This window comes from Ylistrum balloti, unplaced genomic scaffold (assembly GCF_031769215.1).
Source record: "Ylistrum balloti isolate Yb309-2 unplaced genomic scaffold, AGI_CSIRO_Ybal_v1 Utg369972, whole genome shotgun sequence".
Classification (NCBI taxonomy): domain Eukaryota; kingdom Metazoa; phylum Mollusca; class Bivalvia; order Pectinida; family Pectinidae; genus Ylistrum; species Ylistrum balloti.
The window spans coordinates 2314131-2443338 of record NW_026782064.1 but is presented as its reverse complement, the minus strand read 5'-3'; the positions used below and the strand labels follow the sequence as shown (position 1 = coordinate 2443338).

The following is a 129208-nucleotide window of genomic DNA, read 5'->3' as shown; positions in this document are numbered from 1 at the left end:
TATGACTGACGACACCCTGCCTTGCTGAGACTTAACATATGACTACCGAAACCCTGCCTTGCTGAGATTGAACATATGACTGACGACACCCTGCCTTGCTGAGATTTAACATATGACTTACGACACCCTGCCTTGCTGAGATTTAACATATGACTGACGACACCCTGCCTTGCTGAGACATAACCTATGACTAACGACACCCTGCCTTGCTGAGACATAACCTATGATATACGACACCCTGCCTTGCTGAGACTTAACATATGACTTACGACACCCTGCCTTGCTGAGACTTAACATATGACTAACGACAACCTGCCTTGCTGAGATTTAACATATGACTTACGACACCCTGCCTTGCTGAGACTTAACATATGACTGACGACACCCTGCCTTGCTGAGACTTAACCTATGACTGACGACACCCTGCCTTGCTGAGACATAAACTATGACTGACGACACCCTGCCTTGCTGAGACTTAACATATGACTAACGACACCCTGCCTTGCTGAGATTTAACATATGACTGACGACACCCTGCCTTGCTGAGACTTAACATATGACTGACGACACCCTGCCTTGCTGAGACTTAACATATGACTTACGACACCCTGCCTTGCTGAGACTTAACATATGACTGACGACACCCTGCCTTGCTGAGACTTAACATATGACTGACGACACCCTGCCTTGCTGAGACTTAACATATGACTTACGACACCCTGCCTTGCTGAGACATAACATATGACTTACGACACCCTGCCTTGCTGAGACTAACATATGACTTACGACACCCTGCCTTGCTGAGACTTAACATATGACTGACGACACCCTGCCTTGCTGAGATTTAACATATGACTGACGACACCCTGCCTTGCTGAGACTTAACATATGTCTTACGACACCCTGCCTTGCTGAGACATAACCTATGATATACGACACCCTGCCTTGCAGAGACTAAACATATGACTGACGACACCCTGCCTAACATATGACTAACGATACCCTGCCTTGCTGAGATTTAACATATGACTAACGACACCCTGCCTTGCTGAGACGTAAAATGACTTATGACACCCTGCCTTGCTGAGATTTAACATATGACTTACGACACCCTGCCTTGCTGAGACATAACCTATGACTTACGACACCCTGCCTTGCTGAGACTTAACATATGACTAACGACACCCTGCCTTGCTGAGATTTAACATATGACTTACGACACCCTGCCTTGCTGAGACATAACCTATGACTTACGACACCCTGCCTTGCTGAGGCTTAACATATTACTTACGACACCCTGCCTTGCTGAGACTTAACATATGACTAACGACACCCTGCCTTGCTGAGACATAACCTATGATATACGACACCCTGCCTTGCTGAGACTTAACATATGACTAACGACACCCTGCCTTGCTGAGACATAACCTATGATATACGACACCCTGCCTTGCTGAGATTTAACATATGACTTACGATACCCTGCCTTGCTGAGATTAAACATATGACTGACGACAACCTGCCTTGCTGAGACTTAATATATGACTAACGACACCCTGCCTTGCTGAGACATAACCTGACTTACGACACCCTGCCTTGCTGAGACATAACCTATGACTGACGACACCCTGCCTTGCTGAGACATAACCTATGATATACGACACCCTGCCTTTGCTGAGATTTAACATATGACTAACGACACCCTGCCTTGCTGAGATTTAACATATGACTGACGACACCCTGCCTTGCTGAGACTTAACATATGACTTACGACACCCTGCCTTGCTGAGATTTAACATATGACTGACGACACCCTGCCTTGCTGAGACTTAACATATGACTAACGACACCCTGCCTTGCTGAGACTTAACATATGACTGACGACACCCTGCCTTGCTGAGACTGAACATACAATCTAGAAACCAAATTGTTTATCCGAGACTGTAATCTATGATCTCATAACATTGGATCCTCAATTTTAACTCACCTTACTTAGAAGTGCAAGTCATTATGATCACCAAACAATCGGCATTTCTAACATCAAGAATGAACCTGCCTGGATACTCGCACTACATAAGTTGTATACAAACTAGTTACTTCAGATTGATCAATAATAGAACACAAACTCTAGGATTTATTTCATGAGTAACAGAAAAATGTTGTTAAAATTCTGATGTTTTTAAGTAATACAAGTGATGTCAATCTATGATATTTTTTTTACCAGAATGCATTTGCATTTCCTTTTTTTTTTGTTTTTTTTTTATTTTTTTATATTGCCCTGGATTGCATTTGACAGGACACAATGAGTTAGTCCTCAAAATTGCCAAATGGCTCTTGGTCTTCACAACGTGATAAACCTAACCAAAAAAAACATTTATTTGACAAAAGTGATTATTTTCCAAATGTCTATAACAGAATGTAAATTGTGGGGATTACTTGTGTGTTATTCCACATTTAACATCATGTTTTTATGCCCCACGATAAAATGGCTGGAGCATATTATAGACTTTACCATTGTTACTTCATTTCCTCTTTTATTGGTTTAAGCTCATTTAAAAATGGATATATTGATATGTAATTTGGTATATGGTTATATAATCAACAGTTGTAGAAACTTTGACAGAAGATGACATGACCACAATCGGAGAACCATGTCCAACTTCAGTTATAATTTTTAGCAGCTTTCACTTAAAAAAATTATAAACATGTGTGTAGAACCATGTCTTACTGTAGTGGTACTTTATGATGTAACCAGCGAAATCCAAAAAATTCTTTTTCCTGTTTCTGTGTGACTCCTGTTTACATCTCCATCTTTGTTGGTGTCTTGTGCTGTTGTTATCTTTGTATATTATCATTTTTGTGTCGCCTGCAGAGCTGGCGGACACTTAGGGATCACTTTGTCCGTCGTCACGCGGCGTCCGTACGAAACTTTTCCGGACTTTTTTCGACTATGCTTTGAGTTATCAAAATGAAATTTAGTATATGGCGTCTTGTTGGAAGGGTACATATTAAGTTCGATTTCTGGCTGTCTGTAACCCTTCTTGGCAGAGTTATGCCCCTTTGTTTTCTGGTCTTTCTTTGGTTATGCTTTGGTTTATAAAAATAAAATCTGGTATATGGCTTCTTGTTGGAAGGGCACAGATTAGTTTTGATTCTGGGCTGTCTGTTAGCATTCTTTGCAGAGTTATTATGCCTCTTCGATAATTCTTTGAGAATATGGTTTTTTGTACTTTTCTTGATTATGTTTAGAGTTTTTGAAATGAAATATAAGAAATGGCTTCATGGTCGAACATTACAGATAAGGTTCGATTTACGACTTTCTTGACAGAGTTATCCCCCGTTGAACTTGGTAATGCTTCAAGTTATCAAAATGCAATTTTGTATATGAGTTACAACTGTCTGATTTGTAACCATATATCATGCAGGCAGGATTATATTTCAGAGTCTTTATCATAGATTCAGCAGGCAGATCAGGGATTATATTTCAGAGTCTTTATCATAGATTCAGCAGGCAGATCGCGGATTATATTTCAGAGTCTTTATCATAGATTCAGCAGGCAGATCAGGGATTATATTTCAGAGTCTTTATCATAGATTCAGCAGGCAGATCAGGGATTATATTTCAGAGTCCTTATCATAGATTCAGCAGGCAGATCGCGGATTATATTTCAGAGTCTTTATCATAGATTCAGCAGGCAGATCGCGGATTATATTTCAGATTCTTTATCATAGATTCAGCAGGCAGATCGCGGATTATATTTCAGAGTCTTTATCATAGATTCAGCAGGCAGATCGCGGATTATATTTCAGATTCTTTATCATAGATTCAGCAGGCAGATCAGGGATTATATTTCAGAGTCTTTATCATAGATTCAGCAGGCAGATCAGGGATTATATTTCAGAGTCTTTATCATAGATTCAGCAGGCAGATCGCGGATTATATTTCAGATTCTTTATCATAGATTCAGCAGGCAGATCAGGGATTATATTTCAGATTCTTTATCATAGATTCAGCAGGCAGATCAGGGATTATATTTCAGATTCTTTATCATAGATTCAGCAGGCAGATCAGGGATTATATTTCAGATTCTTTATCATAGATTCAGCAGGCAGATCGCGGATTATATTTCAGATTCTTTATCATACGCGGATTATATTTCAGAGCAGGCAGATCGCGGATTATATTTCAGATTCTTTATCATAGATTCAGCAGGCAGATCAGGGGTTATATATCAGATTCTTTATCATAGATTCAGCAGGCAGATCGCGGATTATATTTCAGATTCTTTATCATAGATTCAGCAGGCAGATCGCGGATTATATTTCAGATTCTTTATCATAGATTCAGCAGGCAGATCGCGGATTATATTTCAGATTCTTTATCATAGATTCAGCAGGCAGATCAGGGGTTATATATCAGATTCTTTATCATAGATTCAGCAGGCAGATCGCGGATTATATTTCAGAGTCCTTATCATAGATTCAGCAGGCAGATCGCGGATTATATTTCAGAGTCTTTATCATAGATTCAGCAGGCAGATCGCGGATTATATTTCAGATTCTTTATCATAGATTCAGCAGGCAGATCAGGGATTATATTTCAGAGTCTTTATCATAGATTCAGCAGGCAGATCGCGGATTATATTTCAGAGTCTTTATCATAGATTCAGCAGGCAGATCAGGGATTATATTTCAGATTCTTTATCATAGATTCAGCAGGCAGATCAGGGATTATATTTCGGAGTCTTTATCATAGATTCAGCAGGCAGATCAGGGGTTATATATCAGAGTCTTTATCATAGATTCAACAGGCAGATCGCGGATTATATTTCAGATTCTTTATCATAGATTCAACAGGCAGATCGCGGATTATATTTCAGATTCTTTATCATAGATTCAGCAGGCAGATCGCGGATTATATTTCAGAGTCTTTATCATAGATTCAGCAGGCAGATCGCGGATTATATTTCAGATATCATTATATTTCAGATTCAGCAGGCAGATCTTATATTTCAGATATCATAGATTCAGCAGGCAGATCAGGGATTATATTTCAGGATCATATTTCAGATTCTTTATCATAGATTCAGCAGGCAGATCGCGGATTATATTTCAGATTCTTTATCATAGATTCAGCAGGCAGATCAGGGATTATATTTCAGATTCTTTATCATAGATTCAGCAGGCAGATCACGGATTATATTTCAGATTCTTTATCATAGATTCAGCAGGCAGATCAGGGATTATATTTCAGATTCTTTATCATAGATTCAGCAGGCAGATAGATATTTCAGATTCTTTATCATAGATTCAGCAGGCAGATCAGGGATTATATTTCAGATTCTTTATCATAGATTCAGCAGGCAGATCAGGGATTATATTTCAGAGTCTTTATCATAGATTCTCACGGATTATATTTCAGATTCTTTATCATAGATTCAGCAGGCAGATCATGTATTATATTTCAGACTCCTCATCATAGATTCAGCAGGCAGATCGCGGATTATATTTCAGAGTCTTTATCATAGTTTCATCAGGCAGTTCTGGGATTATATTTCAGAGTCTTTATCATAGATTCAGCAGGCAGATCAGAGTCTTTATCATAGATTCAGCAGGCAGATTATATTCTCATAGATTCTTTATCATAGATTCAGCAGGCAGATCAGGGATTATATTTCAGATTCTTTATCATAGATTCAGCAGGCAGATCACGGATTATATTTCAGATTCTTTATCATAGATTCAGCAGGCAGATCACGGATTATATTTCAGATTCTTTATCATAGATTCAGCAGGCAGATCAGGGATTATATTTCAGAGTCTTTATCATAGATTCAGCAGGCAGATCAGGGATTATATTTCAGATTCTTTATCATAGATTCAGCAGGCAGATCAGGGATTATATTTCAGATTCTTTATCATAGATTCAGCAGGCAGATCAGGGATTATATTTCAGATTCTTTATCATAGATTCAGCAGGCAGATCAGGGATTATATTTCAGAGTCTTTATCATAGATTCAGCAGGCAGATCGCGGATTATATTTCAGATTCTTTATCATAGATTCAGCAGGCAGATCAGGGATTATATTTCAGATTCTTTATCATAGATTCAGCAGGCAGATCAGGGATTATATTTCAGATTCTTTATCATAGATTCAGCAGGCAGATCGCGGATTATATTTCAGAGTCTTTATCATAGATTCAGCAGGCAGATCGCGGATTATATTTCAGAGTCTTTATCATAGCGGATTATATTTCAGAGTCTTTATCATAGATTCAGCAGGCAGATCAGGGATTATATTTCAGATTCTTTATCATAGATTCAGCAGGCAGATCAGGGATTATATTTCAGATTCTTTATCATAGATTCAGCAGGCAGATCAGGGATTATATTTCAGATTCTTTATCATAGATTCAGCAGGCAGATCAGGGATTATATTTCAGATTCTTTATCATAGATTCAGCAGGCAGATCAGGGATTATATTTCAGATTCTTTATCATAGATTCAGCAGGCAGATCAGGGATTATATTTCAGATTCTTTATCATAGATTCAGCAGGCAGATCAGGGATTATATTTCAGAGTCTTTATCATAGATTCAGCAGGCAGATCGCGGATTATATTTCAGAGTCTTTATCATAGATTCAGCAGGCAGATCAGGGATTATATTTCAGATTCTTTATCATAGATTCAGCAGGCAGATCGCGGATTATATTTCAGATTCTTTATCATAGATTCAGCAGGCAGATCAGGGATTATATTTCAGATTCTTTATCATAGATTCAGCAGGCAGATCAGGGATTATATTTCAGAGTCTTTATCATAGATTCAGCAGGCAGATCAGGGATTATATTTCAGATTCTTTATCATAGATTCAGCAGGCAGATCAGGGATTATATTTCAGAGTCCTTATCATAGATTAAGGAAACATCTTTTTCAACTTTATAGATGATTTTTGACGAAAGATTTTGCAGACAAAACTCTTTTATTTCAAAATATAGTAGAGCATGAAGAGGAAGAATTTTCATAACATTGGTTAAGGTCGGATTATACCTGAAATATCTACCCAGGTCGGATTCATCATTTTCATATTAGAACTAACATGTTTAGGTCATTTGACTCAAACGGTTACCATGTTCTCTTCATTAACTGATCTAACAGCAGAATGATAATCAAAACGATATTTGTATTGATAGTGGGAGGCAACTTGTCTGGGCTTAAACATAAATTGTTGTTGACATGCGCATTCGCTAGTAAGGAAATATAGTCTTCAGGTGCTTTGTGTTATTCTTTACTTGTAAAGTTTAGTTGTTCAACTAAAGGGTCTTGGGTTCAGTGATGTGTCAGATGTTCTTTCAATGGACGATGATCAAGACTGACTTTTAAAGAACTAACGATGAATTCACTAACGTCTGTAGAGGATTCTATTCATTGAATTTGTGGATATCCTAAATCGACTAATTTACATATCCATATATAGAAAGATAAAACCCGGTGAAGTAAACGGCTTGTAATCTTATAATCAGTATTTCTCAACGAAATCAAATACCAACGAAAAATATTTTTGGAAAACATTTGAAGATATGATTTTGCAATATAAGGTAAGCAATATTATGTTATTTAGATATTTAGCTTTGATTACTGAAAGTTATGATTCGGAGAACAAGTTCCGAGAAATAACTTTGCATAATTTTCCTGTAAGTGGTTATGACTACAAAAATGAGTGAATGTTTTTAATATTATACCAAGAGACAAGAAATGTCGGTATTGCCAGTATAAAGGTAAGAAATCCACTACGTATGTACATAATAATGCATTATGCTAAGTGAAAAACAGATTTCATTTTCTGAAAATGGCGATTTTTAACCAGTTTATTTAATACGAGTGTCACGTGGAGGACTTAGACAGCGATATATGTGTCCGGCGAGCGATATCGTTTTCTAGGGACGACAGCGGGTCCGGCTACTGATATCGTTGGGACATAATGGAATCCGTTTGGTGATGTAGTCTTGTATGTTCTGTGTGATGGTTTCGCACTCACCCTCGAAGGTAACGTGGCTGGCTTCGGTCGCCTGTATCCACTTTAAGTCACAGGTGCACTCAACAGGTGTATTGTGAACATAAACCTTGGAGAGGCTGGGAACATTACCCAAGGCACATGGAATCGCCTTTAGCGCGGTCGATGTGATGTTAACTTCTGTGAGCGCGGCGAGACGTTCGAAGGAGGTACTAGCTATGTACGCTAACGGATTACTGGCGAGGTTCAAAAACTTCAAGTGCTCGTGGTGTAAACTTCCATCATTGAAGGTGAAATCGTTACTATATATGCTATTTATATTGTTCTTGGAAAGGTCAAGGTTCTGGAGATGCTTGATACGAAGAATGGCTTGTGGGACGCGATCAAGGCTGCAACCCCGCAGACTGACATTAAACATGTAACCCCGCACATACGACACCATGGCGTCGTTGATATACCACAGGCGGTTATCATCCATGATGAAGGTTGTTAATTCGGGTAATTCCTTGAGTGCTGTTGGAAAGGTACTCAGGCTGTTATTCTTTAGACTAAGGGTTTGAATTGGCGATCCTCCACCAGGACGAGCCGTTTGGAAGGCGCTCTCAATTATCCCCGAGTCATGAACATTAATGTTATCTTCAAAATATAATTCCTCCAGGTAAAGCAGTTCTTTTATTGCCCTGGGCACAGCCGATATCCCGGTCCTACGTAAGGTGAGTTTACGTAACGTCAGTTCAAATCCATGGAATGCAGCAAAGGGGATATTTTTCATGCCCAAACCTTCAAACCGAAGACTTTTCAGTGTTTGTAAGTGATTCAGTGTTGTTGGCCAAATATCCAAGCCATCATCTCCAAAGCTGAAGTCCAGAAGTGTTGAACCGAGGGCGTACAAGACTGGATCAGGGACTGATCGGACAGGGTTGTGCAAAATATTCAGACTGGTCAGATGTGGAAGGTGTTTGAAAGCCTCAGACGCTGCGATGAGTTTGTTTCCCTCCAAATCTAACGTGGTTAGATAATTTGAAATCCCCGCGAAAGCATCTGTTGCTATATGATTGATGTTATTGTAGTCAAGCTCGATTGTGGTCACATTGATGTGGAGGAAGGCGTTGCTAGGGACGCTTGTAATGTTGTTTTTAGAGAGTCTGACGATCGTGAATTGATCCCATCCTGCGCTGCTGAATGGTGGGACTGCATCAAGGTTTTTATTGGTGCAGTCAACAACGCCGTTCTGACAAAAGCACCCAAGACTGGCAGCGAGGGGGCACGTGGCAGCATCTGTTACGTCAGAGAGAAACGCTGTCAAGGTCACCAGAAAGAGAAGTGTTACGCCCTTCTGAAAAATAGAAATAAACGGGATAAGACATTCTAATGTAGTAATTTATTATTGGTACATTTCAGACTTTAACTCTGTATATTGAATAAAATTCTATTTTTATCAGTCATTCGGAAGTTTAAGTCCTTTGAGGGATTCAGTCTTCCTTCAAAATAGAATATGTTTATACATAAAATTATTTAAACCACGTTTCATGACTTTAATCAACGTTTGTTTCAAAAAACCTATATCTAATTATGAAATACTTTCTACAACAATAAATTTCCAATTTTATTCTGTTTACGTGACACTGTAGTCTCGAGAACGTAGTCTGTTGAAATAGATAATACCGTCTACGACACAACATCTACCATTTAGTCCAGTACACTTATTAATAGCTGCGGGAAAATCTAGAAAAGGTTGCTGAATATTATCCAGTTCATTACCAACAGGGCCGATCAATTTTGTCCACCTTACTTAATCAGTGAGTCGACAGAATCTTGTCCACCTTACTTAAACAGTGAGTCGACATAATCTTGTTCACTTTAATTAACCAGTGAGTCGACAGAATCTTGTCAACCTTACTTAAACATTGAGTCGACAGAATCTTGTTCACTTTAATTAACCAGTGAGTCGACAGAATTTTATCCACCTTACTTAAACAGTGAGTCGACAGAATCTTGCCCACCTGATTTAAACAGTGAGACGACAGAATCTTGTTCACGTTACTTAACCAGTGAGTCGACAGAATATTGTCCACCTTACTTAAACGGTGAGTCGACAGAATCTTGTTCACCTTACTTAAACAGTGAGTCGACAGAATTTTGTCCACCATACTTAACCAGTGAGTCGACAGAATCTTGTCCACCTTACTTAACCAGTGAGTCGACAGAATCTTGCCCACCTGATTTAAACAGTGAGTCGACAGAATCTTATCCACCTTACTTAAACAGTGAGTCGACAGAATCTTGCCCACCTGATTTAAACATTGAGACAACAGTATCTTGCCCACCTTACTTAACCAGTGAGTCGAAAGAAACCTATCCACCTAACTTAAACAGTGAGTCGACAGAATCTTGCCCACCTGATTTAAACATTGGGACGACAGAATCTTGTCCACCTTACTGAACCAGTGAGTCGACAGAATCTTGTCCACTTAAACAGTGAGTCGACAGAATCTTGTACACCTTACCTAACCAGTGAGTCGACAGAATCTTGTCCACTTTACTTAAACAGTGAGTCGACAGAATCTTGCCCACCTGATTTAAACATTGAGACGACAGAATCTTGTTCACGTTACTTAACCAGTGAGTCGACAGAATCTTGTTTACCTTACTTAAACAGTGAGTCGACAGAATCTTGTCCACCTTACTTAAACAGTGAGTCTACAGAATCTTGTCCGTCTTACTTAACCAGTGAAACAAATTAATCTTGTTTACCTTACTTACACAGTGAGTCTACAGAATCTTGTCCACCTTACTTAAACAGTGAGTCGACATAATTTTGTCCACCTTACTTAAACAGTGAGTCGACAGAATCTTGTTCACTTTACTTAGCCAGTGAGTCGACAGAATCGTGTCCACTTTACTTAAACAGTGAGTCGACAGAATCTTGTTCACTTACTTAGCCAGTGAGTCGACAGAATCGTGTCCACTTTACTTAAACAGTGAGTCGACAGAATCTTGTACACTTTACTTAAACAGTGAGTCGACAGAATCTTGTACACTTTACTTAAACAGTGAGTCTACAGAATCGTGTCCACTTTACTTAACCAGTGAGTCGACAGAATCGTGTCCACCTTACTTAACCAGCGAATAGACAGAATCTTGTCCACTTTACTTAAACAGTGAGTCGACAGAATCTTGTCCACCTGATTTAAACAGTGGGACGACAGAATCTTGTCCACCTCATTTAAACAGTGAGTCGACAGAATCTTATTCACCTTACTTTAACAATGAGACGACAGAATCTTGTTCACCTTACTTGAACAGTGAGTCGACAGAATCTTGTCCACCTCATTTAAACAGCCAGTAGACAGAATCTTATTCACCTTACTTTAACAATGAGACGACAGAATCTTATTCACCTTACTTTAACAATGAGACGACAGAATCTTATTCACCTTACTTTAACAATGAGACGACAGAATCTTGTTCATTTTACTTAAACAGTGAGTCGACAGAATCGTGTACACTTTACTTAAACAGTGAGTCGACAGAATCTTGTACACTTTACTTAAACAGTGAGTCGACAGAATCTTGTACACTTTACTTAAACAGTGAGTCTACAGAATCGTGTCCACTTTACTTAACCAGTGAGTCGACAGAATCGTGTCCACCTTACTTAACCAGCGAATAGACAGAATCTTGTCCACTTTACTTAAACAGTGAGTCGACAGAATCTTGTCCACCTGATTTAAACAGTGGGACGACAGAATCTTGTCCACCTCATTTAAACAGTGAGTCGATAGAATCTTATTCACCTTACTTTAACAATGAGACGACAGAATCTTGTTCACCTTACTTGAACAGTGAGTCGACAGAATCTTGTCCACCTCATTTAAACAGCCAGTAGACAGAATCTTGTCCACCTCATTTAAACAGCCAGTAGACAGAATCTTGTCCACCTCATTTAAACAGCCAGGAGACAGAATCTTGTCCACCTCATTTAAACAGCCAGTAGACAGAATCTTGTCCACCTCATTCAAACAGTGAAACGACATCATCTTTTCTACCTTACTTAAACAGTGAGTCTACAGAATCTTGTTCAATTTACTTAAACAGTGAGTCGACAGAATCTTGTCCACCTTACTTAACCAGTGAGTCGACAGAATCTTGTCCACTTTACTTAAACAGTGAGTCGACAGAATCTTGTCCACCTTACTTAACCAGTGAGTCGACAGAATCTTGTCCACTTTACTTAAACAGTGAGTCGACAGAATCTTGTCCATCTTACTTAAACAGTGAGTCGACAGAATCTTGTTCACGTTACTTAACCAGTGAGTCGACAGAATCTTGTTTACCTTACTTAAACAGTGAGTCTACAGAATCGTGTCCACTTTACTTAACCAGTGAGTCGACAGAATCTTGTACACTTTACTTAAACAGTGAGTCGACCGAATCTTGTACACTTTACTTAAACAGTGAGTCGACAGAATCTTGTTCACTGTACTTAACCAGTGAGTCGACAGAATCGTGTCCACTTTACTTAAACAGTGAGTCGACAGAATCTTGTACACTTTACTTAAACAGTGAGTCGACAGAATCTTGTTTACCTTACTTAAACAGTGAGTCGACAGAATCTTGTCCACCTCATTCAAACAGTGAAACGACATAATCTTTTCTACCTTACTTAAACAGTAAGTCTACAGAATCTTGTCAAATTTACTTAAACAGTGAGTCGACAGAATCTTGTCCACTTTACTTAAACAGTGAGTCGACAGAATCTTGTTTACCTTACTTAAACAGTGAGACGACAGAATCTTGTCCACTTTACTTAAACAGTTAGACGACAGAATCTTGTCCACCTTACTTAAACAGTGAGACTACATAATCTCGTCCACCTTACCTAACCAGTTAATCGACAGAATCTTGTTTACCTTACTTAAACAGTGAGACGACAGAATCTTGTCCACTTTACTTAAACAGTGAGTCGACAGAATCTTGTCCACCTTACTTAAACAGTGAGTCGACAGAATCTTGTTCACCTTACTCAAACAGTGAGTCGACAGAATCTTGTTAACTTTACTTAACCAGTGAGTCGACAGAATCTTGTCCACTTTACTTAAACAGTGAGTCGACAGAATCTTGTTTACCTTACTTAAACAGTGAGACGACAGAATCTTGTCCACTTTACTTAAACAGTTAGACGACAGAATCTTGTCCACCTTACTTAAACAGTGAGACTACATAATCTCGTCCACCTTACCTAACCAGTTAATCGACAGAATCTTGTTTACCTTACTTAAACAGTGAGACGACAGAATCTTGTCCACTTTACTTAAACAGTGAGTCGACAGAATCTTGTCCACCTTACTTAAACAGTGAGTCGACAGAATCTTGTTCACCTTACTCAAACAGTGAGTCGACAGAATCTTGTCCACTTTACTTAAACAGTTAGACGACAGAATCTTTTCCATCGTACTCAAACAGTGAGACGACAGAATCTTGTCCACTTTACTTAAACAGTGAGTCGACAGAATCTTGTCCACCTTACTTAAACAGTGAGTCATAATCTCGTTAACTTTACTTAAACAGTTAATCAGAATCTTGTCTTAAACACCTTAGTGAGTCGGCAGAATCTTGTTCTCCTTATTCAAACAGTGAGTCGACAGAATCTTGTCCACCTAACTTAAACAGTGAGTCGACAGAATCTTGTTTACCTTACTTAAACAGTGAGACTACATAATCTCGTCCACCTTACCTAACCAGTTAATCGACAGAATCTTGTCCACCTTACTTAAACAGTGAGTCGGCAGAATCTTTTCCACTTTACTTAAACAGTGAGTCGACAGAATCTTGTCCACTTTACTTAAACAGTTAGACGACAGAATCTTTTCCATCGTACTCAAACAGTGAGTCGACAGAATCTTGTTAACTTTACTTAAACAGTGAGTCGACAGAATCTTGTCCACTTTACTTAAACAGTAAGTCGACAGAATCTTGTACACCTTACTTACACCTTACTTAAACAGTGAGTCGGTGACAGAATCTTGTTCTCCTTATTCAAACAGTGAGTCGACAGAATCTTGTCCACCTTACTCAGTAAGTCTACACTTTACTTAACCAGAATCTTGTCAAATTTACTTAAACAGTGAGTCGACAGAATCTTGTCCACCTGACTTAAACAGTGAGTCGACAGAATCTTGTTTACAACTTACTTAAACAGTGAGACGACAGAATCTTGTCCACTTTACTTAAACAGTTAGACGACAGAATCTTGTCCACCTTACTTAAACAGTGAGACTACATAATCTCGTCCACCTTACTTAAACAGTGAGTCGACAGAATCTTGTTCACCTTACTCAAACAGTGAGTCGACAGAATCTTGTCCACTTACTTAAACAGTGAGTGAGACGTGAGTCGACAGAATCTTGTTCACCCTACTCAAACAGTGAGTCGACAGAATCTTGTTAACTTTACTTAACCAGTGAGTCGACAGAATCTTGTCCACTTTACTTAAACAGTGAGTCGACAGAATCTTGTTTACCTTACTTAAACAGTGAGACGACAGAATCTGGTCCAACTTTACTAAAACAGTGAGTCGACAGAATCTTGTTTTACCTTACTTAAACAGTGAGTCGACTCTTGTTCACATAATCTCTTGTCCACTTTACTTAAACAGTTAGACCAGTCTTTTCCAATCTTTACTTAAACAGACAGAATCTTGTTCACCTTACTCAAACAGTGAGTCGACAGAATCTTGTCCACTTTACTTAAACAGTGAGTCGACAGAATCTTGTCCACTTTACTTAAACAGTGAGTCGACAGAATCTTGTTAACTTTACTTAAACAGTGAGTCGACAGAATCTTGTACACCTTACTTAAACAGTGAGTCGGCAGAATCTTGTTCTCCTTATTCAAACAGTGAGTCGACAGAATCTTGTCCACCTAACTTAAACAGTGAGTCGACAGAATCTTGTTTACCTTACTTAAACAGTGAGACTACATAATCTCGTCCACCTTACCTAACCAGTTAATCGACAGAATCTTGTCCACCTTACTTAAACAGTGAGTAAATCTTTTCCACTTTACTTAAACAGTGAGTCGACAGAATCTTGTCCACTTTACTTAAACAGTTAGACGACAGAATCTTTTCCATCGTACTCAAACAGTGAGTCGACAGAATCTTGTTAACTTTACTTAAACAGTGAGTCGACAGAATCTTGTCCACTTTACTTAAACAGTAAGTCGACAGAATCTTGTACACCTTACTTAAACAGTGAGTCGGCAGAATCTTGTTCTCCTTATTCAAACAGTGAGTCGACAGAATCTTGTCCACCTAACTTAAACAGTGAGTCGACAGAATCTTGTTTACCTTACTTAAACAGTGAGACTACATAATCTCGTCCACCTTACCTAACCAGTTAATCGACAGAATCTTGTCCACCTTACTTAAACAGTGAGTCGGCAGAATCTTTTCCACTTTACTTAAACAGTGAGTGGACAGAATCTTGTCCATCTTACTCAAACAGTGAGTGGACAGAATCTTGTTCACCTTTCTTAAAAAGTGAGTCGACAGACTCTTGTTTACCTTACTTAAACAGTGAGTCGACAGAATCTTGTTTACCTTACCTAAACAGTGAGGCTACAAAATCTTGTTTACCTTACTTAAACAGTGAGTCGACATAATCTTGTCCATCTTACCTAACCAGTGAATCGACAGATTCTTGTCCACCTTACTTAACCAGTGAGTCGGCAGAATCTTGTTCACGTTACTTAACCAATGAGTCTACAGAATCGTGTCCACTTTACTTAAACATTGAGTCGACAGAATCTTGTCCACTTTACTTAAACAGTGAGTCGACAGAATCTTGACCACCTTACTTAACCAGTGAGTCGGCAGAATCTTGTCCACCTTACTTAACCAGTGAGTCGGCAGAATCTTGTCCACCTTACTTAACCAGTGAGTCGGCAGAATCTTGTCCACCGTTCTAAAAGTTATTGCATCAGCCTTAGCAGAAGTTACTGTACCTAATATTATAGTATTTGTATAATCCATTCTATTAGCCTGAGTATTACTAAACAAACTTATCACAGAAATACATACCATTGTCCCTTGAACCCTGGACCCTGAAATACAAACATAGAGAGATTCCGGTTATTCCAAAATAATATCTTTATTTCTAATTTTCTACGATTTTTCATTTTTATTTGATTTTGTTGATTAATTTTGTCAAAAGTAAATTTGATTCCGTAAACAGTTTTCTGAATTATGTTAAGTAAACCACAGTATTTAATTACCTGTACACATATTTAGGATTTCCCTACTGACATCATTACAATAACCGGGCTGACCTCGCCCCCAGTCATTGATGTAATGCCTAATTACCTTATACACGTTTCTGTATACATCATGCATAACATTTTGCAGAGATTTCGAAGTATTTATCAACCCAATAAAATACATTAATGTACTAGTAATTTACTATCCATTTGTGTGTCTTTTGTACAATACTCGGAATTACAAGAAACTACTGGCATACGTGTATCCTCGGGATTTACCTTAACCTGTATGTTACGACTTAATTTATTCGGATAGTACATGTAGATCAGAATACCTCGGCCATTACGCTCATTTGAAACATCTAATATCAAAATGTATTGTATTTATTGAATTATGGCGTTGATAACTGTAATAGTCGGGTGACGCAGTGGTAACGCACTCGCCTTTCACCTAGCCGTACGGGATTTGATTCCCGGAATGGATGTGAAGAGGTATGGAGTCACCTGCCCGACCACGTGGGTTTTCCGTGGGTACTCCGGTTTCCTCCCACAGTAAGACCCCTCGCGCGCTTTCATCCGGGCCAACAAGAGTGATTAATATAAGTTGGAAAAACTTGTTTGGGAATTGTTGTAAAATAAATAAAGTTTAGTGTCTATTAATAACTCTCTCATCTGGATTTTTTTCACACATTTCATTTCGTCCCGTTTTTTTCCCCTCTGTCATCCATAGTTTAAAAATACTAGGTGTCACTGCCTGGTCCTAGAGAGACGAAACAGCCTCTTGACGAAGGTTAATTCTTTATTCGGCCCTGCTATATCTAATTCTAAAATTGCTTTGAAAGTTGCTAATCTCTTGTGTCCGTACAACGCTCTATTACCATACATGGTTGTGAATGTGACGTAATCGATCTTTTTTGTTATGACTCTCAAATATCTCGATAAACAATTTGATAGGATGTGACATATTACTGATAATATTTTATTCCCCTATTTTCTTTCACGAATCTCTGGAGTCAACCTCAAAATATTCCATTCCATATCTATTCCAATATTTAAACGATTAAAATACATATGTATAATGTAGCTTGAAATTTATGGATTTGTGGGCTTTCGTGTTTTTCGATTTCCCAATAATCAATTTTATGTAAAATCTTTATCAGAGTTTAAAACTAGATTTAAATGAAATTTAATACACGAGATTAATAACAGAAATCTCAATATTCATAATTTTGGCTACAATGCAGGAATTTTAACATGAATTACAATATGTAAGAATATTAAAACGTTTTACATTCTATAGTTCACATAAAGTATCGCTTCAAATCCGGAGAAAGGAAATTTTCCAACAATGTAATTAAATATGCATTCGATTTTTTCTATCGTTTGTTTATAGCACTGTGAAAATAATAGAATTAAGTAATGTAGATCTGCATTCGATTAATATGTTACTTGATATACAAAGTTGTCGTAAGTCAGTTTTTTTCTTTACCTTTTCATAGTGAAAATATAAACACAAAATCTCGTTGTTCAAATAAATGCAAAATGAAAATCATTTACAAACTTAGCTTTCAAAAACAAAAACAAAAAAGGATGAAACAAAATTATTTCTTCAATGTATTTTATCAAAAGATGAAGATGCTGTCAAACCATGAAATAATCATTGTCTCATTTGAATATCATAGTAGATGATAAAGGAAATTGATCTGTGTTCGATATTTTTTGTAAGTCCCTTATACTAATGTTTTTTTAAGTTAAGAAAAAAAATCATATTGATTGAGTCCAATAGCAATATACATTATATTACACTTACCTTGAACCACACTATATCTTCGTTAAACAAACGTGGTGATCGAACGCACCTCCACGCACCTTGTATCTCTGTTGGAACGCGCCTTAAAGAACTAATGTGATCCCTGAGAAGCAGTCACGTGGTCAGATGTTTCAGTTGCGAAGATCCTTAACGTTTTACCTAACACGTGATTAGCTGTTTTGAAAAATGTGTACTGAATGTGCATCTTCAAATATTATTTTGAAACACACGAAGCGTTAATTTAAATGTGTGCCTTTTTTACCGTTGTCTCATGATCGATTTCAATACGGGATATTTCCCTCGCCGGACATCTTGTCATTTATCCGTCACCTAGTTAGGGGGTGGAGGGGGTGATGGTGTTAATTACCTATTTCGATGCCGGTTGCATGAATAACATGTGTGTATTAAATCCCAGACATCGAATCCTGGTTTCCTCTAGACATAACGAACCATGTCTTAAATTCACATCGAAACATGTTAAAAAAGAGTTATCAAATCAGAAAAGGTCTCTAGTAACCAATGACACATGATCTCAAAAGCGCGGTGTTTATGTTTAAATAACATTGGTTTTGATATATCTTTTCATTGCATACTGTGAGGCAACTCTTAATGTAATAACGACGCTAATGTAACCATTGTTACATTAAGCGTTGTGACCGTTACGCTTAATGTAATGAACTTATCTTTATTACATTAAGAGTTGCATCATACTGTACAAAACAGGACAAACAAGCGAATAACATCTATTATTATCATTTATGTATTTATTATTTATTATTATCAACACAAATTTTGAATTTGATACAGTCGAGGCCAATGGTGACTTAAATTACATCATGTATAAATACTTCGTCCTTTTAGGAGTATTCGGTAAAGGACCTAAACTGTTAATCGGTCGCAAAAGATGTCTAAATTCAGATGTGAAGGTGTACGAAACCAAAATGTTTACAAAATTCCATAAATTATACCATGTGTTGACAATTATCACTTTTTTGGTATTTAGTTTCTGGTTTCTTTTTGTATTTGGTTTTGTTTAATTGTTGTTTGTTTGTTTGTTTGTTTGTTTGTATTTTTTGTTTCTGTCATGTAATTGAGAGAGAATGTGCACTTATCGAAAAAGATATGAAATAAAACAGATCTATGTTGGTTACAATAACAATTTAGATTTAAAATCGATGTCATTATATGGTTTCTTTTGAGAGTTTCTTTCGAACAAGGAAGTTGACACTGTTATAGATAACAAGGATTCTATCTGACAACGTTTAGTTAGAAAACACAGCTGGAGGTAAATAAATAAGATAGCAGATCTAGTAAACAGATACAACAAGACCCTCCGTGTTCCAAAACCTTTGATTGGTGCATATTTGTACAGAATAGCAACGCGAAATTGTGACCTGCATATCACTGTACCGTCCTGAACTATCGTTTTATTGATATTGTTTTTACAAGTCGTTGATTGAACTCTAATCCTTTGTCGTCTCGGGGGTGAGGGGACGGTGGGGTGGTGAGGAGGGTGAGGAAAGGGTGAGGAGGGTGAGGGACTATTAATATGAAACAAATAAGATATTAAAAGCGTATTAAACGAGACATGGTAAGGCCCTTTTTAATCGTCCTGACCTTGGGAATACGGATGTGATGGATACACACAAGATATACCGCTCTCTACCTGTATTCCCCAAAGCTGCACACTATTCAAACATAGATTGGGGTAGATAAGGATGTTTAGTAACCCAGGGGGTAAGAAATCAGGACAGATATTAACCACGATGTTTGGTCGTGATGCATTTACAAAATGTTCTCTAAATCAGCTGAATTAAACGCCGTGACCTGGACTTTGAACGCTTTGTTTAAAAATATTTCAATCGTTTATGTTCTTTGATAAGAGCATATCAAACAGGGTCTTCACACATCAGGCTTCGATCCCACTTAAAGATTAGCAGTATTACAGATAGCTGTGTAACCGATCAAATACAATTTTTGTAAATCTGGAATATGGTTATTACTCAGTAACAAAATGGACGTTTACAATCTATCAAGCTTGATCGGTTATATCAGTATGAGATAGGAAGGATGAGGACTGACGGAATCACTAGTCACGAATTTCACATACTTCAAAAAAAATTATTTTCGTGGGGCTGAAATTTCGTTGTTTTATACAATTTACAGATACAGTATCGTTGGCATATGATATAGTGGTTAAATATTGCTCACGAAATCCACTGGTAGTGTAATCCTTGTCAACCTTTATCTGTTTAATATTTCAGTGATAACACAAACCTTCATCAACCACGCACAGTGATAACACAAACCTTCATCAACTATAAACAGTGATAACACAAACCTTCATCAACCACGCACAGTGATAACACAAACCTTCAACAACCACGCACAGTGATAACACAAACCTTCATCAACCACGCACAGTGATAACACAAACCTTCATCAACCACGCACAGTGATAACACAAACCTTCAACAACCACGCACAGTGATAACACAAACATTCATCAACCACACACAGTGATAACACAAACCTTCATCAACCACGCACAGTGATAACACAAACCTTCAACAACCACGCACAGTGATAACACAAACCTTCATCAACCACACACAGTGATAACACAAACCTTCATCAACTATAAACAGTGATAACACAAACCTTCATCAACAATACAGTGATAACACAAACCTTCATCAACTATAAACAGTGATAACAAACCTTCATCAACCACACACAGTGATAACACAAACCTTCATCAAACACACACAGTGATAACACAAACCTTCATCAAACACGCACAGTGATAACACAAACCTTCATGAACTATAAACAGTGATAACACAAACCTTCATCAACTATAAACAGTGATAACACAAACCTTCATCAACTATAAACAGTGATAACACAAACCTTCATGAACTATAAACAGTGATAACACAAACCTTCATCAACCAAGCACAGTGACAACACAAACCTTCATCAACCACGCACAGTGATAACACAAACCTTCATCAACCACACACAGTGATAACACAAACCTTCATCAACCACGCACAGTGATAACACAAACCTTCATCAACAATACAGTGATAACACAAACCTTCATCAACTATAAACAGTGATAACAAACCTTCATCAACCACACACAGTGATAACACAAACCTTCATCAAACACACACAGTGATAACACAAACCTTCATCAACAATACAGTGATAACACATACCTTCATGAACTATAAACAGTGATAACACAAACCTTCGTCAACCACACAGTGATAACACAAACCTTCATCAACTATAAACAGTGATAACACAAACCTTCATCAACTATAAACAGTGATAACACAAACCTTCGTCAACTATAAACAGTGATAACACAAACCTTCATCAACTATAAACAGTGATAACACAAACCTTCATCAACTATAAACAGTGATAACACAAACCTTCATCAACTATAAACAGTGATAACACAAACCTTCATCAACCACGCACAGTGATAACACAAACCTTCATCAACCACACACAGTGATAACAAACCTTTATCAACTACACACAGTGATAACACAAACCTTCATCAACTATAAACAGTGATAACACAAACCTTCATCAACTATAAACAGTGATAACACAAACCTTCATCAACTATAAACAGTGATAACACAAACCTTCATCAACTATAAACAGTGATAACACAAACCTTCATCAACTATAAACAGTGATAACACAAACCTTCGTCAACCACACAGTGATAACACAAACCTTCATCAACTATAAACAGTGATAACAAACCTTCATCAACTACACACAGTGATAACACAAACCTTCATCATCTACACACAGTGATAACACAAACCTTCATCAACTATAAACAGTGATAACAAACCTTCATCAGCTACACACAGTGATAACACAAACCTTCATCAACTATAAACAGTGATAACACAAACCTTCATCAACTATAAACAGTGATAACAAACCTTCATCAGCTACACACAGTGATAACACAAACCTTCATCAACTATAAACAGTGATAACAAACCTTTATCAACTACACACAGTGATAACACAAACCTTCATCAACTATAAACAGTGATAACAAACCTTTATCAACTACACACAGTGACAACATCAGACTCCAACTATACACTGTGATAATACCTACCTTCATCAACCATACACAATGATTGGTTATGGTGCATAACCTTTGGCAGTTTAGTATCATTGGCCGAGTTCAATTAAGTCAACATAACACTCATACGAGTGTAACTTTCTATCGATCATGATACCATTATGATGTTCTCATACCGATATACTTTATTTTCGTAAATGAAAAATGTTTTATTGCTATTTGACGTTCTACTTTCGAGTCAGTGTCACATTGACGCTCTTCGTCCACTGTCTATCGGAAAGTGGTACTGAGGGAAGTAACTCCTCTTTACCGGAGAGTGGTGCTAAGGGAAATAACTCGAACATAGATAACTGGAATATGATAATTGACAGCAAATGTTTATTACTTGTGGCTTGCAGTCATTTTGTGCTGTAGTATCTGTCACCCTGCTTAACATTTCATCATTATTGATTATTTATCCTATTTTTTCATTCATCATTTTATTTCATTTTCATTCACATGAAAAGTTGGAGATTGGAAGAATCATTTCACTGAGGTGCAAAATGAATATTTCGATAAAGCACGGACTTAAATATACAAGTCCGTGGATAAAGTATACCATGGAAAGATGACAACAGGAAATTAAATTCAGATCTGAGTAAAACATTAAAAGGACATGAAATAAAATTTGATATTGTATAACGGGAAAATGATTTATCTTGTGACTGTTTATGGCTGAAAAAAAATAATAAAATCATCAAATTATCAAGGAAGCAATACAACCACTAGGAAGAGTGATTTAACGCGTTTGTGTTACAAGTAAGGAAACGGTACTTCACATACAAGCAATGCTGACTTCTGATCACATCTAAATAAAGATGAGATCGGAACTCGATCGTTATACAACAGTATGAACACCCAAGACTAGACCAGAACTCGAACGTTATACAACAGTATGAACACACAAGAGTAGACCGGAACTCGGGCATTATACAACAATAAGAACACACAAGACCAGACCGGAACTCGATCGTTATACAACAGTATGACCACACAAGACCTGACCGGAACTCGAACGTTATACAACAGTATGAACACACAAGACCAGACCGGAACTCGAACGTCATACAATAGTATGACCACACAAGACCTGACCGGAACTCGAACGTTATACAACAGTATGAACACACAAGACTAGACCGGAACTCGAACGTTATACAACAGTATGAACACACAAAATCAGACTGGAACTCGATCGTTATACAACAGTATGAACACACAAGACCAGACCGGAACTCGTTATACAACAGTATGAACACACAAGGCTAGATTGGAACTCGGTTGTTATACAACAGTATGAACACACAAGACCAGACCGGAACTCGAACGTCATACAATAGTATGACCACACAAGACCTGACCGGAACTCGAACGTTATACAACAGTATGAACACACAAAACTAGACCGGAACTCGAACGTTATACAACAGTATGAACACACAAAATCAGACTGGAACTCGATCGTTATACAACAGTATGAACACACAAGACCAGACCGGAACTCGTTATACAACAGTATGAACACACAAGACTAGATCGGAACTCGGTTGTTATACAACAGTATGAACACACAAGACCAGACCGGAACTCGAACGTTGTACTATAGTATGACCACACAAGACTAGACCGGAACTCGGTCGTTATACAACAGTATGAACAAACAAGACCAGACCGGAACTCGAACGTTATACAACAGTATGAACACACAAGACTGGACCGGAACTCGGGCGTTATACAACAATAAGAACACAAAAGACCAGACCGGAACTCGATCGTTATACAACAGTATGACCACACAAGACCTGACCGGAACTCGAACGTTATACAACAGTATGAACACACAAGACCAGACCGGAACTCGAACGTCATACAATAGTATGACCACACAAGACCTGACCGGAACTCGAACGTTATACAACAGTATGAACACACAAGACTAGACCGGAACTCGATCGTTATACAACAGTATGAACACACAAGACCAGACCTGAACTCGATCGTTATACAACAGTATGAACACACACGACCAGACCGGAACTCGTTATACAACAGTATGAACACACAAGACTAGACCGGATCTCGATCGTTATACAACAGTATGAACACACAACACTAGACCGGAACTCGTTATACAACAGTATGAACATACAAGACTAGACCGGAACTTAGTCGTTATACATCAGTATGATCACTGCGAGCCTTCAGCAGTTCTCAGCCATTGCCATTGAACTCGTCGAGACAAGACCTGAATTCTGTTACTCTACATTAGTATAAACTCTTTGTAACAGTAGACACACATCAAGACTTCGTACTGGACCTCAGTCTAAATATAACCGTTTTAACATTCTGACACTAGACCGTAACATGCCGAATTAGACCGGAACTTCACCTATAAGTCACCCCTCCTGAACCAATGAGTCGTTTTATTCTTGGACGGAAGTACAGATGACGATCGGATTTAAATAAATTCATTTGAATGGCAGGGACGTACATCAAGACATATGTTTAACATAAGTAGGTAACTGTACATAGACTTTAAATCCACATCCTACAAGCCTCTGTTGTATCGGATTTATATCGGATAACACACTAGATAAGATACTAAACTTGTCTTCCAGAATGACTTTTCTCACGTCAGAGACAAAAGTCACGATTTATTTTCAGCTCAGTTGAACGGTTACCTACAAATATGAAGAGCACTGGTCAGGCGAACAAAAAAACCAGCACTGACCATGTCGTGGTGGAGGAAACTGTTCGGACAGACTACAGCCACCTACCAATTGATCACGGATGGGCGTATGTAACTGTCTTCGGTAATATATCTTATTGTTAATTTAAAGAAATTAATCAGCTGTTACACACGTGTTATCAGGGAATGAGATGACCGGTGATCTATTTACCTGTAGATAATGATTACAGGTAAAAATAGATAATGTTTGTATAGATGAGGTCACGCATTGTTAAGGTAGCATTTACGTCTGTACGTGTGTTTGTTTTGTAAAACTTTCTGTAGAAAAAATAAACACACATATAAGAAGTAAAAAACAAAAATTTGAAATAAATTCATGTAACAATGCATTGAAATATATTACCTGCAATGAATATTGAAAGTTCGGATATTAATGTTGGCTTTATGGACCTACCATTACGTATCTGATGCGGATTTATGAAATAAATTTAAGCCAAGCGTAGCATTATCAGCATACAATGCCAAGTGCTTTTAAGATGAGACTTTTGCTGCCAGATTGACAGGAAATGATACAGAAATAGGATATAATTAATTTATACAACATCGTCAAATACAACAAAGGATGTACAAAGGCGGAAAATGGAGCACTATGGAAATTAGTACTAGTATCTTACAGAACACCAACAAAATAGACATATCTGGATACAAAATAAACATATCCGGATACAAAATAGACATATCTGGATACAAAATAGACATATCTGGATACAAAATAGACATATCTGGATACAAAATAGACATATCCGGATACAAAATAGACATATCTGGATACAAAATAGATTTATCTGGATACAAAATAGACATATCTGGATACAAAATAGATTTATCTGGATACAAAATAGACATATTTGGATACAAAATAGACATATCTGGATACAAAATAGATAAGTAAATTAATAAAAATCTACACATCCCTTCATATAGATTATAATGAACGGTCTCAACATATTCGGAGTACATGGATGAAATGTTCCTGATGTTAAACGTATCAATTAAACTATTAAATCTATCAAACGAGAAAGTCGAAGGGTTTCAGTAATTCAGTATCTTGTTTAATTTATTAGAGATTTAAAGACGATAATATTTAACACCAACTCACACAGCATCCCCTAAAATACGTGTATGCAATTAACACCATTCTGATCTCTCAGAGTTACTTCCCTTTGTTTTACTGACACAAACAGGTCGTCATTGAATGCCATTAAATAACATTAAACCTAGCCTAACCCAATAAGATATTCTGGATTTTTATTTTGTAATGTATTAAGCGATGTCGTGACAAGAAAATGTCACAGTCGATATGAGTTATAGTAGAGTGATTTAAGGACACACATAAGTAGAGCACTGTGTCATTTTATAGCCATTTACACCACTTACTGTAGAATAATTAATTTTCATGAGGGGTTCCGCATGATGTCCTCTGAGACCAACACCCGATACCAAAGAGGATTCCTCTTCAAAATGACCCAGATTTGCTCGATGACAGTTTTTCTTTTGTTCTCAACAGTCCCTATCATCCGAGATCTAAAATATATTATCAATGAAAAATATTCTAGTTTAAATATGATGATATTATTAGCATAGACTTCAATAAATGTATGCCTTATTTGTATAATACTATAAAATACATGGCTTATATCACGCACAATTAAATGTAGTCAATAGATTCATCTAAAACTCTGCCTCAGCTGTGATATAGATAAATCGCACTCATAACATATTCTCTAATATCTAAATCAGAAAGTCAAATAGGAATATAAAAATTCTGTTTTTTTTTTTTTTATTATTATTTGTACGATATTATCTTATAGTCGATGTAAACTATAATAACGTGACAGATGGTAATACTTTGTATGTATGTCAACACCGGTACCTGCTAGTCTGTTTTAACACGGTCTATGATACGGAAATGTCACCACCGGATCGATATAGTGCAGAGGGAAAATTACTGAAAAATATTGACAGGAAATTTCACGTGTCCGTATTTCCGATTGACAAACCGAGGTCCTGGGTGATTGCAATTTGTAAGTACGTTTTTTTCTGTACAAATATCACGTGAACGGACACGTCCATGTTAAGTCACAGAAAGGTTATTACTTTACACGACAGTTTTAAAAGGAAATATTAAACGACAAGAAGATATGTAGTACACTTTGGCTGTAAAACAGTCCCGTTTAATGTGGTACCACGGTCACTATGTTAAAACATCGAGTAAACACTTATACTTGTATCATTCATGTTAGTCGGTATTGAGAATCTAAGTTATATTTCAATAGTGAAATCATGATCTTAAAACCACTTTCAGATCAAATTGAAGATGAAAGGACACCTGATGTTTGTCTGTTCAGAACCGTGTATCTGAATCATGTGTAAAGTTGCCACACAGGGATGACACTTCGGCAATTGTCTACGTACCTGACAAATAACGAAATTGGTAATTTTTTTTATAATGTCTTGTATAATATACACACATATGCAATGTTGCAGGTTGTTTCGGCGTGTGTGCCCTAATTGTAGGGACACTGAAATCATTTGGGGTCATTCTGGTGGAGTTGTCCCGTCGGTTCAATGTTCCTGCTAGTGTGCTCATAGGACCGCAGTGCCTTGCTGGATTCTTCCATCTATCTCTAGGTAGGCAGCAAATTATCTCCCTTTCTCCGTAATTAGATCAGTAATTCATAACATGTTGTGGAACGACAGCATATGTTCCATAACCTGGTACTATTTTTCGGTATGACGAAATCTGACATCCTGAAAGCGTAGTGATTTCCTATAACATGTGGTGCTGTATTTGAATATAATGTTCCAAAGTGTGGTTGTATCTTTTGGGACGAGGAAAATTAACGGTCCGTATCGTATCGACATCATTTGTAATTATTGAAGCCATTCTTCCAACGCGTCCTAGTATCTGTTATTGACAAAACATTCTACGGTGTGGTTGTACACTTGGATTCCAGAGATACTGAACTACTCTATAGATCATTCGGTTTTATTTGGTGGTTCAGGTTAGTATCAAGGATCGTTAAAACTATTCATTCATTCGATTTAATATCAGCTACATGTACATACATCTGGTGAAGAAATAGACATGCCAGCTGAATTTATCAATTTTATCAGCTTCCACGAGTTCAAAACTTCACAGTCGTCATCCAGATGTTAGAGGATGTAAATAAGTATCTGAGTTTCAGAGAATTTTGTCGTTTTTATTTCCGTATTACAGGTCCTGTGGCGAATGCATTGAGTGAACGATACTCGCACAGACTGGTAGTGTTCGTGGGCGGGATGGTAGCCGCCATTGGTCTAGCTTGTACATCGTTCGTCCAATCAGTGCCCGCCTTTTATCTTACTTACGGAGTGATGTCAGTTAAGTACTGCAAAATTATTTATTTCCCTTGAGTCTATGGGTACTATTAATCCTTAACTTTATTTGTCTACGAACTGTTATAATTACTATAACGTGCTCTATCTAGCCATGGAATCAAGTATCAATGTAAACCTTGGTTTCGTTTTTGTGGGGTTTTTGTTAGTTATTTTGTTTGTTTGTCTGGGTTTTTTGTTTAAAAATTGTTTTGTTTTGTTTGTTTTTTTTTTATTATTATTTTTGTTAGTTTGTTTGTTTGTTTGTTTTTGTTTTTTGTTTGTTTTTTGAACGAGCCCTACAAAAACGAATTATTTTACAGTTTACATATATTGTTAATTATTACCATATATAGGAATGTGTCGGCAAATTTCGAAAAATTCAGCATCAATATATTCCTATAGCAGAGGAACGTGACTTCTATAAGTAAAAATGTTACTTTAGGGAAATCAAAGTTTTTTATCCAGTAGATAAAATGCTGGATACGGTTTGTAATAATTTAAGTGAAAACCATTACCTAACACGTAAGCTACTGGCGTTTATTTCATACCTACAGGAAGTAAATCCCCAGAAACTACTCTTAACCAAAATAAACGTATAAAACGTCCATTTATCACAAAATATGGACATTAAATTAGAATGTGTAATTTTGTTCTTTCGTTTGTTCCAGGAGTTGGCTTTGGTTTGTGTTTGTCACCGTCCATCACTTTTCAAGGATTCCACTTTCAGAAGAGAAGAGCTCTTGCCAATGGACTTTCCGCTTCCGGTTCTGGGGCCGGATCCTTCGCGTTACCTCCCATCATCCGCGTGCTCATCAACTATTACGGACTTGGAGGGTGTCTACTCCTTGTTGGAGCTTTCATGTTTCATACCTGTGTTTTCTGTTCTTTCTTCAGGCCTCCGTCATACTGGGTTCTGTTTAACAAAGTCAGGGGTAAAACAAATAAAACGGAAAGAGACGATAAACACTCTACTGGTGAGAAGGACACAACACATCCTCTACTGGAAAACACGAAAAGTTTAGACTTCGAAATATTTGAGGATGGAAAAGGAACTGGGATCACTTCCAAAACAGAAAGTGGAGAAACATGCATGTATGATAGAGCCATACAAAACCAAGAACAATTTCTTCTGGATATAAAACGAAACGAAACAAGTCATCACCTTTCTACCTCATCATTGCCATGTATAGCCATCAAACGGATTCAGGACGAAACAAGACCGAGAACAGAATCTGTCAGAATAAATTCCACACAACACAGTAATACTCTACAATCAAAAGAACTTACGAATGACTTGTTGTTCGCAAGTCTAGAGTCATTTCCTTCGCTCTCTGGTTCGGGGCTCGAACACACTCTGAATTATAACAAACGCACATCTGAACCAGAGAAAGTAGACGATACAAAAAAGAAACCGATGTTAGAATGGTCCTTACTAAAGAATTCGACTTACCTTGTTTTTATATTTGTGTTATTTACGGGAATTATGGGTCAACATTCGCTCTTTAATGTCCTTCCTTCAGTTGCAAATGAAAAGAGCATCAGTGATGAACAAGGGGCCATAATTGTGTCCATTCTCGGCGCAGCTGATCTTTTCGGTCGGATATTTTTTGGTTGGCTCGCCGATTTTGGCTTTGTCAAGCGTCAAACGATGTATCATTTGAACCTGACTGTGTTCGCTATGGTCGGGTTCATTACTCCATACATCAATTCATTTATTGGATTCTGTTTGCTCTCTATGTTCCTTGGAATTTTCACCGGAGGTTACACAGGAACTCAAATAGCCATTCTTGCTGACAAGTTTGGAGTTGAAAAGTTATCTAGTGCTTGGGGATTCGCCGCCTTTCTCGCCTCGCTAGCGCTACTGGTGAATCCTTTCCTGGCGGGTAGGTTGTGTTACGGACATTAATACTTTTTCATTCTGGCACTTTTTTTGGTCATTTTTTCTTATTTATCTAAACTGATTGTGTCAGTATATATATATATATATAAACAAATCCAACTGTCAATATTATTCCTCAAAATTTAGTATGAAGTTTTATAAGATACAAATTGTTTTATACATTTCTAAATCAGTTTCGCTTTTTTTATTTGATTGATTTAAACATATTCTATTGCACATACGTAACAATAGACACAGTTTTTACAACTTATATAAAGCCTTTTCGAAACATTAATACACTTACATTATATATTTACAAGGTGGCAGTATGATATAATAACAAACAATTATAAACAAGTTGAGAGAGAGAGAGAGAGAGAGAGAGAGAGAGAGAGAGAGAGAGAGAGAGAGAGAGAGAGAGAGAGAGAGAGAGAGAGAGGGGGGGGGGGGGGAGGGGGGGAAGGGGTATAACGCGAGCTTTGTATATTTAGAAAAAATCTGCTCCTGCTCCATACAAGCGAAACAGGTGATACACTGTCCACATGCCTAAACTCACAACTTGTCAATGTTCATCACTTCGCTTGCCAGATTATCCGAAGTTTATCCTCATAATTGACATGCATAATATACTAATTTTAATGTATCGATAACAGGAGTGATTCGTGACGTCACAGGATCCTGGATAGGTGCAGTTGTCCTTGGTGCTAGCGTGTCAGCGTTTGGATCCGGATTACTTACGATCGAGGCTTTACTAATCAGGATAAGACGGTGATCACGTGACTATATTAAATGTTGTGTTGTATACTAACATCTGTGGCTTATTTGTTTCTCACACAACCCCTGATAGATAACACCTTAATACTGTTAAAGGTTGTTTATTTTTCGATGGTTAAAACTAAGTAAAAATGTTTCAGCGGAAGTAATGAAATTGTCGAAATTTACATAATCAATTTCAGTTGGAAGATTTCTTATTTTCGCTATTTAATTCTATCCTCTACAATGGTTAAAACGAGAGCACTTCGAAAATAAACAATTCTACAGTATATTACGTGTAGTGTCACAGATATAGGCCATCACAAGGGAGCGAACTTGAGAAATCTGGTTTGATATAGATTACTGAGAGTGATGATACGTTCAATATCACCAAACAAAAGCATGTTCTCGATGTTTTGTTGTTGTGAATGTTATATGGTAAAGAAGATGTTCTTTAGAAGGAGAAAGTATAACACGACACCACACAGGACAACATCTGTTAATCACTCTACATGTTTGACTATCAGTGTATTGATGAAGATTTGTTAAAGTTCCTGAAAAAACCGAATTAAATATAGAAACAATACGAGAATACCGTACCATTAAAAATACAGAACATGGCCATATATAGCTAGCAGCTTATATAAATCCCACATATTTATTGCTATAAATCCGCACCTAGATCACGTGTACAAAACGGGTTAGTGTATCGTATAATGTGTATCGTTTTGGAGTTTGAGTGCTTTGTTTGTTTGTTTGTTAGTTTGATTGTTTTATTCATTCAGTATATTTTTTCTTTACTAGTCGTCGGATAGATAGAGGGAGTACATTTTATTACAGATTTCGTGCTGGCGTTTTACTTACTGACATACCATAAGTCACCATTCAATATAGATGTAGAGGTATGTGTGCTCAGTGTTAATTTCTTTAACCCAAAAGCAGTAATATCAGACCAGCATCCTAATAATGTAAGTAATATATATATATAATGTAAGTAATATTTATATCTACATGCCATACAAGAAATGTCGTCTCTATAATGGTTGGTTGACAGACAGTGTTCTTTGCCGTGTGAGGGTGGACAGTCCTCACACGGGTTTTATTATATTTAAGCTGTAGAATTTGTAGAAAAATAAGTAATTCAATCTTTGTTTCATATAATGAAAGTTTGTCGTTTTTTGTTTTGTTTGTTTGTTTGTTTTTATCAAAATATACTTTATACCACTTTCTGACACCTGGTTTGGTTTGTATCAGTGACGTATTAATAGTAGGTACTCCACACATGTAACAAGTATTAAATCTCCTGCAACATCAAGGGACATAACTCGTACAAGCTTATTACAAATTCATGAGTCTCTCGGACAAAACACGCACATATAGTTTCATCCATTAGGAAAAAGTATTTAATATTGAAATGTTTCGAATGGTAGGTACAAACAATGTGACAGGAGTTTTTAATCATTTGCTTTATAAATCTAGTGGGTTCAGATACGTAATTCTGAAGAGCAAACTCTATCGCTTCAGAAAATATCCGTTGACCTCTCTCTTGACATGACCTCTGAACCAAGGGCTGAACTCTCCGCTTGAGTGATCAGTCACAAGTCTTATAGCGTAAGCGGTAAGCGTGTGTAGTTTGTAAAGATTTCATTCATGGCTGAGACCCCGTATGTAAACAGATCAGAGATCGTGTGTTCTGTTTATCCCCTGCACGACTAGCGACCGTGACGGTTGTAGCCACGATGTTGCGGTGACTGATATGCGAGGTGGTTTGGACTGCACGCTTTGTCTTCATACTCTGTCTTTCACATCATTCTCAGCGAGTTGGGGATTACTGCCGTGCTGGCTAATTCTCTTTCGATGACAAGCGGGGAAGGATTGATACAATAAGATAGACCTGTACGTTGATATAGTATAGATCCTCTGTTTCAAGTTTACATAGCGGTGTAAGATGTGTGAATTCGATCAGCGCGTGCGTCCACCGTCTGGATTTATTCGGGAGAATATTAGTTAAAAGTCCATAGAGAAAAGACGGCAGAATTTAAGGAAGTGAAACAAGGAATTACATGGGTGCAATTAAGGTATTCGTTTACATGCCTTATTCTGTTAGAATTACTGAGGAAATCAAAATTTCGGATGTTCTTTGATAAAGGAAGAATTTGTATGTTTGATTTTAACTGTCTTTAGCTAGTGTACGTCCGTTACGTTGTGTGTTAACGTTACGACCGTGTAGAGAATGGCTGGTCTGTCCGGTGTCGGGGTTTTCTGGGCGTTCACGTCCCTACTAGCAGCTCTGGCGGGCAGTGTAGGATTCTATATGCCCTTCTGGTTACGTGGGTACATGGGAGAGACACCCGTGTATTTCGGGGTTTTCCGGAGATGTAACTACCCCCGGATGAACGAGTTCGGATCCCTTGTAATGGTAGAACAGTGTGGACGTTACTCCACGTTCGGAGACATTCCTAGTTTGTCCTGGCAGATTGGAACTCTGACAATTGGAGTGGGGTGTGGGATAGCTATGCTGGTGTCCCTCACGGCTATCCTGGCCGTGTGTATCCAGGGAATAGTCTCACCGACAATAGCCCGGGTGGCCGGGATCCTGCAGCTGTGTGCCGGTAAGTAGTTACCTCATAGCCCGTGTACGTAACATCACGTACTGACATTAGTAGTATCCGGGGATATGTACGGACACGTACTGACATCAGTGGTATCCGGGGATATGTGCGGACACGTACTGACATCAGTAGTATCCGGGGATATGTACGGACACGTACTGACATCAGTAGTATCCGGGGATATGTACGGACATCAGAAGTATCCAGGGATATGTACGGACATCAGTAGTATACAGGGATATGTACGGACACGTACTGACATCAGTAGTATCCGGAGATATGTACGGACACGTACTGACATAGTAGTATCCGGGGATATGTACGGACACGTACTGACATCAGTAGTATCCGGGGATATGTACGGACACGTACTGACATCAGTAGTATCCGGGGATATGTACGGACATGTACTGACATCAGTGGTAACCAGGGATATGTACGGACACGTACTGACATAGTAGTATCCGGGGATTAGCAGGGACACGTACTGACATCAGTAGTATCCGGGGATATGTATGGACACGTACTGACATCAGTGGTATTCAGGGATATGTACGGACACGTTCTGACATCAGTAGTATCCAGGGATATGTACGGACACGTACTGACATCAGTAGTATCCAGGGATATGTACGGACACATAATGACATCAGTAGTATCCGGGGATATGTACGGACACGTACTGACATCAGTAGTATCCGGGGATATGTACGGACACGTACTGACATCAGTGGTATCCAGGGATATGTACGGACACGTACTGACATCAGTAGTATCCGGGATATGTACGGACACGTACTGACATCAGTAGTATCCGGGGATATGTACGGACACGTACTGACATCAGTAGTATCCGGGGATATGTACGGACACGTACTGACATCAGTAGTATCCGGGGATATTTACGGACACGTACTGACATCAGTGGTATCCAGGGATATTTACGGACACGTGCTGACATCAGTAGTATCCGGGATATGTACGGACATGTACTGACATCAGTGGTAACCAGGGATATGTACGGACATCAGTAGTATCCAGGGATATGTACGGACACGAACTGACATCAGTAGTATCCAGGGATATGTACGGACACGTACTGACATCAGTAGTATCCAGGGATATGTACGGACACGTACTGACATCAGTAGTATCCGGGGATATGTACGGACACGTACTGACATCAGTAGTATCCGGGGATATGTACGGACACGTACTGACATCAGTGGTATCCAGGGATATGTACGGACACGTACTGACATCAGTAGTATCCGGGATATGTACATACACGTACTGACATCAGTGGTATCCAGGGATTGGCAGGGACATGTGCTGACATCAGTGTAACAATTATGTCACACAACAATTAAAGATCATTGTTGATAAGAATGAGCTGTTTAACCACGGACAAAGATATAGTTCTAACACACTGGCAGATTAATTAAACTCTCTTCTCATGAATTAATCAGACGATCTCCCTAATTTATCAGAACCTCTAAGACCGGATATCAAATTATGATAAAGGACTGGAAATTTGTTTATCAAATTCTTTCACCAATTAGCGTGAATTTTCCTTTAACATATCTTGACTAATTTAGATATATGATCTGTAGAGGCAAAGGGGCGTATTTACACGTATATTTGCAAATGATTAAAATTCTCGTGTTATCATTCAAACTGTTTTGCAATGTGCTGAATAGCCAACATTTAAAACGAGGTCTGCATCTTTGTAAAATTCGGTCTAAGGAATGGGTTCTGTATTGTGAATGATCGTGTTGTTGACATTTGTTATAACCAGGGTTCCGGATTGCGTAGGTTAGCGTGGTTAAAGACGCTTTGCTACTTGTTCTGGTTTACGGTACATGTAGTAATGTAGAATTAAATGCATACCATCTTAATATCCAGCAAACATTCTTGTTTAATTTATTCGCGTTTTGAGTCTTTATAACAGCTTCCATAGATCGGTGTCACGTGACATAAGGTAAACTTGATTGCATGACCCTACTCTAACTAGACAAGGGGCCAATGAGAGCCACCAAACGGAAACACAAAGGAAAAACGTGTTGTGAACCACAAATGTGTCTACTTTGCGTTTGAAATTGTAACGCACGAAAGAAAATGCCCGGGTCTAGAAAGATTCCAGCATCCATCGTCATGCACGATCACACCGAGAACAATAGCTGTCCTAATTAATCCCCCAGTATAGACGAGGTCGGTCAACAGGAAATTTTCCTTCGACATGTAATGGTTGTCCGGTCACGTGATCTAGCGGTCAATCTGATCGAATCAATACAGCACCCCGTGTGTCCAGTGTCTGGTCAGACATGCAACTTACACATGGATCCCTGACCACATAGTTCCGGGTTACGTGTGTGTCTAGAAATAGAAATTGTAGCTAATTATAGGGAAAGGTTTTGGCCATATCGTCCTCAGAATGACGTACATTGCAAGTGGGGATGTGGTAGTTTTTCCAAATATTGCTATCCTTCTGCCTCTGTTAACTCGATGCTTTAAATATTAAAAAAAAACAGCAAAATATTTATGATAATATATATAGATAAGAGAGGTTGAAAAAAAAAACGCAAAAAGGAAAGTATTTCAAATATCAAGGCTGATCTACAATCAGAACAAACTCGATAATTGTTGTAAGTATAGGATTCCATCACGTAATTTATTTCAAATCTATCAGAACTGAGAACAGGTTCGGTGGTTCGGGGGTTATACTACAAGACTATACGTATGTCGAACCGAAGTATCCGCGACATCACCCATCGTGTTTATATAGATGTACATTCCACACACATCATTTATGTTACCCCGACCTTTGTGTAACGGGGAGGTCCGTTGATGCGATCTGTCATCATGTGGTATAGAGAAAACATGATGGTATCAAAATAGTCTGGTTCCTCAACACACAATGTGATCTATGTCATCAGTGGCGCATTCCTGTGGTACAGAGAAAACATGATGGTATCGAAATAGTTCCGCAACACACAACGTGACCTATGTCAACAGCGGCGCGTTCGTGTGGCGCGCATCTGTCCAGCCTCTGAACTCCCTTTGGTTTGCTTGTTCTATAGACGAGGAGTTGCTAGTAATCTCCATGTGTGTCAGTCTAAATATCTTGTTCATCTTTTTGTTACGTGATAGATTCCCTCCTCTACCACTTAACCCCTTGTCCCTCCTCCTTTCTGTACAGAATGACCAAACGTGTATTGTAATACCGAAGTCGATTCTTATTTGGGAATTGGAGTGAGGTTGAAGAATCGGAGACTCGGGATGCGAGCTTGTAAGAGTTATATGACAAATATCGCCGAATATTAATGCGTATAAAACCGAAACTCTACTTCTGAATGCATATTGTTCAAAATTAATATTCTCGATGATAATTCAGTAGCTTTAATTCAGCTCCATTACATCATGCAGTGACCTGACCGTCTGTTGTAGCCGCGGGCTGGTTCTACAGCGCGCCGCACCAGTTTGTACCACAGGCAGTGTGCACTGAGTCATCTCTTCTTCAGGAATTGAATTAAAATGGCATCATTACCAATCTCGGGGACAGATCGAACTAAATCAAAAGAACACACTGTGCTTTCGCTCGACGACCGACTCGCAAGCTGTGAAACCGCACACCAGAAAGACCCGACTTCATGACAAAATTGATTCACATGTCTCTTCCTGTCCCAAAGGTCTTTTGTTATTGTCTTGATATTAATCCCTTTCTCCGCTAAAAGGAGACAGAACGTTGGACATATCTGAAGTTATTTTGTAGGAAGCACGTGACCGTCATTATACTTTTTCTATGTTCTTTTTCTTGTAATCTTTGTATATTTTCATTTACACAAATGTATATTATTGCTTCAAAACCGTTGTTGTGCCATTCTTTTCCTTGTTAACATCTGTCAATATAAGCTCATGTCACCTACAGAAATACCGTTTTGGCTTTAATACTCCGTCTCGAGACCCGACCACGATAACAACTGTCAAAATGTTTTCTCATTCGGAACTGTGATAACGGGCAAATCTTGCAGCAAAACACTTACAGCGCATTCTTATTTGTCAAATTTTATCTTTGTAGACAACTCTAGTCTTTTATTTTATCATTCAGACCCGATTCTGTCTTAGATTTCTGAAAACATGCCGTAACACTACTAATTTAAAAGGTCACGATGTATTCTTAACCGGAAGTGCGATAACTGACTGGTAGATTCCGACAATTTAAAGATACTTAGCCCAACTTATCTGGAAGAAAGACAAAAAACCCGTATCATCGTTTGTGATCTAGACCTCGGGCGAGATAATCCTTAGGTTTACGTAAGGGTTGTGTTGTACTAATAGACATCAGAACGCCCGGCTTATCTGATACAAAAACGTTTATATAAGTCGGAGATTTCCCCGGCGTTTTTATATGTTTATATACACTATGACGTGTGTATGTCGTACAGATCCCAAAGTCTTGTGATTCACCTTCGTGTTGCTATAGGAAACAGGTTCGGTCATTCCAGGCATCGGAGTTGAATCAGCCGTATTTATATGCATAGTGAAAACTCAAGCTATGTTCTCTCATAGAAGAAACTCATTTATGATAGAATAACCTCGGTAGTACAATTAACGTAATTATACATGTGTTTAATCAAAAATGGATTCCGAATATTTTAGCGTCGTTATTTGTAATTTTTGACCCAACAGATATTACAATCCGGACGGTTTACCCGGAGGAGTCCGTCTCTCGTGTACGTACATGTGTTGTAGTTTGAATCTTAGAATTCGTATTTAATCAATAAATCGTATTTCCAATATTCTAGAGCAGGGGACCAGCCCACGTCACAAACTATGACACCGGGTGCAGTTTCTGATATTGTGTCCGTACGTGTCATAAACATATTTAGCCATATTATTGTTTATTTACAATTTCAATATGTTTTACTATAACCAACCAGTTGTCTAAATAGGCACCGACAACTGATCGAAAACATGTGACTTTGTGCATTTTCCGACAAAGCAAAAAAAATAAAATTTAGAATTGAAAATTCTGCAACCCATGTCCTTCACAGCAGCTGTTCCCGTATTTTGTTTTCTGTTGTAAATACACTACAGAACTGCTGCAAGTGGTTTTAACAGTAACAACATTACAGGCCTTGTGTAAACGTTAGGATATGCTCTACTTAGTGAAGTAAATCCCTTTCTTTGAAGATCGTGGTACTCCACCGCCAGAAGAAAATGAATTGAGCTGTCGGCGATTCTGTGATAAACTATGTTATTGAATGTTTTTATAATTGATGTTTAGAACACATCGTGCGCGGATGAATACCATTATGTTTAGCCATTGTGTACCTACCTACACACAAATTCTACCGTTTTGTCCATAATTTGTCTCGGCACGATTGTAAACACTAAGGAAAAGCCGATAACGTCGATAGGAAGGCGAACTTGTCGCCATTGTGTTTATATGTTGCTTGTTAAATATTTATGTTTCAACAACAAAACATTTAAATAAATACAGTGTATATACCCTTTCGGCAGCATAAACTCGTATACAGCTATGTATAAAGTTAAGTCATACAGATGTCGTGCTGCACGTGAAGAACTTGGTGATCAATGTTGAAAAAACGTGTTTTATCACCGGCACTCAATCTCTCATCACCACGACGTACATCGCTGTCGCGATGTCTCCTCGGAATCTCATTTATTTCAGAGTCTTGTGGCGTTTCCCCCAATTTGAACAAAAAAGGAATCCGATTTATCCATTTAATACTGTTGTTTCTTCAATACCACAGGGACCTAAGAATTTGCTTAGTGTTTGAGAATGTTGACCTTTATGTAATCTGGCCTGTATACAATATAAGCTGTCGTTATAAAGGAGGACAATTCAGTGTATATAAAGAGTGACGAGATCAGCATTCAAACAAATCACAGTACTGTACATAATAGAGGGGTGACCTTTGTAGCGAAGGTTATTTAAATCCTCAAAAATATATTCACCAAGAATTACAACTCCTCATGTCCCTGTGCATACATCACACCAGTACATTATTGATGACCTTACTTACCTTAAGTTTAAAGCCGAAAGGCAAAGAAAGAAAATGGACATTTTTAATAGCATGCACTGTTATTCTCAACATTCGTTATATAAACACGCTTATTAGACAAACGTAAACTTTTTTTAAATTTTCGTTTTTTCCAATTTGAATAATGATGTATTGTGTAGTGATACAAATAACAACAGGTGCCTCTCCCTGCAGACGGTGTAGAAAGTTAACAGTACATACAGACCTTCAGTAATATAACTGTACGTACAGACCCTCAGTAAAATAACAGTACGTACAGACCCTCAGTAAAATAACAGTACGTACAGACCCTAAGTAAAATAACAGTACGTACAGACCCTCAGTAATATAACAGTACGTACAGACCCTCAGTAAAATAACAGACCCTCAGTAAAATAACAGTACGTACAGACCCTCAGTAAAATAACTGTACGTACAGACCCTCAGTAAAATAACAGACCTCCAGTAAAATAACAGTACGTACAGACCCTCAGTAAAATAACAGACCCTCAGTAAATTTACAGTACGTACAGACCCTCAGTAAAATAACAGACCCTCAGTAAATAACAGTACGTACAGACCCTCAGTAAAATAACAGAACGTATAGACCCTCAGTAAAATAACAGTACGTATAGACCCTCAGTAAATAACAGTACGTACAGACCCTCAGTAAAATAACAGACCCCCAGTAAATAACAGTACGTACAGACCCTCAGTAAAATAACTACGTACAGACCCTCAGTAAATAACAGCACGTACAGACCCTCAGTAAAATAACAGTACGTACAGACCCTCAGTAAAATAACAGACCCTCAGTAAAATAACTACGTACAGAACCTCAGTAAAATAACAGACCCTCAATAAACAACAGTACGTACAGACCCTCAGTAAAATAACAGTACGTATAGACCCTCAGTAAATTTACAGTACCTACAGACCCTCAGTAAAATAACAGTACGTACAGACCCTCAGTAAATTTACAGTACCTACAGACCCTCAGTAAAATAACAGTACGTACAGACCCTCAGAGACCCTCAGTAAAATAACTACGTACAGACCCCAGTAAAATAACGGCACGTACAGACCCCCAGTAAAATAATGGCACGTACAGACCCCCAGTAAAATATCTGGCTATACTTTGTAAACTGTAATTATTGCTGTACGATGGGATTGTGTGACATTCCACTATAATGACCGAGGTCAGCGGTTATAAAGCAATCGTTGAATTACTTTAACCAGTAAATTTTCCGTTTGTGACATTTAAAAAATAACGGAAGTTTGTATAAACACTGGGGCATGCTAACGTTCTCTTATTCCACCTCTATATACGCTGTTATAATACAAATACGTGGGTTGTGTTAAGGGCCTGTGTCATGCCCCTGTGACAATGTACCCTTTATATCTTATGTAGATGTTGATAGATAGAGACCCTGTATTACGTGGATTATTAATATTATTATTATGACATTCTTAAGGGCCCGTCAACATATAAAAGGTCATTAGGGCCATGAACCGGTAAAACACACAGCGATCCAAATAGGAAATAACATCAAACAAGCAAAAAGGTAAAAGACAAATGCTAAAAATCTTAAATGGTTATATTATCACAAAAGATTAAGTGATATTCTACAGTACAGACCGTCATCTTTCAGATAGCCTAACATTTTTTTCAAAAATTTTTTTCAAAAATGTTACATATATATGTATTGTATATAACGGATCATCGGTATATTTCATACTGTTCTCTACTGAAGTATATTCTCTGTAGGTAACCGTACTGATATTTTGTGTTTTAACAAATGGACAGATTGTCTCAAAAAACTTCCTATATTTTTCATCATTCTGCTTCACTTTAAATCTGTTATGAGTTTGTCAAGGTCAACATCTTCCACGAAAGTCGTGATATTGTGAACAAGCCCTTGAATATCGAATCAACTGCGACATGTAAACACCATAGTTTGGGGACAGGGGTGCGGGTGAGAATGGGGGTGGGGGTAGGGGTGGGGTGTTGCTACATGAATGGGGAATATTTACAGGAATGAAATTGGAATCATCACGCTGTCCATGTTTGTTGACAGAGAAGTCTATTCCGACTTACTATAGATAGGACAGTAGATTGTGAAGACATCATACCATACTTTGTTACCCTTTTCCTGATGTTACGAGGTAACATTTCGTATCTTTTCCCATTAAAACGTAACATTGGTGTTTTGATACACTACCCAGTCTTTTTCCAATGTCTTCCTGATACGTGGTCCTGTGAGAACGTGTTGAGAATGTTATGACGGCGTACAAGTTTTTCTCTGTAATGCTTACATGGCTGTTCAGAAGCCTAATTATCCGCGGGCAGCAGGACATGGTCCCACCATATTTAGACACTATCGACATACGAATGACCTTTGGACTTCGTCGTCGTATGACCTTTGCTGTAGTGTGTTCCCACCATCTTTGGACACCTCCATCTTATGACCGTTCGCTGATGTATCGCCAGAGATGGGCTGCCGTACAACCTTTGTAGAGGCGATTAAGTCCAGAACCACTTGTGTTGATAATATAGATGTAATTACGTGAATTGTGCCGTCGTTGATTTGGTGATGTGTACTTAAGACAGTGTAGTCCAATTTTCTGGAAAATGTCCATTTCTCTAATCAATACTTAAGTACTTGCTGACATTAGACAACAGCTGTGGCTGACGTGTAGATATTACATGACGATATTTAAGATATCTGGAACGAATCCCAGATCTGGAACGAAACCCTGATACAATTATTTCCGGAGATTATTCTCTAGTTTTCGTATTGTTTACTAGACCACCGTGACAACTGTGTATGATTGACAGTCTGTCAATTTGCCTGTCTCACGCTACACGTAAAATGATACCCAGAGCTCGGATTTAATGCATTCATTTTCCTTATAGTTTATGATAAATATTTCAACGGTTTTGACCAGATTTTTTTCATAAATTTAATATCTCAGACTAAAACATGTCATAATTTATTTAGTAATCTTCGTGATCCCATCCCTCTCTTTAATTCACAGTTGTTGTAACTTACGTTTTAGTGACAAGTATTGAGATCATTAGAAGCTTCTTTTGATTAGCTGAAAACTACAAGGGGGCGCAAAAGCTTAGTTGGTCAAAGCGTCGAATTAAACTTAATCATACCAGCTGTTTCGTCCTTCTAGTACTTGGTAGTGATACTACATCATACAGCTGTTTCGTCCTTCTAGTACTCAGTAGAGATGCTACATCATACAGCTGTTTTGTCCTTCTAGGACTCAGTAGAGATGCTACATCATACAGCTGTTTCGCCCTTCCAGGACTCGTCAGTGATGCTGCATCATACAGCTGTTTCGTCCTTCCAGGACTCGTCAGTCATACTACCTCATACAGCTGTTTCGCCCTTCCATGACTCGTTTGTGATACAACATCATACATCTGTTTCGTCCTTCTAGGACTCGGTAGAGATGCTACATCATACATCTGTTTCGTCCTTCTAGGACTCCGTAGAGATGCTACATCATACAGCTGTTTCGTCCTTCCAGGACTCGTCAGTGATGCTGCATCATACAGCTGTTTCGTCCTTCCAGGACTCGTCAGTCATACTACCTCATACAGCTGTTTCGCCCTTCCATGACTCGTTTGTGATACAACATCATACATCTGTTTCGTCCTTCTAGGACTCAGTAGAGATGCTACATCATACAGCTGTTTCGTCCTTCCAGGACTCGTCAGTGATGCTGCATCATACAGCTGTTTCGTACTTCCAGGACTCGTCAGTCATACTACCTCATACAGCTGTTTCGCCCTTCCATGACTCGTCTGTGATACTACAACATACATCTGTTTCGTCCTTCTAGGACTCAGTAGAGATGCTACATCATACATTTGTTTTGTCCTTCTAGGACTCGGTAGAGATGCTACATCATACAGCTGTTTCGCCCTTCCAGGACTCGTCAGTGATGCTGCATCATACAGCTGTTTCGTCCTTCCAGGACTCGTCAGTCATACTACCTCATACAGCTGTTTCGCCCTTCCATGACTCGTCTGTGATACTACAACATACATCTGTTTCGTCCTTCTAGGACTCAGTAGAGATGCTACATCATACAGCTGTTTCGTCCTTCCAGGACTCGTCAGTGATGCTACATCATACCGCTGTTTCGTCCTTCTAGGACTCGAAGAATATATTTAGGGCCTAAATTTGGAAAGAAAGCGACATAGGAAAACAAAATTGATCGAAAGAAATGCTATCTTTGGGTGTGGTTCAAGAGGTGTACAAGTTCTCTAATTGATTGATTCTGTAATTTTCATATTTTCAATACTTTTAATAGAGCGGATAAATGTGTACTGAACCGTGCCACTCTTCGAATGAACGAAAACGTGGCATACAGGTTACAGCAAACCTCAGGATCTTAAAGCGTACAAGCAGTGTCTACCCCTGCAATCTGAAAGAACACTTTTCATAAGACAGAGTAGAGCCAAACAATGAATTACACTTCATCATACAGCTGTTTCGTCCCTCTATGACTTGTAAGTGATACTAAGGATCTAAGATTTGAAACCTAGAAGAAAACCTTGGAAATCCAAATTGATCGAAAGAGAAGTTAATATTTAGATGGGGAGGTTGAAAACCTAGTTGTTAAATGTTTTCGATGTTCGCTAGTCTGTTATGGTGATTATTCCGTTGTGTGATAATAACCTGATTCCTGAACAATCTTACTCTACTTGAAATCTTTTCTAGGATCCCTGTTTGAATCAATATTTGTCCGTATTCTGTCTTTGTTCCATCAATATTATGTTTGAATTAAAATTTTTTCATTAGTGTTTTCGAAGCTAATCTAGCTTCGCACGCCACATGCCTGGAATTCTCTAATGCGTTGCCACAGACAGAAATCTCGGACGGAATATTGGAAAATTGCATTTGTTTGTGTTAAGACGTATGGATAGGTAGAGCTTGTCCCAATACAGTAAGTCTGGCGCTTTTAGCACCAGCTTCGATATACATATCGCGTGCAGACACAGGATGTCATTACACATAAACTTTATGGTCAATGGTGATGTCTCACGTCATAGTTGTTTTATTTCGGTCTCGTTAGACCGGACATCGCGTGCTGTTGGTTCTTTAAGGGTGACCGTCTCCTTTCCATTGTGTCGGGACCATGACACATCAGACGATACACAATACCACACAATATACAATACTTACAGGGTGTAATAACCCAGGTGTTAATGTAACGCTACTGGGAATCCTGACACGTTGATGTGATGTCATTATATACGCCTTGTTTCACTAACGAGAGATATTACTCGGCGAATTTACTGAATCAGCGCCTTTTCAAATAAGTTGTAAATCATACAAGGTATTGGATAAGCTCTAAATAACAAATACACGCAGAAAAATTCAATGGTGTGCTAAATTTCACCACGCGCTCCATTAATAAGTTTAACGTTGCAGATACGTCATGACGTACATGTATTTTGAATCACAGTAATCTTAGTAAATCATTATACGAAAAAAAATCAGATTATTTTCTCTGAAAAGCCCAAGGGTGATAGCGTGCGTGCTTCGTTTTTCGTTCCAATTTCGGTAATGGCCACTTTCCTTATGAGAAACTTACATATCAATCTTTCACCGGGGAAAACTCAATAATTACACACCCTTCTATATCTAGTGTTCTAACGATTCTCCTCGGCCACGTCGCCAGCAGGAAGTTCCGCCAGACTTTCCGCGCCATAACACCTCTCCAGCCGACAATGTTAATTATGATACACCAATAGCACACCTGTATCACCGCTCGGGCAGTTTTAGCTTCCACTGTTTCCTTAACTACGTCAACTTCTGTGGTAGTTGGCATATTAACGGCTCATCATGCCATATCTACAATCCTGTGAAATATATCAACGTGCACCTGTCTAGTCCATCACAGACAATACCTTCTGCATCTGGGGAGTTTGAGCTCAAAAATGCGTTCATGTACACTTTTTGGTTGAAGAGCATGTAGGCCATTAAAATCGTATTTATCTAATGATTCCTAGTTCCTCGCACAGTTTCAAACATCTCCGAAGTTTTGATAAATGCTCAGTGAATTCTTCATATATTTATCAATACAACCTTGTACATTATACAACCATTTAGGACACAATTTCAAACATCTACGACGTTTTGATAACTGTAAAGTGGATTTTGTATTTATTTATTTATACAATCGATACGATGTGAGGATTTCTCAGATATATGTGTGTGTTTTTAACATATGTATTCTGGCTAACACGGGAGCAGCCTTGACTGTGAAACAAATACAGAGTTGTTGGCCTTTTCTGTGACTTTTAACGAGCATGACAGTGCGTGCGTGATGTAACCCTGCAGATCTATATTACAATATTGATGTAACCCAGCAGATCTATATTACAATATTAATGTAACCCTGCAGATCTATATTACAATATTAATGTAACCCTGCAGATCTATATTACAATATTGATGTAATCCTGTAGATCTATATTACAATATTGATGTAACCATACAGATCTATATTACAATATTGATGTAACCATACAGATCTATATTACAATATTGATGTAACCCTGCAGATCTATATTACAATATTGAAAATGTTTTTCCAGTGTCAGTACACAAAAATATCTCTCTCAACTTGTTGTCTTGGCATATATTGTATAATAATACTACGTTTCCATAGAGAGCTGACTGTCTCTCGGCACGGAGTGAACAATTCTCCTTATAAAAATAATATTCCTGGCTTAAATTATGAACGCATTTATTTAAATTGTTCTTTTTGCGTATTTAAATGATGTGTGGTTTTATCATTAAATATTCATTATTGTAATTTGCAAAATTCGAAGCTGAAACAGTTCTATATTGATTTTGGTGCCTTTACTGGTATCGAGGAAAGAAAAGTGATTTAAATTCTTTATAGGTGTGATGGATTTATTACGTGATGATATTGTGAATATATCAAACCATTAGAGCAGGTCGTTTAAATCACGGGTGGATAGAGGCAAACACTGGGTAGTTAGAATTGTGAAACGTTGATGAAACAAACTATTGAGCATTATCTATCATTTCATAGCTAGATTTGTCGAGATGGGCCAGTATGATATATTCCAAGCGCTAGATTTGCTTTGATCACTTTTGATTTTTTCGGTTGCAACAATTTTTCACTGATCACTGGTTAATTCTGACTATCGTTCGACCAACTGTGGCCTAGAAATATCGGCACCATTGAAATGGGTTTAAGGTCACTCAATAGAAAAGGAAATATTTGGATTTTAATTCTACAAATCATACACCGACATTTTGATACTCGAGGGGTTATAATCACTTTCGCTCTCTGCACAGAGCTAAAGTGATCGTAACCCCAGGAGTATAGAGGTTGATACACCGTAAACCTATATCATAACTATAGATAGATGGAATATTGTCTGGTTATTTAAAATCCTGTCTGTTATCTGTAAAGTAAAGCTAGGAGAAATTTCATATATATATAGATAGATAGTGCCTTTAGATGTTGGCAGATTGTACCTTATGATATAGTCCACTGCTATAGAACCGGAAGTTATAAAGTAAGGGAATGTCAATATACACATGCAGTATATATAAATATAATTTGTTAAAGGTTAGCTTCCAAATCTATAGCTAGTTCGCTTGTTATATTGGACACCTCCCAGTATTACCATTTTATCATTAAAAGATGAAACACACATGTTCTTACTTATCTTGTAAGTAGATATATAGGTGTATAAAACTTTAATTAGTAACACGTGTTGGATCAGGTTCAGAGGTTAAACGCCTCGTGATAACAAGAATTTGAAACAGGATGCTAACATCACGTGGTGCACTTCCTTGTGCGTCCTTACCTAATTACAACACCAGCTACCTACTAATCAGCGAAACAGATAATTTTATAACACCAGCTCTACTCACGTTGGCCAATAAAGTGATATTTAGTTCGACGAATGTCGCTAGAACAATGACGTTCTAGGACGAGTCGCGGAGACGATAACGTGTAACTAGGCAACCACGCGCGTCGCTCATTGTCCGTCTTTAGTAAACTTGTAACCAGTCAACCACGCGCGTCGCCCATTGTCCGCCTTTCGTTAACATGTAACCAGTCAACCATTGTCCGCCTTTCGTACACACGCGTCGCCCATTGTCCGCCTTTCGTTAACATGTTACCAGTCAACCACGCGCGTCGCCCATTGTCCGCCTTTCGGTAACATGTAACCAGTCAACCACGCGCGTCGCCCATTGTCCGCCTTTCGTTAACATGTAACCAGTCAACCATCGTCCGTCTTTCGTACACGCGCGTCGCCCATTGTCCGTCTTTGGTAACTTTGGTGACAGCAGAAGTAAACTTATGAACGTCTAGCTATACAATTAAGGATTCCCTATTTTCACATTAACATTTCTTGATTGCCCTGACTTTTGTCAAGTTTTTCTTTTTAAATCTTAGTCGAGCTTGGTACATTTAATAATGTACTGATGGCCAGTTAAAGATTAAGTAGAGGAAAATTTTCAAACAAACGATTTAGTAACATCTTCAGGTCGATTGAGGAAGAGTGACTTTCTCAATAGCATCTTCTATTCACTTATATCAAATGAATTATGCAACCCATTATATAGCCTGGGTCCAGCTCGATGTCCGTCCGCAATCGTGGTCATAGGGACGAGACAGTCTAATCGATTGTATCAGGATGTTCTGTATAATAAATGAGTGCCTCACTCATGTTTATTAAACAGTATCAGAATAAGATAGGAACACACGCTACTAACCCTCCATCTGTGCCTTTTAACAATAACGAAATTATGACGTATGGCCGTGGCATTAAGATTTTTGAGATTGGGATAGACATGACATCATAGACCACATGATGGGAATCCCTGTGATCGATGACCCTGCACGATGTCTGTAACCATGGTAAATACTAGCTGCAAGAGACCGCTCGGCAAGAGAGGGCGTCTCTTTAGCTCGATCTCTTCAATGTTAGACGAGTAAGACAGCGGTCCCGGGTTCGAATCCTAGCGGAAACATTAAAGTAAATAATAACCTCTTGTTACATTTGCATTTCATGGAAGGGGAGTATGTACATGTTACTCCTGTAAAATACCGCTCGGCTAGAGAGAAAGCTTCAGACTGTAAGCCAGGGGTCCCGGGTTCGAATCCTAGGGGAAACATTAAAATATATTATAACCTCTGTTACATTTGCAACCAAAGGAATACTACTTAGCCATGCTCCGTAAGCATCGCGCTAACCCTTGGAAACTCGGGGACGTGTTATTTCTTGGAATGGGAGTATATGTACATGTAAAACCCGTGTAAAATACCGCTCGGCTAGAGAGAGAGCTTCGGACTAGTTAGCGACAGGTCTCGGGTTCGAATCCTAGCCGAGGCATTGGAATTGATAATGACCTGTTTTACATTATTTTTTCATTGCAATACTGTAACAGAACACTTAATTATGTTGAAAGAGATATTAAAAGTTTGATGCGAAGAGAAAACTGATTTGTAAACAAAAACGTGAACACAATCGAAAACGTGTTTCTTCAAGTCAACGTGCTTACTACACGTCATGCTAAAGATAATGTCACGTTCTTAATTAGTAGAACCGAGGTAGAAGAAATAGATCCACTAAACAGATGCGCTAACAAGAAAAGATATAACAAGGGTTCTTGCACCATTAAGATCCAAAGTACTGTGTATTATTTTTATTTTTCTGTTACTAAAATAAATAACAGAACTAGATGTTAGTGTATGTAGACTGAATTGTTAGCTACGAAAAGAATCGATGGCAGGACAATGATGCGGGTTTCCCTTCGAGGATTCAATGTGCCCGCATATTGGCTGATATCTATGTGTGATTATAATAGATGTCGTTATTTTAGCAAAGGATAAAACGCCCGGATATATAAAGCTTAAAAGTACCTTGACATGAAAAACAAAAGTAAAAACTAATTTAAATATGATAATGAAATTTTAACGTAATCAATGTTTGATTATGTTCAATATGGCCGCTCTAAAAGGACGTTCAAGATGGCCGCGGCAGAAGGCTTTCATATCGCTATCAGCCCGTCACTTAAGTAAAACATTGATTCAAATACTACCTTATCCAACGAAATGTTATTTTAGATATTCCTTTCTTCAATAACAATAATTTTAAGGATTTTGTATGAAAGTTTCCATCAGTCTGACCTCTGGTATTCGGGTAGAAATCTCCAGGTGTGAAATCTCCAGGTTTGGTGTCCTACACGACATCGATGACCTCGAAGGACCTGGTTGTGATAAACAGTTTATGTAGCTAATGTTACTGAGTACGAAATACTTCATTATGTTAGAAAGCATTTCTTCTTCAGGGCACGTTGACATTTAATTTGCCAGTAATGGACTCGTCTGGGGATTGATTGAAAGCTTGTCCATGTCTGCACACAAACTTTGTATAATTGGGTACTGTGGTTACTGTTCTGTACTGACCGTGTCTGTATTTTTGGCCTATCACAATATATAAAAGGTATCCTCGGAAAAGGTCGTTTGGTGCTAGCGTGACAGGTTTACTTAACTTCTCAAGTTAGAAATGTATCCAGTTGATATTTGAAACTCACACTGAACTCTTGTCTTTATTTGTCAGTAAATAGGATTCGACTATGTAAGGAGGGCAGGACTTATACCGGAAATGCTCATGCCCCCTGAACTCGTTCTGGTAATTCAAGCCTCATTTTCGGATGTTGTTGTTGTTGACGAAGTATCCAATATCAATCATTCATGTCCGACAGACAAATCGATGTTGTCCTTAGTTGATTAATATGTCGTGAAATCACGTGTAAAGGCACGACTCCATTTCGATTCCCGGTAAGAATATACCCCAGTCAGATATACACGGGAAACGCCTCGTTTTCGATTCTTTAATGGTGGATCTAATGACGTTGCCCGAACGCGATGTAAGTAAAGGGAATTACGGCATTCGGTGTACTTTTCTTTTTACGCATTTTCGTGACATAAAAATTGTAAAAGTACATCTATGCATCAGGGCCTTGGATTTACTTAGTGAGGTTACATCCACTATATATATATGTAACAGCACCCTCTCGTCCCGCCCTCAATCTTGTAAAATTGTAAAAGTTTCCTTTATTTGTGTTCGTACTGGAAAAAGTTGTCTTAATTTATCATAATCGGCTCTGGAGATCTTTAAAGTAATCTCGAATTTAAATTTTAAATCTTGTAAAAGCGATAGGATGGACGGATGAGTTAACACCGAGACAGTGAATAAAATGAAGGAGACGAAGTGGTACGAAAATATGTACTTTTACGTTCTGTGTAATTCAAGTAATGGCGCGTTCTTAAAAAAAGAACCAAGTTAATAACAAGAATACCAAGCATATCGGTAAGTTACATTGCTAATCTTAGCAATAGCTTCGAGTGCTGTAGATAGTAAGACAATCTTTTGTCTACTTAACATTATAATCGAAAATATTCGAGGGAGCAACTTACAAACGGAAAACATCTTAGATTTTGAAGCGCTAAGATTGAGATATCATAAAAAGACATCATTATTACGATTCAGAAGTGAAGCCATTTGTTATAGATCTGTTGGACATGATTTGGTAAATCATCCGTATAATTGTTGGGTACACCCGCGTGAAAGAACACTGTACAACCCCACGTGAGAACGACCTTACGTAGCGATAAATCGCCGAGACAATGTAACCAGGCAATTGAAGCGACACTTCGCCACTTATAGCTAGATGACCTGTGATCTCAACATTGTTTGTTGTCAGTTTCACATCTTGTTGTTGTCAGCGAAGTTGTACCTGTCACGTACCTTACAGGTAAAACCAGGTCGTAAACGATTCCCCAGGTAACCCAAGGTGAAGGTCACAGCTAACAAATTGAATTACCTACAGCCAGGATTATGAGAAACTTTCACACACGGTCACAGATATAACGTGTTATCTATGTAGGGTAATCTGCCCCACAATAAATGTATCGCTTCACTACGTAACTGTTAAACCATGTAAAATGTTAATATTGTATCTAAAAGGGGTGAGTAAAATTTGTATATATACACATTTACATACATCTGTATATATGTACCTCAAATATAGCGATTTCTGCCTTGTCAATACATTTCGCGTTGGTTTGTTTATAAACAAATCATTGTCAAGAAAATCGAAGCAAAATACATCGGTCACTAGTACATGGTAAATCTGTTTTATCTGGGGCGTGTAAACAGTTGATAACACGTGCAGATGGACATGTACGAAGTAATGTTTAGCGTATGTCGGAATAGGGAGCCATTTGATAGTACGAATATTTGAGAGATCAAAGTAAACACTTACAGATGTACCTTATTCACATGTCAATAAAATTAGAAAGAACTGATTCAAAGGTCATTTAAATCATTTTCTCCGAAGAAAGATGTTTTTTAATGTCGAAGCAGAAAGGAAAAATAAAATTGAGATCTATTAGGGATGGAAGCATCTCAAGTATTCAATGGCTTTCTAAGATAATAGATTGAAGGTTTTAAGCAGATTCTGTTTTGATTAAAATTTTCATTAGAAGAGTTTTGTGGTTTGTAAAGTGTCTGTTGTGTTTTGTGGTTTGTAAAGTGTCGGTTGTGTTTTGTGGTTTGTAAAGTGTCTGTTGTGTTTTGTAGTTTGTAAAATGTCTGTTGTGGTTTGTAAAGTGTCTGTTGTGTTTTGTGGTTTGTAAAGTGTCGGTTGTGTTTTGTGGTTTGTAAAGTGTCTGTTGTGTTTTGTAGTTTGTAAAATGTCTGTTGTAGTTTGTAAAGTGTCTGTTGTGTTTTGTGGTTTGTAAGATGTCTGTTGTGGTTTGTAAAGTGTCTGTTGTGTTTTGTGGTTTGTAAAGTGTCTGTTGTGTTTTGTGGTTTGTAAAGTGTCTGTTGTGTTTTGTGGTTTGTAAAGTGTCTGTTGTGTTTTGGTGTTTCTAGGTCAGTAAATGTAGAGTATGTATCAATCACCTGTATGTCTATATCTACAGCTGTAAACACACACAGGTGTGGTACATTCTCATCTGGTCATAACGCCATGTAAAATTAATACCCCAGTATAGTGTAGTGATTACAGGATAAACATTTGGATTTACAAAAAGAGGTGTCAGTAGAGATATTACTTAGAACTAACTTTTACATTTAAGGTTTATATACAGTTGCATTTAGAATTAAGGATTGTGGATCAAACTATCTACGTTCTATTGTGCCCCAGGAGTGTCAGAAAGACCTCTTTAATATATGGTGTCCTTTGACGCCACAATTTTGCCAAATTCGACGGTGTTTTGTTGTAGACATTGTACTGCCGTTGTGTGCTTTATTTTACTATTGAACTTCCGGTGTAGCATTGCTTTCAATGTGGTCCCCAATATACCAAATCAGGTTTGAGAGGAATTTTAACTGTCTTAACAGTGGCGAAGCAATAATGTATGCTTGTATGCTTAAGCATACACTCGGATTCCATAGAGATCTTTTTCTTACTCTTGTTTTTACTTTACTTCGCCCTCACCCCCCTCCCCCTCCCCCACCACACACCCCTCAACCCCCCCCCCCCCCCCCCCCAACCCTACTCCCACCTCCAACTGTCTAACATCGCTAAATGTTATAATTAATCGAAGAGGCGACTAATGTGTACTTCACTCCCGTATAATCTTGTGCTTCCTTAGAGACAATGTTTCTGATTGGATGTAAATGAGAGAGAGGGGTTTAATGGATACGACTGTACGCTCTATGTCACGTGAATGCTGACTTTATAGTCACGTGTCGGTGATGGAATCATCGAAGATTTGCTGATATCTGTTATTAGAATAATTCATTTGATGATTTTTAAACCAGTCTACAGATTTCCATCAGGGAAAGTTTTTTCCATCCCTTTTTCTCTGTTGAAACGTTCCTACTCTTTCTCTTCAAGCAATCCTCGGGGCTTTGTGATTCATCTTATTACGTTAGTGTATTCACACAAGTTCCACAGCGACGTTTCAATATACGATCAGCTACACTATTATAAAAACACTTTCTGTTTAGGGTTTGATGAAAGTGTAACAGATGCTCATAATATCCACGTTCAACAAAATCAATATCTCTTACACATCTCCTACCTTTTACATTTTAATCGTGCAGATTAGGGGCTTCTAAGTCAGAATGTTCTACCGCACACACATTCACAAGATACACAACGCGGTTACTTTCCTGATTTATGTTGTAAAGGTTTTGGATGTTGTTATTTTCCTAACGTTAGGAAACTCATACTAAGGTTAATGAGCTATATTCAGGATAACGCAATTATAACTGTAACGTTCGGTATACCTCGTTCAAACGTGTTTCTCTACTTATCTGGCATTTGGTAGACATCGTTCGGAATGCCTCGTTGATACATGTTCATGTTTGTGACATTCTGTCTGTAGTTATATAAACAACCACGAAAACACACCGTGCTTATCTCCACCTGATGCGCGTGTTGATGTGACATGGTCGACCTCTCCAATTTGATATGAATACAGATTTTAAACCTGAAATTTCATTGACCCGGTAGTGCAAATAATTTCGGAAGGTGTTTTCATAGCAATGTCTCAAAAATAGACTAAAGCTGTGCTGAAGGCGGTGAATGATGGATTTATCTGTTTGTTGAATTTTGCACTAATTTCTCTTTAGGCAAGGGAAGATAACTCTGCTCAAAAACACGTGTAGCGTCAGCAACGTTAACATAATTGTTTGAAAGATTTTAATGATTGGAAGTAGGGAAGATAAGTAAAAAAATTATACTTAGGTAAACATACATCTGAATTTGCATACATGACAAGCGTCTTACATTTATCACAAATATACCTTAAAGGAGTATTGATGTAAAACGCGAAAAAATTACCACTATTGAGGTTGAATTCTTATTGTTTAAAGGCAATTTGTTGGACGTCTTTCCCATACACAGATAATCTATAAGAAATATCAAACAGGACATCTACCCCTTTGTTATGCCTATATTTCGGGTGAGTGATTAAGCTACAACAATTGAAAGCACTGTGCTGTAGCCAACAAAAAGAAATGTTTTGAACACAAATCCTTTCAAATGACATTTAGATATTTTTGGTAATGACACTTTATATTTTCATCAGTCGCAAGCTTCACTTTGTAACTAACCAACCTGTTGTAATACAGTATCCCATCAAGGCAAAATCGGCCACAATCTAAAATCTTCTTTAAACTCATTAACAAAGATATAAACAAAGGTGATTCCGTGGCCCATTGTCCTGCAATGACCTACAGCATGCCTGATAACAATTGTGCATTGAAAACAAAGTTTAAGTCAGTCATTCCTATTTTCGGCCTTTACTTTTTTATCACTAAAATCACAATAGTATTTAAAGATTTTCCATGTGAAATTTTGTATCTAAGTGAAAATATAGAGTTGTTTTTATTTAACTTTGCCGCATGCAGACAAGAAAAGACTTAAGCATGTAAAGCGACGATAAAACGATTTAATTTACTATTTTCATTATTACATGTACATTTATATGTCAAGTAAATATCAGTGCTGAAAAACGGGATTTCTTTTACTGTTTCACTACTGTCGCTGTCATTCCTTCCCGCCATCATGTGTTCTTGTGTACTAAATGGCTGCCTCGTTTTCAAAACTATTACGTAAAGTTATTAGCGCTAAATTTGAGAGGGGGTTTCCCAAACCAAAGAAGCGGTCAAGCTGGATATTGGAAATCGACTGTGAATATCGGGATAACAAAGAAACGTGACTAGATATACATATAGAACACATACAATTAATAACAAAATTAATGCTTTATCGTCATGTCCTTTCAAATTCATTGTCAACAAATCTTCGCATTGGATGTGTGAAACGATGTTTATTCCAAAATGTGTGCTTCAAGTATCCGTTCCGTGTTACTAGATTGCAAAACAATCTACATTTGTTGCATTACGGAACATTGTACAGTCATGATATAACCTTGTATTAAATCTACCTTAATAAAAATAGGTATATAAAGAGAACTAAAAAATGATGGTCGCTGTCAGACATTAACAACAGGACATGGAGAAAGTGCATATAATTACAGGCGATGTCGGGGTAGTCGATGTACTGTTAGCTTAATGGCAATCTTGGCAATTTCTCAATTAAATTAATGACAGATACACTTTAACATGATTATAGTTTTAATGAATTGTTAACATTCTAACCTTTCAGGAGTTGTCGGAAGCCAATTCTTTCTCTATCCAACATAACATTAAAAATCAAAATTTATTTCATTAATTGTCACCTAAGTGAGGAAGTGAGGATGACTCACGCCTAATTTTTGTCTTTACTTTCAGCGTCAGACTTATAAATGACGTACATATAACTAGGTTAGCTGACAGTTACGACATTACGAACTGCAATACAACAGTAACATTATCTCTAGACTGCATACAAAAACTTGGACAAAATCGCAAGTCATGTTTTAGTCATCACTCTGGAGAGTATTGGCTACTTTTTTATGTTTGAAAGGCGCGTTAAAGTTGAATAGACCGTATCTGATATCGGAAAACCCTACGGTTCCGGTTCACCAGCTACAGATGGAAACCTTCTCGTACAGTTTTACTGGGACTAAGGTTTTCTGAAGTGTAGTGTGATGAATGATTCCCGTAAATTTTATATGATTGTCAACACAGTAAGTGCATCTGTAGTTTGCATTAAAGCTGTTCTATTAAAAGAAACAACAACTCCGAAATCCAAGGGTTCCATTTTTATATCAGTATCTGTTGAATTCGACCTGAAGGACGAAAACAGGTAAAATAAAATACAATCACTCGAATCTGTCAAAGGATCTAAACATGATTTGTCATTTAACAGATGTTTAGGTGACTCAGCGTGATGGGAACTTATTTCTGATAAAATGTAGATATATTAAACTCCATTTTTCATTGACTGTCATGTAAAACGTTTAATCAAAACACATTAAACCTGTCAGAATGACTGACAATATTACTACTCTATGAGGACGTGTGTGAGGTGGGCGTCGGCAATCTCTGTGATATTTGTAATATCGAGGAATGTAGGTATAGGTATATATAAATCAATAAAGTGTTTGATGATAACTTATACTGAGGTCGATCGCGGTTTATATATTCCTTTCTAGTTACGCCCCTTAGTATTAGGTCAATGAAGTTTCCTGAATTAATCTCCTGAGAATGTCTGACATACTTGAACTGTGTGCTTGAGGAAAAATAGTGTTTTGTCACGGAGGTGATGATCAAGAAAGCGACCTCAGGATGGTCGGCCCGTTGATGAGACCCCAGGGTGACGGCCCGTTGGTGAGACCCAAGGGTGCCCAGCCCGTTGGCGAGACCCCAGGGTGACAGACCATTGGTGAGGCCCCATGGTGGTCGGCCCGTTGGCGAGACCTTAGGGTGGTCAGCCCGTTGATGAGACCCCAAGTGTGGTCGGCCCGTTGGTGAGACCTCAGGGGTGGTCGGCCAGTTGGTGAGACCCCAGGGTGCCCAGCCCGTTGATGAGACCCCAAGGGTGGTCGGCCAGTTGGTGAGATCCAAGGGTGATCGGCCCGTTGTTGAGACCACAGGATGCCCAGCCCGTTGATGAGACCCCATAGTAGTCAGCCAGTTGGTGAGACCCCAGGGTGCCCCGCCCGTTGATGAGACCCCAAAGTAGTCAGCCAATTGGTGAGACCCAAGAGTGGTCGGCCAGTTGGTGAGACCCCAGGGTGCCCAGCCCGTTGATGAGACCCCATAGTAGTCAGCCAATTGGTGAGATCCACGGGTGGTCGGCCCGTTGTTGAGACCCCAGGTTGCCCAGCCCGTTGATGAGACCCCATAGTAGTCGGCCAGTTGGTGAGACCCCAGGGTGCCCAGCCCGTTGATGAGACCCCATAGTAGTCAGCCAGTTGGTGAGACCCCAGGGTGCCCCGCCCGTTGATGAGACCCCAAAGTAGTCGGCCAGTTGGTGAGACCCAAGGGTGGTCGGCCAGTTGGTGAGACCCCAGGGTGCCCAGCCCGTTGATGAGACCCCATAGTAGTCAGCCAGTTGGTGAGACCCAAGGGTGGTCGGCCAGTTGGTGAGACCCCAGGGTGCCCAGCCCGTTGATGAAACCCCAAATTAGTCGGCCAGTTGGTGAGACTCCAGGGTGCCCAGCCCGTTGATGAGACCCCATAGTAGTCAGCCAGTTGGTGAGACCCTAGGGTGCCCAGTCCGTTAATGAGACCCAAGGTAGTCGGCCCGTTGGTGAGACCCTAGGGTGCCCAGCCCGTTGGTGAGACCCCAGGTTGCCTGTCCGGTTGGTTAGAACAGACAATATCTACGTTATGTGAATTGGTTTTATTTCAAACGGAATGCAGTTTGCTTGTATATTACCGATACGTAGTTTAATTATCGTGTGAAATAAATAATTTTGTACATCAACTTGATAACGGAGTTGTACATAATTTATAACAAACTGGCACAGTCTAACTACCAGGGGTCGACACAGACCGAATTTCGGAGCTAGCGACAACTCATTTCGGACATTTAGATAAGGGAATCAAATATTCTTATCGGTGAAGTCTCGTTGAAGTGATTGAAATGGTTTGTTTGTTCGGTCTATTGAGAATATTACATCTTTGTTTACAGTTAATAACGACATAAACATCAACACAAGTAAACTTATTAAGATAGCTGATGTTGTTGTAGTGACATAAAAACAAACCTCTGTCAACATTGTATATTATATATAGATAGTTGTATGTAGAATATTCAATCTCTAACCTTTTTATCTCGAACTCGGCGGGACATTGGAAACTTTCGAGATAATTGAGTATCTATTAAAGGGAGTTGGAATGTTTTGTGAAAGTTAGGGACCGATGAAATGATTCAAATTAAGCGGATCTTCGAATTGTACTAGTTCGAGATAACGGAGTTCGACTGTATATTCAAGCAGAGATAGTGTTATGGATAAATCAATACTTGGCGGTATTTTTATTATGACCTTCTGTTACAGGTTTGCTGATTGGATCTGGCGTAGGGATATACCCTAATGGTTGGGACAGTTCAGAGGTACAGCAAGCGTGTGGTTATACGTCACAGCCGTATTACATGGGTAAGTTTATCACTCCGCCTGACCTCAATACAGCAAATATTCCCAAATTACACTCGATTATTTGTCGTTGCATGTCTATCTTTTTCACAATAATATCTCCACTGTTTTGTTTGGTTTCTATCACATTCTACCATTCCCATCGCGTTACAGAATATGTTACCATCAAGAATGGGTCGTCAGAAAGGCTAAGTTGTCGTAGGCGCATGAACCTCCAACAACCTCATCATCCACTCAGTTAACTAGATTGAAACTGGAATGGTCAGTTATTTACCCTTGAACACACAATTTCCAGCTGATTGACCTCGATATATACTTCATGCGGAATTTACGAAGTAGCCTTTCTTAGAGGGCAAAAGCCCTACCTAAATAGCAAACATTAGACGATATCAAAGGAAACATTAGGAAGGAACGGTTTTTAGGGACGAATAGAAACTAGTAAGATGTCAGGTTAACTCCTGCGATTATACAACAGGAAGAGTAACGCCCTAGAAAGAACATAAACATACTGACATGTTAAACGGAATTTTAATTCAAAGTCAAATAGAAGAAACGAGGGTAAATTATGAACAAAAGACAGTACATTAATTATTAATTAATAATACCAGATGTTCCGGAAGAGTATGCGTCTTCCGCTAAATTTACAGAATACATAGGATAGAATGGGATATAAAGGTAGTCAATATATCACATAATTACAGTATGTATCTTTATGTACTGTGATCTCTTTGTGTCCCCAATAAAAGGATACATAGAAACCCTCTGTTTCATTTAGGACTTCAGTAATAGTCTCATACAATCACACGCTGGGGAAAAAGTCGGACAATTGTGGTTTTAATGCTTCCGAGCTGCAGGAACGAAATTGAATAAAGCATGCAGAGAAAAACAATATATGTAATTTATGGGGCAGACAGTGTTGACGTAGGTAATTACCATTAGTGGGAGTCATAAAGCATGCCAGCCCGACCTTTTTTGTTTCGTAGATAGCTGTACAACAGGAAATTGGTCTATTCTGACTTAATAAAAACTGGTGTTGTTCTATCGATTTTCCGACCGTCCCACAAATCACCCTGCATGGCGTTCCTGGTGGAACGTCCGTGAAGATTAGGTAATGGTACGTTAATACGCTTTGCCACTGTCTGTTCAGCTCACGAGCATCCGCGACCTGACTGGGCCAACACTTGGTATAACAGCACGTACACATTAAAGGTTTGAGTTTCAGGAGATCGATACTTTAAAATCAGCCAGCGTGTAATGGTCTACAGTCACTAATCAACCAATTTTACGATCACACAATTACCGCGTAAATTAGCATTATAGCACAAATCCAAGAGCATCGCAACTGTCGGAGGAGTTTGGAAAAATATGAAGACTGATAAAAGTTTTGCCGTCCTCTGAAACAAACAGACGTCATTGCATCTTATCAGCGACACAAGCAAATGTTAGATCTGAAATGTTTAAAATTCTACAGTTGATCTAGTGTTAACGTCTAAGACGCCAGTGATTCAGTTAATCTCTGTCTTCCATCTTGTTTAATTTTAAAGTTTTATTTTGGTATTTTTGTTATGTTTAACAAGATTTTTGCCAAACTGTTGGACAGACATTTTCACAGTAAACATGATTTTTAATTACCTTGGTGCTATAAGTAAACACGGCAGTTGAGAATTTCTGTTATGATACCAGTCTAATGTAAAGCTTGATGTAACAGCGATCTCACCACACTCTACTGGTGTTGATAATCCAGAATCAGGAGATGGATATCATTTGGTCGGTAGATTTATCAAACAACTGAACGGTACAAAAATGATTATCTCAACATGCATTAACCTTTATACTTCCGCATACGTGTTTTGATAAGTTTGTTAACTCGTTTTCAGAATAATGAATACTGTTAACTTGAGGTCTCCGAAAAATTCAAACTTGTTCGGTGAACATTTCAAACGCTGAGATGTGCAGATATTGTTTTCCTCTTTATTATGTTGTGAAATAGAAAAAGTTTTCAGTTCTAAACAAGAATAAAATACCGAATATCTAGCATGTTACTTATTCCAACTATCTGTGTTACCCACCTGTTAAACCATCAATCGTCCATGCGAAAGAATTTAGCCATCTAGGTCAACACATAACGTTAGCGTCTGAGAGAAGAAAACATAGGATTGGGAAGGATATGTTATATGGATGGAATAGATATAGGGAGACAGAATAGATATAGAGAGATAGAATAGATATAGGAGATAGAATAGATATAGAGGATAGAATAGATATAGAGGATAGAATAGATATAGGGGATAGAATAGATATAGGGATATAGAATAGATATAGGGGATAGAATAGATATAGGGGATAGAATAGATATAGGGATATAGATATAGATATAGGAGATAGAATAGATATAGGAAATATAATAGATATAGAGGATATAATAGATATAGGGGATATAATAGATGTAGGGGATAGAATAGATATAGGATAGAATAGATATAGAGGATAGAATAGATATAGGGAGATAGAATAGATATAGGGGATAGAATAGATATAGAGGATAGAATAAATATAGGGAGATAGAATAGATATAGAGGATAGAATAGATATAGGGGATAGAATAGATATAGGGAGATAGAATGGATATAGGGGATAGAATAGATATAGGGATATAGATAGAATAGATATAGGGATAGAATAGATATAGGGGATATAGATAGAATAGATATAGGGAGATAGAATAGATATAGAGGATAGAATATATATAGGAGATAGAATAGATATAGAGAGATAGAATAGATATAGGAGATATAGGAGATAGAATAGATATAGGGAGATAGAATAGATATAGGGGATAGAATATATATAGATAGAATAGATATAGAGGAGAATAGATATAGGGAGATAGAATAGATATAGGGGATAGAATATATATAGGAGAATAGAATAGATATAGAGGATAGAATAGATATAGAGGATAGAATAGATATAGGGAGATAGAATAGATATAGGGGATAGAATATATATAGGAGAATAGGAGAATAGAATATAGGGAGATAGAATATATATAGGAATATATAGAATAGATAGATATATATAGGATAGATAGAATAGATATAGAATATATAGGATAGATAGGGAGATATAGATATAGGGAGATATATATAGAGATAGAATATATATAGGAGAATAGAATAGATATAGGGGATAGAATAGATATAGATATAGGAGAATAGAATAGATATATGAGATAGAATAGATATAGGAGATAGAATAGATATAGGGATATAGAATAGACATAGGGACATAGAATAGATATAGAGGATAGAATAGATATAGGAGATAGAATAGATATAGGGGATAGAATAGATATAGGGATATAGAATAGACATAGGGGGATAGAATAGATATAGAGGATAGAATAGATATAGGGGGTAGAATAGATATAGGGATATAGAATAGATATAGGAGATAGAATAGATATAGGGATATAGAATAGATATAGGGGTAGAATAGATATAGAATAGATAGAATAGATATAGGGATATAGAATAGATATAGGGAGATAGAATAGATATAGGGAGATATAATAGATATAGGGAGATAGATATAGATATAGGAGATAGAATAGATATAGGAGATAGGATAAAGGAGGATAGAATATATATAGGGGATAGAATAGATATAGGGAGATATAATAGATATAGGGAGATAGAATAGATATAAGGGATAGAATAGATATAGGGGATAAATAGATATAGGGGATAGAATAGATATAGGGAGATAGAATAGATATAGGGGATAGAATAGATATAGGGGATAGAATAGATATAGATGATAGAATAGATATAGGGAGACAGAATAGATATAGAGGATATAATAGATATAGGGAGATAGAATAGCTATAGAGGATAGAATAGTTATTGGGGATAGAATAGTTATAGGGGATAGAATAGATATAGGGAGATAGAATAGATATAGGGATAGAATAGATATAGGGAGATAGAATAGATATAGGGATAGAATAGATATAGAGGAATAGATATAGAGGATAGAATAGATATAGGGATAGAATAGATATAGGGAGATAGAATAGATATAGGAAGATAGCATATATATATTAGATAGAATAGATATAGGGGATAGAATAGGGGATAGAATAGATATGGGAGACAGAACAAATTCAATTAATATAACACTCTCCAGTATGTATTATTTGGGTATATCTAGTAAAATTAAATGAATGTGACAATGCTTATTAGAGATGTTATTTGTGTGTGCAGTATATAAAGTTGTATATTATGTGTGTTTGTGTTTGTTATGTCAAGTGATAAGTTGTGAAAACTTTAATAAAGAAACTGAACCCTGAACGAACATATTTCTTTGTCTGTCTGGGGTTCTGGCAAATTCCCCTGGTCATTTTCTGTATAAAACGAAGCGCTGTGAAGAGTGTGAGGATATGGTATGGTTTTATTTCTGTGTGTAGATTTAGACAGAAAAGCAGCCATTTTCAATCTGTTACTGGTATGAGCCATTCTGACGATGCTTTCCAACATTTGTACGACTTCCTATCTCTATCCGCTATCACCAGACATTCCCTCAATGGTACGTACGGGCTACAAACCGAGACGTAACATTAGCCGAGAAATCATTCAGAGGAGGTATCTATACAGACAAATCACCAAACTTCAAAGTCATAGTTTTAACAATGAATGTACACGACCCTTGTGGTTTCTTCGAAAATCCAAAGAATTGCAAAAAAGTGAGGTTGGTCTGTTAGATAAATATAAGCGTCTCATTGACATGATTAGTGTAGCGGATACAGCATTCTGACAAGCGTTCAGTAGACGAATACTAGATCAGATACCTTTCAACCACCGTATATAACTCAGAACCTGTAGACTCACTACATGTTACTAACTAATAAGTATTCGAGGAATATTTGTTGCTAGGTGCTAACAAAGATACTAATCCGTTACATCTTACATTGAGTAATATCAATTGATTGTTATTATGGACAACTGAAGAAATACTTATTGGTTGCCACGCGAATGTAGTAATCATGCTTATTTGTTGATGGACTCAAGTAGGTATACTAATTTGTTACTACACACCTGTAGGTATACTAATTTGTTACTACACACCTGTAGGTATACTAATTTGTTACTACACACCTGTAGGTATACTAATTGGTCACTAGACACCTGTAGGTATACTAATTTGTTACTACACACCTGTAGGTATACTAATGTGTTACTAGACACCTGTAGGTATACTAATTTGTTGCTAGGCACTTGTAGATATATTAATTTGTTACTGGACACCTGTAGGTATACTTATGTGTTACTAGACATCTGTAGGTATACTTATGTGTTACTAGACACCTGTAGGTATATTAATTTGTTACTACACACCTGTAGATATACTTATGTGTTACTAGACACCTGTAGGTATATTAATTTGTTACTAGACACCTGTAGGTATACTAATTCGTTACTAGACACCTGTAGGTATATTAATTTGTTACTAGACACCTGTAGGTATACTAATTCGTTACTAGACCCCTGTAGGTATATTAATTTGTTACTAGACACCTGTAGGTATACTAATTCGTTACTAGACACCTGTAGGTATACTAATGTGTTACTAAACACCTTTATGTGTACTGGTCAGATATTAACTTTTACAAGGGACTTTGAAAAAATGCGTTTAGAGTTCAAATAGAAAAAAAGTTCTTGTAATACAACCAGTAGAATATTAGATTGTAAGAACTATAAGGTGACCGTGTAGTCATCGAAACGTCACACTCTAATCTTCTACTGGTTGTGTTATAAGATGAAGGTGACCGTGTAGTCATCGAAACGTCACACTCTAATCTTCTACTGGTTGTGTTATAAGATGAAGGTGACCGTGTAGTCATCGAAACGTCACACTCTAATCTTCTACTGGTTGTGTTATAAGATGAAGGTGACCGTGTAGTCATCGAAACGTCACACTCTAATCTTCTACTGGTTGTGTTATAAGAACTATAAGGTGACCGTGTAGTCATCGAAACGTCACACTCTAATCTTCTACTGGTTGTGTTACAAGAACTATAAGGTGACCGTGTAGTCATCGAAACGTCACACTCTAATCTTCTACTGGTTGTGTTATAAGAACTATAAGGTGACCGTGTAGTCATCGAAACGTCACACTCTAATCTTCTACTGGTTGTGTTACAAGAACTATAAGGTGACCGTGTAGTCATCGAAACGTCCCACTCTAATCTTCTACTGGTTGTGTTTTAAGATGAAGGTGACCGTGTAGTCATAGAAACGTCCCATTCTAATCTTCTACTGGTTGTGTTATAAGATGAAGGTGACCGTGTAGTCATAGAAACGTCCCATTCTAATCTTCTACTGGTTGTGTTATAAGATGAAGGTGACCGTGTAGTCATAGAAACGTCCCATTCTAATCTTCTACTGGTTGTGTTATAAGATGAAGGTGACCGTGTAGTCATCGAACCGTCACACTCTAATCTTCTACTGTTTGTGTTATAAGATGAAGGTGACCGTGTAGTCATCGTCACACTCTAATCTTCTACTGGTTGTGTTATAAGATGAAGGTGACCGTGTAGTCATCGAACCGTCACACTCTAATCTTCTACTGTTTGTGTTATAAGATGAAGGTGACCGTGTAGTCATCGTCACACTCTAATCTTCTACTGGTTGTGTTATAAGATGAAGGTGACCGTGTAGTCATAGAAACGTCCCATTCTAATCTTCTACTGGTTGTGTTATAAGATGAAGGTGACCGTGTAGTCATAGAAACGTCACATCTAATCTTCTACTGGTTGTGTTATAAGATGAAGGTGACCGTGTAGTCATCGTCACACTCTAATCTTCTACTGGTTGTGTCATAAGATGATGGTGACCGTGTAGTCATCGTCACACTCTAATCTTCAACTGGTTTTGTCATAAGAATTTCTATTCTATTGACATTACAAACCTGAGGAAAATGTCCCGAAATACGCCAGTAGTTTGTTACTAGCCACATGGAGAAGTTGTTGAGGCACTAGACACGTTTAGGATTCTAATTAGTTGCTATGCTACTGCATACTGATATGTTTTGTTGCTAGGAATATGTTGAGAAATAAACACAAGTTGCTCTACTTTATATCCCTGAACCTTGACTCTGTAGTAGTTTTGATATTAATTGTAATATTTAATAAAGATAAAAGTATTTATATATCCCCAATCCGTGTCTCCTCATCCTCTCGACTTTACACATCTAACTGTTATCATTAACTCAGTGTGTTACATACGTTTATAAACAGCATGATACGATCTGTGTGCCCTCTGATGCAAACGAGGACCTTAATAAGGACCGGAGTAGGGGATCAGTCACACACGAGAGGTTTTATAGAGTAAATGATTTGTCAGCTTGTATATAAAACGGGAGATGTTTATACTGACAATGCATGACATCTATCCCTGATGTTGGCACGAAAGATAAGTTTGTAAGAGGTTGTCTAACATTTGTAATTATGTTATTTTTACACACCACATCTCTGGTTAATATTTAACCTTTACTTATTACCGACCAGTGTGAAGGTTTATCTCCACGAGATGTGTTGTGTGATCGTATCTCTGGTGGAAGCTATGTAACCCAGAGATGTATGTCTACAAAACGATAGCTTTGGGCTGTTATGTTAGGAAACAGGACAGCATCATTATATGTAAAATGATATACTCAGATATAAAACGTCAACTCAGAAACAGCGATGTTCTGTTGTAGAGTGATAAGATACAATTCTCTAGGCTCTTCATTTTTACAGACAAGTGTTAATTTTAAAATAACGTATTTTTTTGTAATTTCTTTTATTTTGATTGTATTTTAATGGAAATATTTAAAAGAAACAAAATAAATTTTATAAAGGAAAGATTTCGGGTTTTTTGAGATATTTAATTTGAATCCTCAATTTATGTTTCAGGGGAGTGCACTCTGTTTTGGTCGTTCTACCTGACGGCAGCCGGTGCCGCTGTGACCTTGATTGGTTCAGCAATGTCATGTCATGCAAGCAAACGAAAGTATGGCCACGCCTCTTACGCTGATATGTGATAACACCAGTCCATTGTGCACAAGTCACCGTGACGGTTTCCTGTCTTTGGATTGGTGTCTCGTCTCCCGAAAAGCATTTTTCAGCATCATCCTTTGGGACCAACGCAGATATTGCAAGATGTTTTTGGACAATTTGTCAAAACATTGGATATTTATTAGGGTAATGCCGACACGTTCCTGTCGCATGAAAGGCGGGTCTTCCATAACACGTTTCTTCCCCCTTAACGAAGTTTTGATGTTGAGCGGAAGTGACCGAGTCTTTCCGATGTGCTGAAAATGTGATACCAGATAATTCTTTAACAGACTTCACCGTGTCTACTAGTGTAATGACGTCGAGAAGGACAATGCAATTTTCTCGCTTTCCATTAAGGAAGATGATCGATGTTGCCCAGTTGAGCAACGATAGCATTGATAAGTACAAGCAATACCATTGAGATGATTACTTGGTGCTAGAGATTTGTTATTACCGTAGCGTCAGGGAAACTTGTGGCAATGATAATTCAGTATAGTCTCTGAGAGTCTCTCAGTCCGTGACGAACGCCTTAATATAGGGCCACAAAGTATAAGAAAAATCGACATTATGGTAGAATCGATTTTTCCACGTTTAGGAAAATTAGTTAGCATCCAACTTTTAATTACTCGTCTGGATAGTTAAATACTGGCGTCCATTTTGCCTTTGTCTGTACCAGTAATGATTACTGCCACCGTGATGTAAAGCCGGTGACAAAGATTAGAGAGGGTGAACAGTTGAACTGAAGGTCAAAGCGAGGTCAAAGTTTGGGCCTTGGCACCTCAAAACGTTATGCAAACTTTTAAAATGTCGCTAGTCGAAGTGTTGAAAGTAAACGTTGCAGATACGAATGTGTGTTTAAAAGTGAGGGGTCAAGGACAGGTCATGACACATCATCAAACGTAAACAGGGTGAAGGTCATGGGACATGGAGCAAGACAGTGCGCTCAGAACGAGACCTCTGTAATTATATGCATGTAGCGGTACCAATTTAACCAACGATATATTACTTTGGTTGGGAGATTTCCCCAGTGAGATGTCCTTGAAGATTACCTTAAGCTATAAACCTTTGCTAGATAAGATCTCTATGTTTGATGCACGGATTCCATCAGACTATACAGGACTCTATAGATCTACAGTTAGATTTGTTGTGAGAGAATTAACGTTTCGACTTCTTTGTAAGGGGAGAGAATGTGGGTGAGAAACTTCAACAAAGGGAGAGAATGTGGGTGAGAAACTTCAACAAAGGGGAGAGACGTATGGGTGAGAAACTTCAACAAAGGAGAGAGACGTGTTGGTGAGAAACTTCAACAAAGGGAGAAACGTATGGGTGAGAAACTTCAACAAAGGGGAGAGAATGTGGATGAGAAACTTCAACAAAGGGGAGAGACGTGTGGGTGAAAAACTTCAACAAAAGGAGAGAGACGTGTTGGTGAGAAACTTCAACAAAGGGTAGAGAATGTGGGTGAGAAACTTCAACAAAGGGGAGAGACGTGTGGGTGAGAAACTTCAACAAAGGGGAGAGACGTATGGGTGAGAAACTTCAACAAAGGGGAGAGACGTGTGGGTGAAAAACTCCAACAAAGGGAGAAACGTATGGGTGAGAAGATTCAACAAAGGAGAGAGACGTATGGGTGAGAAACTTCAACAAAGGGGAGAGACGTATGGATGAGAAACTTCAACAAAGGAGAGAGACGTGTGGGTGAGAAACGTCAACAAAGGGGAGAGACGTATGGGTGAGAAACTTCAACAAAGGAGAGAGACGTGTGGGTGAGGAACTTCAACAAAGGGGAGAGACGTGTTGGTGAGAAACATCAACAAAGGAGAGAGACATGTTGGTGAGAAACATCAACAAAGGAGAGACACATGTGGGTGATAACATTGAAAAAAGGGGGGAGACGTCTTGGTGAGAAGATTGAACAAAAGGGGAGAGACGTGTGGGTGAGAAACTTCCACAAAGGGGAGAGACGTATGGGTGAGAAACTTCAACAAAGGGAGAGACGTGTGGGTGAGAAACTTCAGCAAAGGAGAGAGACGTGTGGGTGAGAAACTTAACAAAGGGGAGAGACGTCTTGGTGAGAAGATTGAACAAAAGGGGAGAGACGTGTGGGTGAGAATAATGAACAAAGGGAAGAGACGTGTGGGTGAGAAACGTCAACAAATGAGAGAGACTTTTGGGTGAGAAACTTCAACAAAGGGGAGAGACGTGTTGTTGAGAAGATTGAACAAAGGGAGAGAAACGTGTGGGTGAGAAACTTCAACAAAGGGGAGAGACATATGAGTGAGAAACGTCAACAAAGGGCAGAGACGTGTGGGTGAGAAACTTCAACAAAGGGGAGAGACGTGTTGGTGAGAAGATTGAACAAAGGGAGAGACGTGTGGGTGAGAAACTTCAACAAAGGGGAGAGACGTATGGGTGAGAAACGTCAACAAAGGGCAGAGACGTGTGGGTGAGAAACTTCAACAAAGGGGAGAGACGTGTTGGTGAGAAGATTGAACAAAGGGAGAGAAACGTGTGGGTGAGAAACTTCAACAAAGGGGAGAGACGTGTGGGTGAGAAACTTCAACAAAGGGGAGAGACGTGTGGGTGAGAAACTTCAACAAAGGGGAGAGACGTGTGGGTGAGAAACTTCAACAAAGGGGAGAGACGTGTGGGTGAGAAACTTCAACAAAGGAGAGAGACGTATGGGTGAGAAACTTCAACAAAGGGGAGAGACGTGTTGGTGAGAAAATTGAACAAAGGGAGAGACGTGAGGGTGAGAAACTTCAACAAAGGGGAGAGACGTATGGGTGAGAAACGTCAACAAAGGGGAGAGACGTGCGGGTGAGAAGATTGAACAAAGGAGAGAGACGTGTGGTTGATAAGATTGAACAAAGGGGGGAGACGTGTGGGTGAAAAACTTCAACAAAGGGGAGAGTCATATGGATGGAAAGACTGATCAAAAGGGAGAGGTGTATGGGTGAGAAGATTGAACAGAAGGGAGAGATATGTGAGTGAGAAGATTGAACAAAGGCCTGTTGTATAAGATTCTACACCCTGATATTCAATGATTCACGCATATTTGGAACGCGCAGTTGCCCTGCTCAGTGTTTGACTACTATTTTGTAAATTTTATTGTAAACAGTTTGTGAGCAGGCATCTTTCTTTCTTTAACTAAATTGAAACTAATTGGATTCTAAATTATTCAGAACACAAAGAAAACATGCCAAATTAGATTCTTGTTATCGACACCGCCAGGGTGACGAGTAAACGTTTGGAGGAAATTAAACGGGTTCACATTAAAACCAAGTCGACTACGGAAGGAGAGTGAATGTCTTCCTCGGTGCTAGTTAGATTGCCATGCGCGATAAAGGAGCTTGTTCAGGGCTGTCGATTGATCCAGAGTCGAGTAACTGTAATTGGCAATTATTCTAAACGTAATTCCTTGTATTTATTAGTTTAAAATACGTATGGGGACGTACAGTTCAAGTTTAGCCAGCTTTTCACTTTTTAAAACATGTCAATATTACAGACTGTATTTAAATATTCTGTTACGGCATTTGACAAAGTTAATTACTTTCAAATGTGACGTGGATTTAACTATAATTTAGTGTGACAGACACACAAAGCGTAATTCCAATGATTTATGGTCGATATAGAAAACGCGTGCAAACGGGACCATTTCTCATACTGATGCACTGTGACACTACAAGCAGTTTACACAGTGTATTTTATACTTATCACAGAAATCTCACTGGGCGTGCCGTAATAGGGCAGATTGTAAGTTTGTATAAAGCTTTAAAGAAAGAGTTGTCAATGAACAACTAAAATGAATATCTGATGTCAGTGCACGAGATATAAATACATGCATTGTTATAAGATGATCTATTAATGTAGGACGTTCATCAACAGCATTATACAATGAATAGAATAGTCCTGTTTTATGACTAATCCATGTTGTATTTCAAATCATGGTGGATATTAATCGTATCAAAATTACACTATTGAAATATTCATACTTCTCGATGAAGTTACGTTGGTTCTCAACAGCCAGGAGGTAATTTTATGATTTCATGCACTTTCCATTTCATCATCACGATTAGTCACTGTGGTTGGTGGCATTTTTACGTTACCAAGGTTACTAAAAGTGATAAATTACCAGGGTTACTAAGAGAAATAAGTTATCAGGGTTACTAAGATTGATAAGTTGCCAGGGTTACTAAGATTGATAAGTTATCAGGGTTACTAAGAGTGATAAGTTACCAGGGTTACTAAGATTGATAAATTGCCAGGGTTACTAAGATTGATAAGTTACCAGGGTTACTAAGATTGATAAGTTATCAGGGTTACTAAGATTGATAAGTTGCCAGGGTTACTAAGATTGATAAGTTATCAGGGTTACTAAGATTGATAAGTTATCAGGGTTACTAAGATTGATAAGTTATCAGGGTTACTAAGATTGATAAGTTATCAGGGTTACTAAGATTGATAAGTTACCAGGGTTACTAAGATTGATAAGTTACCAGGGTTACTAAGATTGATAAGTTACCAGGGTTACTAAGATTGATAAGTTACCAGGGTTACTAAGATTGATAAGTTACCAGGGTTACTAAGATTGATAAGTTATCAGGGTTACTAAGATTGATAAGTTATCAGGGTTGCTAAGATTGATAAGTTACCAGGGTTACTAAGATTGATAAGTTACCAGGGTTACTAAGATTGATAAGTTACCAGGGTTACTAAGATTGATAAGTTACTAGTATCAGGGTTGCTAAGATTGATAAGTTACCAGGGTTACTAAGATTGATAAGTTACCAGGGTTACTAAGATTGATAAGTTACCAGGGTTACTGAGATTGATAAGTTATCAGGGTTACTGAGATTGATAAGTTACCAGGGTTACTAAGATTGATAAGTTACCAGGGTTACTAAGATTGATAAGTTATCAGGGTTACTAAGATTGATAAGTTATCAGGGTTACTAAGATTGATAAGTTATCAGGGTTACTAAGATTGATAAGTTACCAGGGTTACTAAGATTGATAAGTTATCAGGGTTACTAAGATTGATAAGTTACCAGGGTTACTAACTGATTAGTGACATTGGTAAGATACCAGGGTTAATGTCAGTGGTTAGAAGTATTAGAACATGTAAGTTATACGGTCCAAGGTTAGAGACAATGGTTAGATGTCGGGATTACTTTGCAGTGTCAAAGACATAAATAAGATAATGGTTAAGTTATCTAAATCAACACACACGGTGGAGTGGTAGTTTTCTGGCTGGGTAGATGACATGGATGAGTTAATTTTTAGGATTGTTCACTGACTAATAACCAATGTTAACGACAATTACCAAATTTACACATTTGTAACGTGTTTCTGTAACTGAAGAGCAGGTTACTGACAGTGTAAACAAGACTAGTGAAAGTTACCGGGTTGGCTAACTAGTATTAACTTGTTTGTTACTGGATAACTAAAGGCGAGTCAGTGACGGGGTTTACTAACCAGTAAATGTCAGTGATATGAAATACTAACCAGAGTTTAGCAGAACAAGTTCATGTACGAGATGAAATGTGAGTGAAATGCGGTAATATTTTTCTTGTGAATTTTAAGTGTACAATACAAAAATCAAAGCGCCGAACACCTATTGAAATGTAAACCATGGTCAATAGTTGTGAATATGGCGACTGGGTTCTCATTGATAAAAAACACCTGTAGATATTATCAACAAAATATCAAAACATATTAAAATATTTGTTGCAATGATAACATAGAGTTTGCTATGACCTGTGTTTCACCGAACACTGCTAACAGTGGAGTTGTTTACAAACCTGAAGGTATTTGAATACGCAGCAATTTCTTGATGACACGCCATAACCTTATAAACAGGCTATAAGGAGTTTGGAGCACGCGAGGCAGGAAGGCGTTGTCTTGTGATCGATACTTGTGCAATATTTAAGCTATGGAGTCGATATTTTACACCAAGATGTAAAGCCAATCACACTAGAGATAATAAACAACATTGTGATTAAACGTTATTGTACAGGATTTATTTAACATAGGAAATCGATTGTTTCGAATTCACTTTTTTTCAAACTATTGATAGTTTAAGTTTCCTTATACATTTGGATTTTTTACTCTTTTTTCAAATCTCTGATTCCGATAGCAATAACTAAGTCATCGAGGTAAATATGGCTTTACTGACGATTAAAAATTCCATTATTACACCAGCATACTTTTAAAAACCTATGGAAATTAGAATATCCTGCCATTGGCCGTTTCTCAAAATTCTATTTCTGGGTGAAATAAGTGTAAATAAAGCTGACCAGACTTGTAGAACTAGATCGTATCAATGTGAGGTACACTTAGTTTTAATGACCAAAGTCTTTTTCCGTATCCCGTATTTAATGTCAGTACGTGTGAGAAATACATTTATTTTATAGGGCGAGGATTGATTTCGTCATTATACTGATATTAACAGTAGATACGACAGATGTATATGATATCAGCCATGGTGTTCAGTAGTAACCATTTGGCTGCTGTGTCGTACAACTCTTTTTTAAATATGACATAATTAAATGTTGTTTCCATGATAATGTGTGTTGTGTTATTAATTGTATAATTAAATCGGTGAACTTTCAAGAAAATTAATAGTGAATGCGAGTGAAGGAGAAGTAGTTATACAGTACCACAATGTGACTCGTGGTTTAATTATTGTTATTTAAATCAAATGTATATATATAGTGTTAACTCTGTGTAATGTCTTAAATCAATAACACCCATTCAACACTATAACGATTACAACAACATGACGTCACCGAGGAGATAATACGACCTTAAAACAGAATTTATCATATAAAAACGTAAATATGCGAACACTATTTGATACACAAAATAGTGAAACAAATAATGCTTGTCAGATTCAATAAATTTCATGGAAAATACCAATGTAAATTGAGGATTTTGACAATAAAAACATTGAATGAAATTTCATATTGAACTGGAATATATTTATCATCTAGGGGTAGAAACTAAACGTACTACATATCAGCCTTATCGAGAACTTGCAACATTTATCACGAATTTGAAATACACTCTCACATGCATAAACTAATCCATTATATAATTACTGTGGTTGAACTTCTATTAGGTTGATAATGGCTATTGCTAAATGTTCATTGATCTTACCATAAGTTTTCTAGTTAATTTGCACATCTGTTAAACTGGAAGCAGATAACATTCCCCAATACTTCGGTAAAATCCTATACACACGAATCCGTTACGTCAGATTTTAAATCAATATTCATTACAACAGTAACGGATTCTTGTCTCGGCTCATATCTCTACCCATTTATTCTAGATGAGTCTCGGCTCATATCTCTACCCATTTATTCTAGCTGAGTCTCGGCTCGTATCTCGACCCATTTATTCTAGATGAGTCTCGGCTCGTGACTCGACCCATTTATTCTAGCTGAGTCTCGGCTCATATCTCGACCCATTTATTCTAGCTGAGTCTCGGCTCATATCTCGACCCATTTATTCTATCTGAGTCTCGGCTCATATCTCGACCCATTTATTCTAGCTGAGTCTCGGCTCATATCTCGACCCATTTATTCTAGCTGAGTCTCGGCTCATATCTCGACCCATTTATTCTATCTGAGTCTCGGCTCATATCTCGACCCATTTATTCTAGCTGAGTCTCGGCTCATATCTCTACCCATTTATTCTAGCTGAATTATCGGAAGAACCATTCAAAACCAACGTCATTAAAATATTTTAGATTTTTATTGACACAATATCATAATGACAACAAATTAACAAACATTTACGATAACGATGACTTTCTGTTACGCTTCAGGTTTCTGGGGCTCAATCTTTCCCAGTTTTGACAAAATATATAAATTCATTTGGCCATGACCTTACACACAGGGTTTACGTGTAACAACGATCATCATCATCATCATCATCATCATCATCATCATCATCATCATCATCATCATCTTTAACATTTGTTGTCGATAAAGACATATGTATATGTTGTCGATAAAGACACATGTATATGTTGTCTATAAAGACACCTGTATATATTGTCGATAAAGACACCTGTATATGTTGTCTATAAAGACACCTGTATATGTTGTCGATAAAGACACCTGTATACTAGTGTCGATAAAGAAATATGTATATGCTGTCGATAAAGACACCTGTATATGTTGTCTATAAAGACACCTGTATATATTGTCGATAAAGACACATGTATATATTGTCGATAAAGACACCTGTATATGTTGTCTATAAAGACATCTGTATATATTGTCGATAAAGACACCTGTATATTAGTGTCGATAAAGACATCTGTATATATTGTCGATAAAGACACCTGTATATATTGTCGATAAAGAAACCTGTATATATTGTCGATAAAGACACTAGTATATATTGTCGATAAAGACACCTGTATATGTTGTCGATAAAGACACCTGTATATATTGTCTATAAAGACACCTGTATTCACACATTTTAATTAAGCATTGTTTGGTACCTATTATCTGACAATTTTGTTGACCAGGTACCTCCGACGCCATCGGAAATAATCAATGAATACACGGATTTCAAAATACATGTTAAAATGATGAAATGTGTTCTAAAGGCTGTTTACAAAGTCCTCACATCAGTTACACGAATCTTTTTAAATAGGCGAAGGGAAGCCATTCCCGGCACCCATCGGTTTTCAAGCTCATCGCTGTACTGAGTGAAACGCAGGGCGATAGCTCTTCGAATGAGGGGAGCAAACTCTCACTCACAACCCCTGTAATTATGTATCACGGTAACTTAAGTTTGCATCTTACTTCAGAAAGAAAATATATTACGTACACACATACATTGGGTGAAAATGAATGACGTAGACAAAACAGGTACATGTCTAGACATCGGTTCCGGTCCGTTATATATTTCGGTGCGGCCATACGTATTACGTGAACTATTGACCTACGTGACCTCAAAACAAGGGTGATATGTTAACATTTGACGCTTCCTTAAAAAAAACCATTTTTTTTTTGTTTATCAAATAAATTCATCATGGAATTGTTAGCATTTTTTTCATTGGCAAAGTTTTCCTGATACACATATCCCCACGTCAAACATCCGTCCAGATACCATAAAATAATCTATCCTCAGATGTCAGTGTTTTGTTGTTGTCTATCAAGAGAAAAAAATCGGCCATGAAAAATAGGCCACGTGTCTTTGTTTTTTGATTACTTTTGATGACTGCTTTCCGAATCGAACTAACCAGTAGACCGGCACACGAGAAAAGTTTATTTGAAAAGTTTGTAGTATGAAAATAAAGATAATGATAAAACGATAAAAGCTATAATGTTACCCTTTAGAAAAGTGCACACATAGACACAAATATTCACCATTTTCTTCATACGATTTTTTTTATTGAACTGTCATTCCCGTTTTTAATGAAGATTTAACATGAGGTTTGTGCACATCTGTTAGTGACTCTGTGATTCAGTGACGTCACCTGATGAAATTAACAGAAGTGTAGTCACGTTTCCGATATACATGTCTGTCACTTCAGGTGAGGTCGTATTTGTGGGTATATTTCACTGATCACTTTATTAAATAAATTTCTATTATAAACATATGACAATACCTTTATGTAATTGTTTGGTTACAATTCATCGACGAAGCATTGCTATCGGGGTTATTATGATGTCCGAAACTAGAGCGCCGAGGATGCAAACTCTAGAGAAAACAAGTAAATATCATCCTCGATACTCCAGGGTTACGATCACTTCATGGCAAAATTGAAGGCACAAGCCAAGTAATTTGATTGGTTCCAAGAGAAAAAAAATCCGGCCAATCAGTGGCCGATACACTCCTGCTGGAGATTACAAAGGAGCGATACTCAAGCTCAAAGTCATTACAATATACCGTCATCTGACCTCGAGATTCGTTTGATGTACATCAAAGAATCAAACTAGTCTTTTCGTCTTGTCCACAAGGTGTCACACATGGAATTTCTAATTTTGCCATTAAACGGAGTATCGAGGATGAGGAGGTATAACAACAGACACTTTAAAATGTTAAAATGTCACCATATATCTACAGATATAAAAACATATCAATAATATAAAAACAACTGTATCAACAGGCTAAAATAAAATATTGTCATTGAAACTGAACAATCTGAAGAAACAAATACTGGTAGAAATTAAACAAAATTAACACGTGTACATTTAATGTAAAAACAGAACACATGAAACTGGCCAATGTATGATCAACTTGTGACAAAGGTAGTTCGTATAGAAATCGGTGAGTGTTCAACTACAGCAAACTAGCATATGTTCACACAGGATTATACATAAAAGGATAAAGCTAAGGTCATTATTTATTGGTAGTACAGTAAAGAACAAACACAAAGATTGTGTATAAAAGGATAAATGTTGTGTCATGATTCTGACTGAAAATCGAGAGTGAAATCTCTAGAACTTAGGAACTGTTTGAGGACAAGGTAGGACTATCTGGAGGCATGACTGAAGACAGAATAAAGCTTACATACATGATATTATCCGGAGTCAAATTGCAGCCAGAATGAAGCAAACAAATCAGATATTATCCAGATTCAAATTGAAGACAGAATAAAGCAAACAAACATGATATTATCCAGAGTCAAATTACAGCCAGAATGAAGCAAACAAACATGATATTATCCAGAGTCAAATTGCAGCCAGAATAAAGCTAATATACATGATATTATCCAGAGTTACCTTGAAGACAGAATAAAGCTGACATACATGATATTATCCAGACTCAAACAGCAGCCAGAATAAAGCTGACATACATGATATTATCCAGAGTCACAATGAAGACAGAATGAAGCAAACAAACATGATATTATCCAGAGTCAAATTAAAGCCAGAATGAAGCAAACAAACATGATATTATCCAGAGTCAAATTGCAGCCAGAATAAAGCTAACATACATGATATTATCCAGAGTTACCTTGAAGACAGAATAAAGCTGACATACATGATATTATCCAGACTCAAACAACAGCCAGAATGAAGCTAACATACATGATATTATCCAGAGTCACAATGAAGACAGAATGAAGCAAAAAAACATGATATTATCCAGAGTCAAATTGCAGCCAGAATGAAGCTAACATACATGATATTATTCGGAGGCACATTAAAGATTAAATGTTGCATATAAGCATGATATTTGTGACTGGCATGATTCAAAATAGAATGTGGCTAACAATCATGATATTATCCAAAGACACATTGAGGACAGAATGTAGCTACAAAAAAATGACATTATTATTGTAGCATATAAACATATTGTCTAGAGACATGATTGAAGATAGAAAGTAGCTAATAACACTGATATTATCTATAATCAAATAATGATTCCCTGATGTATAGAAATGTATGGATGATTTGTACCTTAGCTAGGCACAAAAATGTCATATAATTGTGAGCTGTTGATATAAGAAAACTATATATATATGTATATTGTTATCACATATCACTAAAAATATATTCATTATAAATTGATATAAATGATACGATAAACAATAAAATATTTGTCAACAGAAACTCATTAAGCACCTTAATCATATTTACATTTCAAGGTTTGAATCTGATTCATCACCAACACAACTTTCAATGGAGACTCCCTTCTCTCTTTATAAATACGTTAGTCCTATTGTCCCAGTTTAAATTTGTCATGTGATTAATACTTGACATACATATATGTATCTATATTACCAAACTTCACATTAACTAAAACATCAAATGTCAGACATTTTTTCTTTTCTAGTATTCAAAACATCGACCAAAAGTTGATTTACACATTCATCCTATAAGTACTGTGTCACTAGTAACTTAAAGCGATATTCTGCCCAAGTTGAACAGTTCTGACTGTTCTGTACCTTTAATAAACTCTAATGAATTCTATAACTACTGTGTCACTAGTAACTTAAAGCGATATTCTGCCCAAGTTGAACAGTTCTGACTGTTCTGTACCTTTAATAAACTCTAATGAATTAAAACTTGTTAGCGTCGACCAGCGCCTATAGTGGATGTAGTGCATCATAAACACCGGAACTGTTAGATCTCTGGATCGCAGAATTTATGCAAAGTTTTGGGTAGACACACAAGTGTGTTTGCTGTTCAGTATTTCTTGTTTTTACTGTGGGTGCAATTTTATTACTTTATTAGGCTTATTTTTTTATTTTTTTAAATAATTTACATGAATATTTCATCCTGCAACACAAACTTGTTATGATGAAATCCGGGCTGTATGAATGCTTGTAAATCAATCGAGCTAGAACTGTAAAGAATTTCTGTATATCAAATGTGATCTGCTTGTTTCAATGCTAAATTGAGGTGTACAATTTCAATAAGAACTTAAGTAGCTGGTTTGGCACTGTTTTCACCAAAAACATTCCAGGAATACCTAACTTGTTCAGAATATCCTTTACACTATACATGTACAGTGTTACCACACTGTGTAGCTGTGACTGGTTGACAGACCCCATTGTTTCTATTTTGACGTTATAATGCCATTACATCTGCAGTATGATGCCACCAAAGATGGAGATATGGAGAGGGATATCATCTTCTCCTAACATATATGGTGTTATCCTACAGGATCCTCTGGCTGTATTGAACATCAACTCAAGTAGAAATCTGAGATTTAAATCAGCCCAACAAAATGCTGGTAAAATGAAAAAAAAATCTTTTCTTTCATAAATTCCTTGTGAAATTAAAACAAATGTAATATCCTGCTCCATCTATCTGATACAGATTACAGGATACCGTATCGTTAATATCAGGATCCTAAATTTGATTGTACATTTAAGTACAATCCGATCAGTGATGTATTATGTAACAAACATATTGTCATGAACATCTAAAGTTTACGTTTCAATAACATCAATGAAGCAACGTTTCTATCATCACTAAATCCAAATCACAAGTTCCTGTTTTACAACGTGACTATTTTACAGTAATTGTATTTCTACAATGTTTACAATAATTAGACACATTTTGAGATATCTACACAAAGATATCTATTTCATACATTAAGCCTGAAATCTTATCATCACTTACAATAATTAGACACATTTTGAGATATCTACACAAAGATATCTATTTTATAATTAAGTCTGAAATCTTATCATCACTTACAATAATTAGACATATTTTGAGATATCTACACAAAGATATCTATTTTATAATTAAGTCTGAAATCTTATCATCACTTACAATAATTAGACACATTTTGAGATACCTACACAAAGATATCTACATTAAGTCTAAAATCTAACCATCACTTACAATAATTAGACATATTTTGAGATATCTACACAAAGATATCTATTTTATACATTTAACATCAAAATCTTTCCATCATATTGCATTTATTAAAACATACAATTAGACACCTAACCAATACTGTAAAGATCCCAATGTTATTTAATTCTATAATATAAATACAGTGGGAAGTGTGTGAGGTCGACTGTCATGTACTGCAGCATTTTTTTATTATTGGGTAGTATGCCATTAATCTGTATAAAATGTGTCTGACCTCTCGCATGCTTTTCAATGAGGTTGCCACCTTCAGCTGTATAAAACCCTCTCTTTAAAAAAATTACTCTGGCTGTTGATGAAGTGATAACCCCAGTCTGCATGAGAGGTATTGGAGGACATTTGAAAGGCTAAATTTTCAACAGGCAAAAATTGTTATTTACCTATTAATTAATAGGTTAATAATCTATTACTAATGAATTAAGGGTTTATGTATTTCCTTGGTGTCCATTTTCGTTGTCTGTCTTCAGACGTCCATCTGTCCGTGGCCCTCCTCAGCTATCGCAATCATGGGAATGTCAATGTTCTGTAAGGCCTTTGGTGACTCACACAACTTTAGAAGCATGGGGTGACAGATTAGTAGGAGGGCACCTGCTATTAGGAATGCTCCGTTCATGTAGTTGATGGGATGATATGAGAGAGTGGCATCTCTGATGGCACCTACAAGGATATATTATTGATATGTGCACAAACAGATATTGATATATTTATAAATAATGTCAGAAGGGACGAGGAAAACTAACTCCTAACTTAATGTAAAAAAGTTATACATTTGACTTGTACAGGTTATCTCCCCTTAGTTTGAAATTTCTCAAATTCATTTCTTTGTTATAAATCCACAATTCTTAAAAATATATACAAAAAAGGTATAAATTTATTGGACTATATTGATACCAATTAATTACTAGACACAACACATTTACATAATGAAGATTGGTTAGTGATGTTGGGGGTCTGAAGTGTTAGGTTGGGATGGGGTACATAGGATCACAAGCTGTCTGTAACAGTGTATCTGATCAACAAGTACATTGTATAAAGGGAAGAAATATGAAAACAACCTAATAGTGTTTTACCTTCTATTGGTTGACCAACAGCTGCCCCGGCTCCCTGGAAGAGAAGAACAGTTGACAGTGCTTTTGGTAAAGTCTCCAATCCGACCAAATCCATCAACACTACAGCATTGATGGCGACATATGCCCCTCCAAATACCCCATAAAGGAACACGTGGGCCCCCATCCACCAGAATGAGGTTGCTAAGTCAAATAGGAAGATATTTAAACCACAGAGAGCGCAAACCATTGCCATGATCTTGTACCGTTTCATTAGGCCTAAATCGCCCACAAGCCCTATCAAAACTCGACCGAGAAAATCTCCAATACCGGAAAAAGACACTAACCATGTTTTCTCAAATTTGGACACACCACGTGACACAACATCTGGTGGCAAAAATATCACAAAACTAAAATATCCGTAAAACGTTACAAACATAACCACAGTGTACATTATCACAACCGGCATTTTGAAAACATTCCAATGGAATACTTTCGGAAACACAAATTTCTTTCCGGATTTCTTTCCTAATTCATTATCTGCATCGCCTTGATTTTGCTCAGTATTCTCTGCCATCACCATAACACCTAGACTCTCCACTGAGCCCATCATTTGACTTCCGGCACTGGTCAAGTACGCGAAACGATTTGCCTTCTTCCTAACATCCAGTTTGATGTCGAGTGTGAGGTCATTGGTACTTAAAGACATCCTGGGTTTCTTCAACGTTTCCGGTAAGGTGTTCAACATTTGATGTGATTGAGAAAAGTCTGTTGGCTCTTTTGGGAATCTTTTACGCGGAGATTCCATTGACTTATTTGTCAACATGGATTCCTGTTCCGTCTCAACATTTGTGTTCTTGTGTACGACAGTAAGTGGTCTGTACAGGGATCCAAAGAAAGCAATATTTAGATAAAATCCGCCCTGAAAGAGGAATGCCCCATGTATTCCGTAATTATCCAACAGTATCTGTAGAATTGGAGGAATGGCAAAATGACCAACACTGGCCCCTGTCAGGGCTAAAGCCGTGGCCAATGATCGACGTTTCTCGAAATACATCCCAACAATTACTAGACCATTCCCGAATAGACAGGCATTGGCGAAACCTGAAACAAGATCCAAATCAGAATTATTGTACCAAAAAATGAAATCTTTATATACAAATTATAATTTAGAAGGATTTACGTAGTAGAGCCAATGCTGTTCGTGTTGGGTAGATTGGGTGTTAGGTTCCTTTACTCTTCAGCTAGATAATGAAGAGTCTGCAGGGTGATTGAGCAATAGAGAAAATCAGGTACTGAGTATCAATTACAAAAGCTTGGGAGTAGTGTTTTCATGTTTATCATTAACTGTCTATCAGTTTCACTCTCTCCTGATGAAGCCCGGAGAGGGCGTAACCAGTAGACAGTTAATAACAAACATCAAAGCACTACTCCCAAGCTGTTGTGATTAATAATCTGTACCAAATTATAATTTGTTACATTACAGCCAAATAAAAAATTAAATTGCATATCATCTGTTTCATCCTTCAAGGACTCATCAGTGATGCCAAGGGCCAAAATTGTTGAAACCCAGGAGGCAAATAAGACAAATCTGAACGTGGAAAACCAGACAGAGACATACTGTAACACTATAAAATCAAGAATCTTGTAATTTTTGTTATTGAAGTAAAAAAAAACATCAAGAAACATGTTTTAAATGAATCAAATTGTGGCATGCAAATTAGTTACTAAGGTAACCTCAGAAACTTAAACCATTCTGTACTTTGATTACAACAGCGTCCCTTGATAATACAGATTCAATGAACACCTTTCCATTTAAACTTTGCTAACAAATCACCATTTTCAGTTGATTTTTGGCAGAAATTTGGATAAATTTGATGCATCTAATCCAAAGTTAAAAACATCTTAATTTTCAGTATCTGATAATGGTACTTGATTCCATTGAACGTTAAGTGTATTTTGAGTCTTGCTACTTTTCAGATTGATTTACACATGACATACAGGGTATGAGCCATGCTTAAAGACTACTGTCTACCACCAGAGTTAGCTCCCTTTCTTTTATTGTCTGATGGTTAACCACTGTCCAATTTTACATTTATATTTAAAAGCCAATTTTATATCTATATTTACAAGCCAGAGTGTTAACTATGACTTTACTTAACAATAAGGAATCTGTACTGAAAATGAATCAAATTAAATTGATACTTTTGGTTGGAATGCGAAGATATTGAGGACAAAGGAGAATTTTTGTCGTACACACCATAACAAATAATAAATATATACATGATACATATTTCAAATTTTCCCTTGTTTAGTAAACAGTATGTGATCTGGAACTTACCAACAGTTATGCCAAATACACATATAATGTATTCTATACTGATCATGAAATAACAGAGAGCCACGCCCACTCCACCAACAACGCCTCCTACCATCACCACAAGTCGCTGAGAGTAGTGTTGTCCGAAAGCCAGACAAAAGGGAGCTAAGAAAAAATAAGATTTACACATACAAGAACCACAACAACACCGTAACACAATGAGATATGGGTTACTGTTGGTACTTGATTTTGTCGATAAATCTTGTACACAATATTCGATATGTTTATGATGTCAATTTAAACAATATATCATTTCATTGACATAAAACATGTGCATTTAAAAAACACTTGGATTTGATTATAAACCTACATGTTGATTTTCACATAAATCTACATTTTGATTTGAACATAAACCTACATTTTGATTTGAACATATTGAACATAAACCTACATTTTGATTTGAACATAAACCTACTTTTTGATTTGAACACAAACCTACGTTTTGATTTTAACACACATATCAACTGTAAACATAAGATTACTTATAATCCCGAGGAAGTATTAAGTACATAATGTGCATACTGATCAAGGATTGATGTTGTATGTGGGGTACTGTAACAGTAGTTTGCAAGCTTTAACTATCTCAGTATATATCTATACATAAATACCAGTCAATTTCTACAGTTCATCATCATCAACAAGAAAATCAATACAGTAATCACATGTCTATGTAATGCTGTATACTGCTGATCATATCAGTCTTTGTATACATTTAAACAGAGATATTTTACAGATGAAACAATCCTGCATTGACTTCACTATATAAATAAATATAAAGTCCAGCATGAGCCTTCACAGTCATCTGACAGTCATTTATTTAATAAAATATTGCTCTATAAGTGATTTTTAAAACAAAATTTGGTTGAAATCCATTGAGGTATTAAGGTATACTAGCATTGGAAAGCAAAGTTTCATTTAATTTCCCACTTTTGGGCCCTGTCTCCAGTCCTCTAAGGATGAAATGATTTTTTTTTATTTAAAAAAGTGAATGATCTCCCCAAGTTATGATTCAGACTAAATAAGATAGAAATCTGCACATGTGTAAGGCAAGAAAATGTTGCAAATTAAAATTTCAGTCAAGTTCTCTACGTCAATCATGTTTTATCATACAATACTGTTTGTCAGGTAGTGTCCTTATCCACAATACTCCAGAGATACTGTTTGTCAGGTAGTGTCCTTATCCACAATACTCCAGAGATACTGTTTGTCAGGTAGTGTCCTTATCCACAATACTCCAGAGATACTGTTTGTCAGGTAGTGTCCTTATCCACAATACTCCAGAGATACTGTTTGTCAGGTAGTGTCCTTATCCACAATACTCCAGAGATACTGTTTGTCAGGTAGTGTCCTTATCCACAATACTCCAGAGATACTGTTTGTCAGGTAGTGTCCTTATCCACAATACTCCAGAGATACTGTTTGTCAGGTAGTGTCCTTATCCACAATACTCCAGAGATACTGTTTGTCAGGTAGTGTCCTTATCCACAATACTCCAGAGATTATGATCACTGTCGCTAACTAAAAGCACAACTGAACTAATTTGATTGGTTCAAAGAGAAGAAAACTGACCAATCACAAGCTGATAGCTACTTTTTAAGAATTACATGAGCAACACCCAACTTCAAAGCCATTACAATATACCAGTATGCCACATCGAGATTCGTTTGATGTACATCAAAAGATCAAACTAGCCTTTTCGTCTTGTCCATAAGATGTCACACATGGAACCTTCAATTTTGCAATGACATGTACCAGGGGTGAAGAGAGCCAAAGTTCAGGACAAAATTAATGTGGTTTTATCTAAAGGCTGAGTGACATTAGCTGGAGGTTTGTACCTGTTATAGTAAAGACTATTCCTTCTAAAATTAATCTGGTTTTATTTAAAGGCTGAGTGACATTAACTGGAGGTTTGTACCTGTTATAGTAAAGACTATTCCCTCTACTCCCATCACTCCAGCTACAGTGGCGACGTTTGAGTCGAAATACACCACCAGTTCCTGTAGAAGGATTCCAAATGATTTCGCTATTCCGACCATCACAAAAGTGCTGCCGAAAAATCCTAGAAAACAAAACAGCAGGTACATTTGTAGAACACATTCTGCATGTGGAAAGCATGTAGTAACACTTGTAAAATTGAATATTTAATATCAAAGAAATGGGTCATTACTATTCCAGTTTAATAAAACCTTTTGAGACCAGCTGCAACTCTACTCTACTCTGACATTATCTAATTCAAAAACATTACATACACAGTAGTTAATCTGAAAAAACAATCTTCCAGATTGCAGCAATTGATTTTTAGTCCTTTGAGATTTGCTGTAAACTGTATATCATGGTTTAATTCATGCAAATAGTGGCACAGGTCAGAATATACACATGTACTAGATATTCTTAATTATCAGACATACAGACAGAATATACACATGTACTGGATATTCTCAATTATCAGACATACGGACAGATTATACACATGTACTAAATATTCTTAATTATCAGACATACAGACAGATTATACACATGTACTGGATATTCTCAATTATCAGACATACGCACAGAATATACACATGTACTGGATATTCTAAATTATCAGACGTATGGACAGAATATACACATGTACTGGATATTCTAAATTATCAGACATACGGACAGAATATACACATGTACTGGATATTCTTAATTACCAGACATACGGACAGATTATACACATGAACTAGATATTCTTAATAATCAGACATACGGACAGAATATACACATGTACTAGATATTCTTAATTATCAGACATACAGACAGAATATACACATGTACTAGATATTCTTAATTATCAGACATACGGACAGATTATACACATGTACTGGATATTCTTAATTATCAGACATACGGACAGAATATACACATGTACTGGATATTCTAAATTATCAGACATATGGACAGAATATACACATATACTAGATATTCTAAATTATTAGGCAAATGGAAATTCTGAAGTTTATTGAATTAGAGGTAAGTTGGTACACTTCTGTCTAGATTTTTTTTCAGTCACTTTTGGTTCTCCTCAGTCGCCTCCTAGGCTTCAAAATTAAGCCTTTAATATCACTGACTAGTCCTAGAAGGAGGAAACAGCTGTATGACGGAGTATAGTTCATTGTTGGGCTCTACTGTGTCTAACTCTAAATTTGTATAATAAGGTGCTATTTATTTTGCCTTTGTGTAATCTTAAAACAATTGGTAAAATCTACCAAATACAAACCTAGCACTACAATCCATCCCCAGCCTCCATCAGGTGCAGACTGCTTTTGTGTGGGACTATCTTCCATGTTTTCTTTTCTTCGTCAGTTGGTTCTCATTTTGATTTGGGCTGGTGGAATTGGTGATTAGAAATATCATTCACAACCCTGAAATAAGATATGTAAAAGTCAAAACAAATCTCTGTTAATTGTAGCATACGTAGGAAACCCAACTTTGCAGGAAATTGTAACTGATGAGGTCAGTGAGAGGTCGTTCATTTCATCTGAAATCACACCTGTTCACATCAGTCTTTAGTTTCTAAGGTCAGTGAGAAGTCGTTCATTTCATCTGAAATCACACCTGTTCACATCAGTCTTTAGTTTCTAAGGTCAGTGAGAAGTCGTTCATTTCATCTGAAATCACACTTGTTCACATCAGTCTTTAGTTGTTTCTAAGGTCAGTGAGAGGTCGTTCATTTCATCTGAAATCACACTTGTTCACATCAGTCTTTAGTTGTTTCTAAGGTCAGTGAGAGGTCGTTCATTTCATCTGAAATCACACCTGTTCACATCAGTCTTTAGTTTCTAAGGTCAGTGAGAGGTCGTTCATTTCATCTGAAATCACACCTGTTCACATCAGTCTTTAGTTTCTAACTGAACAGGAAGTAAACAGCATACAATATTTGTGTGTACGTATGTTTACAAATAAACAGTAAATTAAGTTGGATTGACCTTGGACACATATGACACTCCTTTGTGACTGGAGCCAGTAAAAACAAGTGACATAACAACATAAACACTCACCAAACCAATCGATCTTCAATCCAGACATATTGACCATTTAATCAATTTAACAACTATCTAAAAAAATATACTTCAATCTCCTTGACACCCACCCCAATAACCCTTGTACAAGACTTGACACCCACCCCTATAACCCTTGTACTAGACTTGACACCCACACCTATAACCCTTGTTCTAGACTTGACACCACCCCAATAACCCTTGTACAAGACTTGACACCCACCCCTATAACCCTTGTACTAGACTTGACACCCACCCCTATAACCCTTGTACTAGACTTGACACCACCCCAATAACCCTTGTACAAGACTTGACACCCACCCTTGTACTAGACTTGACACCACCCCTATAACCCTTGTTCTAGACTTGACACCACCCCTATAACCCTTGTTCTAGACTTGACACCCACCGCTATAACCCTTGTTCTAGACTTGACACCCACCCCTATAACCCTTGTTCTAGACATGACACCCACCGCTATAACCCTTGTTCTAGACTTGACACCCACCCCTATAACCCTTGTTCTAGACTTGACACCCACCGCTATAACCCTTGTACTAGACTTGACACCCACCCCTATAACCCTTGTACTAGACTTGACACCCACCCCTATAACCCTTGTACTAGACTTGACACCCATCGCTATTAACAGTGATGAAGACAGTAATTGAGAAAAAATTATCAAAGGAGGAAAAACAATGAGAATTGTATGAAAGGGATTGTGAAAAGAAGGCAAAATGAGATAATTGGAGTAAATTATTAAAAAAAAAGAGTGAAAAAAGAAAAGAGATGTCAATTTAAGTCAAATGTGTTTCATTTGTCCGAGTCAATACGACATCCGGAAAACATCAATAATATACAAAATGTACTTCCTGTCATATATAGATGTACACTGAACGCATTCCCGAGACACTGCCAAAGGAAATCCCCTTCAAGTGTTACTTGTGTGAGGATTGACCTGTAAATATTTCAAGCAATTTTTACAGTCTTATCAATTTACATTGACACCTGTATGTCAGATGTTTACATATTTATGGCCACACCCTCAAATGTGTAATTTATCTATTTCCTGTTCTTAATTGTTTTCCTGTTTCAGTTTATATGTATGTAATATAAAGCATATCTAGCCTGCATGGCTGAATGTTATACAATGTAAAACTGACTCTATGCCTCAACATAACATCTCAGTAATTTTTCTATGATTTTTACTATTGCCTGTTGTGATTGGCTTCTAAGATTTTTAGATGTCTTGTAATATTCCATGCTATATTTATGATGCACCAATCTGAGAGTTATTTCTTTTGAAATGAATCAAGTGGTCAACTCTCCCCCCAACTGGTCAAATTTCCCGATAACTCATCCTCAAAGATATCCTGTGTATGGTTGATTTTCCGTCATTGTACCTACCACTATATACTGGCTTTTCTTTCAGATATATGATGCACAAAGGTGCACTACCTGAAGAATCTGAACAAGCTGATAAAATATAGTTACCTGAAGTTACACCCATGTCAACCATCAAAGCGACGGAGATTCTGAAGATATAAACTCTTTGATCGCACAGTCTATAGGAGGTCTAAGATTGACCATCCTACCCTATATAGGTCACCAAATGTCGCAGACCAAACAAGTCATCTATTGTATACTTTTCATTTGCATGTCTTATTACAATGTTAAGTTATGCCAAACGTTCATATATACACTGCCTTATTTTGTTGTTTTAAAAGAACTTTGTGTTTCTGATCCACATAGTCCTCCACGTCAGTAACTCAAAACGACCACAAATAGGGTACTATCACTCAAATGCAGGACCATTACACATGTTGACAGGACCCAGACCCGGCCTGCTAATTACTGCAAACTCCACACTTACCACAATAAAAACCCGAGTAAAAATCTTGACATAATAACATATACAGAGACAAGCAAAATCACGTGTTGAAGTTAGATGCACACTAGAATATAGTAGCAATTCAACAGTCCAGCGATCTATAGGTTATGAACAAGCAATTTATAAACATCCGTACGTTACCTCAAATTTGCGTGTAACATAATAATTTCCCAAATGACATACGTTTAAACGATTACGGTGATAGGAATCGGTATACATTATCATTTACGAGTCGATGACATGCTTCGTACTACAGCAACAAGTCGGATCCTTCGTTATCGTACCTCTCCCGGTATCTAATCTCACTGTGACACACATGTGTAGTGTATGCGTTTGTTTGTCTATACTTACCGGGTTTTCCGTGCGCTTGTAGCATGGATGTCCTGATTTTAGAACCAAACAACGGGTTATGTTGTTCGGATTCTGTGAAAATAACATCAGTACAGAATAAAAAGAAATGTCATTTATAAATAAATATGATATTTGATAGCTACTGTATTTTGTATTTCCAGTTTTCTGTCGACATAAGATACTGCGATATATGTAATGGTACAACGCATCACAAATCAATTCATTTCATTTGTATGCAAAAGACACTATAAAATAGTGACAGATGTTCTCAAATTATTTACAAGAGTACTGAAAAGATCATGCTTAAGAGAATAACATTGGTGACTAAGAAGTTTGTGTAAAATAATCAACAGACGATCCCCGACATCTCTTTCGGACGATACGCTGTATCTGTTTACGTCTATTGTATTCCGATTTATAATCAACTTGTCCCGATGTTTTCTTTTTTGTTTGTATTTTTTTGTTTTTTAGAATTTAGCGTGACAGTTTATCACCAGAATTTAAAATAAATGATGCAACTATCTAATTTTCATTTTAATATTATTGTCTTTAAAACGTACAGGTTTTTGCACCTAACCCCTCCCCCACCCCTCAAAAAAAAAAAAAAAACAAAGAAAAACACGAAACAAAAACAAAACCACAAAAAAGAAGCTTTATGCTATATATTTTAATAACTATAAAATACAAACATATTTGCTTAAACGAAATGAAGTTATTTGGGTCCAGATAATTACAAACAATTTAAAAAAAAATCCTAAATATCATAGATCTACTAAGTAGTGCGTTTGTTTGTGGACGATATAATTACATATACTATAGTCACTCTCCTGTACATCAGTACCCTGTCTCTTACTGAGTAACATGTTAGCATGTATCAATATTGTGTTTTGTATAAATCGTGTGGCTTATTGAGTAAACTCATTGAATTAAATTGACCATATAACTATTCTCGATATCGTTCTTTTAAAAGGAAAATTGAGATGTACGTTAAAACAGATACTGTTAGTCTGCGGTCAGATATTGTTTCTACAAACTGACAAATCTTAAAGACTAGTTCAAATAATATGGACGTAAAATGTCAACTTTTTACAAACAAACTTATTGATACATTAGAAAAGCACATCCCTACTCAATAATTCACTGTAACGCTCAATGATAAGCCATGGATGACAAACGAGGAAGGAAATTAGAAACAGAGACAGATTAAGGAAACGATATAAAGAAAGGAAAACATCATTTTCGATATAAAATTTTAAGAAAGCTCAGAAGAATGTAAGCAATTATTGTTGAGGTATGCTAAAGAGAAATTTTATGTTATGATAAACACTTTTATTGGAAGATTTTGTAGTAATTCTTAACTTGTTATTAAAGGTAAACAGCCCACGAATATCCTCCTTCCTTTATACGATTCAGTCAAAGGTCAAAAGGTCACCGAAAATGCTTTTAAGTCTGAAAATCTAAATAACTATTTCCAATCGGTGATGGATGTTGATGATTCAAAATTCACCACTACCAATATTTGAAACTAAAGCTAACACTTGTATACCTGACCTCCGTATTTCACCCCAGGAAGGGTTGGATGTATAAGTATGTTGGGTGTTAATAAAGTCACATGTCCAGACGATGTTAATCACAAAGTGTTAAAAATGTTTACTAATGAAACAGCCGCACCTTTGAGAATTTTGTTCAACGAAGTATATAATCCAAGTATGTGGAAACTTGCACACGTAACGCCAATTTTCAAGAAGGCTGAAACTGAATCAGGTGAAAACTGTAGACCTATATCTTTACCGAGTTGTGTTGGAAAACCATTTGAGTAATCTTCTCAACAATCTACAATCAGACTTTTTATCACACCATTCTACAACTCACCAGCTTACTGGATTATATCATAGTATACCTATGGCCCTAGAAAACAGGAAACATAGTGTTTTGATTTTCTGTGATTTCTCCAAAGCTTTCAATCATGTTCGACACAGAGGTTTGTTATTAACACTTGATAGATATTGTCTAAACTTTCTTGCAAACTACTTATCACACTGAAAACAGTCCGTTGTTCTGAACAATATTTCATCGTCTGAAGTAGAAGTGAAATCTGGTGTCCCCCAGGGCTCTGTCCTTCGGCCGATGCTTTCTCTTGTTAATTAATGATATTTCTGACATCCTCCTGTCTATCACGAATTATTTACCGATGCTTCTATAGAAGGCCATTCATTATAAAATCTACTTGATACTAATCGTGTTATCAGTGTTGACCTTGAAGAGATTGGTGTTTATATCAGCAATGATGCAAAGTGGAATAGTCCTATAAATAAATTGATAATAAAAACCACTAAGTATATGTCAACTTTACGCAAACAGCATTAAACAATTAGTAGGAAAAACCTGGAAAAACTCTATGTGATTTACATACACCATTTACTTAAATATGTCAAGTCTGGGACAATTGATATATTTCAAATGTAACCAAACTAGAAACAAAATTGGTGTGAGGTAGCCCGTATTGTAACTTGACTAGGTTAGGGTGAAGTTTTCTCTATTCAGCACTACTGTGCTAGTGAACATGGAGATTCGGAATATTTTGTTTTCTACTGTCCTCTGTTTACTAACCACAGAAGGTTCATGTTAAAGAGCCGCGCTGGTACCATAATAGTTCAACCTAGCAATTACTTTCTGTGTACCCAAGTGTTGATAAAACACAAGTACGTCAATATGTCAGTCTGTACAGAAGTATATAAAAACACTCATCGATTAGATTAATTCTAATCTCTAGTTACTATATATCTATATGTAGGTAACATATTTATAACACAGAAGTCTTCCAGGCATCCGAAATCCAAATCTCAGTATCTTCTATTTTTCACCAGATAAAATAGGTGTATTCAAAGTTCATTACTATGTTATGTTGGCTGTCCAATACTGTGATGAAAGTGTATTGGTTTGGGAATACTAAGGAGAAAGTGAGCTGACCGTGGAATGTTGTGACACGGGTGTATTATAGAGATTTTGATACGTAGACTGGATGGACAACAGTTTATGTCTATAATACATGTATAACTTTCTCTACACCATCTCTTTCCTTATCTCACATCTATATCCCCAGCACATTCTGTCTTATTGTCTTCTTCAGACATATATACATTGTATCTGTAACACTTAATCTTCATCCGTGATTTACATATTGTGTTTTTTTTCTCGTGTCCCAGAGTAAAATATTCCTGTGTGTGCTCCAATACCTTTGTTTACAAACAATAAAATATGTTTAAAATGTAAGCATGTATATAGATTTATATGTACACAAAATCCTAGGTTTCGCCTCCTTTTTATTTTGACAGATTTAAGTTTAGTATTCGTTCTTATCCAGTCAGATGTATTGTTTTCCTCGGGTCATTACAACCGGGAATCGTCCCTGGTTGATCTTTTAAATAACCATCCAGTTATATTTTTGTCGGATCAGCAAAAATTAACTTGGTTACAACTCTAGTGTTCTTTTCCGATTTGAATTTTGTCTAAGGTAAAACCTAATAACTGATTTGATTTAATAATTATTTTATTGCAAAACTTTGTACAATTGGATTGGACACAAGTTTTTCCAACTTATTAAGCCCTCTCCATTACATGAATGATAAAACAATACTTAACTACAAGCAATGTAACAATATATTGAATCATAATATTTTTCATTGAAACAAAAAAAAGAAGGATGTAAAGAAGAAAGGAGGATAGGTGAGGAAGGAAGAAGGGAATATATAGTACAAAGGAAGAAATGCAGAAACTAGCCAAATCGCCCAGAGGCATCAATAAATTTTTGAACAGCTCTAGCTAAAAGTGAGTTTTCAGCTGAACTTAATCGTACGTCTCCATTTAAAAGTACATCTATCGAGATATCACCCTGATACCACGACAGTTCGGTGAACAGGGTGTTACGAATTTGAATGTAGTTCGAACAATGAATTAAATAATGAAAGGAATCTTCAGAGGGATGTCCGCAGGAGCAAGATGCTGAGTTCATGAGACTGGCTCTGAATAGGTCATAGTTGAGTGAGCTTGCCCTATTTCTTAAACGACAATGAAGAATATTCAGTTGACGGGGGCCATATGATAGGAAACACGATTTAAGCTTGTTGGAGTTTTTTGGACGTAGTTTGGTTTTAAACAATTTTAGTGAACCAGCCGTTTTTAAAGATTCATCTAATCTATTCCAGAGTTCAGTTGTAGAAGGAAAAAAAGAGTTACACATAGATTGAAGGCGATAAGTTGGTTGTCGTAACTGATCTGCATTTCGTAAGTCATACCTAGTGAGATTACCAATATGTTCAGGGATAAAGTCAGTGAGGAAAGATGGTGCGATTCCATTAATTATATTATAAAAAAGAGATAACTTGCGATGTTGACGTCATAATTTAAGTTCTTCCCAGCCCGTTTCATTTAGTAGAAAGTCAGATCTAGTATAAATGGGTAAACCAGTCACAATTCGGGCTGCCTTTAATTGATTTTTTTCAATATTTGATGACATATTAACTCCACAATTATCCCAAACTTCACAGGCGTATTCTAACAATGGCCTTATGTATGTGAGATACATTTTTTCTAAAGTGTGTCTATTTAGAATTAATTTTAACCTACGTAAAGTTGCTATATATTTAGATACCTTTTTAATAATTTCTTCTACGTGTTTATTCCATGATCCATCATTACTCAGTATGACTCCTAAATGTTTGTGATGATCTGTAAGTTCATAACAGTAGAGCGAGAATCATTTATTTATAAAGACAGATTGAGTTCTATTGGAAAGATAACTTGAAAGCCATTGAAGAAGTTTACCATTAATTCCATGTTTTTCTAATTTATAAAGAAGACCAATATGCCAAACCCTGTCGAATGCCTTAGAAAAATCACAAAAGACAAATGCAGTATGTTCATATTTTTCTAAACTAAGTTGGAGGGTATGATACAACTCGATAAGTTGATGCGTGCAAGAATGATTTGGCAAGAAACTTGACTGGAATTTGTAGACAAGACTTGTCAAAAAGGAAGTTATATATGTGTTTGTATACCACACGTTCAAAAAGTTTACCGATACAGCTAAGAAGAGATATGGGTCTGTAATTTGACACTTTGTTGTGATCACCCGATTTGAAGATAGGCATTACACTAGCAAATTTCCATTTATCGGGATATGAGCCTTTGGAAAGTGAAAAATTAAAAATCATAGAAAGGGGTAAGGCAATTTCTTTGGAAATAAATTTCAACCTTTTATGACTAATACCATCTGGACCTGAAGCTTTATTTACATTTAATGAGTGAATTACATCTTCAATTTCATTTGGTGAAATAATGAGATCAGAAAGAGTAGAACTAGTTCTTTTCTCGAAGTGAGGTACAGACTTATCATTATCAGAGAGTGAAGATATGGAAGAAAAAAAGTAATAACGAACCGTTCACTATCACCATTGTAAGACTCCGTGTAAATCTTTGTTTTGTACATATTGTGTTCTCCTTTCATCAATTTGGGTTTGAATTTTAGTTCTGGGGCTAGGTCGACATTGTCTTAATCTCTTTTTGATTCATTATAATTAACGGTTTTCGTGCTAATTCATCATAATTAACTCTTTTCGTGCTAATTCATCATAATTAACTGTTTTCGTGATAATTCATCATAATTAACTGTTTTCGTGATAATTCATTATAATTAACGGTTTTCGTGATGATTCATCATAATTAACGGTTTTCGTGCTAATTCATTATAATTAACTGTTTTCGTGATAATTCATTATAATTAACTGTTTTCGTGTTATTCATTATAATTAACTGTTTGCGTGATAATTCATTATAATTAACGATTTTCGCGATAATTCAATATATTTATCGGTTTTCAAGATAATTCAATATATTTAACGGTTTTCAAGATAATTCATTATAATTAACTGTTTTCGTACTAATTGAATATAATTAACGGTTTTCGTGCTAATTCATCATAATTAACTGTTTTCGTGATAATTCATTATAATTAACTGTTTTCGTGCTAATTCATCATAATTAACTGTTTTCGTGATAATTCATTATAATTAACTGTTTTCGTGATAATTCATCATAATTAACTGTTTTCGTGCTGATTCATCATAAGTAACTGTTTTCGTGCTGATTCATCATAATTAACGGTTTTGGTGCTAATTCATAATAATTTTTTTTTTCGTGATAATTCATCATAATTAACTGTTTTCGCGATAATTCATTATGATTAACGGTTTTCGTGCTAATTCAATATATTTATCGGTTTTCAAGATAATTCAATATATTTAACGGTTTTCAAGATAATTCATTATAATTAACGGTTTTCGTGCTGATTCATAATAATTAACTGTTTTCGTGAAAATTCATTATAATTAACTGTTTTCGTGAAAATTCATTATAATTAACTGTTTTCGTGCTGATTCATCATAATTAACTGTTTTCGTGATAATTCATTGTAATTAACGGTTTTCGTGCTCATTCATCATAATTAACTGTTTTGGTGATAATTCATCATAATTAACGGTTTTCGTGCTAATTCAATATATTTATCGGTTTTCAAGATAATTCAATATATTTAACGGTTTTCAAGATAATTCATTATAATTAACGGTTTTCGTGCTGATTCATAATAATTAACTGTTTTCGTGAAAATTCATTATAATAAACTGTTTTCGTGAAAATTCATTGTAATTAACGGTTTTCGTGCTGATTAATCATAATTAACTGTTTTCGTGATAATTCATCATAATTAACTGTTTTCGTGATAATTCATTATAATTAACGGTTTTCGTGCTGATTCATCATAATTAACGGTTTTCGTGCTCATTCATCATAATTAACTGTTTTGGTGATAATTCATCATAATTAACGGTTTTCGTGCTAATTCAATATATTTATCGGTTTTCAAGATAATTCATCATAATTAACTGTTTTCGTGATAATTCATTGTAATTAACGGTTTTCGTGCTAATTCATCATAATTAACTGTTTTCGCGATAATTCATTATAATTGACGGTTTTCGTGATAATTCATTATAACTAACGGTTTTCGTGCTAATTCATAATAATTAACTTTTTTCGTGATAATTCATTATAATTAACGGTTTTCGTGGTAATTCATTATAATTAACGGTTTTCGTGTTAATTCATCATAATTAACTGTTTTCGTGATAATTCATCATAATTAACGGTTTTCGTGATAATTCATTATAATTAACGGTTTTCGTGCTAATTCATCATAATTAACTGTTTTCGTGAAAATTCACCATAATTAACTGTTTTCGCGATAATTCATCATAATTAACGGTTTTCGTGATAATTCATCATAATTAACGGTTTTCGTGCTAATTCAATATATTTATCGGTTTTCAAGATAATTCAATATATTTAACGGTTTTCAAGATAATTCATTATAATTAACGGTTTTCGTGCTGATTCATCATAATTAACTGTTTTCGCGATAATTCATTATAATTAACGGTTTTCGTGCTAATTCAATATATTTTATAATTAACGGTTTTCGTGCTAATTCATCATAATTAACGGTTTTCGTGATAATTCATTATAATTAAGTGTTTTCGTGCTAATTCAATATATTTATCGGTTTTCGTGCTAATTCATCATAATTAACGGTTTTCGTGATAATTCATTATAATTAACTGTTTTCGTGCTAATTCAATATATTTATCGGTTTTCGTGCTAATTCATCATAATTAACGGTTTTCGTGATAATTCATTATAATTAACTGTTTTCGTGCTAATTCAATATAATTAACGATTTTCGTGAAAATTCATTATAATTAACTGTTTTCGTGAAAATTCATTATAATTAACGGTTTTCGTGCTAATTCATCATAATTAACGGTTTTCGTGATATAATTCATCATAATTAACTGTTTTCGTGATAATTCATTATAATTAACTGTTTTCGTGCTAATTCAATATATTTATCGGTTTTCGTGCTAATTCATCATAATTAACGGTTTTCGTGATAATTCATTATAATTAACTGTTTTCGTGCTAATTCAATATATTTATCGATTTTCGTGATAATTCATTATAATTAACTGTTTTCGTGCTAATTCAATATAATTAACGGTTTTCGTGCTAATTCATAATAATTAACGGTTTTCGTGCTAATTCAATATAATTAACTGTTTTCGTGCTAATTCAATATAATTAACGGTTTTCGTGCTAATTCATAATAATTAACTGTTTTCGTGATAATTCATTATAATTAAATGTTTTCGTGATAATTCATTATAATTAACGGTTTTCGTGATAATTCATCATAATTAACGGTTTTCGTGCTAATTTATATTGCATTTTGTAAGCCAAGACACATAATGAGACAAGAATTTGAACAATGAACATATTTCTACTTCTTGATGATTGATTTCAAATCCAAAGAATTAAGAGATGTCATAACTATAATTAATTCTGTCTGTCTATCTGTCTGTCTTACGTAAACGATATTCGATAGAAGTTAATCTGACCTTGACATCGTCTTCGGACAACTCTAAAATATCTATTTGCTACAGTGATGCATACACATTGACACTCCCAGTCTAAAGGTACATCGTACGTGTAGACCGTTCTGGTTGTTTACAAGATAAACAAGACATTCCACCAGTAAGTAAGGATATTTTTTGCATCCGTGAACTTAGGTAAGGTTTAAGATGAATATATTTAATGAGACGAACTTATTCTAAACAAGCAGAGACATCGCTATGAATATACATTATGAAAGAAGAAAAACTGTACAACGCAAAAGCTGGTCGCTTTATATAGAGCTGCAGTCCTTGGCATGGGATAGTCAGAATAACGGCACAGAGTTTCTGAGAAATGGGTAGAATTTCGTCGGCGACATTAGTCCGCACGCCAGATAGCGACAGTCTGGTAAGTAACGGATATTATATAAAAAAAAGTAGAAATAGATTAAATGCCAGATTGTAAAAAAATATTTTATTACAGAACGCATTTGTACTCGTTTATTCTATTTTATTCAAAGTTCCGACACAAAGTAAGTCCTATTCAAAATTGCTATTATATTGGTCCTCTCAAGGGAATCGTGTTGTTGTGCTTGCTACCCGAAGTTGTAACGTTGTAAACAGTAAGATTTCAGGTCCGATTTCAGGTCCAGTTCATGCCTACAAATTGACTATTTTGATATTTCAGTGCCATCCGTCACTCCAAAGTGATAGCCGTCTCTAACAAGTAATTCATTAAATATTTTCTTTTTGTTTGCATACAATTGAACACATTTGTATAATGAAATGTTGATGCGAAACACGGAACTAATTTCTATATACTGTTTCCACTTAGTACACAAAACTTTAACTGCACATAATAAATATCTACATCGGAGAACCAGTTTTTATTGCGTTTGTTCGTTGACCAATATTTACAAATCGAGTGTCAGAATCAAGCAGAAGACGCTTATTCTTTCGGAACACTTAGTCTGAGTCATCGTGTACTTTTTCAGAAGTCGCAGAATAAATATTTCTTTTGTATAATTTGCCCTAATTTCATAGATTTGAGTTTGAATTAAGATTCTGTTGGTACATGTATGTCTGTAATTTCTGTGTTGTTTTTGTTCATATCTTATTGATTATGATATACCTTTCGGTATTGTAGAAGTAGATACTATCAGTATACCCAAATTATGAAGTAAACTGCTATTTCGTCCTTCTTAGGATCGTCAGGTATGCTTAGGGCTTAAGTGAAATCTAGAAGACAACACAGAAAAGTCATAATCGGCTGCAAAAGCTGTCAAGAATTGACGAGCGTACTAATCTGAAAAGTTGATCAATGTTTTAATTATAGAAAAAATTATGAAGAATCAGCAACTATTTGATAAAATTCTCAACCGTGCCACGATTAAAATAGTTTAACAAACACAAAATAAGATTCTGAAATAATTCCTAAATGAACGCATCATACACATATTTAGTTCTTGTAGTTTGTAAGCTCGTCATTGTTACTGTGTTAGAATATCTAGTATGAATTAAACAATCGGTTTATTAATCATTTGCCAGCAGGTCGAAACTGAGTGTTTGATACCGCCACACGTGAATGACGTTGATGATCACGTGGACAAAGGGTGGGCGTGGCTAATAGTGCTGGGCTCTTCCATTGGTCAGGTGTTGATCATCACGATGATGTCCAGCTTCGGGCTACTGTTTGTGCCACTGATTGAAGAGCTCGACACCAATCTTGAAGAGATAACTATGGCCGGCAACATCATGTATGGCGCCACATACCTCACAGGTACAGGAACTTTACAGTTTTCGTAAATATAGTAATATAATTTCCATTATGTATTTTTAGCCGTCATCTTTCGATTTTCTAGAACTCCTTGATGTTGGTCGGGTGATACAGAAGTAACATACTCGCTTTTATACCCAGACGTCCGGGGTTCGATTCGTGGAAACGTATGAGGTGATCTGCCCGACCATTTAGGGTTTCCCAGGGTACTCCGGTTTCTTCTCACAGTAAGAACACTCGCACGCTTCCATCCGGGTCAACCAGAGTGAATGATAAACTTGTTTTGCATTGTTGTGAAATAAATAAAGTTTAAATTAAAAAATATATATATACTAATGTGAACAGAGAACACAAAACGAAATAACACAAAACTTTGGTAAATTCTGAAGTAACATATCTATGTAATCATACCTTAACAGCAGTTTTTTTTCTTTGTGTACCCTTAATATTTCAAAATGTGCAATAACTTTGTCAATAAATTTGAGATATTAAAAAGAAGTTTTAAAATTTTAATTTAATACTAAATGTAAATTAGAAAATAAAGAACAGATTGACTCTAATGTATTCGAATCACAAAACTATGTATCCCAGAATACCTCTCAGACGGCGTGTTACAAACTGTATTAAAATCAATGCTGTGTTGATATGTTTCTGTAGGAGCAGTAAAATCGTGACTCACATATATATATGATTATATATAACTATTTGTTGATACATATTTGGTATATAGAGTAAAATTAAGATTAAGAAGTACTTCAGAAGAAAGTCAAGAGACTGCGAAATTAAATTGATCTTCAAATCTGACTGATATAAGATAAGATAAGATAAGTTTATTTCCGGTTCAGGACGTGCTTGAGTCCTCTATACCAGACTCAATAATACATGTTAGAGTTTCAAGATACTATAATAAATAGATTAAATTAATATGTGCCTCTCATTAACAATGTTTCTTATACAATTAATTCAATAATAGTTAAGATATAAATATTGCAAAAACTGAAACTGTTGAGCAACAAAGGTAAATAAAATGTATTATGAATGCATTAAACATGACAGTAAAAGCTAGTTGCTGTTGTGCTTCAGACAAAAAGTAACCATCTAACTAATATCAATTAGAAGACGTGTGAGATAAATGCTACACGCTGCCGTGCTCGTCATACAAACAGAGATATTTTGACAACACCTGTCTAGGTACAAATTGATCTGCTGTTGTTCGTGTTATGCAAGCTTGTAAATATCAGCTTTCTATTGCGCTGTAAAAGGTTCAATATGACAACACACATGTATATTTGAAACACTGTTAATTTAATTTAATTCTTTATTTGTTTAAAGAGGATTGCAAACAGCCCTGGGGCTACTAGTTGCTCTCCTCGACAGAGAGAGAGAGAGAGTGACAGAGAGAGAGAGAGAGAGAGAGAGAGAGAGAGAGAGAGAGAGAGAGAGAGATGATTAGAATCGGTTTGAATTGATTATGAAATCGAAAACTTGATCAAATATAACTTTGTTTGATTGGCAATCTAAAGTTTCACATCCATGTAGTAATATATTTACTAGAACATCAGGTATTAGCTCAACAACAAGAATCGGATTGACATTTGGAGCAATTTCATTACATACCAGACGCAACATCTTAATACGGGATCCGTTATATATAGGGCAATATAAAAAGAAATGTTTCTCGTCTTCAGGAGAATGTATACACAGGTCACAAAATTTATTTACAGTTAAATTATAAGAAAATCTACGTTTGTTAAGGGCGCTAAGTCCCATTCGTATTCTACAATGATTCACTTTGCCCTTTCCATGTCCATATGTATACAGAGATTTAGACAGAGGAGTCGTACTATTACACAAAGATTTTGAGAAAGATGCTAATGTAGAACTACAGCGAAAATGTACAGGCAGATTATTCCAGTCTCTTATTGACTTGGGAAAGAAAGATTGGTGGAAGAAGGATTTCCTAGATGTTATGGGAAGAATAGTATCAGAATTTCGAAAGCCATAATTTTGAGTGCGATGGTTAAGTAGGGGACATACAGATTTAAGATATGAAGGACAAAGATCATGCTTAATTTTATACAACATTTTTAGTCTACAATTTCTTCTTCGGTCACTAAGAGATTCCCATCCTAATTCATTTAACAGTTTAGTATATTTAGTTACCTTGTAATCACCAGTGCATATCAAAGCTGCTCTTCTCTGTACGCTTTCAATGAGGTCGGATTCAAATTGACTACAATTATCAAATAATACATTACCATATTCTAAGATAGATCTAACCATTGATTTATAGAGAGTTTCAAGACAGGCTCGTGGGATTATATACGATAGTGACTGAAGTATGTTTAAAATTTTATTAGCTTTACCAACAATTTCTGACACATGAGAATGCCAGCTCAGATTCCCAGACAATAAAACACCGAGATGTTTATGTGTATTAACATGTTTTATAACAATATTATCAAGAATTAAGTTAGGTATAACCAATGCTCGTTTTTTAGTAAAAAGAACAAGTTCGGTCTTCAAAGCATTAAAAGAAACTAGCCATCGTTTCGCCCACTGAGACAATATAGATAAATCATTGTTCAGTCGTTCTACAGAGGCCTGACCAGATATTGCCGAAGAAAGTGACGTATCGTCAGCGAATAAGTTGATATCCGACGAAATACCCTCGCTGATGTCGTTAACGTAAACTAAGAATAATAGAGGCCCTAACATAGATCCTTGAGGAACCCCAGAGTTAATCGAACGTTTTCTGCACACACTACTGTGATTAAATATTTGTACATCTACATACAGGGACAAAATATCTCCATCTATATAAGGGACACGGTTCCCAACATCTACATACAGGGACAAAATATCCCAACATCTACATACAGGGACAATACATCCCAACATCTACATACAGGGACAATACATCCCAACATCTACATACAGGGACAAAATAACCCAACATCTACATACAGGGACAAAACATACCAATATCTACATACAGGGACAAAATATCCCAACATCTACATACAGGGACAAAATATCCCAACATCTACATACAGGGACAATACATCCCAACATCTACATACAGGGACAAAATATCCCAACATCTACATACAGGGACAAAATATCCCAACATCTACATACAGGGACAAAATATCCCAACATCTACATACAGGGACAACACATCCCAACATCTACATACAGGGACAATACATCCCAACATCTACATACAGGGACAATACATCCCAACATCTACATACAGGGACAAAATATCCCAACATCTACATACGGGGACAAAATATCATAACATCAACATACAGGGAAGAAATATGCCAACATCTACATACAGGGACAAAATATCCCAACATCTACATACAGGGACAATACATCCCAACATCTACATACAGGGACAAAATATCCCAACATCTACATACAGGGACAAAATATCCCAACATCTACATACAGGGACAAAACATCCCAACATCTACATACAGGGACAAAATATCCCAACATCTACATACAGGGACAAAATATCCCAACATCTACATACAGGGACAAAACATCCCAACATCTACATACAGGGACAAAATATCCCAACATCTACATACAGGGACAAAATATCCCAACATCTACATACAGGGACATACAGGGACAAAATCCCAACATCCCAAAATATCCCAACATCTACATACAGGGACAAAATATCCCAACATCTACATACAGGGACAAAATATCCCAACATCTACATACAGGGACAAAATATCCCAACATCTACATACAGGGACAAAATATCCCAACATCAACATACAGGGACAAAATATCCCAACATCTACATACAGGGACAAAATATCCCAGCATCAACATACAGGGATAAAACATCCCAACATCTGCATACAGGGACAAAATATAACATCTACATACAGAGACAAAATATCCAAACATCTACATACAGGGACAAAATACATCTACATACAACATCCCAAATACAGGGACAAAATATCCCAACATCTACATACAGGGACAAAATATCCCAACATCTACATACAGGGACAAAACATCCCAACATCTACATACAGGGACAAAATATCCCAACATCTACATACAGGGACAAAATAACCCAACATCAACATACAGGGACAAAATATCCCAACATCTACATACAGGGAAAAAACATACCAATATCTACATACAGGGACAAAATATCCCAACATCTACATACAGGGACAAAATATCCCAACATCTACATACAGGGACAAAATATCCCAACATCAACATACAGTCACAAAACATCTCAACATCAACATACAGGGACAAAATATCCCAACATCTACATACAGGGACAAAACATCCCAACATCTACATACAGGGACAATACATCCCAACATCTACATACAGGGACAAAATAACCCAACATCTACATACAGGGACAAAATATCACAACATCAACATACAGGGACAAAATATCCCAACATCTACATACAGGGACAAAATATCCCAACATCTACATACAGGGACAAAATATCCCAACATCTACATACAGGGACAAAATATCCCAACATCTACATACAGGGACAAAATATCCCAACATCTACATACAGGGACAAAATATCCCAACATCTACATATATCCCAACATCTACATACAGGGACAACACATCCCAACATCTACATATAGGGACAATACATCCCAACATCTACATACAGGGAAAAATATCCCAACATCTACATACAGGGACAAAATATCACAACATCTACATACAGGGATAAAATATCCCAACATCTACATACAGAGACAAAATATCCCAACATCAACATACAGGGATAAAACATTCCAACATCTACATACAGGGACAAAATATCCCAACATCTACATACAGGGACAAAATATCCCAACATCTACATACAGGGACAAAATATCCCAATCACATACAGGGACAAAATATCCCAACATCTACTACAGGGACAAAATATCCAACATCTACATACACATATCATCCCAACATCTGCATACAGGGACAAAATATCCCAACATCTACATACAGAGACAAAATATCCCAACATCTACATACAGGGACAACACATCCCAACATCTACATACAGGGACAATACATCCCAACATCTACATACAGGGACAAAATATCTCAACATCTACATACAGGGACAAAATATCCCAACATCAACATACAGGGATAAAACATTCCAACATCAACATACAGGGACAAAATATCACAACATCTACATACAGGGACAAAACATCCCAACATCTACATACAGGGACAAAATATCCCAACATCTACATACAGGGACAAAACATCCCAACATCTACATACAGGGACAAAATATCCCAACATCTACATACAGGGACAAAATATCCCAACATCTACATACAGGGACAAAATATCCCAACATCTACATACAGGGACAAAATATCCCAACATCTACATACAGGGACAAAATATCCCAACATCTACATACAGGGACAAAACATCCCAACATCTACATACAGGGACAAAATATCCCAACATCTACATACAGGGACAAAATATCCCAACATCTACATACAGGGACAAAATATCCCAACATCTACATACAGGGACAAAATATCCCAACATCTACATACAGGGACAAAATATCCCAACATCTACATACAGGGACAAAATATCCCAACATCTACATACAGGGACAAAATATCCCAACATCTACATACAGGGACAAAATATCCCAACATCTACATACAGGGACAAAATATCCCAACATCTACATACAGGGACAAAATATCCCAACATCTACATACAGGGACAAAATATCCCAACATCTACATACAGGGACAAAATATCCCAACATCTACATACAGGGACAAAATATCCCAACATCTACATACAGGGACAATACATCCCAACATCTACATACAGGGAAGTAATATGCTAACATCTACATACAGGGACAAAATAACCCAACATCTACATACAGGGACAAAATAACCCAACATCTACATACAGGGACAATACATCCCAACATCTACATATAGGGACAAAATAACCCAACATCAACATACAGGGACAAAATATCCCAACATCTACATACAGGGAAAAAACATACCAATATCTACATACAGGGACAAAATATACATACAGGGACAAAACATCATCTAATACAGGGACAAAACATCACATACAGGGACATCCCAACATCTACATACAGGGACAAAATATCCCAACATCTACATACAGGGACAAAATATCCCAACATCTACATACAGGGACAAAATATCCCAACATCTACATACAGGGACAAAATATCCCAACATCTAACATACATACAGGGACAAAACATCCCAACATCTACATACCGGGACAAAATATCCCAACATCTACATACATACAGGGACAAAATATCCCAACATCTACATACAGGGACAAAGGGATATTTCCCAACATCTACATACAGGGACAAAATATCAAACATCTATCATACAACATCTACATACAGGGAACAATATACAGTGAATATCCCAACATCTACATACAGGGAAAAATACTTCATTGATACAGGGACAAAATTATTACCAGTGTATTAATCAACATAAGGGACAAAATATCTAACATCTACATAAAATTGTATTACTGTATCTACATACAGGGACAAATATCCCAACATCTACATACAGGGACAAAATATTTTATTACATACAGGGACACCCAGAAGGCACCTCATCAAATAGGTAGACATTGTAGACAAAATCAAATGATAGTGATGTTTAGACCTTACTGGAAGAAACAGAAATGTTGATAATTGAGTTACTTTGTAGAGAAAAGATATTTATCTCTCTGATAATATTAAAATTTGTTTAGTTGTTTATGGTAGAAAGTTTATATATCTTTAACAATTTGATTACGAGCTTTAAGTGATAATCTCTTGTGTTAATGTCTAGTTTCTTTTCTCTTTTTTTCATCTTATGTTACATTCAACTGACTTCATACCGGTAATGCATTGCCATTTTGTGATTTCGAAGCTTGTCATTTAAAAGAAGTGATATAAAAATTTGCCTAATTTTCTTAACACATCTCCAATAGTTTACAGGAATATTCTTTATAGTATATATCATTCAACAGAAAATAAAACAAAGAGAAGAGTCACCGGAAACAGTAAAACATATTGATTGAGTTGAATTATTTGATACTTGTGTATTATATACGTGTATCTTTGTTTTGTTACAGAGCGTGCCGATAGTACTCTCCTTTTGGTTATCAAGGCCTATAGTGTATACTTAGACAAAGAACTGTTTGGAAGTATTCTCCTCTACCTCTGCATTTTATCTTCTTACTTCTACCTGGTCGGGTATATGGTAACATATTCGCGTCTCCCTAACTACATGATCAAGCAAATGTTTTCATTAGATCAGGCGTCGACGACACTTCTCTTTGCCGGTGCAGCGAACACTCTCGGTAAACTGGTCGGAATGATCATTATTGAGAAGAAGGCCCAATTGATTATCTACTTCTTCATCTGCGCATGCGTCCTCAGTGGCGGATCTCTCATATCTATACCATTGTGTTCGGTTGCACTCCATTTCTATGCTGCAGCCATTGGATTCGGATTTTTCTTTGGTAAAAATAGTAGTTCAAGTCAACATAAACCACATATGCTGTAAGATCGTTCATTTTCGTGGGGGATTTGTTCTCGCTGATTTCGGGGTACTCTTAATCCGGCGAAAATATTTAATCCTTATAGTAGTGAATGAGGCATGTCTAATGCTATTTATTGAGCTTGTCAGTTAAAATTGTTAGAAAATTTTTTACAGGGGTAATATTTCAAATACTAACACTTAAAAACCAAAAACAACTATTGATGCGACTTGGTAAAAGAAGTACCCCATTTTCAGTTTACTCAATAAGAAAAAAAAAGAAATGCATTCGCATTTAATATGCGTATTTACTTTTCAGTTGTCAAAACTTGTTTTAAATGCCTATTTGATATTGCAGCATTATTAAATGCTAGAGATAATAAATGATTGATTTTTTTTCTTTACAGGTAACATTCACTACCTGGCAAACATGCTATTAATTGAATTTTTCGGGCCAAGTAAATTATCGGGATGTTTCAGTATGGTATATTTGGCGTACACAATAGCATCCTTTACCGGGAATCCTCTGGCGGGTAGGTATGTTTATCACAAAATGAGATTGATAATCAAGACAATGTATATATAAAATATATATAAAATTACAGTTACATGTCTAGTACACTGACCTCTACATACACTCACAAGGTCACCATAGTATATAAAATTACATGTCTAGTACACTGACCTCTACAGACACTCACAAGGTCGGCATAGTATGTAAAATTACTGTTACATGTCTAGTACACTGACCTCTACAGACACTCACAAGGTCACCATAGTATATAAAATTACTGTTACATGTCTAGTACACTGACCTCTACAGACACTCACAAGGTCACCATAGTATATAAAGTTACTGTTACATGTCTAGTACACTGACCTCTACAGACACTCACAAGGTCACCATAGTATATAAAATTACTGTTACATGTCTAGTACACTGACCTCTACAGACACTCACAAGGTCACCATAGTATATAAAATTACTGTTACATGTCTAGTACACTGACCTCTACAGACACTCACAAGGTCACCATAGTATATAAAGTTACTGTTACATGTCTAGCGCACTGACCTCTACAGACACTCACAAGGTCACCATAGTATATAAAATTACTGTTACATGTCTAGCGCACTGACCTCTACAGACACTCACAAGGTCACCATAGTATATAAAATTACTGTTACATGTCTAGTACACTGACCTCTACAGACACAAGTTCAGCATAGCATTGATCTTTAAAAAAACATTTATTGAAAAAAATTCTTTTCTGCCAAAATTTAAGCAAATGTGCAGGCAGTCTCTTGAGCGCAATAATAGAAAATAGTTTTATGGTTGTTATCTACAAAACACTTTTCTGAACGGCGTAATGTTACATAGAAATATTCTTGTAAAATAGCTTTTGATTAATATCTACAAATTAACGCAAAGAAATTATGCATTTTAGGTTTTTGTTCATAATATACCAGTAACAGAGGTATATACATACTGATATGATAGTTGACTGTCCGAACGTATTTTTTATTTCTGAAGTCTGTAGATAGAAATCAGTTCTGTGCTTAATTTTAACCTAAGGATATAAATCAAAATGGAGACTATAATGCTTTTCTCTCCAGCTAAAGATCGATAATTTATGTCTTTTATTTTAAGGAGGAAATTGAGAGAAAAGTCCTTATGAGTGTGTGTATATTATTTTTGGTTCTGTTATGTTTGATCGCCCTCGATTGAATTGATCATAACCAGATACGACGGTGAAAGTGAAAGACTCGAGGAGGACAATGCAGCACGTGTTTTGTCATTTCTCTGTGTCCCCCTCCCTCTCTACTGTTATAAACTGTTTTAACGAGGATTCTACGTTACAATGTTATACCTGGCATTCGTGAGAAATATTTCTAAAGAAGAGAGACATAACATTTTGTATTTTTGTAGGGATGGTATCGAGAATGACAACATATTTCTAGAGAAGAGAGACATAATATTTTGTATGGTTGTAGGGATGGTATCGAGAATGACAACATATTTATAGAGAAGAGAGACATAATATTTTGTATGGTTGTAGGGATGGTATCGAGAATGACAACATATTTCTAGAGAAGAGAGACATAACATTTTGTATTCTTGTAGGGATTGTATCGAGAATGACAAGGTTTGACGGAGCCGAGTTTTTCTTCACTGGTTCAAGCATAGTCGTTGCTGGTTTGGTCATGATTCCAAGTTTATTCGTCACAACAAAGAGATCAGCAATGCTTAAGAGAAGCGAAACATTACATTTAGATACTACACGACGTTCGGATATCTGTAACTACAAGGACTACACAGAGAAAGTGGAAATATCAGTAAACATATTAGACAAGGAGACGGCATATGGTGCCATATCAATACCTGTTTAACAAGTGTGGGCGATAGCAATATACAAGCTATATGGATTTAGTGTATGTACAATTCTAAATGACAACAATAAGATGACGTCACAATTTAAAAAAGAACCGGACGTAGTTAGAATAATTACACCAATTCAATATTAAATATAAACTGGGTATGTCATTTACTTTAAACTTATTAATTTTAGTGGTAACTTTATTCTGGTGTTTTTCGCGCTGAAGCTATGATTACACTACTTGCAGTTACGGTGTTTTTATACAGCAATCATTGTGAATGCGCTAATTCATCATTGCAATAATTTCTTTAAAATTATGCTTAAAAAGATTATGCCAAACTACGTTCAAAGTATAATGATTTCATTTTCTTTTCAGCTATTTCCTATTCATTCTATTCTAGTAAATATCATATATATATTATAAGATGTTATTCTGTTGTATAGTGTACAGTAATTATTCTGTTATTCTGTGTGTGTGTGTGTGTGTGTGTGTGTGTGTGTGTGTGTGTGTGTGTGCGCGTGTGTTTGTGTGTGTGTGAGGGTGTGTGTGTGTTCGTCATAACTTATTATTACGTTATTGGTCCCAGATATTTTTTTGATAAAGATAGATATCATAGAAGATATATTGCTGTGTAATGTGTACGTATATTTGGTACTTTAAAGTATTACAATTCAAATGTAATTATATTCTGCTATTAATTCAATGTATAAGATCTAAAAAATTACCTTGCATTAAATGTGTTAATTCTTTTTTCCTCCATCTTTATCAATCTTCTGAAAAAGTCTTTTGTTACGTCGTGTATACATTTAAGGAATAATTCAGACAATTCTACTGAAGCGGCTACATCACTAATTAACTTGAAAACCAAATTTTCCCGCACGTATTCTTCAGTTCCTGATAATTTAAAACCTAATAATCGATATCTTTCTGTTACACCTGACAGAATTAGACACCACTCTAGTGGCTTGTGTTTGATATTTTATACGAATTGTCCGTGTGGTGATGGTATTAAAGACGCCAGTCACTATTTCCTTACATGTTCATTATTTTATATTTATAGTCGTAAACTGGCTGATACTTTGTGTGAGTTAGACGTAGATTTCTATACACAAACTTCCTCATGTGATGAAAATGATGTTTACTCATGAAACTAATTGTAATATTGTCAGGTTTGTTCAAAAATTTATAAAACAAACAAAGTGTTTTAGTACTACCTGAATCTGAACTGTTTGGGGTCGGCATTGAATCGATAGAATCTCTGTAAATATTTTTTTCTCTTCTGTTCTTTCCATTTTGACAAAATGATTTAAAATAACAATTTTACATCTACTTATTACATATCTTCATGTTTGTAGTATGAATATGTGTCACGTGCAGTGTATAGATTATTTGTAGTTAATTTATAGAGAAGAGTTTATTAGTTACTAGAGCTTGTCTCTGATTCATTTATTTGTTTCTGATAATAAAATATGTCTAAATAATCAATATATTATCAGTTTAATATTTCATTTGTATATACCTGTAGTATATTGCAAATAATTTGAAAGAGAAAATTGAATTAAAAGAAAAACCAACATATTACCCTAATCAAAATTTAAATTCGAAATAAATAAAACTATTGTAAAACATGAACAAAAGAACAATCTGAATGGAGATTCCTGAAAAGTAGAATAAGACCAGGTATTCTTACAGTGTAGCGACACCCTCCATGTCAATCGTAGTCAATCCAAACGGACCCAACAGGTAAACTAACGACCATCAAACACGGTAAACAACGGACCTAACAGGTAAACTAACGACCATCAAACACGGTAAACAACGGACCTAACAGGTAACCTAACGACCATCAAACACGGTAAACAACGGACCTAACAGGTAAACTAACGACCATCAAACACGGTAAACAACGGACCTAACAGGTAAACTAACGACCATCAAACACGGTAAACAACGGACCTAACAGGTAAACTAACGACCATCAAACACGGTAAACAACGGACCTAACAGGTAAACTAACGAGGATCAAACACGGTAAACAACGGACCTAACAGGTAAACTAACGACCATCAAACACGGTAAACAACGGACCCACAGGTAAACTAACGACCATCAAACACGGTAAACAACGGACCTAACAGGTAAACTAACGACCATCAAACACGGTAAACAACGGACCTAACAGGTAACCTAACGACCATCAAACACGGTAAACAACGGACCTAACAGGTAAACTAACGAGGATCAAACACGGTAAACAACGGACCTAACAGGTAAACTAACGACCATCAAACACGGTAAACAACGGACCTAACAGGTAACCTAACGACCATCAAACACGGTAAACAACGGACCTAACAGGTAAACTAACGAGGATCAAACACGGTAAACAACCATCAAACACGGTAAACAACGGACCCACAGGTAAACTAACGACCATCAGACACGGTAAACAACGGACCCACAGGTAAACTAACGACCATCAAACACGGTAAACAACGGACCTAACAGGTAAACTAACGACCATCAAACACGGTAAACAATGGACCCACAGGTAAACTAACGACCATCAAGCACGGTAAACAACGGACCTAACAGGTAAACTAACGACCATCAAATACGGTAAACAATGGACCCACAGGTAAACTAACGACCATCAAACACGGTAAACAACGGACCTAACAGGTAAACTAACGACCATCAAATACGGTAAACAATGGACCCACAGGTAAACTAACGACCATCAAACACGGTAAACAACGGACCTAACAGGTAAACTAACGACCATCAAATACGGTAAACAACGGACCTAACAGGTAACCTAACGACCATCAAACACGGTAAACAACAGACCTAACAGGTAAACTAACGACCATCAACCTCGGTAAACAACGGACCCACAGGTAAACTAACGACCATCAACCTCGGTAAACAACGGACCCACAGGTAAACTAACGACCATCAACCTAGGTAAACAACGGACCCACATGTAAACTAACGAATAACGGTTAGAATACGCTTCATTGTGGGGAACTCTCAGCAATCTTAGGACCAACGTTATTTGGTTCGTTCAGTTTGTGGGGAATTTTCTAGTTCCCCACAATTACATATGATATATTTTCGTGATCCTGGTGTAAATCTGAACAAAATGATGCCAAACATGGAAAATTCCTTATAATACGTATCATGCACTATCACTTCACCGTAAACCGACTGTCTAGGAATAATGGGTAATTTCCCATTCGGAACCTCTTTGCCATTTTCTTAGATGCTGCATTTCTAGGCGGGAAAAAATAGCGGGAAAATAAATATCACTTTATGGGGAAGAGTTACAAAAAAGTCTCACTGCTATCAAGTTATCTCTCTATATAAAATACATGTACCTATAAGTAAGAATAAACAAAATACAAATTTCAAAATAGTATATATCCGGATTTTGAAGTCATTTAATCAGTAATTGATCTGACATCAAATGTTAAATAGTAAATGGGTAGTAAGAAGGATGGGTTGGGTCAACAATTCCATCATAATCCTCCAGACACCCAATAACGCCTCGCTTCAACTTATATTTGTCCCCTTCCAATCCTTTTGGTTATAATTCCCAGTACTTTTCATGGCTGCTGTTATTTCACTCGGTACACGTTTCGGTTTATTTTGCATATACACGTCTTCAAAATACAATTTTCAAATCTTCTTTTCTGCTTTCTCGCAGCCATAATTGTTATTGTGTTACTATTTTTTTTCGTTTATACTGGGTACCATCATCTTTTCATCGTCACATGCATATAAACTTATAACATATTCCTGTTCTTTTCTCTGTAGTTCCTAATATGTTAATTGCAATGTATTTGAAAATATTATCAAGTGATTATGACCCCAGTTCCCTTTATCTACGTACTCTGAAGAAATTTCCGTTTTTAGAGTCATACATCTCCTTCATGAACGTTGATATTCAGAGCCTCTCGCCAAAAATGACCGGACTTTCACGGTCCTTATCACCACTGTAGACCCGATAGATTTGGATATGGAATATCGGGGGCACAATTGATGCCCCCACCTCCGTTGTTGCACTGAAAGCAAGACCTGTTCTAGAAATGGAACAGACGGATGGATGGTGGGACGGAAAGTGATACCGCATTAGAAATCCATTTTTCCATGGTTTTATGCTCAGCTATGTTATTCACGAGTTATTTTTACATACAGTGCGCTTTGTTGAGAACAGAGACGTATGTAACACGCGTACGTTTCTGCTGAGAAGCACGTGATGGGTATTGGACAAGTTTGACAGGTGTGTTACTGTGCACGGTGCTGAATTCTGGCAGGTGTTCTGAGTAAAGCATGATTCGTACGACGTGATGTAAACAAATTGTATCGGCGACAGAGACGTTGTACACTTTTTGAGCTAAGTATAAATCGTTACCGGTGCAATCGAACCAAACAACGGGAAAAGGGAGGAAGAATGATGGGAAGAGATGGAGGAGAAAGAGAATATCGGTTGGAGATACATTTCATCCGAAGCTTCCTGCTGGCACGCTCTCTAAATTGATAGATTGTGTGGCGATTGAAACAACTGTCGGCATTTTTATACCAGTTACAGTAACTATAAAACGCCACATGTACTTGGGAATGTATACAACAATTCGAGGATATTTGTTACAAGTCTCTTGCTCAAATCGGAGTCTTATATCACTGATTTAAATGTATTAGTCGACAAACTTCTATTTCTCGATACGTGTAAATCGTCACTGAATGCAATCTACTGGAAAGGTCGTCTGAAAACTTTTTGGAAAACTAGAAAATGAAAACGGTTTTTGTTAAGAATGACTCAATCAAACTACAATCACATAGAATTCCAACATTTAAATGTATTAGATATATATATATCCTTTCCATATCCTATCGTATTTATATATCATGAACACATAGAAATCGTAATGTTAAAGATATCCAAAGACATTATAGAATATACATGTTCTTTTTAATGTATATTAATGCGTCATAAAAACATATCTAACCAAACAGTGACTAGTGGCTTATTAGACATGATAATTAAATATGTAATGATTAGCTAAGTGTGAGGAGAGGGTGGGGCAGGGGTTAGGGTTGGGGTGGGGATCAGTTATTATACCAATCTGACAACAGTGCAGTATGCTTTATAATGACTTATTCAAATTATTAATCTACAATGTAGACTGATAAATCATAGGTATTTTGTTATGTACAAACAAGACTCACTGACGGACGAGGTTGAAACTAGTTTTTAAAATGTTTCAGTCGACATATTGTGTATACCACACATATAACATGTAACTGGGACGTTTAGTGAAAATCGGTGACATCTACTCATAATTTCTCCAAGCACACTCACACACACACATATGTAATACATATAGTGCGGATTACAATTTGAAGTCTTTGTGTTCTTTTAGTTACAAACATGTACTTCGTAACTGTCTCTTTATTTTCACCATATATATAGATTATATTGGTATCGCATATTTAATATTTAACCAAATATATTGCTTAATATAAGGAACTATATTGTGTCCAGAATTTAAACCGTGTCCATTCCTTTGTTATATACACAAACGTACATTATATATCTATATACCGAGTAGGAATATCTTGGTCATTTTATCACAATGACCAATGAAATCGTTCGTACATAGGAACAGCCAATCAGATACATATAAAAACTGCACGTTTTGCTGCAGTGAAAAAATTGGGCGCATTTTTCATTAGCGAAAAAAATGTCCGGACGAGCTGCCTTTGTGGTAAGGTCTATGTCAAATTAAGACGTAAGAGGTCGTATGGTTGATATTAATTCCATTTTCTAATTGTATCCAGAGATATATATATGTTATATACGTCTCTGTCGTATCAAAATGCAAATTGTACACACACCCAATGGGAAATGATTGCTTGATAGGACTACAAATATATTTGTTATTAAGTGTCCGTATTTGTAAGTGCTGCAGACGTCATCTGTTAAAATATTGAAGTTTGTTACAACAGAGTTACTTCTCCTTGTTATATATATATATAACAAATACATCTGACCAAATTTTTAAGTGTTGTTTTAAGTTTCACCATATTGCATGTTGAAATTTGTTGTATTTATTTTAATTATGAATTTCTTGTGATATATAGTTTTTTTTGTTATTTTGATACAGGACCTTAGTAACCACGTTGATAGAGTGAACAGGGAATACAAAGCTCAGTATACTGGACTTGAAGGAAGTAAGTTGCATATATTTTTCTTTATCTTAAATATTATTTTATGAAGAAGACTTTAGTGATTTATTGAGATTATTGTAATTTGCTAAAAACTTACTGTACTAACAAAATTACAACTACAAATACTACAAATTGCATTTGTATAAGGCAAGTGCCTACTAAAACAACATTGAAGGATTAGAGTTACTTCCCTTGTAATCTACTTTCAGTCATTGATATTCTATGACTCTTCCATTTTTAATAATGATGATTTCTTCTTATTACTAATTTCTTCCCTTCGGTTGCTTTCCTTTTATTGCCATTTACTACTTGCTTCTCTGTTTCCACTTACGTTTTTAGTTACTGCTAGTCAATTGATTCTCATTTCTTCCTATTAGTACTTGTTCCTACTTGTTACTTTACTTTCAGTTACTTTCCCGGTTGTCTGTCACTACTTGTTGGTTAACTTTGTTAATTTTCCTGTATATCATGTTACTACTTGTCGCTCCACTTTCAGTTACTCCCCTTTATTGATTACTACTACTTGTTACTCAACTTTTAGTGTTTCTTTCATTTAGTGGCTGTTACTACTTGTTATTCTTTCCAGTTACTTTGCATTTCTTTATTGCTGTAAAAACTTTTTTACTCTACTTTCAGCTTATTTTCTTTATTGTCTGTACTACTTGTAAACTCTGTTACTTTCCTGCATCACATTTTACTACTTGATACTCCCCTTTCAGGTTCTTCTCTATATTGCCTGTCACTGCTTGATACTGAACTTTCAGTTGTTCCTATTATTCCTCATTTTTACTTACTTTACTTTTAGTTACCTTCCTTTTATCGCCTGTTACTACTTGTTACTCTTTCCAGTTACTTTGTTTCTCTTTATTACTGTTAGAACTTGTTACTCTAATTTTTTAGGAATAATCCATTATTGCTTGTTGCTACTCGTCGACTTTCATTCACTTCCCTTGTTTGCCTGTTACTTCCTGTTACTTAGCTGTCTGATACTTTCCTATATTGCTTTTTACTACTAATTTTTCCCTTGGGTTGTGCTCCTTTTATTGCCTTTTAATAATTCTTTTTCTTTCCAGTTTCGTTTTCTCTTAATTCTGTAAGAACTGTTTACCCTTTTTGCCTGTTACTACTAGTTGATCCATACTCAGTTACTTTCCTAATTGCATGCACTACTTGTTCCTTAACTTTGTTATTTCCCTGTATTGCATGTTACTACTTGTTAATACATTTTCAGTTACTAGTAGTTACTTGATTATCAATTTTTCATATTATTGCATGTTACTACTTGTTAATCTATTTTCAGTTACAACTAGTTACTTGATTTTCAGTTCTTCCTATTATTGCTCGTTAACACTTGTTACTTAACTTTGTTATTTCCCTGTATTGCATGTTACTACTTAATAATCTATTTCCAGTTACTACTAATTACTTGATTTTCAGTTCTTCCTATTATTGCTTGTTACTACTTGTTATTTAACTTTGTTATTTCCCTCTATTGCTTGTTACTACTTGTTAATCTATTTCCATTTGCTACTAATTACTTGATTTTCAGTTCTTCCTATTATTGCTTGTTACTACTTGTTACTTAACTTTGTTATTTCTCTGTATTGCTTGTTACTACTTGTTCATCCATTTCCAGTTGCTACTAATTACTTGATTTTCAGTTCTTACTATCATTGTTTGTTACTACTTGTTACTTTACTTTTAGTTTGCTTCCTTTATTGCATATAAGTATTTGCCACTTTTTCCAATTACTTAACTTCTCTGAAAAGACTTGTTACCATACCTTCAGTAGTTTTCCTTATCACTGTCAGTACTTGTAACTTGAGTTGTATGTGTTACTTTTCTTATTGCCTGTACTACTTGTTTGTTAACTTTATTATTTTCCTGTATATCATGTTACTACTTGTTGCTCCATTTTAATTCCATTTATTGACTGTTTCTATTTGTTACTCAACGTTCAGTGTTTTTCATGTATTGCCTGTTACTACTTGTGATTCGTTCCAGTTACTTTGCATTTCTTTATTGCTGTAAAAACTTTACTCTACACTTCAGGTTATTTCCTTTATTGTCTGTACTACTTTGTTTCTTAATTTTGTTACTCTGCTGTAACTACTTGATACTCCTTTTTCAGTTACTTCTCTTTCTTGGCTGGCACTACTTGTTACTTGTCTTTCAGTTTCTCCTATTATTGATTGTTACTCTTTGTTACTATATTAATTGTTACTTTCCTTTCGTGCCTGTTACTGCTTGTAACTATTTCCAGTTACATTGCTTTCATTTATTGTTGTCAGAAGTTTTTGCACTACTTTCCTGTATTGGCGGTTAATACTTGTTACTCCACTTTAAGCTTTATATTAATTCCCTTTTTACCTGCTGCTACTTGTAACTTTTAGCAACTTTTCTTTACTGCCTGTTACTACTTATTACCTTACTTTCTGTTACTTTCATTGATCACATGGTATTACTTACTTAATTGTCAGTCACATTACTTTGTTGCCTGTTACTACTTGTTACTCTACTTTCAGTGTTTCCCTTTAATGAATGTTACTATTTGTTCCTTAGCTTTCAGTTATTTTCCTTTTATTACCTCTAACTAATTGCTCCACTTTCAGGTTATTTCCTTTGTCTTTACTACTTGTTCCTTAACTTCATAACTTTCCTGTATTGCATGTAACTACTTGTTACTCCACTTTCAGTTACTTTCCTCTTTTATACCTGCTGCTACTTGTAACTCCACTTTCAGCTGAGTTCATATATTTCCCACTTGTTACTGCATTTTCAGTGACATTTATTTATCAACTGTTACTACTTGATACTCTACTTTCACTCTTACTTTCTGTTGTTGCCTGTTACTACCCGTTACATTACTCTGTAACAGTAAATTACCTTTATTTCATTTTCTTTTGAATTACAGATTATATAACTAGGAAACTGATTGAAAAAAACAGGAAGAAAGTCTGAGTAAGTTTGCCTGCATGTCCCCACTGCCCCAAGAAACATGTACATCTGTTTGTATTTACTTAAATAGATTTTACATTTAACATTTTTTAATATATTGTAATCTGTATGGAAACTTAAAAAAGGAGATCATTCCATATAACTACAATTTGTTTTAGAATTTTCATTAATGCATTATCATTGACTTCTGATCCATTAAATCAATATAAAATTACCCATTTTATTTATTGTATTTAGAGAAAAATGCCTGAAGATGTACATATTTCATTCTTGTTGGATCTTTATTTTGACAATATCACTTTCCCCCAGCCCCACCCCTGCCCATTCTTCTTTCATCAAAATGAAGAGAAAAAGAGAAGATTGCCAAAAAACCAGTATCATTGTAAGTATATATTGTCAATTGCTTTGATTTTATTCGATTTTCATTGTATTTTGAAATCTATGGAATAAAAGAATGGAAATGTGTGTATGTTATGTTGATTCAAAACGCGTTAATTTTTCAAGTGCCAGACACAAGACAGACTACCGTAAGTATGCAGCATGCACCCGCTATCCATTTCCACTTGACTAACATTTCTGTTCTCTCATTTAGTCTAACCATCATTTATTTGAAAGACTAGGACAGTCATTGTTTATTAAGGTAAAACAAGTAATATCCTACGACAAAACTATCATCAACATTATACTGATGATCATAACACTTTAAAATAGACTGAAATGACACCAACCGACCTATGTTCCGAAAACTGACACGACACCTACAGACCTACATACAGAGGACTGACACGACACCTACAGACCTACATACAGAGGACTGACACGACACCTACAGACCTACATACAGAGGACTGACACGACACCTATAAACCTACATACAGAGGACTGACACGACACCTACCGACCTACGTACCGACGACAGACACGACACCTACAAGACCTACATACTGTAACGACAACTGACACGACACGACCGACTTACTACAGACTACAAAAAGTGACACGACTACCGACATACTTGACCCTACAGTCATTGTTTATTAAGGTAAAACAGAAACCTACGACAAAACTACATCAACATTATCTGACGATCTGACCGACCGACTGACTGACCGACTGACACGACACCTGACCGACCTACGTACCGACGACTCAACTACCGACGACACTGACCTACATACATACGACTGACACGACACCTACCGACCTACATGACACACCTACGGACTCACGACCCTACCCTTACATGCCATACGTACAGACGACTAACACGACATCATCCGACCTACGACCGACGACTGACACGACCCTACCGACCGACTGACGACAGACACGACGCCTACCGACCGACTGACTGACACGACACGACGACCTACCGACAACTGACACGACACCTGACGACAGACTACCGACACGAAACCTACGACCTACGACCGACGCCTACCGACGACTGACGGACACGACGCCTACCGACCGACTGACTGAATATGGACTCGACGCCTACCGACCGACCGACTGACCGACAACGGACACGACGCCTACCGACCGACTGACCGATTATGGACACGACGCCTACCGACCGACTGACCGACTACGGACTCGACGCCTTTCGACCGACTGACCGACTACGGACACGACGCCTACCGACCGACTGACGATGGACCGACGCCTACCAACTCGACGACCTACCGACCGACTGACCGACTACTGACACGACGCCTACCGACCGACTGACCGACTACGGACTCGACGCCTACCGACCGACTGACCGACGACTGACTCTACGCCTACCGACCGACTGACCGACTACTGACTCGACGCCTACCGACCGACTGACCGACGACGGACTCGACGCCTACCGACCGACTGACCGACGACAGACTCGACGCCTACCGACCGACTGACCGACTACTGACACGACGCCTACCGACCGACTGACCGACGACTGACTCGACGCCTACCGACCGACTGACCGACTACGGACTCGACGCCTACCGACCGACTGACCGACTACAGACACGACGCCTACCGACCGACTGACCGACGACGGACACGACGCCTACCGACCGACTGACCGATTTCGGACTCGAAGTCTACCGAACGACTACCGACCGACTGACCGACGACCAACTCGACGCCTACCAACCGACTGACCGACGACGGACTCGACGCCTACCGACCGACTGACCGACTACGGACACGACGCCTACCGACCGACTTACCGACTACTGACACGACGCCTACCGACCGACTGACCGACTACGGACACGACGCCTACCGACCGACTGACCGACTACAGACTCGACGCCTACCGACCGACTGACCGACTACAGACTCGACGCCTACCGACCGACTGACCGACGACGGACACGACGCCTTTAGACCGACTGACCGACGCCTACCGACCGACTGACCGACGACGGACTCGACGCCTACCGACCGACTGACCGACGATGGACTCGACGCCTACCGACCGACTGACCGACGACGGACTCGACGCCTACCGACCGACTGACAGACTAAAGACTTGACGCCTACCGACTGACTGACCCACGACGGACTCGACGCCTAACGACCAACTGACCCACGACGGACTCAATGCTTACCGACCAACTGACCCACGACAGACACGACGCCTAACGACCGACTGACCCAAGACGGAAACAACGCCTACCTACCGACTGACTGACTACGGACACTACGTCTACTGACCTAATGACCGACTGACCGACGACGGACTCTACGGCTACCCACCGACTGACCGACGACGGACACGAGGCCTTCCGACCGACTGACCGACGACGGATACGACGCCTACCATCCTACTGACAGACAATGGACATGACGCCTACCGACCGACTGACCGATGACGCACACGACACCTACCGACCGACTTACCTACGACTTACACGACACCTACCGACCAACTTACCAATGACAGACACGACACCTACTGACTGACAAACACACAACAGATATGACACCTACCGACCAACATACAAACGACAGACACGACACCTATCAACAGACAAGCACGAAACGTATCATTATCGAAATTATAATGAAAAAATAAAAGATAAAAACAAAATGACACATATCCTTATATTACTTTTAGATTGTTTACATGAATAAGTTGTGAAGATATCACCTTTTTGCAGATCGTTAAGTATTAAAGTAGATTAAAATGTGAATTAAATATAGTTTCTTTTCCTGTAGAAGAAACATGGAGTAGCTAGTGATGTCAATGAACCTGATCCTGTGATGTGGACACAAGCAGCAGTGACCTCATGATATTTGGGAGGACTAATTAACTGACAATCATTGAAATACAAGAGGACAGGGTACCAAGGAGGATTTTGTATATACATATGTGAGACTATGGATTATATCTAACATTTTCAACATCAGTTTCGTGCAGGTTTTAATAGTAACACTGAAGAACATTTATATTCTTGATGTTACCTAGTTATATTCCAAAAGGCATCATTTCATAATTCCTTTCATAAAACAAATAAAATTATCTGTAAATTTTACCTGTTCATTATTCGAAAAGAATGTATGTAGATCCCATAAAAATCATAGCAGCCATAAGGCATTTGTATATTTTGTTTATTAAATTTGTTAAATTCAAATTATTGTTGTTTTTTTTAATTGTTTCTATTGTCATTGATTCTTTCAATCTCTACCTACTGGGCTTCCCTGCTACATTTGCTTCTATGTTGTACGTTACTGTTTGAAAAATTATTTAAAAAATACATTCAGGGCTGTATAAGAAAATAACAGTTCCATGATTGTTCTAATCCAGCTAACTGCGTAGGTAGATAATGTAACAATTCCATTATTGTTCTAATCCAGCTAACTGCGTAGGTAGATAATGTAACAATTCCATGATTGTTCTAATCCAGCTAGCTGTATAGGTATATAACAACACAACTCCATGGTTGTTCTTATCCAGCTAGCTGCATAGGTAGATAATATAACAATTCCATGATTGTTCTAATCCAGCTAGCTGTATAAGTTGACAACGTAACAATGCCATGACTGTTCTAATCCAGCTAGCTGTATAGGTAGATAAGATGATGATTCCATGGTTGGTCTTATCCAGCTAGCTGCAAAGGTAAATAATATAACAATTCCATGATTGTTCTAATCCAGCTAGCTGTATAAGTAGATAAGATGATGATTCCATGATTGTTCTAATCCAGCTAGCTGCATAGGTAGATAATGTAACAATGCCATGATTGTTCTAATCCAGCTAGCTGTATAAGTAGATAAGATGATGATTCCATGATTGTTCTAATCCAGCTAACTGTATAGGTATATAACAACACAATTCCATGGTTGCATTAGTCCAACTAGCTGTAAAAACACTCCTCTAACCTTACAATTACATGAAGGTTGGCTATGATACACTTGTACATAGATGGATAATTATATATACAGGAAATGTAGTAAGTTGCCATTGATTGCTTCCTCAGAAACAATCACATATCATGAGGAAATGAAACCAAATTAATGAAACATCTTCAACATCCAAGAGTGTTGCTTTCAATATTAGGTGAATTGTGTACTCTGTATCTTTGGAATATGTAAAGCAAAAGTAACATTAAATTATTATAGCTGGTGACCAGCTTACAAAACATTTTAAGAAAGGTCCATCACATTTCATCTAGAGCAACTTGTAGGAAATGTAAACTTCTTGCCTAATGACACAGGATGTTCAATGATAATTGGAACCACTCCAGGAACCTTGGGTCTTCAACTGAGGTGTATAGCACCAGATAAATTTAATGATCAACTGGAGACACCACAGCGAAAAAACTACCATATCATGACTGTACATTAGCACATATGTCTATCTATACTCCAACATTACCACAAACTCACAAAAATACATGTGGTACATTTCAAAATCATGTGAAGACATTACATTTAGGTAGAATTCACTACTAATACTTATTTGTAAATCAACACTAAAAATGTCAATTTTCTTCAACAGAAAAATCAAGGACAAAATTTATTACTGTGGCATAAATGAACTTGTACAATTTTTCCACATTAATTCCACTCAAAAGAACTACATACAGACTGTACCAACTTACAAATTGCAAAATGTACAAGTTCATCCACACTCAGACCACTCAAAAGAAAATCATACAAAATCTTTAATATGATTTGTATTGTTATAGACCATCCCCTACCCAGTGGTACACAAAGACACTACAGCATTATTTTTATAAAGATTGGAGACATAGTGACCAAATAATCAAACAAAATTGTAGTCAGAAATTTGTTTGCAAAAATGATAGTGGCAGTGTAATCGTCAGTTTTCCACTCTGCGTTTTCGCATTATTACACTTAAGAAAACATTTCATGCATTAATGCAATATTCATATTTACACAAATATTTGTTATAAACAGAATCATCTGATTATAATCCTAAATGGTAATGTCCATATTGAAAAAAAAAAAATTATGACCGATATTTTGTTTCAGCAGATTTCACTTATACATTAAAATGGTAGTGTAGCCTTTCATTTAATTTCTATAGCATAAAAGCATTTCAAATGATATCTTCTCTAATACAAAACAATCAATAAAATTTTTAAATAAACTGAATTTTTAAAGAAACATAAACACACCTACACACAGCTTTGTCTTCCTATATCTGTAAAATAAATTTGTGAAAGTTTTACTTGCATTTCCAAATACATTTCACATATCTTCTCATACTAATACTTCATTCCATTAAGGCTGTATGCTGCCTTACATAGATAATTAAAAGCAGATTTATCTCCCTTCTCGTCAATCTTTTGTTTTGTTATTGCTAATATGTCATTATTCCACAAGAAATGTTATGAAGTTATTCACACCAGAGACAGAAGTGTATAAAAGCCTTCAGACTAATTTGTTCTTTTAAACAGAAAACTGAAGTTGGTTTGTGTCATTACACAATAATTCTAACCTTCTGCCATTATCTCATTTATTTGATTTGGAATAGGAGCGAATAGATTCTTTTATCATCTTTTTTAAATACTGATGGCAATTTCTACTCCAATCATCCATTCAAAGAATCTTTGTAGGTGGACATCACATATAGTACATATATACTACATTGTACAGCTGCTGCTGATGTATTTACAGCTAGATGTCTAGTAACTCATTATTGCATATAAATTTCTTGCTTTTAGTGTGGGATAATGTTATATTGATATTAAGGAATTATTCTATTCAGATTTAAATTAATAAGGTTAAAGGTAAACAAGTATATTTGAACTTTAATTGAAAAAGAAATAGATTTATCTCCCCTTACAGAAATAATGGGGAAACTAACCAAATATAACTAAATGCATACTAGTAAAATACAATATGAATATTTGTTTGATAGTGAAGTATTTTGTTGTTCAAAGAAAAAATTAGAAGCAGAAGGTTAGTTTTTAAATAGTATTAACACAGACATTAAACCCTGTCAATCAATAAATCATTTTTAAGCATATTTGTAAAAATGAATCGAAACTGATTTCAAGAAATGCTGGTAATAAAACCAGACAGTAGTAATAAATTGATTTAAAAACAAAAGTAGACAATACCATTTGCAACTTCAGTGAAATTCAACATTTTTAAAGTTCAACTTGCTATAATTTTTTCTAAGATTTAGAGGCAATACAAACAATAGCTAAAAGCCCCTGTTTGAGACACTCCTGTCGGCACAGAACAATTTTATCCTTCATTTTTTTATGGTGCAATGGCCTGAATACATTTATTTCATCTTAACAGTTAACATGTGTACACTACGTATAAAAAAACTGGAAAAGGCTAAAAAGATTTTTACATAACTTTACACAATATAAAACTACCCTGAACCACTGTATTTCATACTTTCAAAAACAGTAAAGTATATCTGTTCAACATGATAATGAATCAAACATTTACTTCATAGCACAAAAGCAAACTTCAAACTGAAAAACAAACCTAGATTGCATTGTTCTGCTGAAAATGAATGTGCCTTTCACCAATTTGGTTTAGATTACTCTATTTGAAGACATGCAATGATGTCAACTTTCCCAACTGCAATCTCAGATGCACACAGAATTGGAGCCTCAGCATCAATAATAAATAGCTGAAGCTGGTTGAAGTACAATCCTGCTTGATGGACATGTAGACCTTCGTTCAAGTATTGTCTGCTATAAGTATGGAATGCTGGAATCTGATCAGTAGATGTCATGAAAAATGTCAAAAAGTGATCAGAAGTGTGAATCCCATCATCAGGACAGGACATTGGGATAACAACTGCATTAAAATTGTTCTAAAAGCTATAAAAATAGCCTTTCATTATTTGATTTTGATCACCAAAACTTTATCGAGTATACAATATAGAATTTGATGATATTATCCCATGATTATGATATAAACTGAATTTGTGAAGTTGAAGTCTCAAGATGATCTTGATGTTTGTTTTTATTTTTCATTTTTTTTATTTTGACCCTTTTACCTAGACCAAGAGCCACCTGTGTAAAGAGATCACCTCTATTGAGAGACCACCTGTGTGAACAGACCACTTATTAGTCCACTTCATGTTAAGTTTTAGCACTACACTGTCATAGTACTGATTCATAGTCAAAGAAAAACTTGTAATTAAAGTAACACTAAAACACATCATATTTCCATACCTACAAGACAATTGTACACTTCACAGAATTTTGTTTCTTTGTAATGTTAACTGGACTTTGGATATGCTGGGGATTTTTTGGTTAGTCCTGAACCAAATTTAATAAAATTTTACATAAAATTAGGAATTATATGCTCCCCACCCACAGTGCTCTAAGTAGGGGACTGAAATTTATCAAATTGATTCAAATTTCAGGGATGGAAGGATTAAAGATGATTTACTAAAATGTGAATTTTTTGCCCTTAGGGTTTCACATTTCCCCTTGGGAAGGAATTTACTACAATTTATATAGGAATATTATCTTTATCTTCTTCTGCCTTTCTCTGTATTTCTGTTCATGTTATAGCATCTCTGTATTATCTATAAATTCCAGCTATGTCATTGACTTTTTACATTTACAAACAAGAAAATTGGTCTCATCATTGAATATCATGACATTATTGCCAATCATGGTGTTCAGGGTCTCCAACCCACAATATGACAATGGGAGAATGGAAATCATTTTCAAAATTGTCCTCTTTGTAATAAAATCAACATGACGCTGTAATTGAACTATTAACTGAGGTAGATGATTAATGACCCTGGTGTCTTATTTTATAACAGACAGGTTTGACAAGTCACCATCAAAATATTACATAACTGATTTAGATACATTTATCTTACAAATATCTTTTACTTTAGAGATTTTCCAGTCAAATTGAAAATTCAAAAAGGATTTTTTTTTTAAATAGGATATACAAATCTAGAAGAAATCAAATTAAACCTGTGCATTTTCCCCTCTGACCTTCAGCAAACTCATACATGAAACTACTACCCATTGTGCTTCTTAAGCTAACAGTTATTGTATAAACATTTTCCTATATTTTCTATTGATGCACTTAAATTGTTGCCAAAATTTGAAATATTACGCGTTTAAAATTTGCACAAAACTTTAAAATTTGTTTATGTCTTTGTTTCATTAATTAATTTTTAATACACAATGTCACTTCAAAGTTGTGAAAAGAAAACTGTAATGGCTAGTTATGAGTTATCTCCCCTCTGTCAATATTGATGTTGTCAGAAACTACAAAAGGATATCAGCTTGAAGCTATGTATTTTTAGCAGCAATAAAAAATGCAACATTATACACAAATTCTAAATTTTTAGATAGCTTCATGTTTTCTTGACATTTTTCCAAACATGTAAAATTCTTAGATATTCCCCTGTTGACATCAAATCAAAAGAATGATTTCATTTCTATATTATTATTATTAAGTTATTATTATTCCTTTTATGTCCTCCAAGATTACATAAAAAGAATAAATACAATTAAAACAAAATCTACATTAAAGTAGAGTTGTATAAATGTACAAAGCAAATCATAATCGTGTAATTGAGAAGTTTTAAATATTTGATACAGAAATCTTACATTTACAAGTCTGAAATATTCCAAATCTTCTTTCAACGTTTCACAGCTAAAAGTACTCGCCAAGAAAGTATTTGCTACGTCAAAGTCTGACAAATTATTCAACCACGTCATGAAATTTATGCCCAACTTATTAAATAAGTGACACCTTAATCCATCTCAAATATCAATATTTCCATAGCAGTGACAAATAATATATGTAATAGAATCATCGCACAACATACCACAGTAGTGACACAATTCCTCATGGTTCAAAATGCAAGAGCTTACACATATTTTTAAAATACACTGTATATAAATATTGAGAATACTTTACTGCTAATTTCCATGAGTGATGTGTTTTAAGCTTAAGATGGATAAACTCTGAAAAAATTGTTGTCATAGAGAATGATATTACGTATGAATAAGGTAGAACCTGGATTAAGGGTCAATTATGCATATCAAGTGAGTTACAACTACACATTTACAAAGGAGATCATTCTTATACAATAAAAATGGTGGATGAAAAAAGCTAGTGCTTGCTGCTAAAGCAGTATCAATTTGAAAATTGAGGGAAAACTTTTTAATATCTACGATGTCAAATCCTAAAATCAACAATCAAAATTCTTTAAGAAACATTTGTTATGGTATTAGATACACTTGTCTTGTCAAAATGTTCTCCTACTTAATAAATACATGCTAAAACTAAGGGTTTTCTGAAAATTTAGTTATTTTGCCAATGCTAGTTAACAAAAATATCTAACAGTATGATTTAACGTTGATT

General features: G+C 36.6%; 5 protein-coding genes across 5 annotated transcripts; 3 read left to right on the top strand and 2 right to left on the bottom strand.

The window, feature by feature from the left end:
- Positions 1 to 7720: 7720 nt before the first annotated feature.
- On the bottom strand, positions 7721 to 18155 carry LOC132547696 (leucine-rich repeat and immunoglobulin-like domain-containing nogo receptor-interacting protein 2). The gene is made up of 3 exons (XM_060211498.1): positions 18088 to 18155; positions 16102 to 16124; positions 7721 to 9354 (listed from the first exon to the last, which is right to left on the bottom strand). Exons 2-3 carry the CDS (start codon positions 16102 to 16104, stop codon positions 7942 to 7944), a joined length of 1416 nt encoding a protein of 471 aa, XP_060067481.1. The 5' UTR covers positions 16105 to 16124; positions 18088 to 18155; the 3' UTR covers positions 7721 to 7941.
- Positions 18156 to 24950: 6795 nt separating this feature from the next.
- LOC132547740 (monocarboxylate transporter 13-like) lies at positions 24951 to 31021 on the top strand. The gene is made up of 5 exons (XM_060211541.1): positions 24951 to 25074; positions 27498 to 27641; positions 28231 to 28371; positions 29036 to 30253; positions 30903 to 31021. Exons 1-5 carry the CDS (start codon positions 24951 to 24953, stop codon positions 31019 to 31021), a joined length of 1746 nt encoding a protein of 581 aa, XP_060067524.1.
- A 2214-nt stretch (positions 31022 to 33235) lies between these two features.
- Positions 33236 to 66832, top strand: LOC132547748 (LHFPL tetraspan subfamily member 6 protein-like). Its single transcript, XM_060211548.1, has 3 exons — positions 33236 to 33614; positions 58655 to 58753; positions 66705 to 66832. Exons 1-3 carry the CDS (start codon positions 33236 to 33238, stop codon positions 66830 to 66832), a joined length of 606 nt encoding a protein of 201 aa, XP_060067531.1.
- Positions 66833 to 80669: 13837 nt separating this feature from the next.
- LOC132547739 (monocarboxylate transporter 12-B-like) lies at positions 80670 to 85481 on the bottom strand. Its single transcript, XM_060211540.1, has 4 exons — positions 85468 to 85481; positions 83594 to 83737; positions 81277 to 82356; positions 80670 to 80863 (listed from the first exon to the last, which is right to left on the bottom strand). The coding sequence occupies exons 2-4, from the start codon at positions 83685 to 83687 to the stop codon at positions 80670 to 80672; spliced, it is 1368 nt and encodes a 455-aa protein (XP_060067523.1). The 5' UTR covers positions 83688 to 83737; positions 85468 to 85481.
- A 22157-nt stretch (positions 85482 to 107638) lies between these two features.
- LOC132547738 (monocarboxylate transporter 2-like) lies at positions 107639 to 110194 on the top strand. The gene is made up of 3 exons (XM_060211539.1): positions 107639 to 107786; positions 108211 to 108336; positions 109929 to 110194. Exons 1-3 carry the CDS (start codon positions 107639 to 107641, stop codon positions 110192 to 110194), a joined length of 540 nt encoding a protein of 179 aa, XP_060067522.1.
- The last annotated feature ends 19014 nt before the right edge of the window (positions 110195 to 129208 follow it).

What these genes read in the sequence shown, in the direction of transcription:
- LOC132547740 (XM_060211541.1), top strand. Translation starts at nt 24,951, where the DNA reads ATGAAGAGCACTGGTCAGGCGAACAAAAAAACCAGCACTGACCATGTC. An exon ending in TCTTACTTACGGAGTGATGT is followed by an intron (nt 28,372 to 29,035) that starts CAGTTAAGTACT and finishes TTTCGTTTGTTC; the next exon opens with CAGGAGTTGGCTTTGGTTTG. An exon ending in GGTGAATCCTTTCCTGGCGG is followed by an intron (nt 30,254 to 30,902) that starts GTAGGTTGTGTT and finishes TATCGATAACAG; the next exon opens with GAGTGATTCGTGACGTCACA.
- LOC132547748 (XM_060211548.1), top strand. Translation starts at nt 33,236, where the DNA reads ATGGCTGGTCTGTCCGGTGTCGGGGTTTTCTGGGCGTTCACGTCCCTA. An exon ending in GATCCTGCAGCTGTGTGCCG is followed by an intron (nt 33,615 to 58,654) that starts GTAAGTAGTTAC and finishes CTTCTGTTACAG; the next exon opens with GTTTGCTGATTGGATCTGGC. An exon ending in GTCACAGCCGTATTACATGG is followed by an intron (nt 58,754 to 66,704) that starts GTAAGTTTATCA and finishes TTTATGTTTCAG; the next exon opens with GGGAGTGCACTCTGTTTTGG.
- LOC132547739 (XM_060211540.1), bottom strand. Translation starts at nt 83,687, where the DNA reads ATGGTAGGAGGCGTTGTTGGTGGAGTGGGCGTGGCTCTCTGTTATTTC. An exon ending in TGTATTTGGCATAACTGTTG is followed by an intron (nt 82,357 to 83,593) that starts GTAAGTTCCAGA and finishes ATCTTGTTTCAG; the next exon opens with GTTTCGCCAATGCCTGTCTA. An exon ending in TGTTGGTCAACCAATAGAAG is followed by an intron (nt 80,864 to 81,276) that starts GTAAAACACTAT and finishes ATATCCTTGTAG; the next exon opens with GTGCCATCAGAGATGCCACT.
- LOC132547738 (XM_060211539.1), top strand. Translation starts at nt 107,639, where the DNA reads ATGATCATTATTGAGAAGAAGGCCCAATTGATTATCTACTTCTTCATC. An exon ending in TGGATTCGGATTTTTCTTTG is followed by an intron (nt 107,787 to 108,210) that starts GTAAAAATAGTA and finishes TTTTCTTTACAG; the next exon opens with GTAACATTCACTACCTGGCA. An exon ending in TACCGGGAATCCTCTGGCGG is followed by an intron (nt 108,337 to 109,928) that starts GTAGGTATGTTT and finishes GTATTCTTGTAG; the next exon opens with GGATTGTATCGAGAATGACA.